This window comes from Asterias amurensis, chromosome 3 (genome assembly GCF_032118995.1).
Source record: "Asterias amurensis chromosome 3, ASM3211899v1".
In the NCBI taxonomy this organism is placed as follows: domain Eukaryota; kingdom Metazoa; phylum Echinodermata; class Asteroidea; order Forcipulatida; family Asteriidae; genus Asterias; species Asterias amurensis.
Genome location: NC_092650.1, coordinates 5,756,415 through 5,899,907, shown reverse-complemented (window position 1 = coordinate 5,899,907; position 143,493 = coordinate 5,756,415). Strand labels below are relative to the sequence as shown.

At 38.9% G+C, this 143,493-nt stretch overlaps 10 protein-coding genes and 1 pseudogene across 12 annotated transcripts in view; 7 read left to right on the top strand and 4 right to left on the bottom strand.

Annotated features, from left to right (window-relative positions):
- LOC139934419 (probable aminopeptidase NPEPL1) overlaps window positions 1–2,460 on the top strand; it is a 13,298-nt gene extending 10,838 nt beyond the window's left edge. Inside the window, exon 12 of the mRNA XM_071928648.1 lies at window positions 1–2,460. This exon is cut by the window's left edge and continues 865 nt beyond it. The gene's annotated coding sequence lies outside the window, so the exon portion shown is untranslated.
- Window positions 2,461–5,148: 2,688 nt separating this feature from the next.
- Window positions 5,149–20,087, bottom strand: LOC139934420 (vacuolar protein sorting-associated protein 4-like). The gene is made up of 12 exons (XM_071928649.1): window positions 19,929–20,087; window positions 17,935–18,046; window positions 17,080–17,233; window positions 15,994–16,079; window positions 15,212–15,369; window positions 14,676–14,794; window positions 13,346–13,494; window positions 11,549–11,630; window positions 10,843–11,062; window positions 7,852–7,992; window positions 6,305–6,412; window positions 5,149–5,533 (listed from the first exon to the last, which is right to left on the bottom strand). Exons 1-11 carry the CDS (start codon window positions 19,947–19,949, stop codon window positions 6,311–6,313), a joined length of 1,344 nt encoding a protein of 447 aa, XP_071784750.1. The 5' UTR covers window positions 19,950–20,087; the 3' UTR covers window positions 5,149–5,533; window positions 6,305–6,310.
- Window positions 20,088–27,598: 7,511 nt separating this feature from the next.
- LOC139934340 (uncharacterized) lies at window positions 27,599–30,353 on the top strand (annotated as a pseudogene).
- Window positions 30,354–36,078: 5,725 nt separating this feature from the next.
- Window positions 36,079–37,792, top strand: LOC139934429 (uncharacterized). Its single transcript, XM_071928662.1, has 3 exons — window positions 36,079–36,298; window positions 37,005–37,172; window positions 37,491–37,792. Exons 1-3 carry the CDS (start codon window positions 36,079–36,081, stop codon window positions 37,790–37,792), a joined length of 690 nt encoding a protein of 229 aa, XP_071784763.1.
- A 3,924-nt stretch (window positions 37,793–41,716) lies between these two features.
- LOC139934428 (uncharacterized) lies at window positions 41,717–44,461 on the top strand. Its single transcript, XM_071928661.1, has 3 exons — window positions 41,717–41,930; window positions 42,268–42,435; window positions 43,838–44,461. Exons 1-3 carry the CDS (start codon window positions 41,717–41,719, stop codon window positions 44,137–44,139), a joined length of 684 nt encoding a protein of 227 aa, XP_071784762.1. The 3' UTR covers window positions 44,140–44,461.
- A 24,976-nt stretch (window positions 44,462–69,437) lies between these two features.
- On the bottom strand, window positions 69,438–84,532 carry LOC139935330 (uncharacterized). The gene is made up of 16 exons (XM_071929862.1): window positions 84,180–84,532; window positions 83,237–83,421; window positions 82,280–82,418; window positions 80,998–81,202; window positions 79,574–79,672; window positions 78,199–78,350; window positions 77,098–77,288; window positions 76,285–76,440; window positions 75,360–75,498; window positions 74,569–74,844; window positions 73,380–73,535; window positions 72,182–72,332; window positions 71,789–71,981; window positions 71,388–71,507; window positions 70,257–70,592; window positions 69,438–69,727 (listed from the first exon to the last, which is right to left on the bottom strand). The coding sequence occupies exons 1-16, from the start codon at window positions 84,331–84,333 to the stop codon at window positions 69,578–69,580; spliced, it is 2,802 nt and encodes a 933-aa protein (XP_071785963.1). The 5' UTR covers window positions 84,334–84,532; the 3' UTR covers window positions 69,438–69,577.
- A 1,513-nt stretch (window positions 84,533–86,045) lies between these two features.
- LOC139935333 (guanine nucleotide exchange factor MSS4-like) lies at window positions 86,046–89,080 on the top strand. The gene is made up of 2 exons (XM_071929866.1): window positions 86,046–86,291; window positions 86,943–89,080. Exons 1-2 carry the CDS (start codon window positions 86,064–86,066, stop codon window positions 87,180–87,182), a joined length of 468 nt encoding a protein of 155 aa, XP_071785967.1. The 5' UTR covers window positions 86,046–86,063; the 3' UTR covers window positions 87,183–89,080.
- Window positions 89,081–90,285: 1,205 nt separating this feature from the next.
- LOC139934841 (coiled-coil domain-containing protein 102A-like) lies at window positions 90,286–110,552 on the bottom strand. 2 transcript variants are annotated; one of them, XM_071929248.1, is made up of 8 exons: window positions 110,415–110,552; window positions 100,933–102,128; window positions 99,928–100,036; window positions 99,157–99,273; window positions 98,309–98,518; window positions 97,743–97,913; window positions 96,547–96,650; window positions 90,286–95,818 (listed from the first exon to the last, which is right to left on the bottom strand). In XM_071929248.1, exons 2-8 carry the CDS (start codon window positions 101,901–101,903, stop codon window positions 95,695–95,697), a joined length of 1,806 nt encoding a protein of 601 aa, XP_071785349.1. In that variant the 5' UTR covers window positions 101,904–102,128; window positions 110,415–110,552; the 3' UTR covers window positions 90,286–95,694. The 2 variants fall into 2 exon arrangements, with proteins under 2 accessions (XP_071785349.1, XP_071785350.1); XM_071929249.1 differs by having other exon boundaries at window positions 100,933–102,102; window positions 110,415–110,541.
- Window positions 110,553–110,908: 356 nt separating this feature from the next.
- LOC139934624 (diphosphomevalonate decarboxylase-like) lies at window positions 110,909–118,274 on the top strand. Its single transcript, XM_071928920.1, has 9 exons — window positions 110,909–111,026; window positions 111,860–111,998; window positions 113,162–113,208; window positions 113,926–114,078; window positions 114,795–114,994; window positions 116,020–116,190; window positions 116,507–116,629; window positions 117,154–117,318; window positions 117,758–118,274. The coding sequence occupies exons 1-9, from the start codon at window positions 110,975–110,977 to the stop codon at window positions 117,902–117,904; spliced, it is 1,197 nt and encodes a 398-aa protein (XP_071785021.1). The 5' UTR covers window positions 110,909–110,974; the 3' UTR covers window positions 117,905–118,274.
- An 86-nt stretch (window positions 118,275–118,360) lies between these two features.
- LOC139934623 (protein arginine N-methyltransferase 7-like) lies at window positions 118,361–134,610 on the bottom strand. Its single transcript, XM_071928918.1, has 12 exons — window positions 134,457–134,610; window positions 133,195–133,425; window positions 132,139–132,288; window positions 131,197–131,305; window positions 129,672–129,784; window positions 128,035–128,509; window positions 126,395–126,588; window positions 124,999–125,082; window positions 124,034–124,171; window positions 122,882–123,118; window positions 122,038–122,195; window positions 118,361–121,588 (listed from the first exon to the last, which is right to left on the bottom strand). Exons 2-12 carry the CDS (start codon window positions 133,408–133,410, stop codon window positions 121,342–121,344), a joined length of 2,121 nt encoding a protein of 706 aa, XP_071785019.1. The 5' UTR covers window positions 133,411–133,425; window positions 134,457–134,610; the 3' UTR covers window positions 118,361–121,341.
- A 353-nt stretch (window positions 134,611–134,963) lies between these two features.
- LOC139934626 (dual specificity protein phosphatase 22-like) lies at window positions 134,964–142,529 on the top strand. 2 transcript variants are annotated; one of them, XM_071928921.1, is made up of 8 exons: window positions 134,964–135,069; window positions 136,159–136,383; window positions 137,530–137,563; window positions 138,452–138,534; window positions 139,266–139,315; window positions 139,775–139,849; window positions 141,023–141,194; window positions 141,865–142,529. In XM_071928921.1, the coding sequence occupies exons 2-8, from the start codon at window positions 136,252–136,254 to the stop codon at window positions 142,039–142,041; spliced, it is 723 nt and encodes a 240-aa protein (XP_071785022.1). In that variant the 5' UTR covers window positions 134,964–135,069; window positions 136,159–136,251; the 3' UTR covers window positions 142,042–142,529. The 2 variants fall into 2 exon arrangements, with proteins under 2 accessions (XP_071785022.1, XP_071785023.1); XM_071928922.1 differs by lacking the exon at window positions 134,964–135,069 and adding an exon at window positions 135,253–135,324.
- Window positions 142,530–143,493: the final 964 nt, after the last annotated feature.

Genomic DNA, 143,493 nt, shown 5'->3' with positions numbered 1-143,493 from the left:
AACTGACTCCGCGGCAGTACAGTTATTACGATCCTATAAGCTAAGTAGTAGTCCAGTCTAATTTCTATACCATCTGCCCTGGTAATAGTTACAAAAGCAGGACAGTTCTTTTCAGAACTGAGAAGTCTCCCGAACCTTCGATTATCTACTCCACAGCAGTGGAATAAAGCAAGACAGTTCCCTAAGAACAACTCTACCTGGCAAGTAGATATACACACATGGTGTTACCGCAAACCAAATATACATTCATACCCCACCATGCAATGCCTCAAATCCTATAATAAGCTTCTAATTTAGGTCAAAACACACTTTGGATAAATATACAGGAATTTAAAGTTGGCGTTTAAGAGGGGCTTTAAGTTCAAATTCAGTTTTGTGATGTTCTCATTTTCCAGTAGATACAAGTCCTCATGAAAGTGGGAAACAATTTTGGTCACCCTTTTTCATACATGTAAAGACTCAGTCTATTGGGAAATGAGTGAATCACGAAACTGAATTTGACATTGGAGAACCTTTTTAAATGTTCAGAGAAGTGAAATTTTAGATTTAAGGAACAGATCCTGTGTCTCGTATCACTACAGGGACGGGGAACTCTTACGAAGGAGAATCTATTTCACAAATCTTGATTAGGTGTAGCATTAAAAGATATTTGTGAAAGTGAAAGAAGTTGTAGTTTATTAATTGATGTATGAATCCCATGTACATGTATCAGCAAATGTTTTGAACGGTTTAAACGAGAGACCTTTGGGCTGCCTGTACCTATTTTGACAAAGCTTGTAAACAGTTAACCAGGAAGCTAATGTTTGTGCTTACTATAGCAGAAAAATTTACCTAAGCGAAGGCTGTTTCGTAAACGATTGAAATGATTTGATGGCGCATGTGAACCTTCACAAAGCTTTTGCTTTGTTGCGTTTCTCATCTGCCGACAGAAACCATCGGTAAATTTGCAAGCCGATAGTTAGCAGTTTTTATGAAATTCTGCTAACAGCCACCACGGAAGAAAAAAAGTGATGTTTTCTAATGAAAAACCCAATATTTGGTACAGTTTGTGTAAAAATCTGGCTTCTTCCTGTCTAAAATAGTCATCTTCATATAATAATATAAAAATAATAGATAATAATATCAAAGTCTTATATAGCGCACGTATCTACCAAACAAGATACTCAGGGCGCTTTATAGTACAAATGTATACACATTATACAGAAAGATGGGTCATTGAAGTTATGAATTATGAGACCCAATTATGTGGCGCCTTATAAGGGTTTACAAGGTGCTACAGCGCATACAGCAGCCACAGCCAGGAACACGGGGACGAACATATCTATAACATTTTTTTGCCTTTTTCCTTTTTGCAGGGCAACAAGAAACAGATTTTGTACTTGACTCTTTTTTTTCTTTTTCGCCCAACTTATTTCAATAAACAGTTCTCAAGGTGAATAGCAAGTTTGGCCTCGAATTTCACTCTTGACGGGGACAGCAATTTTTTCTCTGATTAGCAGTCTATGAAGAAAATGTGAATTTTTCATAGAACTTTTTCAAAGGGCATGACAGCAAAAGGGCATGACAGCAAAAGCACATGACATTACAGCAATTGCTTGGGGTGATGTTGGGTAATTCAGGACCTGTTAAGTAGTCATTTAAAAACAAGAAAAGAAAACAAATTTCCAAAGGTTGTAATGTTTCAGAAACTTGTGATACAACACAAATAATACACGATTAGTATTAAGATAAATTTAACATTGTTTTTGTTATTAATATCTGACATATTTTTTATACACAGTAAGATTTAAAGCATTTCTCGTTTGGATTCTATGATACAACCAAAAAAATACTAATAATTAAATGGATCTATTTGTTAACTTCTTACGACTAAATACCTACTACAGTTTGTTTCTTTAATTGCTTTATTTTACACGTTACATTTTTGGTTGATGTTTTAATGGACATCTCTTTGCCATATTATCCAAATTATCCTTCACAGAGACTACCGCCCCAGGGGTAAATAAGGTTTTTTTCTTCATACAAACAATGCAGTTTGTTTGTTTGTTTGTTTGTTTGTTTGTTTGTTTGTTTGTTTGTTTGTTTGTTTGTTTAGATGATCTTCCGTCAAGGGAACTCTGCAAACTTGCACAAGGGGATATCAGTGCCAAGCTGGCAACAGCCAATCTCTCTCATACAAACATTGGTTTAACGTCTATGACTATGAATTGCATAAATCAAGAAATTGTGATCCGGCAACTAGAAGACGATACTTATTCTAGTCATTGTAAAAACAAAGATTGAACGCTTAGTTTCCCAGAAATAGAAGCATCCAAAGAAAATACCCAGTTATTCAAACAAAAAGTACTGTCAATAAAATAAAATAAGAGCTAAATATTGTATTGAAGGGCAACCCAAAGTATGTATTACTTAATTTGGCAGAATGATTGAAGAATAAAGATGGCAAATCTTATAACTCTACATCTGCTAAAGGGATCCTGTGTATTTATTTAAATAGGCTTGGCTTGTTGTTGTATTATAGACCTATTCTTGGAGCCAAGTCGGCAACATGGGGGGTTAATAATGATAATAATACTAACAGATCGTGTACAATTATACTAATTGACACCTTTTGCAATTGACGCCTAGCTCAAAATCAGATGACAATTATTAGGAACGAAGGTCCAAATCCAGCTCTTGTTCGACCCCAAATTAAGTAAAAATTACCATGTTGCCATTAGACAGACCCCTTGTATGTGGCGTCACACACTCAAAAAGTCTCACTTGGGCAAATCATTGGACCATAAGTTGTTCGTTGTGCGTAAAAATGTGCGTGTGACCTCAGCGTCCCATGTAGCGCTTCGCGTTATGCAAGGGGTCTATCTTTGTGATGTGGGACTTGACTCCAGCGATTACTTGGTACTTGACTTGAGAAAAAATACTTAGTTACAAATTTTTGGCCTTGGGTTTAAGCATGGAGGTACCTCCATGGTTTAAGCAAAATATGTTCACTTATAAATACTCTATCAAAAGAAAACACTGTACTATTATAGGTAGTATTATTTGCGACTTCAGTTTGAATATAATTTCTAGAAAACTTTTGTTTAAGTGCCAACACTGTCTGTGCAGTGGTAAGTAACCTCTCTGAAGAAATAACAAAAAAACGTCTGCCTTTGACATTTTTTTTTTATTTTTGCTGTACATATAATTTATATAAAATCTTCCGAAGTTGAAAGGTCAGATATGTACATGATAAGTTAAAGCTTACGTTCTACTAACTTGCTGGATCAGCGTCTGGTCATAACTATGAAAATGTTCTTTAAAGGCAGTGGACACTATTGGTAATTGTCAAAGACCAGTATTCTCACTTCGGTGTATCCCAACATATGCATAAAATAACAAACCCAGAAAATTTGGGCTCAATTGGACATCAAATTCGCTAAACAATAATGAAAGAAAAAAACACTCTTGTTGCATTACTTTGTGTGCTCTCGGATGCATAATAAAAGGCTTCAGCTACGGTCTTTTATTATTTGAGTGAGAAATTACCTTTCTCTTAAACTACGTTACTTCAGAGGGAGTCGTTTCTCACAATGTTTTATACTATCAACAGCTCTCCATTGCTCGTTACCAAGTAAGTTTTTATGCTAACAATTAATTTGAGTAATTACCAATAGTGTCCAGTGCGTTTAACAACCAAATCTTGTGAAGGTACATCTAGCTTATAGCTCTTAAAAAACAAAAAACAATAAAAAAGACATTCCGAATTATAACAAATTGACCGAAGAAACTAGACCAAATTTTTTTAAGTATTGCAATTTAGAATAGAAAATCAGCGATAGTAGGAACGATAGGAACCAGCGGTAAAACGTTTTTAGCAGATGAATTACTTTTTAAACATTGGTTAACAAACATATTTTCGCAGCAGGCAAATGCTGGCCCTGATTCATGTGTTTCATTTTTTTTAGTGGTCAAGGCCATTGTCTTTTTGCAAAGGGCACCTCCATTTGGAAAGTCTTTGAAAATCTTTTGAAGGGGCACAAAGGCCAAGAAGGGCAACAGAAACCATGGCCCCCGTGTAATACTAAGCCGGATGCAATGATTATTATTGGCTTGTCATTTCTCCTTAGGCACAGTTAAAAGCCAAAATAAGTGAGTTGGTCAGTGAATGAAAAAAAAAATGAAAAAAAAAACACTCTGAAAATTTCTTTTAAAGACAGTGGACACTATTGGTAATTGTCAAAGACTAGTCTACACAGATGGTGTATCTCAACATATGCATAAAATAACAAACCTGTGAACATTTGAGCTCAATCGGTCATCGAAATTGCGAGATAATAATGAAAGAAAAACACCCTTGTCATACGAAGTTGTGTGCTTTCTGATGCTTGATTTCGAGACCTCAAATTCTAAGCTTGAGGTCTCGAAATCAAATTCTTGGAAAGTCACTCGGAGAGAGTTGCTTCTTTATCAACCTCTCCCCATTACTTGTAATCAAGAAAGGTTTTATGATGATCATTGTTATGAGTAATTACCAATAGTGTCCACTATCTTTAAAGTTTCAGGTTACTGAGACTAACTTTCAGTAACAAAAACCAGTCTTAAACCTTCTTCATGACAAAAGAATAGCCACTCCTATGTGCGTTTACGTGTTCAAAGGGTCTATGTACTTTTTGTAGGACAAAACACATAATGTCCATAGATTTAAACTAAACTTACACAGTTTGAAGATACTGATCTGAGGTGCTGTAGTTTTTGAGAAACGAGTAATAACAATTTTTGTCTCAGTGATCATAGATGAAAATTATTTTGTAAAGACATTATTTTCATGACATTGTTTTACGCATTTCTCAAAAACTACAGCACTTCAGCTACTACTTTTTTAAGGTACGCTTTCTACTACCATTATCTTCAAATAGTGTAAGTTTAATGTAAATCTGTCGACATTGCGTTTTGTGTTACAAAAGTACCCAAACTCTTTAAAGCCGTTGGACCCTTTCGGTAGACACTATTGTCCAAGGCCCACACTTGATACACGTGTATCACAACTTCTATATCAAATAACAAACCTGTGAAAATTTAGGCTCAATCGGTCATCGGAGTCTAGAGAAAATAATGGGAAAACCCACCCGTGTATCTGCGCATTTCGCCGTGTCATGACATGTGTTTAAAATAAATCCGTAATTCTCGCTAACGAGAATTGATATTGTTTTACTGTTTTCTCAAAAAGTAAAGCATTTCATGGAATAATATTTCAAGGGAAGTCTTTCACCACTACCTTCTGTAAGCCCTGTAAGTAATTTGTAAATCTGTGAACTTTTTTTTTTTTTTTTCTGTACCGAAAGGGTCCAATGGCCTTAATATTTGAAAAGTCTGAACGAGGTTATGGTTGGAGTACAGGAGGCCTTCTTCATTGTTCCAGAAAGCCACGAGTGTTGTTAATGAAACATCTTCAGTATCACCTTGCTTCTAGCTGTCTAGGTGTCGTAGTAGAATTCAGCATTTGTATGTACATCTGTCTCCACTTATTCTTGCACTGTTCAATTTTCTGTTTCTGCAAGCAAACAAAAATGAGATTGTGACTTCAATCGAGAGCTTGGAACATAAACACCATCATGCTTTGAAGCTCAAGCCCAATCGAAAGGCTAAGCCCGGTGTTTAGAAAAGCTCCCTACCCCAACCCAGTTTAGCCCAGAGACAAAAAAAAGTAGTTAGGTTCCTTTTATCTATCATTCATAAATACCTCAGACAGTTTCCCTACTCCTATTGGTGGAGAGCATGTCACGTGGGTGTGTGTATAAACCTTCGTTTATGACCAGTTAAAATGTTGAAACATGGGCGTGACACGCGAGCTTGCACCTGTGCTTATGAGGCAGTTTCTTCATTCCTATTGGTTGAGAGCAACGGCCTGGACAGTTGTGCCACATAAGGCGATATGCGCGACGCGTACAGGATTCCCTTATAAGGGGTTTGTTAACCCGAGGGCGGCGGAGGGGTGTTGTGTTGAAAGAAACCATTGAATAATTATAATTTTTGCATTTAATTTTCTTTTTGACAAAAATTTTTGATGTTTTTTGACCGAACAGATATTTATGAATGGGAATCAAAGTGCGTTGAATCAGTTTTCAACTAGTGGTTTAAACCCGCCGAGGCCTGGTTCTTGATAATTTACCTCGACTTCGTCTCTGTAAAATTATCAAGAACCAGGCCTCGTTGGGATTAAGCTACTAGTTGAAAACCTCTTCAGCACACATTGATACCCTAAGTATTAATTAAACTCAAGACAACAAACAGGGTATGTGACAATAAAGATGGCAGGTCCTACCTTTGATCAACCCTCCTGTCCAAAGTCCTCAGTGAACTTGACATATTTGCCTAGATCGTCCTCATTGACTGATGGTTTAATACGATCTAATGAAGCAGTCAGGTCTTTCTGTTAACGATATAAGAAAATAAAAATACATCATCAAGCAGGGGTCAAAATTAAGTGTATTTTCATGGTAGTCAGCAGGGCTAGTAACCCAGAATTTGTAGTTGTCCTGATGAGATATTGAAAAACGAAAAACACATCATGTCTTGAGTCCTGGCACAAACTCAGGTCACATTTAGCATGGCCCATTACTGTTTGTGATGTTAATTTTTACATTATTTCATCCACTAGCCCACCTGGCAATCAAACTGGATAAATAAGTAGCCCCACTGTAAATGGGGAAGTCCCGGGCTAGCGGGCTAGTGGCAATTTCGACCCCTGAAGATTGTAGGTTCTTCAAATAAAATACTACCACAAACGTTTCTTCACTTCGATGAGTCATTTAACTGTAGGCCCCGTATACAAGGATGGTCAGTAGCTGACAAAATATGTTAATTTGGAGCAGACCAATCGTAACACAGAAATTAAAAGTTTTACGTCGCTGCATGTTTATCAGATTCCTATGAAGTCATTGTACCCAATGAAATCATTGGGCCTATACCTGTCTTTATAGTAGACAGGGACCAGACTAATATCAATGTACATAACCCTAAGGGGACCAAACTAATATCTATGTACACTCACTGTAACACTTTGAATGGAATGCTTTCATCACTGTATGCTTAACCAATGAAATCATTAGGCCTATAAGACCAATACCAGTCTGTATAGTAGACAAGGGACCATACTAATATCCATATACATAACCCTTGGGGGACCAGACTAATATCTATGTACATACCACTGTAACCCTTTGAATGGAATGATTTCATCACCGTATGCTTAACCAATGAAATCATTGGGCCTATAAGACCAATACCTGTCTTTATAGTAGACAGGGGACCATCCTAGTAGCCATGTACATAACCCTTGGGGGACCAGACTAATGTCTATGTACATACCACTGTAACACTTGGAACAGAAAGCTTTTGTCACTGTATGCTTAACCAATGAAATCATTGGGCCTGTAAGACCAATACCTGTCTTTATAGTAGACAGAGGACCAGACTAATATCCATGTAGATAACCTTTGGGGGGGGGACCAGACTAATATCAATGTACATACCACTATAACCCTTTGAATGGAAAGCTTTCATCACTGTCAGACTGTATGCTAAACCGATGTAATCATTGGGCCTATAAGACCAATACCAGTCTTTATAGTAGACAGGGGACCATACTAATATCCATGTACATAACCCTTGGAATGGGGACCAGACTAATATCAATGTACATACCACTATAACCCTTTGAATGGAAAGCTTTCATCACTGTATGCTCAACCAATGAAAACATTAGGCCTGTAAGACCAATACCTGTCTTTATAGTAGACAGAGGGACCAGACTAATATCCATGTACATAACCCTTGGAATGGGGACCAGACTAATATCAATGCACATACCACTGTAACCCTTGGTTCCGCTAGCTTCTCTCCTGGTACATTGAGCCATGTCATCTCCCTTGCCTGGGGGTCACCCGGTGAGCATGGGGTCAATAGGTCATGGAGCATGACATTGGGATCTTTTGGGGAGGGGCCGGAAATCTGTTGAAATAATACACACAGATAGTTAAAATTGGCAGGGTATACAACTCAAAGTCAAGAAATTAAGAAAAAAAATTAATTTTTTACTAAGGGTCCACAAACGGGGCACTTTGAGCTGGCCCGAGGTGCACTGACGTCACCACAAGAAGGGTGCGTATTTTTTTCCCAGGAAGAACGTGGTTAATACAGGGATGTGATTGCTTTTCTTAAAAAAAGCCTGAAAATTTAAACTGTCTGGAAATGTGAGTCCTATCATTGCGAGCGCAAGCTCGCCCCTTACAGCGTGGGGTTCGGGGCCCGCCCAAGGGCCCCGGAAAAATTTTGAAGTCTAGATGCTCTGTGGTGCATTCTAAGCTTCCTTAGAACACCTGCTTTAATCACTATTTGTTGCACAATTTCAGTGTTTTTAGGAGAGAAACAAAAATCTCAAATATTGTATTTAATTCAGCTGGGAAACCCTTGTTCAGAATAAGTATAACATTGAAAATAAAACACAAAATCATTGCCAAGTTTACTCTGTGTTTAAAATAATCTGCCATTTCCAGTGGCAGACTTCTTTTTGCGTGTAAAGGGAAAAGTGAAATCATACATTGTACTTGTTGTAGCCTTGGGTAAACAGACCCGGAGATGATGGTGTCATCACCATCACAGTAAGTACCTATCACTTTTCTAGCCGCGGTCACAAATTTTTCATAGCAGTTAGCACTGATGCAAATGAATCTCAAGTCCGTCAACAGTGCCCGACTCGTCCAGCCAACTCCAGCGGAATTTATTTTGAACACCTTTTTCCAGGTCTCGAACTGATGGGTCTCCCCTCGGCAAAGTTTGTTTCGACGCCGCCATGCCGATTCGACTGGCTGATGAGACAACAGTCATGACAGTACGAATCCTCAAAAACAGTCGTACGTCGTATGGATTGTATCGGTGCGGCCACACGTACACGTGGACGGACGTTGGGTGGCAAATGCTGCCATATTGTGCACGCAAACCAAAAATAGAAGCTCCAGCGCAGCGTTGATCTTCGTTGCTCTACTAGCATTGGCGACGCGCAATTTCTAAATTGTTCGTGCATTTCGAGTTTTTTAAATTTGCGCAGTTATCACCATGCGTAAAACCACCGCACATTGCGCAGACACAAAACGAGGTCACTGCTACACAATGAGTCTGTTCCCCCATTCCATTAATACGCAAGCACAGCACACGCGTTAATAGGAACTAGACTTGGTGAAAGAAGCACGCTCCTACCCAGTAAAAACAACAAACCGTACGGGTCCAATGTGAGAACGATCACAACTTATGCGTCTTCTTAGCGTCATTTAATAAAAATCCCGTCCGACCCAGCGCTCTGTTTCCACCTCGTTCTCATATATGGCAATACAATTTAATGTAGAACGTTCATCATAAAACAAATTAAATACATTTCGGCATGCAAAACTCAACATGAATAATTAATTAGCACAATCTACCCCCCGACTTTCTCAACGGATTCACATGATTCACGTTGGTTGACTTTTTGAGTCGAAAAAGCCGGAAATCCGGCAAAAGCCGGAGAAATCACATCCCTGGGTTAAGTATCTGCACATGTTCGTCCTGGGATAAAAAATAGGCAACTTTTCCAGGACGAGCGTGGGGTATTTAACTGCCTGGAATAATTAAATTTGCGACTCGGATGAGCCCACCAGGGTCGACCCAGGGAAGCTAATCGAACGCACCCTCAGATTGTTTTCTTCCAGGATTGGGATGAGTTCAGGCATTCCTACATAAACATTACAGGGTTCTCTCCAGCATGATTCCAAACTGTGGGGCAAACTGGACTCAATTGTTTGAATGATTGGCCGAAGCACGCTGAATTGAAACAAGGTCTTTGGAAAGTTTTCTATTTGGTGTTTATCTTGGTTTTAAAAGCCCTACTGTTTTATATGGTTTTCTCTTGATGTTGTTTGTGAAAAAAATTAAACCATTAAATAAAAAAAAAAAAAAATTTTGATATTAAATTTCAAATTTCAAAAGGCAAATTAAGCATAATAAACAACTTCATTAGAGACAGTGGACACTACTGGCAATTACTCAAAATAATTATTACCATGAAACCTTTCTTGGTGACGAGTAATGGGAAAAGGTTGATAGTAGAAAACATTGTGAGAAACAGCTCCCTCTGAAGTGACGCAGTTTTTAAGAAAGAAGGAATTTTCCACGAATTTGATTTTGAGACCTCTTATTTAGAATTTGAGGTCACGAAATCAAGCATCTGAAAGCCGCAACTTCGGGTGACCAGGGTGTTTTTTCTTTCATTATCTCGCAACTTCGACGACCAATTGAGCTCAAGTTTTCACAGGTTTGTTATTTTATGTATGTTGAGATACACCAAGTGAAAAACTGGTCTTTGACACTTACCAATAGTGTCCACTGTCTTTAAGGCAAATCTTTTAAGGTACACCATTACTAACTTCATTAAGGGAAAAAACAGACTGTGCAAGTCTCGTGCATAATGGAACATTGGGACCCGTTTAAGTGTGCGAGTTTGTTTCCTTCACCCGTTAAAGGCTCTGTACAGGGGAACCTGTTAGTGGTCCCAAAAACGTTCAAACACATGCGAGATCTGCACGATAACACTTGCATGGTTGAATGATTGTAAGAAATATTTTACTGTGACACCATGTTTCCGACAGCATACTCTGTCAGTCGTCAATGTCCTGACTGAGACTGACGAAGGAAAGAGTACTCTCCCAAACATTGAGTCCTCCTGTTCTTCTTAGAACACCATCACTCATTTATCTCTAGGCATCACCGCAAAATGTATCTTATGAGACCTGCACAGTCGTTAGGGAAAAACAATACTCTTGAACGTACCGTCTTAAAATGTGTTGCTGTCTGCACTTTGCGGACGGGTTCCATGAGAGCGTTTCTGACCACGATGCTGATATCGGCACCAGAGTACCCGCTACTCAACTCAGCCAGGTATCTGTAATCATTGTCCGTCAGCTCACAGGGCGTCTTACCCATGTGTAGTTTGAACATCGTGCAGCGTGCTTGCTCCTCGGGTAAGGGGATATATATTCTTCTCTCGAACCTGAATGAAGAATTTAAGTTTGTTTGAGTATAATAGCCAACTACAAAAAGTGGTCTAATTGATCGCATCAGTATAAAATACAGAGATCGAAGAGTCATAATAACAATAATAGTAATATCAAAGTCTTATATAGCGCACGTATCTACCAAACAAGGTACTCAAGGTGCTGAGTACATATACAAACTTTGAGACAGGTAGTTCCACTTCTGCCTAAAGTACTCTAGGCGCTTAGTACATATACCAACTTTAAGATAGGTAGTTCCACTTCTGCCTAAAGTACTCTAGGCGCTTAGTACATATACCAACTTTAAGATAGGTAGTTCCACTTCTGCTTATCAAGTCCCCCCCAAAAAAGTCGATACGCATCGTTTATTGATAAGCCGGTGAGTTCTTTGATTGCGACTGTCCAACAAAGTTTTTGACAGCCGCATGCTTCTGGTACAACATTGTTAAAATTGAGGCCGTACAGTGAGGAGTGTGTTTTACCTTCTTCTGATGGCAGCGTCTAATGACCATGGGATGTTGGTAGCTCCTAAGACGAGAACCTGATCATTGTCCAATCCGACTCCTACATCAAAGCAAGAAAAAGAAAAAAACGTATAAGTCACAAATTTGTTTTTCAATTCCATGGCTCTGCTTACAGTGAAACTCGGCTTACGCGCTTACGGCGCATAGGGTAATTTACCTTACAGTATGCATTAAGCACAGAATTCTGTGGTAAGCAGAGAGCCATGAAATTGGGCATTGTTTCTTTGTTAATTCTTAATCCTACTTAAAAATGTCAAATGTTTCAGTTGTTATTGTTGTGTTTCTTTTTAATTTGTCTATAACACCATTAAACATCTATATAATTAACACCATGCATATAATGTAACCTGGAGAGTGTAACAATGTAAAAAGCAGCAAAGTGTAACAATCTTGTTTACTCATTAATTCATTCATTAATGCCTTATTATAAAAGTACACATTGCATCATCATGTTAAATACATTCTTTAAAACCTCCCCCTCGCCCAATTGTATGTGTAAAGTCAAAACATTTAAAAAAAAAACCAATAAAGTACAGCATACAAATAATAATAATAATAATAATAATAATAATAAGACATTTGTAAAGCGCCTAATGCAAAAGCCTCTAAGCGCATAAAAGAAACAATAAAATAAACAAGTAGAGAAAGATACAAGATACAAATAGGCAAATTACAAAAAAGAAGCTTTAAACAAATGAGTTTTCAAAAGGGACTTAAAACATTGTAAAGTATTAGCTTGGCGAATATGCACAGGAAGACTATTCCAAAGAAACGGTGCGGCGTAAAAAAAAAGATCTGTGGCCATAAAAAAATGGAAGAAGCTCTAGTAGCAGAAAGCAATGACTGCTGAGATGATCGTAAAGTCCGAGTAGGGGAATAATGATGAACAGGTTCAGATAAATAAGCAGGAGATTGACATGTTTGAGCCTTGAAAATTAACAGAAGAATTTTGTAAACTGTTCGAAACTTAAAAGAGAACGTTAGGCCTACACAAACAAAGCTAACTTAAAGGCACATGAAAAACAAGATTCCATTTGTGCCTAAAAGTTAAGCAAGGTGCTATTGAAGAAACCATAAAACTGTACAAGAAAAGGGAAAGAAAAATTTAAAAAGAAGGAAATATATCAATCACTATTGTAATCACAAACAATGTGTTGTAATGCACTGAAATGTTTTTCGTTCTTCCGGTTTTACGATAACTGTAGAACAAAAGACTAATAAAAGAAACAACAAATTCAAAACTAAAGAATGATACAAAAATTACAGACAAGGTATAGCAAAGCACCATTTTTCATTCTTTCGTCTTTACAATGAAACTGAGGAATTTTGACTTTCTACTGTGGTGTTCTTTTATTTTCGTACTCACGGCAGGAAAAGACGGAACCACTCGGACAAAAATCTAACAGTACATTACCAGCAAGGGGTATACATGAACAATGCTAATGATACTGAAGAAACGTAACAATAGAAGCTGTAAGAAGATTGTTCAAATAATCCTAGGCTTGTGGGGTACAGCCATAGACACAACACAAACACAATTAGCAAATAGAACATAAAAAAACCACAAAGTAGCAAGGAAATTTTGCTTGCGTGCATATAGATTCAGCACTTCTAGGCATACTTCCCTTACACAGTTGGCGCAGAAATTCAACGCTTGCCCCCCCCGTAAGCAAAGAACGGTGATCGCAAACGCAGAATTCCGCGTCAAGCAAGAGCCATGAAATGAGACCCTGAAGCAGGCGACTGAATTCTTACCCTGCATGTTGACGAGAAACTCTGTCTTGATACGTCTGGCTGACTCACTCTCGTTCTCACTCCTTGAGCCGCAGAGTGAATCCACCTCATCTATGAAGATGATGGAGGGTTTGTTATCTCTAGCCATAGAGAACAATGTCTTGACTAACCTGTAAGGTGTAAAAAGTCAAGACAAACTTCATTAAGAGAGAGAGAGAGAGGTATAATAATAATGATAGTATTCTATATTTATATTGTGCTTGCGTCTCAAAGCACTGAAACATACAGTTTAAGCAAGGTATCGGCCTAAGTTTGACTTGTGAGATGTACTCCTTTTACATAGCACCATGTAATGATTTACAAGGTGCTGTGGCGCAACATGCCACCAATCCAGCCAGGAACACCGGGGCGAACCCCTTCCCTTTTCGATGAGTGCACTGGGTTCTTTTACGCGGGTTACACAACACACGGGGCCAACGGCTTAACGTCTCATCCAAACAATGGTTAAGTGTTTTGCTTAAGGACACAAGTGTCAAGGCTGGGGATTCAAAACCACACTCCGCTGATCAGAAACACCAGAGTTTGAATTCAGTGAGCAAGTTTGGGTGGCGACTAGACTTGACTAGACTCGACTAGACTAACCAGAAACCATAGAGCACAGGGAGATTTACTAAATATCGACCCATGCACTGGAGCATGGTCGACTACAGTCAATATCAGAGCTGCGTAACACTCTTTGGTCATATCTAGTCACTCACCCAAACTTGCTCCTTACGCCAAATTAGCACAAGCATAAACAAAATGAGAGCTGAAGCAAAAGAGTTAGGGGAGAAAGCAGAGAAAGCAAAAGCAGCAGCCAATTTCTCTCCAGCAAACGTTACTTTAACGTCTATGATTACAAATGAAGAAATTGTGATTCAGTAACTAGACGCCAATGCCCATTCTAGTCATTGTGTGAAATCAGCAGTAAGCGTGGTAGGATTCGAACCCACAACCTTTTTATAGCAAGTCCTGGGCCCAATTTTTGAGCTGCTAGCACAAAAATTTGCTGAGCATGAAATTCATCCTTGATTAAAAACAGAATTACCAAACAAATTTCCTTTTGTTGCATATTGCTTGTTACCGATATTCAGCTGTTGCTTTTCATGAAAATCACGTGGAAATTTGGTTGGGAATCCTGTTTTTATCAAGGAAGAACTTTCATGCTAAGCAAATTTTTGTGCTAAGCAGCTCTATGAAATTGGGCCCTGTAGTCTAACCACTGGATTACAGTGACAACAGCCTTCCATCATCCAGAGTAATCTACATCATAGCTACAACCTATTAATAGATAATCTTGGCAATGACTTACTTTTCACTTTCTCCCAGCCATTTGGAGACGAGATCAGATGAAGAAACGGAGAGAAATGTGGAGTTGTTGGCCTCAGTGGCGACCGCCTTAGCCAGGTAGGATTTACCTGTTCCTGGTGGCTGTTAAGAGATTAAAACGAAACAAAAATCAACAAATGTCAATGTTGCTTTAGCATTTGGTAAAAATCATGCAAAAAATAAACTGAGACTTAACGTTAGATATAAACGTTAACGATTCTCCACACATGTCGATCGAACATACAACATCTCAAAGCTTCTCTTTCAGTCAATGCGTACAATTAGCGCTTTATCGCACCCAATGGGCTTCTCAAAGTACTTAGTACAAGACTCATTCCTTTATATAGTATACAAGTATTGAGTGGCTCAGAGTGGAATGGGAGGAATATTATCGTAAGTTAAAATTTGAACTGTTCCATTTCACGAGGCAATTCATAGCTATTCGGCTCCGTTAAAAGAACTCGTCGCTACCCTTTTATTCCGTAAGTTATAATTCAATAACTTGTTTATTGACGTTACCCCATATAGCAGGATTCCTCTCCAGGCTTGTCTCTTGCCTGTGAAGAGATGAGGAAACTTTGTGGGTAGAATGACAGCTTCTTTCAGGGCATCTTTCGCCCCCTCAAGGCCAGCAACGTCGTTCCATTTGATGTTTGGCTTCTCCATTATAATAGCACCTGGTCATAAGACGGAGACAACAGTTCAGCATTTATTCAAGAGTATAACAGGGTTGTCACCGTGGCAGTCAGCTGTAATCAGAGCACCGACCGGCACTAAATTTTACTGAAAGAGCTGAATATTTCATTATTTGATCATCAGAAGCTAGCATTAAAGGCAGTGGACACTAATGGTAATTACCCAAAATAATTATAAGCATAAAAACTTTCTTGGTAACGAGCAATGAGGAGAGGTTGATAGTTTCTATAAACCATTGTGAAAAACAGCTCCCTCTGAAGTGACGTAGTTTTCGAGAAAGCATTAATTATCAAATAATTAGATTTTGAGACCTCATAGTCAAGCATCTGAAAGCACACAACTTTGTGTGACAAGGGTGTTTTTTCTTTCATTATTATCTCTCAACTCTGACGACCAATTGAGCTAAAATTTTCACAGGTTTGTTATTTTATGCATATGTTGAGATAAACAAAGTGAGAGGACTGGTCTTTAACAATTACCAATAGTGTCCAGTGTCTTTAACTCTTAGTAGTTACAACAAAACACATTGGGTTTTGTATTCGTATCAATTCCTGACAGTTTCTGTTAGCATCACTCAATCATTCTGGTGAAGCACGACAACTTACTTTGCAGCTGGTTTTGCATCTTTTTAGTTTCTGGGTTGTCATCGCTGTCACTGTCACTGCCATCGTCTTTCTTATTGCTTTTACCCCTACAGAAACACGATATCAAAAGACAAGCTCTTTATTAGAAGTTACACAAGGTCATGACAATATTTTGAAATTTTGAAATTATAGCAGAAAATTTCCAGACTACAGTGCATGGATGGCAACACTCACACTCCAAACAGACTGGAAATTAAAATAGTGTCCACACTTGGATTGAAAGCTCTCAACCCACCTCCCGAGCAGTGTAAGTTTCAACAGGATCAAGTGATCTAAACAGATCAACACTATGTTTGAATGTTGCTGTCGAACTCGATGTCCAACAGCAAGATTTTCTGTAGTATGAAAAGCTCTAAACTTTCAGAGAAACAAAAGTGCTGAAAAAAAACTTCCCTGTTATATCTTTTAGTATTTGTTAAAGAGTAGGGTAGATGGCCTTAGCTTTCGATCCAAACAGGACCTTTCTCAGAGGCATAACTTTTAGTATTTGTTGGTATTTGGGTTTTTTAACGTTACTCTATATAAGTATGGGCCGTGAACAAACGTGTGGACTATGGGAAATGGTCCTGTTGGCTACTTGCTCATAGTGTAAGCCATGGGGTGTCTGGGTGTCTTTTGGACACCCTGTTTTAAATCTGGACACCCTTATTTATCTGTCATTTACATGTAACATTGTAAGTTGACAACTGGACACCAAGTTCATAAACTTCAAGCAAATTTTGACACGCTTTTACAAAATCGTGGCTTAAACCCTGTACTGCTTTTCATAAGAAGAAGCCGTATTTGTTTGCCATGTGTCTGGGGTGAGGACCTTTATCATGTCCCCACTACCATGGTCATGTTCCCTGTATCCAATAACAGTAATGGATGCTATGTACAAAAATGAACCAGACTATTTTTTCTTCCAGCCTCGGTTTGGTTACATTGATATGAATGGGAGAAAAACCAAGATGGCCGCACCATGATAAAGGTCTATAGCGGTTATGATCCTCCTAAATAGAAGGGTTTTATTTATCTAATACAGATTTGTCTTATCTAACAACTGACCCTTTCTTTGCAGCGCTGCTGCTCCCACCTCCTTCTTTAACTGCCTTCTTCTTGTTCTTCTTCTCGATGTATTTCTTCAGTTGCTCGGCTCGTTCCAAATACTGGGTGCATTTATCCCTGATGCTTTGTTTGGCTTTGTCACCATGTGCCTCATCTAAATGGAAGAAAACAAACAAAATATACCAAGAAATATTAAGACAGATTAAACTGCACAAAATATCTTTCTTATTTGTTTTTAACACTTTGTTAAGTTAACCCCTCCTACACGTTCTGTTCGACTATTCAATTCAACTGTAGTTTAGAATGATAGATGCTATGGCAGCCTGCAATAACATCATGTATACAGTCAACCCTCCTACTATCTGACCATTCAATATCATCCACTTTAGTTTTGAATGAAAAACTATGCCAGCCTGCAATATGACATCATATGGTTTAAAAGGTGTTCTACACACTCGGTCAACTCTTCAACTGTTTGAATGTGGTGAACTGTTTGAATGTGGTGAATGACCAGTACACAGTTAATTCTGATCGTTCAATATCATCCACTATGGTTTTGAACGATTAAGCCAGCCTGCAATTTGAAATCATGTGGTGAATACATCTACAGACTACACAGACAAACCTCCTACTGTCTGACCGCTCAATATCATCTAGACAATTCCTACATGAATTCATGAGGTGAACTAAAATGCATCTACACAGTACACAGTCAACCCTCGAACTAACGCCACTCCTACTGTTTGAATGGCGCGGCAATTGCATTCGTTACTCTGAGCTAAATCAGGCCTGCAATGCATCAACAGTTAACCCTCCTACTATTTGACCATTCAACATCACCTAGACTGTTCTTACATTTATTAGCATGGATGAAGTATTCCACTCCGTGTGTGTACAGCTTAAGAGCTTCCTCGTAGTTGCCATTCTTATCTTCGTCTGTTGCCTTGGTTACAATGTCAATGGCTTTCTGAAACGTCAAACAAAAGTTGAAATGTTAACTATAAAAACATCTGTCATCACTTCAGTAACACCAGAGCAAATAGAAGTATTTTAACATGGCTCTACTGCTGTAATTATGTGTGTCGTGATCGAGTGGTTAAGAGCATTGGACTCAAGCTCTGGTGTTTCTGATCAGTTGGGTGAAAGTTTGAGTCCCATCAGTGGCACTTTTGAGTAATTTTTAAGTTCACAGTCAGAGAAACCATCCATCAAGATCGACTTTGGTAGATCATGTCTTCACCTGAGCCCAGTTTCATAGCTCTGCTTACAGTAAGCAAAGAATCAGCGCTAACACAAGCAGGGAATTCTGTGCCTACATCAAGCATATTTCATGAGTTAGCAGGAAATTTTTGCTGGTACGAGTGTGTACTCCACGTTTCTAGGTACTCCACGTTTCTAGGCATTCTTTACTTACAAAGCTAGCGCAGAAATTTGGCGCTAGCACAGTAAGCGGCAAATGTTAATCATTAGCGCAGATTCGGTGGTATGCAGAGCCATGAAATTGGGCCCTGTTGTTAGGTTTGCCGCTGATAATTTTGCATCTTTTTTTTGCACTGTCAGAAGCCAGTATGCGGTTTTCGAGCTATTTTGTTGGGTCCTTTTGCCATTTTGATATTTTTTTCGTGGCTAGGGGTGTTTGAAAAATCATACCCAATAGCTTATTCCCATCGTATCTACAACAGTTCACTGGGGCACTAGTAGTACGACCACAGATGGCGAAGTTTCGAGGGAAAACGCCCCAGTTACTAAATTAGGTGCATAAACTGTGATGGGGGAAAACCTTTCAAATTAGGATTTACTGCAAAGACAGTTGATGTTGATGAGGTTGGGGAGATGATAGCAGAGCAGACACAGTTCTATCTAGGGATTCTAGAAAGTGCAATAATTATAGCTTTTGTCTCATCCCTTTTGGAGAAAGAGAGAAAGAGTCGACTGTCACTGTCACAAAGTGTCAGGAGAATGGAGGGATTTCTTTTCGTATGGCGCCACCACTTTATCACTCATTTTTACAAAAAGGGATAGGCCTATCTCATTGAAGTAAATTAGAATGATACCATAACTATTATTTCATATCAAGGAATTGGTGGCACCATACGGAAACTTTTCCAAATGGAGGGTTCCGATCCACAATAGAGTAGACCTTATGCATTGACGTCATCCAGCCACCATCTTTGAGGTCAAGCGGTGACGAAACAATCAAATCGCACATAGATTGGCCAATGAACAACCTACGTTTGACCTCAAGGCGAGGGCACCGTACTGAAATGACGTCATGTGCATAAGGTCTATTATTATTGCAACTATGCCACGAACAAATTTCCTCATCCTGCCGGCACCACTTATTTGTTTTTTGTTCAATTGTTTTTTACTTCTATTCTACCTCCATGTTTTTACCAAGACTGCAAGAGGAATATCTCATGTGAGTAAATTATATATAATTTATTTCATGTTCATAAATCATGAGACATAACAAATAAACTGAAAAAAAATTGGTGGCACTGGATGGAATGGCTTGGCTTGGCATGCTTGGCAGGTTTATTAATACTGAAAATTAAAATGGAAAGAAACGTTTCCATAAATTACTTTCAAGAAGACTAACAATATGGGGCTGGACTACTGGAAATACACTCCTAGATCTTTTACAGTGGACTTTCCTTTTCAGACGTACAAGAATGCAATGGGAAAATTAATGGCAGACTTCGGTGTTGCGTATTATATGCACCGGTACCATTTGCATGTGTAAACAATAAAGTCACACGACTCGGATGTGACACACACACGACAGTGCGACCGCAGTAAAATCAGTTGAATGTTTATCACACAATTACTTGAGCTCCATGTAAGCCTACCTGTAAAGTACCACCCGACATTTTCCTTCAGTTTTGTGGTACGAAATAGTTAACAGGAAACGTTCCTCAACTCCACAGACGTAGAAAAATAATGTATCCCACCGTTTCCACACACAGGGTAAAAAGATTTTCACAAAATGGCTTCAATGTAACGCAGGTAATCGGCATGCAACTCAATGTGTTTACGCATAGAAGTTGGTGACGAGTACCTGTGATGTGTGAACTCCATGTATTTTGGGTGCACTGCGGAGTCGTGTGTATAATGGGATGGGTACATGTGACAATAAGTCAGGGGAGGGATTTTTTCCAGTGACGAATACTTTTCACCGGTTGTTATTGTATTTTCGATGATGACACAATCAGCAATTATAGCAATAGTCCGTTTTTAAGAGTTCCCAACCTGAATCGCAGTTTGTATTAAATTGACCATGGTTTGGATTAAGCAGTGTATAAATAAATAGTTTTTTGTTTTTTTTATCAACCACGATGGTGCAATACTACCATCAGCATTTCCACCTATCCTGCTAGTGGTGGAACTGGTATAAAATAGGATTACAACCTGTAAGAATGTTTAATTTAAAATAATAAACGGACATTTGAGTTATTGAAGTAAAAGTAAACTTGCTAGAAATGGCAATCGCAGGACAAGCACTTTCTTAGAGCAATGCAACATCAAGTTCAACTCTTCGAATGGTTGCAAATTGGGAAACGCCCATTATGAATGCTGACGTCACGCGAGGGGGGGAGTGCGAGTTGGCGTCCCAAAAGCTCGATCCTCCTCGGGCCGGGTCTGGGACCTTCGAGTGAGGATGGATGGTTACTATCGCAACTAACCCTCTTATTGACCCCACATTGGTGTTTATTTATTTATTGACAACTTTGGGACCAAGACCCACCCCCCCCCCCACCGATATGTTGCAAACTTATGACGTCACGCAAACATTAAACCAATCACAGAGAGTGTATGTGTTTTACCGAAATCAACGAGCAGTCGATAAGGTTGTTGTCTGTTTGCAGATGATTGATTGTGATTTTTGTTAACAGTGGCCTAATCAATTAGTATTTTGTTTTAAATGGTGCGGGGGGAGGGGTTCTGGAAATGCTCACGCCCGTGGCAGCGCGCTGGTCTCTGCGTAAACTTGGCATCTCTGCCTTTGATACCGCCATTTCATCAACATCATAGCGGTTTGTGAAAGTATGATTACAACCGGGGACCAATTTCATAGAGTTGCTAAGCATAACAAATTTGCTAAGCATGAAATTTCTTCCTGGATTAAAACAGGATTACGAAGCTAATTTTCATTTGTTGCATAATATTGCTTGTTACTGGTGTTTAGCTGTTGTGTGCTTATCCTGAAAATCACTTGGAAGTTTCGTTGGTATAATAACGTTTCATGCTAAGCAAATGTTTGTGCTTAGCAGCTCTATGAAATTGGGCCAAGATGCTTCTTTAAATACGAAGTGAATCAGCAGAGCGCATGATAAGAGGGAGCTATTCCTATTAGCTGAGCAAGAGAAGTAATGCAGTGGTGCGTTGTGCGGTGCTGGGTTCTACGCAAATTATAGAGCGACTCTGCCGGTTTTTTTTCTTCTTTATCTCATAAAATTATTAGCTGTTCCGATCCAGTCGGAACAGCTATTGTTTTCGTCGAGATTTTTATTATTAGCTGTTCCGATCCAGTCGAAACAGCTATTGTTTTCGTCGAGATTTTTATTATTTTTATTATTATTATTAGCTGTTCCGATCCAGTCGGAACAGCTATTGTTTTCGTCGAGATTTTTATTAGCTGTTCCGATGCATTCGGAACAGCTATTGTTTTCGTCGAGTTTTTCAAAACGTTTTAGAAACGTTGTTCTTGGTTTCCGCCAAAACGCCATAGGTTTAACGCACGATTTTTGTTTATTCGTAATCTTAGAAACGGTAGAAATGACAGACTTGAGTCATATATGGAATCGAAGCTTAGTACGTGACTTAATCACTAAACTTCGTGTTGTTTAATTTCTTAATCAATTAGCTGAGTTATAATGACATGAATATTTAATTAGGCAATCTTGTTAACACAGTATCTCCCAAAATAAACGTCCGATTTTCAAATTGTTTTCAGATTTTGATTCTCTGGGTATTGAAGTTGTGCCAAATGAAGTAATTTTTTATGTCACGTCATCTTGAAATTATTTGTCATAAATAAATACACTTATTTTATAATGATTAAAATCACTCTATCTGTGTTGATGGATCGATTGGGGCCGCGGTTTACCGCGGGTGCTATTACCCAGGTGATCTGAGTTTGAATCTCCCCGGGAATTTCGACGAAATCAATATTATAATGCATACATATTTCTTTTTTTACAAAAAGAAATATGTACCTACATTTAAACAATCAGTACAACATGTTCTTATTTTTCAAATTTTTGGCTCATGAGATGCTTCTTTCCTGGAAAATAAAACGATCTGATTTTGTCCTCGCGCAGCACGATCTTTAATGGGTGTACGCACTATGGAGGGAAGTTCTACGTACATGTACGTGGTTCTTCGATTTACGTACAACCACTTTGTCGCTAATAAATAGCGCTATTTTTGCATTTTTTTCGCTCTATGTATGTTGTCAATCAACACAAAGTGCCAGCCTTTTCTTTCTAAACCTCATCACTGAAGACAAACCTATGTGAAACATACAAACTTGTTTCTTTACTTATTTGGCTTCGATCAAAGGCATCATGTACGAGGAAAAGTGGACCGTGCATGGACGAATACACCTGCCTGAGATTTGGAAGTTTACACGGCATACACATTTTATAAATGACCATCGAAATGGTAGGCCTACTATCAATGCATGTAAAGACTGTAAGTGTCTTGTGGTGAATCATAAAGATGTAGTGTTAAGTGTATACTTGTAATTTTAACGCCTGGGATTTGGAATGATTTACGGGTGAAGTAACCTTGTTCGCACCGGGGACCATGCACTTGCCTAAACTAATTCCAGTATTTCGCTTTACTTTCGGAAATTAGACCATGACAAACAAAAACTCTTTGACAGGAATACAAAATCAGAGATTTTATTATGCTGGTCGACGTTTCTCTGGTGCTCTGGTGGTTGAGTGGCTCAATGTTATAGAGCTGCTTATAATAAATAGGCAAAATATTTTGCTTTATAAAACTGCAGAAATTGAGCAGAATACCTGGATTCACAACTTGCAGTTTGTACATGAGGAATGGTATTTGCTGTGTTTAGCTGCTTTTTGTGTTTAGTTTGGTCTGGTCCTGGGCCAATGGCTTTAAAAGGAAAGAGTCGCAGCGCTTATGTAATCAGGGAATTGTGCTTACGCTAAGCGTATTTAACATCTGGGCACACAGGGAATGTGTTCTTGATGAGCGTGACAATTCGCAACAAAAAAATCTGCTGCGATTACTATTGTGCTAAACTTCTGCGTAACATTCACTGCAAAAACAGTGACTTAAAAATTTGGTTTGCTTTCGCAGGATAACCGTGCTTTTCTTGTGCAAAAGTAGGCCAGGGCGACTAGTGTGGTTTAGTGTTTAAGTCGCGACTAAAATTTAGTATTAGAGTCGCGACTACTGTTTTTCCCCACTCCGTTAAAATGGTGCCTACACGTTGACTACAAAAAAAGTCCCGATTACCTGTTTGGTGAAACAGTTGTCCTGCTTACTACTAATCGCAACATGTGTCGCTTGCGGCACATTGCGGCACAAATCTTGAGAATCCGTAATTTATCTCAACAAGTGTCGTAGTTGGGTTTGAGGTGCGACTAGTCGAGTAGTAAATTTTACTAGTCACCTAGGCCTATCATGATGGGAACTTGCATAATGAAAAATCCTGTGGGAATGGGCCCAATGTCATGCTCTGCTCTGGAAGCAAAGAATCAGTGCTTAGCAGAAGCAGTGAATTCTGCACTTACGTCAAGCAAAATAGACTGCTTAGCAGGGATTTCTTTCGTTTGTGCTTCCAATCTCGCACATTATATTCTGCGCTTGCACAGTAAGCGGATAATGGTGAACGTAACCGCAGAGTTTGGTGGCCGTTAAAAGTTCAGTGAAATCCACTCGTTCTAGATCAAACATCAAACCACCTACAAAATACAAATATCCTTAATTGGTTTGTCACATGTCAATGGACTCTAAAAGTACTGCATTGAACTCAAGAAACTAACAAATCAAACAATCCTGAGTCAAATATTAGGTTTTCTTTACATTTATTCATCTTGTTAGTTAAACTTTTGCGATAACATTTCAACTGAACAATTAACTAGGAAAAGGAGATACTGATATAGAAAGACCACTCATCTTACATACCGCCCTCTATTGACCAGTAATTTGTTTTAGTTTCAGCCTATTCTTCTAAACCATAACGAGTTAAATCATTTATCAAGCTTTGAACCTAAGCTTAGTTCCTAATGAAATTTTGTTTTTAAATTCTTAATTCATCAACCACGTGACCCTCATTTGCATATTTAATTGGGAAATCTTTGAAACACCAGATCTCAAGAAGTAAAGGGCCGATTTTTAACTTGTTTGTAGACTCCTTAGGGATAGGAGAAAAATTTGGAAAAACCGTGACCTTAATTTGACCTCTACTTCCGGGTTAACCGGAAGTGGGACCATATCTCCAGAGCTACTCAACAGATTTTCAATTTTTTTCAGTTACAAACTCCTACGACATTAATATTGACTGTGAAAACCCGTGACCCCATGTTGACCTCTACTTCTGGGTGAACCGGAAGTGGGACCATTTTTCAAGAACTACACAACCGATGTCAATCTTTTTTCAGTTATAGACTCCTTGGGCATAATAGTGACTTTGAAAAACCGTGACGGGAAGTGGGACCATATCTCAAGAACTACTAAACATTTTTAAAAACATTTTTCAGAGTATAAATCCTTGGTCATCGATGAAGCACATAATCAAAGCAAAACAACACGGAACAGCTTTGTGTTTGTTCACAAACGCCTAATGTCTAGTTACCAATAGTGTCCACTGCCTTTAAGACACGCAAATATATGTATATTCAAATTTGTGTGACAATAAAACAAAACAAACTAAATTGACTAAATAAAAAGAACAATTGATTGTGTACTTTGTGAATTAAAAGATATGTTTGGGCTGAGACAGCATATAGGCGACGATACGTACAAGTAAATCAACTATAGAGGGCCGGGGGGAGGGGTCATAAAATCTTTTAGTAAAACAAATAGTATATATATAGAAACGAAAATATATGTCTATTAGACCACCTGTACATGATTACCCTACCTCTATTAGGGCAATGTAAATGCCCTAATGGGCCAATATAGCTCTTACCTATGTTACCCGGCCCAAATGACCCTGTCTTTGACTTGGTCATTGATCATACAAAATTTATTTTTAGTATAGACATTAAAGTTGTATACTCTCAAAATTACACTTTCGAATTTAACAAGGCGGCAATTTGTCTCCCATTATAGGGAAAAATTTTTGAAAGGAAAGTTAACATCGTAAATGTGTTGCTTGGTAACAGAGTCGTATAACAAAGACCAAGTCAAAGACATAAGAGTGTAACAGCTATATTGGCCCATTAGGGCATTTGCATTGCCCCAATAGGGTTAGGGTAATCATGTACAGGTGGTCTAATAGACATATTTTGGTAACAGAGTCTTAACTAAAGGCGAACAAATGAATTTTTAATAATTTTGTATTCATAATGTATATATGAGGATTCGTTTGGGAAGACCTCGAACTCTAACCTATGGTTGGACCTACGTAAGCCTTGTAGGTACCCTTGAGGAAAGATCAAGTGTCTTGATAGCTTATGAATGGGTGCAGCCAGAGTCATGAGTAATTGATAATCAAGAGGTCAAACATGGGGCCCAACTGCTCATTAAAATTGGCTGCTGCAGCACAAAGAAAATTGGTTTCAATAGGCAATCCAGGATGTTGTAGCTACTTTAAGAAATGGAAAGAAAGATAGGCACGAATTTGACTAAAGTGCCGTACTCCTATTTTTATAGATAGTTGTTAATGATTATAGACAAAGCAGAAGTATAAATAAAATGTGAGATGTATAAATGCATAGCAACTCATTTTGGGTGGTCATGTTTATTTACAAACCTAAACCCTACCAGTACAAGTAGGTCCACAATGGCCCTGATAACTAGTCAACTTAAAGCGGATTAGTAGGGATTACACTGACGCCAATTAATTCTTTGACTGTCTGGCAGGATATTCCTGCTCTATATTTCCGAGAGGAGAACCCCGTAGGAACCTATAGGAGAATATGCTAGCGTATGTGCTTAATTGCGAACGGAAATATTTAACAATCGCTCAAACTTCGCAACATTCGCCACAAATTCACTACGTTCACAAGTCATTCTCCACCTTTATTACGAAGATCGGTCTAAATATGCTGCTCTACGGCAAATGTCCTAGCGAGTATGCTAACGGAAGGAAATATTTGACACTCGCTAAAACTTCGCAACGTTCGCCGTGTCTTCGTAAGCGTTGGTAACAAATTCGGAACGTTCACAAATTATTCCCTATCTCCTTACGAAGATCGGTCAATTTACAAACTGGTTTCTAAATTTCAGCGAATGTTGCGAAGACGGTCATTCACCGTCGATTTTCGTAAGTTTGGTAACGTTGGTAAAGCGTGCGTAAGCGTTGGCAACATTCGTAAAGGCATTGGTAAGCGTTGGTAAGCATTCGTAATATATTCGTAAGATATTCGTAAGGAGAGGGCCGACCGAGGACGATCGAGGATTGAGACCGAGAAGAAAGTATTCACTATTCAACCGCCATTTTGGACGAATTCAACGCGAAATCCAAACATTCATCTTCGCAAGAACAGTCGCCACTCTGTGAGTAGAGGGGCGATACGAAGCGCTTCCTAGATTTCAGCGAATGTTGTGAAAACAGTAATTCGCCATCGACTTTCAAGCCATTTGTTGTGTTGGTAAAGCGTGCGTATTGTGCGTAATATATTGGTAAGGAGGGGTTTCTAGGGACGGCCGGGCGAGAACTTATTCACCATCAAATCGCAACTTTTTGGCGAATTCATCGCGAATTTCATTATTGGTATTCGCCCAAGGGGAAGAGTAGCATTTGGATTCGAGCTCCTCCTTTATGATTTCGTACATAGTACAGGTTTTCTTTGCAAGTCAAACCTACTGAAGTGCTGGACGTTACATTTTTGTGGTACAGGCGGGTAGTGTGTTCGTAGGTTTTGGACATACGTCCGTCAGTCGACTACGCCGGAGCCAATGAACAGCTCTCCCAGAGTAGCTCTACCCACAACATATTATTTCTTCAGTAGACAACAGACATTGTATAAGATGCCTTTATTGGGAGTCATATATTAGCAGGGTGAATATTCATGCCTCAGCCTCTGTGATGACGAAACACTTGCTTAAGAAACCCTGCTTATATGACTCACAATAAAGGCACCCTATACATGCAGCGTATGTCGTGTATGTAAATTGTGGGTGGAACTATCCGGGAGAGGGCTTTCCATTGGCTCTGACGTAGTCGACCACGACGTTTGTCCAAAACCTATGATAAACACTAGAAAGACCAAATACACGTCTTTTGGCAAACATTATTTTACCCTTTAGTACCATACCTGTTAGTACAAGGGCTTGTATCGAAACGGCCACAGCGGCCGGTAGGTTTGTCCTTATTATGTTCAGCATACATGGTGTGGGGTTAGGAATGGTGCGTTATGTGTCAGCCCTTACTCTTACTGTAACATTGGCATGGGCTTGCAACACAGTACCTCACAACAGAGAAATGTGTTCGACAATGATCTCTGTTGATAACGGAGAAGACTTGGCAACTTTACGAGAAAAGGCGTTCGCGAACTTCAAATCGACATGTCGAAAGATGCGTGAGTAATTTTGTTGTTGTTCTGTTGTTCTATTTCTTCCCATGATTGTTTATTTGTTTAGGTTTAATTCCCTAATATGCAAATGAGAGAATCGTTTCTTGTGCCCACACCCCTTAGAGAAAAACACGTTTTTTTCAGGGGAGTCTTTTTCACATTGGTTATACTATTAATAGCTCGCCATTGCTCGTTTACCAAGTAAGTTTTTATATTTGAGTAATGACCAATAGTGGCCAGTGCCTTTAACCGCAGATCTGCATGAAGCAAAACCAATAATTACACTTGTTTTCCAGAGTCCAGATCTACCCTTAAAGTCACCTGGAAATATATCTATACATTTTTAAACATAAGAGTTTGTGTTTATGAACAGTAAAATATTGTTTCTAGTAATTGCTCGTCAAGATTTATATGATTAAAAAATCGGTAAAGTTGTTTGGGGGTGACTCCGCCTATCCCCTTTTTGTGACGTCAATCAAGGCAGACTTTGCCTCGATCGAACATCGAGCACACGTACGTGCAAGTACATTCAAGTCCTAGTTTTGAGTTTGTACGTTTCGAAAACAAGTTTTTTTAACGCATTTTCTTTCCAGCAATGCCGACCAGGTGTATTGCTGCTGGAGGCAGCACAACAACTAAAGATGGGGTCAGTTGGCAAAGTGGTCCGGTCCGACGTCTTTTTTCAGCGCTGTGCAGCGAACACTTCGAGCCGTCGCGAGGTGCTTTGAATCCGGACTGAAGAGAAAAGTTAATCTTAAACATATGACTTCATCCCAACAATTTTTCCAGGTAGTGGGAAGTCGAAGAAGGTACCTGAAAGACATGACGAACCTAGATGAGCATTTGCCTAACGTGAACAACTTCGGGTAATGTTTCAACTCATGATGGCATGTTTTAAGCTTGCGCCTAGCGTCACGATCTTGTGTTGGTACTGCATGCGATTCACCGTGCAGGGTAATCCGAGTGGACCGTCCGCACAGGCTGCAGCCAAAGTGCGTGCAGTCTTCTCCGTGACCGTAGTTCTGTACGTCGACATTACACCGATACAGACGTAGTGTACGGGGCCAGACTACACATTTGTCTTCAAATAACGCGCCTCGGTTGACGTCACGAACTACGCCCTCTAGGGTCGGGCCTATTCTTAAATTTGTAAGTTAAATGAAAACTAACTTTTTAGAACCTTATACTACTGTTTATTTATATTCCACTCATTAAAACACATAGCTTTGTGACAGCAGCTTTATTTTACAAAATACCACTTCCAGGTGAATTTAATAACGCGTCTCAATGCTATGATCACTTCACAACACCGAGCAGACACACATACCCTCAAGAGGGGGTTCTTGAACACCCCCTTAGAGCGACTCGAGTTCGGTGTCCAGTCTACACAAAACGCCTTTCTGGACCTGAGGGACACTAGCAACAATTTAATTGTTATTGGTAAGTCAAGCCATAGTTATTACATGACATATATCCAAAATTAAACATGAGAATATTACTTAAACTGGTGCGTTTTAAGAATGAGGTTTATTTATAAATAATAATGAGGTTTATTTATAAATATTTACCCTCGAAATCCAAAGGGAAACTAAAATGTATAAACATATCTTTAGTGAGACAGTATATTTTACTGCAATTAAATTGCAAGCTTTTATTAGTCTAGAAACCTATAGTTTCTGTCTGCTTTGTTCTTCGAGTGGGACAATAATTCTTTCAAATGCGCAAGAGTTAATTTGGGCTTTTCTCAATATACTATTGATAGCAATTCTAGTCTTCCAGATAGTCTAGATATTGTAATTTATTAAAATTTGTGCGGGTGGGATCAGGTGTGTGAAACATTAATAATTACACACTACAGACTAAGGCTCGTTTGTGTACGAGTCAATGAAGAATTCAATCCCTTGAGACAGCAGACCAGTCTATGTTGCAAAAAATGTGAGCGGGTACGACCTTGCCCAGGCCACTCAAATTTTAAATTATGCTTCTCAATCGTATTCTCGTACAAGCAGCAGGCATGTGAGTAACTATCCAAGGAAAGAGGAAAAGAGAAAACCGGGCAAGAGTACAAGAGGAAAAGATAATATTCCTATATGTTTGTACACAGAAAGTGAAGAATATCAACCCCCCCCTAAAAAAAAAAAAAAAAAAAAAAAAAATCAGCTGAAAAAAAGAAAGTCTTTGGGTTTTGGTTAAATTTATAACGCAGATTAATTTAAAAAAGAAGCTTAAGTAGCCAGTTGTAAGCTGGCAGTGTAACGAAGTTACCGAACTAATTACGATTAAAAGGTAATTTATTTCTTCTTTTCAGAATTAGGCAGCACCTCTCGCATAGAAACGGTCGCATCCATGCCAGCTGAAAGCCAATACGTAAACCTAAGTGATTCAACTCGCTTCTGGGTGACGTACATCAACGGAAATGTACAGGTAGGAGTGTACGGACAAGAGGAGCCATTTATGGAAAGTAATGATTCCAACATGAAAGTCATTACGTATGTAATATTTGACTCTGACGCGATCGCTGAGTGGTTCGTATTCATGCCATGTGATGCTGCATGATGTCATTCAAGTTTCATGATTAGTTTGGGTATTCTCAAGGTTTCCTCTTTCAGCAGAAAAAGGGGAAATAACGAGAGAAATTGCAAGAAACAGATTTTCATATTATTATTTAATAACTAAGTTTGACAGTTTTTTATATTGTAAGTACAAACTTATCGTTTGGTGTCGTAGAGATTAGCTCTGGTTGTCTCAATTCCAAATCATAATTTGAAATGTAAAATACGTATGCTGAAGAAAAAACTACAGTAAAAAGCTAAACTTGTCTAGCCAAAGATGCCCTCCTAAAACAAACAAATTTAACTCAAGAAATAGCCAAACCAATAAATACATATTAATATATCATAACAAGCTTAAAAAATGAACTAAATAAGATGATAATAAAACAAACAAAATAACAGTCAAAAAGGAGGCAAGAGATAAGGGAGTCGAAGGAAAAAGGCACAGCAAAGACAGTGCCTCCTCAAAGATTTTAAAGAGCAGATTGAAACTACAACAAATTTAGTTGCTCTGAAAACATGATGCTGAGCAAAGATATAATTAAAATAATTTATCCTGGCCTTGACAGTTGAAAGGAGTTCCATCGTCTCACATATTAATTGCACATTCTAATAAGCGTGTGGTTTTCAATATTTCGCTTCAATGCGTTTAACCCAATAACAGTGCTGTAACCAAAGGGCAAATCATTGATGTGGTGCTAGGTTTTAGATATGGAAGGCGCCCTCTGTCGATTTGTGCCAATGGTGTTCATAGTCCCGATTTGTTGCCAAAACACTATTGGAGCAATTGTCGCGTGTTAGGTATTATTCTTAAATAATAAAAAAGCATGTGTGAATCTTTCTGCTTCAACGGCACAGGCTGCATTAGATGTGTGCCGCCCCTCCCCCTGTTCGGAGTCAAAGTATAGACGGTAAAAGTGTATAAATGCCGCATCGCATAAAATGCGCACTGTATAGCGTTTGGGGGGGGGGGGTAAATTTACTCAAAAATGAATCAACCTTGATTTGTGGTAACGATTTGGAACATATGAATTGTGTTAATGGTCAAGTGAAATGGGTTTACAAGATTAAAATACACACTAATTATCGTGACTTGTGTTCAGTTTGACCACTCTATCAATATTTGAGAATAAAAACTTAAAAGGAAGGTACACTGTGATAATTGTCAAAGACCATTGTTCTCACTTAATGTGTCCCAACATTATGCATAAAATAACAACATGTACAAATTTGAACTCAATTGGTCATAGGAGTTGGGAGAAAATGAAAAAAAGAAAAAACACCCTTGTTGGACGAATTTGTGTGCTTTCAGATAGGAATAAAAGAGTTCTAGCTAGAAGTATTTTATTATTTTAGTAAGAAATCACCTCTTTCTCAAAAACAACGTTACTTCAGAGGGAGTCGTTTCCCACATTGTTGTATACTATCATCAGCTCTCCAATGCTAGTTACCAAGTCAGTTTTAAGTTATTGTTTTGTTTTGAGTAAAAACTGCACAATAATGCCTTGCCAGAACTAAACATAATATGCAACTGGGAGAGCGGCTCAATTTTGACAACATACAACAATAAGCCTTTTGAGATATGGCAAACACAATGCTACGACGCTATTAGATTTGGGTAAATGTATGTGTATACTTATACACCCAAACCAAACAGTGCACACCTATTTCGTCCGCCTTACCTCAAAAAGGCTAATAGCTCCTTGCATTGCCTTGTGCATAGCACGATTTAGCACCAATTACTACCATTTCTAGTCTGCGCTAGTAAACAGTACCTATAACCACAGTGACTCACATCATTAGCATGAACCCAGATTGCAACAGTTAATTATATCTTCTTATAAAAATAAGACGACATATTTTGCAAAGGAATACTTTGATGTGGGCCTTGAAGGCATTTGAAGCAACGGCATTATCAGAAATTCTACTTTTCAACTATTTAGACTTTTTTGATAATTTAATTACTTATGTAATGATACTCTGTTGTGGGTAATAAGATTTTTAAAAATTATTGTACGTTTACATCTTGTTTGTAATTTGTCGCTTAAAGTTGACGATTTGTTAACTTAACATTTATTTATTCCAACTACAGAACCTCTGTCATAAAAACGAAGTGTTCATTTATTAAATAATTTACATGTTTTTATCATGTTAAAAAAAATGTTTTTACAATAACCCATGCTTATTTCGAGGTTGGTATGGTTTAACTATCGTGCTTTCGCTTCGAGTAAATTTAAGTCCAATGCGGCATTTATTTTGATGTAAAAGTGTTTTCATGCTTAAATGTTTATCAAGTCTAAGTTTTTGAGCTCATGACTAACCTTCAAAATTTGACCCTTTTTCCAAGGAGATTGAAACTTTTACGGAAGAATGTTTTGTTCTCCGTTAATCTGAGATGGCAATTTCATAAAGCGTATCATCTTTAACGACTAAGTACTTCAAACCCAGCACAGGTGGGGGAGGGGGGTGGGGGGCTCACCCTTCGGAGACGTTTCTCACAATTTTGGTTGTGTGTTATTTTTGGGGAAGAAACGGGTAATGATAAAGTCGCATAACAACAACCTACGTGCGCTTAACAGAATCTTACCTTTCAAGGTTGACTAATCATTGAAGATGTTTCCTAGACGTATGTTTGTCCAGCATTTTCTGAAAGAAATTAATTTAAAAGGAAAGAAATTAAAATAAATAAAACATAACTTTCTCCAGGTTTTAATCTATTACGAGCAAAATTGTAGATTTTCGACGAGTTTAAGCAAATCAAAGATTTTGAACTATTCGGTGTAATCACTTTTATTGTTTTTTTTTTCACATGAGACAGTAATCAAAATAACTGCAATAACTTTAACAAAATTTAACAGAAAAAAAAAATAAGAGAAAAAAAAAAATTGAAGTTGATTAACAAATACGGTGCCCCTGTTTTGGCGTACCAATTCATACCACATCCATCCGTGAGGTTCTAGAAGATGGCCAGACAAACCAATACAAACCAAGCCTTGTGTTGTAGGGCATGGTTGAACTTACACACTCGACACACGAATATCAAATCGCTTACAATGAAACAACCCTCTAAACCATCGCCCGATTTGGTTGCTTTCATGGTAAATGGGTTAGTGCGTCAATTAATTTTGGTTCTATTTTGTCTGTCCTCGTTTCTAAACTTTTTTTTCATCAGTTGCGTCAGTTAATTTTGGTTCTATTTTGTCTGTCCTCGTCTCTAAACTTTGTTTTCGTCAGTTGCGTCAGTTAATTTTGGTTCTATTTTGTCTGTCCTCGTCTCTAAACTTTGTTTTCGTCAGTTGCGTCAGTTAGTTTTGGTTTTATTTTGTCTGTCCTCGTTTCTAAGCTTTGTTTTCGTGTTCAGGATTATTAAAACTGTTTTTCATAGGAATATTGAGATATCTTATAAGCATTCTACATAATGTGCACTTTATTTATTAAATCATTCTGTCAGGGAATTGTTCAATTAAACAGTTATCTTGATCATTTTGGGCAGTACCTATAGCTTTCCGTTTGTTTTGATTGTCATTTGTATTATTCTTGTTCATTTTTGAATTATATATCATACAACACAATTAAAGAAAGAAATAGGTAAAGAGCAACTGTAGTCAAAACATTTGTGTTTTTACCAAAAATTAAAACACTTCAAAGAAATCTAACTGCTTGAACCCCAGCCCCGAAGTGTGTCCCTTTTCTGATGACGTGTCTTCCATCTGGGTTCTTCGTCAAGCAAGCATGATGGATAACCAATGTATACTTCGGTCTAAATGCAGTTCAAAAATTGTTACTATGGTGTAAGGGAAGTTACTTTGGGTAATCACTTTAAAAAGTTAATGGCAATTATAACTTTCGGTGAGATACCTACACCAGGTTTAGGTAGTTTAAAACATTTTGAGAAACATTCCATTTGGAAGTTATGCGGTTGTGTTTTATATCCCACTATTTGAATCTGACAATCATTGCTATCAGTAGCGTTTCTTAGATTGTGTCTTCATTCATAATTATAAGGTTTTTTCTTCCTGCGTGGACATTATTCGCTCCGGATTTGCGGTGATATCTCAAAATCGTGACCACCTTTTGAAAGTGAATTTTTCACATGTTAGTTTTATTGTAAACATCTACGGGGACGGATAAAAAAAAACACGAACGGTTCTAAAAAACCTTTTTAACAACATGACAGAAGAAACAATTAGGAAGAACCGTTATACCGTCATTGCGTTCTTCAGTAGGGAAAAAGATGGATTTTAAAATCAAAAATTTCAGATGAGCCTATCTGTATTTATGCGTGTAAACCATGCCACAACAAGTCCTTGACATTCAAGAAGAAGATAGCGGTATACAAATCAATATGCGGCTAGCTTTATCGCTTACACGATTAATACACTGACAATGGAACAACCTTCAGGTAGGCAGGCTGTACTGGTTCTTTGTAAGATGTGTTCGAAGCACCGAGTTTAAGACATTAAAGATACTGGACACTATTGGTAATTGTCAAAGACTAGTCTTCACATTTGGTGTATTTCAACATATGCATAAAATATTAACAAACCGGTGGAAAATTTGAGCTCAATCGGTCGTCGAAGTTGCGAGATAATAATGTTAGAAAAAACACCCTTGTCGCACCATGGTCACACGAAGTTGTTTGCTTTCAGATGCTTGATTTCGAGACCTCAAATTCTAAATCTGAGGTATCGAAAGAAATCAAATTCGTGGAAAATCACTTCTTTTTCGAAAACTACATCACTTCAGAGGGAGCTGTTTCTCACAATGTTCCACACTATCAACCTCTCCCATTACTCATATTCAAGAAAGGTTTAAATTCTGTGAAAATTTGGACTTAATTGATCATTCAGGCGCAATGGATTAATGACAAAAAACATTTGTGCACAAATTAATGTGTATGCTTTCAGATGCCTGAAAATGTCAGGGGTTTAATTATCTTGAGTGAGAAATTCCCTCTTTCTAAAAAAAAACGTTACTTCAGATGGAGCCATTTCTCGAAATATATTACCAACAGCTTTCCATTGCTCGTTACCAAGTAAGTTTGTTTATGCTAGCAAATATCCCTCGAATTTGTGGTTTTCTTTGTGAACTAACACCGATCCGCCTTTTTGTAAAACCAAACGTTTGACTCAAACATGGAACCGTCTAAGCTCACGTGAGAAAAACTACATAAATTTATTGAATATTTGTGTGAATCGGAGGGAGCCACTTCTCACTATGTTTTATACTATCAACAGCTCTCCATTGCTTGTTACCAAGTTAGTTTTTATGCTCACAATTATTTTGAGTAACATTACCAATAGTCTCAGTGCCTTTAAATACACTCGGTGTTGAAAAACTTAAGCATTTTCTCGAAATGCCAGATTTTAAAACCATATTTCCGATTTAAAATTAGATTCGTTAAAGAAGTAGAACGCAAGCTTTAAAGCTTTTTAGAAGCCACTATAAAGCTGGTACCACTGAAGGCCTACTGAAGGACACATGCGACCAGAGAACAAACGACTTTGACTAATGAATATGCAACGATTATGGGTTACGATTTAGTTGTCGTAGATATAGCCCTATTTAGGTCTCTTTCTCTGTACACATATACACTGTAGTATAACAAGAAGTGTAAGGCCGCCAGGGCTATCATACACACTACTGTTGTCAACGATATGAGATGATGTCATTCGTTTTGAAACGTCACAGATCAATCGTGTTTCTTGTTAGCTCAGTCAAAACGCGAAATGCCTCAGGCCAAGATGCAGGTTTTCGGAAACAGAATTTTGCTTTTCGTTTCAGCCTTTATCCTACCAATTTCTTTGGCCATTATACTTCATGCCCTGCCTCTGGGTGGAGAAATGTGTTCAGCAATGATCTCCGCCACTGAAGGAAAAAACCGGGCCTGTCTCCAAAGAAAAACGGTACTGGCCTTCGGATCGAAATGTCGACAACCCGACAAGAAAAGTGGGGACAACAAAAGTGAGGACAAAAAGGGTCAGTTGTGTTTTTGAATCTATTATTTTCTTTATTTCCAGTCTCACATATGTTATTGAAAACTTTCGTTTTTGACCTTATAGTTTTGTTGAATGATTGGTGTGATGTTGTACTTAAAGGCACTGGACACCTTTGGTAATATTGTCAAAAACCAATATTCTCACTTACGGTTTCCCAACATATTTGCATAAAAATAAAAAATCTGTGAAAACTTTGACTGAAGTGGTCATCGAGTCATCGAGTCATCTGAAGTGGTCGTCGTGAATGATTAATGAAGAAAGAAAAAACGCTTCTTCCACAAATTTGTGTGCTTTCAGATGCCTAAAAGGGCCGCAGGATGAAGTATTTTTTAATATCTGACTGAGAATAAAACAAATGTGTTTGTAAAACAATAATATAACAACTATTTCTTGTAGTTTTTGTTGTTTAGTTTTGAAGATTGTGAAAGATTCCGTGTATATACAATTTTGTTTATTCGATTCCTGACGGGGTTTTTTTTGTTTTGTTTTTTGATTAATGACAATTTAAAAGCAAACCGTATTAGCAAGCAGCAAAAGCTGCACCAGGTTTTTACCTTGTTCTTTTTTTTCAGACGAGAAGATCCAAACAAACTGTACCTAATTTCTTTTGAAAAATAAAATAAAATAAATTGTTCTGTTCGTGTTTTCGTCTGCAGTGCATGTATGTGAGTACTTCACTGAACCATCAAAGCCTCATACCTTCAGGTACATCATGGGTCCCTTGAGCATGCCCTTCAAGCTGGACTTTAAAGCGAAAACTTTCGCGGGCCTCATGATAGCCCTCGCAGAGAGAAACGCAACCGACACCATGTTTGCTGAAATAAGTAAGTAGAAATTCTCATCATATATTATAAATGGTTCTGACTTTGACGTAGAAGATCTGCCATTTTGGCTTGCAAAAACTTATTTAAAAGTTGATTTCTCAAATAAACTTCCTTTGGTGGTCTTAATGAGTTTTATAATGAAAAGCCTCTAACGTAATGTAGAACCACGCTGCGCAAGATGGCTGCGCTTTTAATACTAAACGTAGCGCTCATTGTATTGCGCTTACTTTAAGACTTGCGAGTATACCTTCAGTAAATCCACATCTCATTGTAAACGTAATAAACATAGCTTTGCATTGTACCTCCGTTTGCTTTAAGACATTGGCGGATGGAGTGGCAGCAAGTCGGTTATCAGAGCCTGTCACTCAGATAATTGCACTGAGCTATTCGGTGAACATAATGAGCCCGGTATCGTCAATGAGAATGAATTCCGTCCTTTCTGGATCGAGTACATAGAGGGCGTGGTGAAGGTCGGCAAAGGAGGGCAGCAGACGGCTTTCTCTCAATGGGATGCCGGTCAGTATCATGGGTGTGTCACTACAGAGGTATATGTTGGAATATCGGGTGCGAGAAATCATCCCGATAATTGGGTATTCAACACAACATATGTTTGTAAATAGAAGCAATACAGCACAACTCTCTCTACTTTAATACGTACTGATGTATATTATCTTAAGATGTAAGATGAGAGTGTATGGTTGAGAATAATTGCAATTAATTTGATATATTTATTACAAGTTGTTCTGTAAACTCTCAAAGTCAGTGGACACTATTGGTAATTGTCAAAGACCAGTTTTCTCACTTGGTGTATCTCAACATATGCATAAAATAACAAACCTGTGAAAATTTGAGCTCAATTGGTCGTCGAAGTTGCGAGATAACAATGAAAGAAAAAACACCTACCCTTGTCACACAAAGTTGTGTGCGTTTGGATGGTCGATTTTGAGACCTCAAATTCTAAATCTGAGGTCTCGAAATCAAATTCATGGCAAATTACTTCGTTCTCGAAAACTATGTCACTTCAGAGGGAGCCGTTTCTCACAATGTTTTGTACTATCAACCTCTCCCCATTACTTGTTACCAAGTGAGGTTTTATGCCGATAATTATTTTGAGTAATTACCAATAGTGTCCGCTGCCTTTAAATAGGTGAATCAGAAAAAAATATAATCCACATCAAGGAATTTTATGTAATAGTGTAATTTTATTTAGTCCGGACATCCTTAGTGAAAAACACTTGGTGAAACGGACTCAAGAAATTATTTGTCTTTGACGTTGTTCATTTCGTGGAAAATGAACATTATGTTGCTTGTGTTTGTTTCACAAAGCTTGCTATTTAAAGGCAGTGGAAAGAAACTATTGGTAATTACTCAAAATAATTATTATCATAAAGACTTACTTGATTACAAGTAATGGTGAAAGGTTGATAACATAAAACATTGTGAGAAACGGCTCCCTCTGAAGTAATGTAGTTTTCGAGAAAGAAGTAATTTTCCATGAATTTGATTTCAAAACCTCAGATTTAGAATTTGAGGTCTCGAAATCAAGCATCTGAAAGCACACAACTTCGTGTGACAAAGGTGTTGTTTTTTCTTTCATTAGTATCATTTAACTTCGACGACCGCTTGAGCTCAAATTTTTCTCAGGTTTGTTATTTTATGCACATGTTGAGATACACCAACTGCGAAGAGTGGTCTTTGACAATATTACCAATCGTGTCCACCGTCTTTAACAACATAGGCCCAATGCGCGCCTGTTCTGTTTGGGCAAGTGAATAACTATGCTTTTTAAAAGCCGTTCTTTTATAATCATGTGGTAGAGTTAGGTGCCATGGCTCACTGTTTTAGTTAAACGTTTAGTGACCAAAAAAGTTCGAATTTAAATAGTATGGGGTTCAGTTATTTTTACATTAGCAATTTCGAAGTGTAGCATATAGCTCAATCAGCAAGTTTATAGATAATGAAATAAATTTAGTGGGACGCTGTCTTCTTTCAGATTTTTGCATGGGGTCAAAAGTTGCAAATTTAAATACTGAAGCAGAGCCTATAAAGAGAAGAACATCGAACAAACTACAGAATCCCTTATGAGCAGGTGATACAATTAAAAGTTAAACATTAAGAAAACAAAACTATTTTTCTAAACATGTATTTATTTCCATATTTTTCCAGGGAATAAACAAATTGTTTTAAGTGGAAAGAAATTATTTCCAGGAATTGGAGCACTATTTGGATGGAGAGAGATTTCGAGGCACCGAATTTGTTGAACCTCATTTGTTACTAAATATTATACCAAAACAAGGTTTAAAACAATAAAAGAAAAACCAATTTAAGACGTATTACCTTCGATGCTGAGGGACTATCATTTAAAGTCCAATAATCGTATGAAGTTGGTCTTAAATTCGAAAGTGGCTTTTATTGGAGGGCGGTTTTCTTTTTTTCCGTTTACCACTTAAGACGCCATCATTTTTGTACTTTAACCCTCAATTTCAAGTCATAGAACAGCACTGGTCTGCAACTGCACAAATAAATACCAAGTAAAAAACTTAAATTTGCCTCCACATACAAGCTTAAAAGTATTGACAACCCAACTTTAAAAGGGAAACGGTGTTATTTGTGATGACCAACTACTGTCACTTGAGTTGATAACAAACTATCAAGTTCAATTTGAAGACGTTTTGCATGTAGGGCGCCCTCTGCTGGACAATAGTGACTAGTCGAATAAGATACCAATTTGATGTTATCCATCAAGTAGGTGAATATATATTTGGAAATGATTTGTAACCAAGAAAAGGGCGTCATAAGAATTGTTTAAGTTAAACATTTTACAGTGTCGTTAATAAGAATAATTGAGATTGCGCAGATTCGAAAATTATTGCAAATTCCTACTTCGGTCTGATATAAGATACAAATTAGATGTTATCCACCAAGTAGGTGAATTTATTGCTACAAACTAAGTCACTGTAACAAAAGATTCCGAACCAACAAACCTTTTCCGGTTTGTGTCAGGCAGTAATATAAATAGATGCTGAACATTGTATCAGTTAACACTGCAGTTAATTTTTACCTTGGTTTGAATGTATCAATCATGAGAAATCAAAGACACTATGGGACACTATTGGTAATTGTCAAAGACTAGCCTTCACAGTTGCTGTATCTCAACATATGCATAAAATAACAAACCTGTGAAAAATTTGAGCTCAATCGGTCATCGAACTTGCGAGAAAAGCACCCTTGTCACCAAAAGTTGTGTGCTTTTAAATGCTTGATTTCGAGACCTCAAATTCTTAATCTGAGGTCTCGAACACAAATTCGTGGAAAATTACTTCTTTCTCGAAAACTATGTCACTTCAGAGGGAGCCGTTTCTCACAATGTGTTACACTATCAACCTCTCCCCATTACTCGATCGTCACCAAGTGAGGTTTTATGCTAATAATTATTTTTAGTAATTACCAAAAGTGTCCACTGCCGTTAAGTATATAAAAAAAGTCAGTAGAAATGTTTTTACTAGAACTCAAAGGATTGTTAACTTTAACAGTGATACTCAAGTATTTTTTGTGTGCACTAAAATTTGCGCGTAGTTAAATTAAACATACATTGCCTTTGTATTATTCCTTTGATTGGTGTTTCAAACGATTTTGGTGGTAAATTAAATAACATGAAATAAAGTTGAATGGTATTGCTAGTGCCGTTATTATAATATTATGTATCTATCTATCTGTTTCTTTTGATGAATATCGCATGATGTACCTACTTAAACACAGTAACTGCAAACACAATTATAGTAATTTACCAGAAAACCCACAGCTCTATTCCTTTATGAATGCAGCGCCAGTATTAAAGGTCAGTGAAGTGAACTGATGCTTAAAGAGATAATAGGCTACGTGATTATTACGGAAAAGGAATAATGTGTTCTATTGTAGTTTTTAAGACACTGAACAAAATGCAAACACTTTTGTCAAAGCTAGGAGATAAACGAGTTGTTGTTTTTTGTCGGGGATTATGTGTCTGTAGTATATCAAGCTTATTTCGATCGTGTATAAGATGGTATGGATCTTCACATGCTAATCGATCATGTGGCAGTCGATATAAGAAATGGTATGGGTCTTCAAACGCTATTATCTTGATAATAATTCAAAGTGCTATTTTTCTCTGTAGACTTGGTATTGGTATGTATCTTATAATCAACAAGCATTTAGATTAAAACTGATACTTTTTGATAACTGCCAATCCATTTCCTTGCCTTTAAAATAATACTTTCAGTCTAATTTTCTGACCTTGATGAGAAAGTGGCAAACGTGGCACGGATAGCGAGAACCACTTAATTAAATTGCGGCACGCTTCGCTGGTAATAAAATCAAACAAATTGTTCCTTCGGCCGCGTTTCAGACAATAGGAAAAGTTGTTAGTATGGTTGCTATAGACACCGCACTGCTTTTCAAGGCAACTGAAAACGCAGTATTACTTAAATACGCCAGAACAAGACACCGCTACACGTCGCATGTTTGCAGATTTGCTATCCCTCCGGTCCTGGCGACTTCTATCAAGCATGGACGCGATGTTGAAAAAGATTTCAAGTGACATTATTTCCCTAATTCAGGCACTCGGTTTGGTCATGATTTTCTACGTCTTGCCCCTGCAAGGAGAAATGTGTTCTACAATGATCTCTGCAGTTGATGGAGAAAACTATTCGGCTCTGCAGAAAAGAGCATTCGCAAGTCTGAGATCAACCTGCCGCGGCCGCAGAGAGCCACCCATACGCTGTAAGTAGATAGCATTATATCCTAATGTAGTTGGCTGTGGTTTACTTTCCATTAATTGTTGTACTTTTTATATGCCCTCACTCTTTTGTATTTTTCACACTATTTCTGTACAACTATTTCTGAATTTGAATTTGAAAAAGTTTCTGAAAGACATCTGCTAAGAAAAACAACAACTTAGTGACTGTTAGTGTTTTGTGTAGCTGTTGTTAAACATTCTTTTTCTGAAAACCCACCATAAACCAGCGGGGTAAAAAAGAAAAATAATTGTTTATTTACATCTATCAAATTGTTTATTCCATTATTTTATTTTATTTTCATTTGGGGTTTTCATTTGCAGGGCATGTATGTGAGTACTTCACTGAACCATCAATCCCTCATACCTTCAGGTACATCATGGGTCCCTTGAGCATGCCCTTCAAGCTGGACTTCAAAGGGAAAACTTCCTCGGCCCTTAGGATAGCCCTTGCAGAGAGAAACGCAACCGACTCCATGTTTGCTGAAATAAGTAAGTCGAATTTAATTTTATATTCTAAATGACTTTTACACCATTGATATTCGGCATGCGAAAATGTTATTGAATATTCACTAATAATTCTTAATTTAAGCATACTATTCATTTCATACATTTCATGGTGTTATTGAAAAAAAAAAGAATAACATAATTCACACCAATAGTGTTTAATATGTCAACTAATAACCAGTTAATAGTTAATAGCAAATAAATCTGATTTTAAATGACCCTAATAAAGTGCTTTTCTGCTTTCTTTGCTACAATGAGATTACATTGTATGTTAAATAATGCAGTGCACGTTGAATGATGTTACATGCTTGCAAGGCCCATGTGGAATTTGAATGTATGAATTTATTTAACTCGAACTTCATGCAGTACAAATGTAATGTGATTTTTATCGAAAAAGCAAAACACTCTCTGAAGGTAAAACATGTTTCATGCTGTAATGTAAAAGTTCACTAAGCAAGATGAAATAAAAGTTTAAAGTCACCTGGAAGTGTTATTTTGTCAATATAAAGCTTTTGTCACTAAAATATGTGTTTTGATGAGTGGAATATGACTAAACAATCAACTAAGGTTTAAACAAAAATAGTTTCCGTGTTATTTACAAATTTGAAGAAAAAAACGACCCGAGAGGGCGCTGTTCGTGACGTCAATCGAGGCGCGATGAATCGTATGCAGTGCCAACACAAGATAGTGACGCTTGACGCAAGCTAAAAACATGCCCTCAAAGTAGCAACAACACTTGATTTTTTTTTCACGTTAGGCAAATGCTCCTTTAGGTTCGTTACGGCTTTCAGGTACCTTCTTCGACTTCCCCACTAGCTGGAAAAATTGTTGGGATGGCGTCATGTTTAAGAAAAGAACGTTTCTCTTCATGTCAAAATGTGTAGTGTATTCCGGATTCTCGAAGCACGACGGCTCGAAGTGTTTGCTGCACAGCGCTGGAAAAGACGTCGGACCGGACCACTTTGCAAACTGACCCCATATTTAGTTGTTTTGCTGCATCCAGCAGCAATACACCTGGTTGATATTGCCGGGAAAATGCAAGAAAAAAACCTTTTTCGAAACGTACAAACTCACGACTAAGACTTGAATGTACTTGCATACGTGTGTTCGATGTTCGATCGAGGCAAAGTCTGCCTCGATTGACGTCACAAAAGGGGTAGGCGGAGTCACCCCCACATAACTTTATCTATTTGTTTAAACATATAAGTCTTTATTAACAATTACTAAAAAAAATTATTTTATTGTTCAGAAACATATACTCTAATGTTTGAAGAAAAACAATTATATTTCCAGGTGACTTTAACGTATAATTTACTTTCCTTCAGCAAATCCATTTCTCTTGCAAGCATACAAAACATTTAGCATTGTATGTCTGTATTCTTTCCAGCCATTGGCGGATGGGATGGCAGCAAGTCGGTTATCCACGCCTGTCATTCAGAGGAATGCACTGAGCTATTCGGTGTTCATGATGAGCCCGATATCGTCAACCAAAATGAATTCCGTCCTTTCTGGATCGAGTACATAGAGGGCGTGGTGAAGGTCGGCAAAGGAGGGCAGCAGACGGCTTTCTCTCAATGGGATGCCGGTGCGTATCATGGGCGTGTAACTTCAGATGTATATGTTGGAATATCGGGTGCGAGACATGATGAAGATTATTGGGTTTTTAACACAACATATATTTGTAAATAGGTGCAAAATAACAGCCCGTTGCTCTCTACGTAATACTTAAAGGAACATTACAGAATTGGTTTTTGCTAACAAAACAGTTGCTGGCAGTGTAAGCACTTTATGTAATCCATCACATACATAAACTGACAAACCTGTAGAAGTTTGAGATTGATCAGCCATCTGGGTCACGAGAGAATAGTGAAAAACCGATCACATGTTTTTGCGTTGGATCGATGCCAACACAAAAATGAATAAAACGCTCACTGAGCGATAAACTCCAAACGCGAAATTAGATTATTTGTTTCTCATCATAATTATATGACATTTCAGACAGAGATACTCCAAGGGATGTTTTTTACTATCATTATCATAAGACCGTGTATAATTTTTTTGTAAATCTGTGATCTTCACGATTTGTTTTCTTACCAATTCTATAACGTTCCTTTAATGAATGATCTAAAAGTGTAAGATATAAAATGCAAGGTTTAGAATATTTGCCAAGCAGCTGTTCAGTTAACTCAAAAATAATATGCGCATCAGTCAAATCAAATACACATATTATGACATTTTACGCTTTTAAATGTTTGCAACTTTATTGAATTAAGAAAGATACGACGTTCAACATAACTCCAAAAAAAAAACACGTATATTAACGCACTGTTGGAAGTTCTAATGTAACTAAAAAATAACCTATGATTAAGTGGATGTTAAATTTTCATCGGTATAAAAAAATACTCTTTTTGGTTTCTACCCATTATACACTGATGTGTGTTTAACATGTTTGTATAATCGGTACTTACCCGAGCTCTGTTTAACAAATCACAGGCATATCACTCGGGTGGGATTCGAACCCACGACCTAGAGCTAGTTGCAATTCTAGAACAGTGTCATACCAACTAGACCACCGAGATAATAACCTGTGTGTCTATATCATGTTCTACATTTTGTGGTGAAGTGAATAATTTGAATTTGTTGTTTTAGTTTCACGCAACTTGCTTTGTACATTTCAATATACTACATACCTGTTTGGATTGAGCAATTGCACATTTTCACTTATAGCTGCCGTTTTCAAGTATGTGGTAGAGTTAACTTATATAACTAAATTCGTCGTTTCTGGGAATCGATTAAAGTGAAAGGCAAAATATTTACGGTCAATCCTAATGAAGCGATTTCTCTGAAGAATATCGACCCTGGGAGTCATATTCTTTGATATCCTAAATTGGACCTTTCCACTCGTTAATGGGGGTCAGGTTTCACAGATGTTGTTGAGGGGCAGAAAACTGTCTTCAACACTTAGTTTTTAAAGACACTGGACATCTTTGGTAATTGTCAAAGACAGTCAACTCACTTTGTGTAGCTCAACATATGCATCACTATAACAATCATGTGAAAATTTGAGCTCAGTTGTTCGTTGAAAGTTGCGAGATAATAATGAAAGAAAAACACCCTCACACGAAGTTGTCTGCTTCCAAATGCTTGATTTCGAGACCTCAAAATCTAATTCTCGAAATTTCTCGAAAATTTACATTACTTCAGAGGAAGCCGTTTCTCACAATGTTTTATACAATCAACAGCTCCCCATTACTCGTTACCAAGCAATGTTTTATGCTAACAATATTTTGAGTAATTACCAATAGTGCACTGCCTTTAAACCTACACGTTGTCATTTAAACTAAGTCTACGATAGCAGACACTTTTAATTAATGGACAAATAAATAAATAAGCTGTGTTTAACGGATTATTATGGTGCAAGTTTGATACAAATGTTTAAACAATATGTGAATGTCTTGACTAATACTGCAAATAACTCAGCCGCACATTGAGTACTGGGTTCGAGTCAGGGATTGCTGTGAACCAATCACGATTGCTGGTGACACATACTCAAAGTCTAAAAAAAAATCAAAATTATTCTCAATCTAAAAAAAAATTGGATTTTCATATTTATTAACCTGCAGCAAAGCAAACCTTTATTGTTGCAAATACATACAAATTTACATTTTTAAAAATAGTCTTCTATCCTACTTTAAACGACGACATGTAGGTTTCCCCATTTGCTTCATATTGCCTCAGAAACATCAACCACTATACATGTAGATCAATAACACTCTGACAAGACGCGCTACAATTCTATATAGATTAGTTTTACACTTTGATGCACACAATTTCGCCACAATTATTTGTAACTTGTTATAGAAATAAATAAACAATTGGAAACCACATAAAATATTTCTTTGAATTTGCTTGAGTGATTCTAACTGACACGTCAACTGAAGGTATTGATGTCGATCGATACTTATGATGGCACTTGCTTCAAGGACCAAAGAATCAATGTTGAACCTATAGCCTCATTTGAAATTACTACTCTTATAAATTACTACTCTTATAAATTACTACTCTTATAATTATATATCATACGTATTTTCCTTTCCAAATGTTATAAGAACAAACCCCACATAGAAAACAACAACCAATAGACAAACTTACACCCCAATAATCAAACAGGCAAAACAAAAAAGGTCCACGTAAAACGCCTCCCCCCCCCCCTCTATACCTAACTGTGCCTTTCATGTGCAGAGTTAAAAGGTTATAGTTCAACAACAACAAAGAGTTAGATCAGAGTCGACTGGGTGGATTTTACAAAGAGTTAACTAGTTTTTTGTTTTTGTTTTTTACTCATCCTAACTTAAGACTAGCCTTAAGTTTTTAATATCTCCTATAGAAATCCAACTCTTGTTGAAATCGACCCCATGACTCACAAGCATGCAGGGTTTAAAAAACTGTCCATTGTGCATTGATCTGGTTTCTTTGTTGAACTTCAATTTTTGTACTCATTTATTGCACTAAAATTGGTCTGGCTATAATTTTTGTGTGGCGAAGTGACAATAATTTTGCAAAAAACTTGAAATAAAAAAAAATATCTATATATATTTTAAATGTGTAGCAAACCGTGTGTTTAAATCAACTGAGTTTAAATAACTTATTTACAATTTGGTGAAGATCGAGGAATGAAAGTGAGACCGGTGGGGAAACCTACAACAGTGTCATGCGAAGGCTGATGACATACAACACAGTGACTACAATTGACTTAGAAAACATTATTTTACAAATCGTAAAAGTTAGTTCCATGAACTTTAAATATTATGTTCCTAATTTGATCACTTTGAAGTATACAATCAAAATACTTTGGTGTGTCGTAGCTGTGCGTGCATTGATAGAGTTGCGACTCAAAGGAACCAGTTTCCCATTGGTCACGTGATTGCTTGCGTCATTATTAAGTCCAAATGTACAGCACTACCCAATCAAGAGTCAGGTCTGGCATAATGTGTGGGCATTTTACTCTCGCATGCGCAAATTGCTGTCTAAGAAAAATGTTTTTGGATAATGGATCAACTGGGTAGTAAAAATCATACGACAAAATCTTACTTTTAAAAATAATAACATGTTGTTTACGTAGTTAAATCAAATAAGGACATTTGAATAATTAGTTTTTCACATGATGGTAGGTGGGAGGAACTAAAATCCTATTGATGAAAGTGAGACAAAAATTAGGACCTACCCGCCGTAAAATTAGAACAATGTTATAGCGAGAGAAGTTGTCACAACACTTTGATAAGTACATGTATTGCGTCAGAGCCCCCTTCATTGGACACGACAGACACATTATTACAGTACATGTACACCCATACAGTTTGTTTAGTACATGTACATCCATATAATGATGTTTTTTATGTAAACGTGCATGTAGAATTTGACTGCGACAAGAGTGCGAGATTAGTGGCGCATTCGTACCACGTGATCGTCAATATACTGACGCTGGCGTTATTCACGAGCCTCGATGTGTGACGTCAGGGGTTCAGGCTGTCAGATACACAGCTCTGAGCAAGCTCGAGTGAGGCAGTGGATAGTCGACTGTGCGGCACCTAAATGTAGCCCGAGCCCTAAATGTAGCCCGGACCTAAATGTAGCCCCAAACATGTACCTAAATGTAGCCCGGACCTAAATGTCGCACCAAACATGTACCTAAATGTAGCCCGGACCTAAATGAACTTAGCCACAGACATGACACTACTGCTTATGGTGTTCCAAAGACAAAACTTTGCGTCGCCGTCGCCGTCGCCGTCGGCTCCGCCTCTTGACTCTTGAGGGCGCTGTTTTACTATCCTGCCAGACCGATATTTAAAGCTGTAAATGCGCCTTATATCCAGCAATATAATCTGATTAAAATGTGCTGTTGCGCCTTCAAGTTTTTAGAAATGCTTCCGTCGCCGTCGCAGTGGCAGTCGCAGTCGCAGTCGCAGTCGCCGTCGCCTTCGTCGTCGCCGTCGCCGTCGCCATCACCGTCGCCGTCGCAGTCGCCGTCGCAGTCACCGTCGCCGTCGCCGTCGCCGTCGCAGTCGCAGTTGCCGTCGCCGTAGCCATCGCCGTAGCAGTCGCCGTCGCCATCGTCGTTGCAGTCGCCATCGCCGTCGCCTCTGGACTCTTGAGGGCGCTGTTTCACTATCCTGCATAGAGCCGTCCGAATATTAAGATGTAAGGGGGCCGAGGGCAATACAATATTTAGTTGGACGCAGATTTGAATTTTAAGTAGGATGGCTCATTGATCTGTCTCTTAGCTTAAACCGGCTTTATTTTGAACACAACACGAGGGACCTACATCTACTTATTTGTTTGTTTGTTTATTTATTTGTTTGTTCATCTATGTAGTTATTATATTATAAATAAAATGATTGATTGTATGAATGAATGAATGGATGGATAGATAGATTAGATGAGTGCATGTAAAAATCATGTAAAAAAAATCAATATATTTTATTAAATTCATTTAACTATTTTTATTTGCTTGTTTAAATTCTGGTTTACTTTATTGTTTGGTTATTAATTGATCGGTTGTTTTGATTGCTTTATCTATATTTAATCATCCATTTATTGAATGAAGAGTATTTATGTTGGAAAAGAAAATTGTGTGACTAACTGTTCGTTGCTTGTGTTGTTATTTTATCAATTTGTCTCTTTATTTATTGTTTATCCATTTAATAGTGTATTATTTGTTGCTTTATTTCTTTTTACATGTACTTTTCTAATTATTTATTCATTTATTTAGTATCGGTTTTCTCGGTCATTTTCGGGAAATGGGCAGCCAATTTAACCACCAGCCTGTTCTATTTCGCACGAAATCGAATGCTTCTGAAAAGGGTCACTCGATTTTATTTTAAGACTAGTCAAAATGTACTTTTACGTCATTCAATTTAACAAAACAATCATTAAATTTAACAATTCATCGAAGCTGCATTCAAACTCGCACTACTTTTTTGAATCGTGCGTTAGGGCATTCAAATTCTTGAATTTGTGCATTCTTAAAAACGCTTGGTTAACTTGTGTTTCCTTACGAATGATAAAGGCATATTGTTCATTATTTTGGCACTCTTGAACATAATTATGCCAAGATGTCTGGTAGGACAACAGATTAACGGTTGGCGAAAATTCCCCCCCCCCAAAAAAAAAAAAAAAAAAAAACATTAAAAAACTAGACAATATTGCTATTGTGCAAATGCAGGGCTGTTTTGTAAAAATTTTCACATTTCTGAACTGAATTTGAGTTTTGTTGGTGTATTCAAAGCACTTTGCCCAGGCATAAAAAAATATAAAACAATTCAGATTATACCATGTTCAGTTAGCAATTGATGACTTAAAGGTGCAAAAACTTTTAAAATCATAAAAATCCTGTGATGACGTCATTATGACGTCATTTTTTCACAATTCACAAGACGTTGCCGATATCAAACAATCTACTAAGTTTCAACATGATCGCAATATTACTTCGGGAGTTACAAGATAAAATAGATGTTAAATTTGCATCGGGGATAAAGAATATTAATTTTGGTTTTTACCCATACACCGATGTGTGTAAGCACTGTATACTCAGTACTTCCCGAGTCCTGTGAAAAAATATCACAGGCATACAAGAGTTCAAAGAGTGCACCTTTAAGGCCGCGTCACGTGACCCCGATGACGTCATTGATCTGAAACTTTACACATATGATAAACGTGTGTGTAAAGTTAAAGTGACTACAAAAAACTTCACCACAGATATCTTCATAAAATCCATTGCCGCCACAGGGCGCTGTTGCAATTTGTGACGTCATTAAAAAAGAATTTGAACTGCCCACCCTAGCTACTGGATACCAGACATCCTACAGTTAAGGTACATGACTTTATCTAGTCTGGTCCCCAGCACTACAGTAACTGCCTAATGGAGAGATTAACGTATAGCTCTAGCTACCTCAAAAGCCTCAAAATTAACAATAAAAACGGGGTTTCTTCCAACCAAGACATACTGAGCAAATGTCTAGAGATCCAGAAATGTTGCAAAAGAACTAAACGTGGTTGTCGTGCTGGGAAACTTCTACAAAGGAGAATTGAGGTAATTGTGAGACCTCGATCTGCCAAAGTGATTTTAGGGGATCTCAACAGAACTGACACCAATCCTATATGCAGAGCTCATGCCCTGAAGCAGGTAGTTGACAAACCTACAAGAAACGATGCGATCTTGGACGTTATCATCACTACGGTCAGGCAGGCATCATGTGTGTGAAGTTTCAGATCAATGACGTCATCGGGGGTCAAGTGACGCGGCAATAAAGGTGCACTTTTTGAAGTCGAATAACTCTCGAAGTAATGATGCGATTATGTTGAAACTACGTAGATTGTTAGATATTGGCAAGTTCTTGTGAATGGTGAAATGACGTCATGATGGCGTCATCACATGATTTTTTTAAAATTTTTTCATTTTTGCACTTTTAACACATAAATTGCTATCTGAACATGGTACAATCCAAATTTTTTTATTTTATTTATGTCACATTGGGCAAATTGCTTTGAAACACAACAAATTTCAAACTCAGTTGAGAAATTTGAAAATGTTATTGACGAAACAGCTATACATTTGTGCACAAATGCAATCATGTCTAGATGCAACTGTGTCCTCCATGCAATACTGTCCGCTCCGGACACTTTTGCATATGCGTATGAATATTTACGTATTTTATGATTGCAGCGAATACCCAACGGCCGAACATTTCCAATGCCATTCATTACATGCATTTAGCTGTACAAAATGGCGAACGTGTTCCGTCGACCAAGGGCGTTTAATTTACTGCAATGACGCTTTTGCACGGGGCGGACACAACTGCATATGCAAATGTGTCCGGGCGGACACAATTGCATTATGCAGCAGCGTCCGGGCGGACACGATTGCATATGCAAAACCGCCAGGCGGAAATTATTGCATATGCATTAAGGTCCTCCGGATAGTATTGCATAGAGGACATAATTGCATGCGACACCTATCTTATAAAATAATTAAAAACGTACACTTATGGTTTGCGAGACTATGAAAACAAAAATCCACACCAATTATCTGGGAACTTTTTTTCACATTAGTCACCCGGCTCATTCAATTTCATTTCAACTAAAATAAGCATACGCTTCAGCAATCTATAGTTTGGGGAGCTGTTGATAGTTTAAAATGGCTCCGTTTGAAGTAACGTAGAAAGAGAAAGAAGTAATTTTCCACGAATTTGATTTGGAGACCTCATAATTAGATTTGAGGTCTCGAAATCAAGCATCTGGAAGCACACAACTTCGTGTGACAAAGGTATTTTTTTTTACAGGTTTGTTATTTTATATATATGTTGAGATACACCAAGTAAGAAGAATAGTCTTTGACAATTACCAATAGTGTCCAGTGTTTTTAAACAAATACCGGTCAATATTAAGATCATTCAAATTCACGAAGTTGTGAAGTTCAAGTTTGCCTTTTGTCAGCCACATTTCATCAACATTATTGTAAGTAGCTTTTTTGTTTAAAAAAAACCCCTCAGTTTTTGTTTTTCCTATGTGCGCAATATTTATTTTAGATACGACGAATAGCAACACAGCACATGCGAATCACCCTTGTTTCGGTTCAGGTGCGTAAAATCCGTCGTATCATACAGCAGCGAGCCATGGTAGATTCGCCGTTTTAGTTTTGTTTTAATTAAATTTGAGCTTTAACGCCACTGGACACTACTGGTAATTACCTAAAACAATTGCTAGCATAAAAACTTACTTGGTAACGAGCAACGGAGAGCTGTTGGTAGTATACAACATTGTGGGAGACGGCTCCCTCTGATGTGTTCTTATGAATCTCACAGCACGCAAAATAATGCAGTTAAAAGGCTGTTTGTTCTTTTATTCGATGACCTTGAGCACAAATTTTCACAGAATTGTTATTTTAAACAAGTGTTGGGATACACAAGTTACAATTTTAAAATGCTGCCTTAAAATCTTATTTTGTCAGGTGCAAATTTTGGAGAATTGTTTGATTGTTAAATACAAATCCGGGGTGCGTTTTGAGAAAATCTTGGAGTTACGATATCATATATTTCTGAATGTTAAGTAAATTTTCTAAAGTTTTCAAAACATCTGTCTAACTAGAGGAGGGTAATACCCCTATTGGTCATTGACAACATGTGCCCCGTACATTGTAGTACTATTGCTCATTATAGTTTGTAACCCGAAGGAAGGTCTAGTAGTTAAACAAAAAAGCAGAACAGTTATTTTCAGAACCGAAAAGTCTCCCGAACATCCGATGATATACTCCGCGGTAGCAAAATAAAGAAAGACAGCTCTCTATGAACAAACTCTACCTATGAACAACTCCAAAGACGAGAACCGTAGTCACTCGTCTTTGGAGTTGTTCATAGGTAGAGTTTGTTCATAGAGAGCTGTCTTTCTTTATTCTGCTACCGCGGAGTATGGAGAGTAATGGTTGTGTATAATGTGCGTGCGAAAGGGACATGCATATTGTTACTACATCTAGTGTTGTGGTTATGAACGTCTTTATTAAAGGAGAAGTAAGACGTGAAAAGGCCAGGGGGATGAGTGTATTTTTACATGAAGGTGCCTAAACAAGATTGGTAATCAATCGTTTTACGTCAATCCCTTGAAAAGTCTAGTGTTTAATCTTGTGTAAAATGCTTGACTGAATAACACAAAATTAATAACAAAATCGAAAAAAGTTAACAACAAAGTAAATCAACGCGAGGCCTACCATGCATGTGCCCTGTTTGTGGATTCAAATACTCGTTGTTCCAACATTGACATTTCTTGGAGCTTTTTCAAGCTGATTTGCTTTAATTTTTTCATTTTCCTTTCAACCTTTGTGGACACTATTGGTAATTACTCAAAATAATTATTAGCATAAAACCTTACTTGGTGACGAGTAACGGGGAGAGGTTGATGGTATAAAACATTGTGAGAAACGGCTCCCTCTGAAATGACATAGTTTTCGAGAAAGAAGTAATTTTCCACGGATTTGATTTCGAGACCTCAGATTTGGAACTTGAGGTCTCGAAATCAATCATCTAAACGCACACAACTTCGTGTGACAAGGGTGTTTTTTCTTTCATTATTATCTCGCAACTTCGACGACCAATTGAGCTCAAATTTTCACAAGTTTGTTATTTTATACATATGTTGAGATACACCAAGTGAGAAGACTGGTCTTTGACAATTACCAATAGTGTCCAGTGTCTTTAACACATTTCTTGGAAAAAGATCGCGGCGAAAATTCACGAATCATAACAGATAAAACCTACATGGGCTTTTTGTCCGGGGCCCTCGATTAGAGAACCCCGGGGAAATTGAATTGTATTGTTATGGTTTATTTATAACAAATCATCACAGCCAGAGGTCGAATTAGACAATTTATTACATATAAGAATATTTACAAATATAATATTTTGATAATAAAGTCATTATTTCAAATGCACACAACAGAAAACAGAACTCAAATAGGTAATATGGAAATGGAACTATAGCACAAAATTACCCATGCATGATCGAATACCACAGAATGAGTTCACCAAAAGCTGATAAAAAGATTACAAAAGATTGCTGCTTAAAGACACTGGACACTATTGGTAATTGTCACTTGGTGTATCTCAACATATGCATAAACTAACAAATCTGTTAAAATTTAAACTCAATTGGTTGTCGAAGTTGCGAGATAATAAGATAATAATGAACGAAAAGCACCATTGTCACTCGAAGTTGTGTGTTTTGAGATGCTTGATTTTGAGACCTAACAATTTATTCTGAGGTCTCGAAATCAAATTCGTGGAAAATTACTTCTTTCTCGAAAACAACGTTACTTCGGAGGGAGTCGTTTCTCACAATGTTTTATGCTATCAACAGCTCCCAAGGTTTTATGCTAAAAATTATTTTAAGTAAATACCAATAGTGCCCACTGCCTTTAAGATACTTTCTGGTGGTTATTCAGCCTTTCTGGATTATCTGTATAGCGGCACACAGCTTAATGTTTTTTGTTTTGTTTTTTTTTACAATAAAAAAAAAAGGTAAGATGCAAGCCTCTTCTTATACATTATTCTTGCGACTGGTGTCCGTTCACTCTTAATTAAATACTTTGCACAATGTTGACGTTATTCCCACTCGCGCCACGCCTGTCCTTCAAACATGCCACGCCTTTTGTCCACTATTCTATCAACATCAACAGGTTCTCACTCCCTTTTACTGAGTCATCCATTCAACCACCGGAAGCAGCAAGCGATCTTGAACCGACATTTTTAATATCGTAGCGCTGATGAAATTTCCCCATAGAATTGTTGATGTTTTGTTAAAAATGGACCCGGCAGTGTAAATAACTCACTGTTCCAATCGTTTGAGTTGTTACGACAGCACCAATGATACAATATCGATTTTTCTCAGAGGCTGCCGCAGCTTGTGTATTTGGTTCGAAGGCGGGCTAATAAATTGTTTCACTACCAAGCCCCTTTCACACTAAAGCCCTTTTCACACTACAGGTATTTCCCGGGAAGTTCCCGGGAAATGTTAGTCAATCTGTTCACACTACAAAAAAATTCCCTGGAAATAATATTTTCCCGGGAAATAATTTACCCAGTTAAGGGGTAGGGTTAAAGGAGTTAACCCCGGGGAAAAACGTTTTTCCCGGGAAAAGCAGCTAGCGAGAACGAAAGCGGGTTTAACCATGGAGGAAGGAATAGAAGGAGCTCGAACGAAGGGACTTCACAAGTCGAACCTGCGGTACCGCGGTCATTTAACAACACCTCGTAATCACCCACATACCTTATACAGACAATGGGCGAACTGGCGTATGTGAGTTTGCGCGTGCGCACTTGGTTCTTCACTCAACCATGGTGTCGTATGTCGTATGGATATATTACAGAAAAACAACTTTATTGAGACCTGATAAAAATTGTGTACACTTGTGCTCACCAAATCGAAAAACACAATTGAATACCAACCACCCTCGTGTGCTAATACCCAAATTTTTAACCACCGCTAGTGACCGGAAAGTAAAAAAAAAAATGAAAAAATATGCCATGATGTTTCACACAAACGGTAAATGAAAACGTGTATATTCACAATTCTTGTCTCCAATTATTCAACTTTACACGAAGGCAACGGTGCAGAGCGGCGGTACCGCACGATCCAGCTGGAGGTCTCCTATCTTTTTCCACTGGTTAGGCGGGGGCATTGTCAGGGTATTCTTTTGTTACTCTGCGGTTTTGCGGGTCGTTCGAGCTCCTTCTATTCCTTCCTCCATGGTTTAACTAACCCCACCTTTTGCTTGAGACGTCATTAATCTCGAAAGGTCACAGGGAGGTCGTTCACACGCCGTACTAAAGTTGGTCTAAGTCCACTTAGACCGGTTCGGGTTCAACTTTTGTGCGTGTGAACGCAAATAAAGTTAGACCGGATCGGGTTTAAACCCCAAAACTTAAACCGTCCAGCGAGGCGGTCTAAGTCTAAACCGGTTCGGGTTTATCTTTTAACACTGCGTGTGGACAGAATGACATCCGGTTTTAACTCACAACGGACGACCCATTGTGTGGTTCAATGCACACGCCCGGGACCCGGAGTGCTTGTATACGGTTTCTGTTGCCTCTGATGCTGAAAAGCACCAAGTATTTATATTACTTTCTTGCCGCTTACCGAGTTGGCGAAACCCTCTCGATCGGTGTATGCAGTTTAACACAGGCCCACGCACATGATTTATTAAATTCTGAAACAAAATTATATTTTCCAAGCTTTTTTTGTTGAGTGTCCTATAATAAATTGAAACTGTTTTTCATGCGTATACTACGAGCGCAGCGAAGAAGCGTATTTTTTAATGCTTCTCACATGTACAGCGGTGCCATCCCATAGTGATCACTCTCTGATATCCCATAGTTATCCATCACCGATCCCGTGGATGTGCCTTTCTATTGCCGTCACCGTTACTAGCGTGCTGTACTGCCAATCTAGGAGAATGAACTGCAGTGGGCGCGAGGCTGTGTGTAGGGGAAATTCCCTACGCCAGCAATATCACCTCGTTGTTGTTGGAAAGTTGGGAAAATACTGCGAAGTACATGTATTTACGTAACTTGCACGTGTGTAGTTTATGAACGAATCGGAATAAAAATCGCGGCACTAGCTTTTGAGAGATCGCAGCTTCCAATCGATTGAAGTACAAACTAAAAGTATTTATTAAATCAGAAACAGTGGTATAAAACAAAACGCACAAATGAAACGTGTTCTGTTTCATGGAATATGGACAATATTTTGGTGAGTTTTCTCGGCGGTTTGTATCAATATTTTGTTTGTTTAAAAAAAAAAAATTCGAGTCGTGTTCATGTTTGTTTTAAGTGCCCATATCCTCCCAACGGTAAAACTGTTACCGCGTTCGATTTGGCCATTTGTATCCAATAATTATGCCCTGATGATCATCCAGGGCATGGGGCACTCAGTATCTTGGCATACTCGGTGCATGAATCTGATGAATAAAACCGGATGTTAGAGCATTGGGGTCGCGTCTACTTTGACCTCTTAAAACCGAAGATAAACCGGATCGGGTTTAACTCTGTGCTGTCTGAACGCAAGGGGGTTTTATTTTTACGACCACCCCCCGCTGCTCGTAAAAGTTAGACCGGTTCGGGTCTAAGTTAGTACGCTGTCTGAACATACCCAGGGTATGTACCCGAACCGGTCTAACTTTTACGAGCAGCGGGGGGTGGTCGTAAAAATAAAAACCCATTGCGTTCAGACAGCACAGAGTTAAACCCGATCCGGTTTATCTTCGGTTTTAAGAGGTCAAAGTAGACGCGACCCCGTTGCTCTAACATCCGGTTTTATTCATCAGATTCACGCACCGAGTATGCCAAGATACTGAGTGCCCCATGCCCTGGATGATCATCAGAGCATAATTTGATACAAATGGCTCAATCGAACGCGGTAACAGTTTTACCGTTGGGAGGATATGGGCACTTAAAACAAACATGAACACGACTCGAAATTATTTTTTAACCAAACAAAATATTGATACAAACCGCCGAGAAAACTCACCAAAATATTGTCCATATTCCATGAAACAGAACACGTTTCATTTTTGTGTTTTGTTTTATACCACTGTTTCCGATTTAATAAATACTTTTAGTTTGTACTTCAATCGATTGGAAGTTGCGATCTCTCAAAAGAGCTGGTGCCGCGATTTTTATTCCAATTCGTTCATAAACACAACTACACACGTGCAAGTTGCGTCAATACATGTACTTTGCAGTATTTTCCCAAAAACGTGGTGATATTGCTGGCGTAGGGAATTTCCCCTACACACAGCCTCGCGCCCACTGCAGTTCATTCTCCTAGATTGAAAGTACAGCACGCTAGTAACGGTGACGGCAATAGAAAGGCACATCCACGGGATCGGTCATGGATAACTATGGGATATCAGAGAGTGATCACTATGGGATGGCAGCGCTGTACATGTGAGAAGCATTACAAAATATGCTTCTTCGCTGCGCTCGTAGTATACGCATGAAAAAACAGTTTCAATTTATTGTAGGACACTCAACAAAAAAAGCTTGGAAAATATAATTTTGTTTCAGAATTTAATAAATCATGGGCGTGGGCCTGTGTTAAACTGCATACACCGATCGAGAGGGTTTCGCCAACTCGGTAAGCGGCAAGAAAGTAATATAAATACTCGGTGCTTTTCAGCATCAGAGGCAACAGAAACCGTATACAAGCACTCCGGGTCCCGGGCGTGTGCATTGAACCACACAATGGGTCGTCGGTTGTGAGTTAAAACCGGATGTCATTCTGTCCACACGCAGTGTTAAAAGATAAACCCGAACCGGTTTAGACTTAGACCGCCTCGCTGGACGGTTTAAGTTTTGGGGTTTAAACCCGATCCGGTCTAACTTTATTTGCGTTCACACGCACAAAAGTTGAACCCGAACCGGTCTAAGTGGACTTAGACCAACTTTAGTACGGTACAGACGTCAAAAATAGCGCTCCAAATAATTCGCGTCGTAACAATAGCCCCTTTTTGTTTTCTCCTTCTGAAAGTGTTTACGTTTAGGTACGAAAATAAAAGTGAATTACATCTGTAATTTACAAATAAATATATGAATTAAAAAATTGACCACGTGAATGGAATAGGAATAGAATAAATAGTTGGCGTAAACAAGCTTCCTTCTCGTACACACGCCATGTGTGTATGGTATTTCTTATTTACCTGTACTTGGCCGTTGGTGGACTTTTGTTGTCCAGAGTCAGATTTGAGTTCTTCGATCGACATTGCTGTCTACCACCTGACAGTAAATATTTTAGTTCAATTTGTTGCTCAATTTCTTACGATGGGTAGAAGTGACCGATGGAGTGATGATAACACTTTGAAACTAGTTGCATTTTTGGCCTACGATGCAGTCCAAAAACAGCTAGATGGGCATATAGGCCTACAAGAAACGGGAAAGTTTTCTCAAAATTGGCTGACTGCCTGCGTGAAGCTGGATATGAACGGACCCCTGCCCATTGCAGGTAAAAACTGAAAACCTTGGGAAAAAAAAGACTATAGGTCGGTAGGATAATTGTTTTGTTTTTCAAGAAGAAACATACATTTAAAAGTCTATATGAAGCCATGAAAAAATGCTAGCCAATGTAGGGTTAAAGCCTATTCAGTGTTCTTTCTTTGCACAATGGGAAAACAGCACTGTTGGTGTTAGAAGGGAAGATTGCTTCTTCTTCTTTCTACAGCTATTGTCAGATTGTGCAAAATCGACCATGCGGTATTTTTTCTATAAAACCTTTAATTACCTTGGCCATAACATCATGGACATTATTATGCAATCCTTCGAAAATGCCATTCAGAAAATTATTATGCCTTACCCCAGGGTTGCATCCCTTAACCCTGCCCCTGAGCAGGGTTAATTATTTCCTGGGAAAACGTCATTTCCCGGAAAATTCCCGGGAGTATTTTTGTAGTGTGAACAGATCAACCAAAAGTTCCCGGGAATTTCCCGCGAAATAACTATAGTGTGAACAGGCAAAAATTGAGATGAATGCCAACACAAAACCTCTGGGTAAAACACGGACACAAAAGTCCATTCAATTACAGTTCTCAAAAAAAAGAAGAAGCTCCCTTTCGCATTTTCTAATAGCAACTTGCTCCCACCAGTGGCCGCTCTTCTTGGCAGCCCAGATTGACCTTTGACCAATACTTCCAGCAAGTGCCATGAAACTCGTCAATCGCACGACAAATTCCATCCGATTGTTATACCGATGTCTTTAAAACACTGTCACAGCAATCGTCTTCTCCTGACAAGCCGTCAGTGACGTCTTCCCCGAACTGCAAGACTTCTTCTCCGCCGTAATCACAAAAATATTGGTATAACAACATGCAAATACACACATGCAGCCGTTTTGGGTCGCATGTGGCAAGGATTTTGCAGCCGGCCGTGTGGCATTGTGGGAACGGACCTCCGTGAACAAACATTGGTAACTTCCGCATGGGCTGACCTGTTTACCACATTTCCTGGGGTTTGATCGTAAGTGTGAAACGACCGTGCATATTCCTGGGGAAAAGTACTCCCGGGAGTTACCAAATTGGGATAGTGAGAACGGTTGCTGGGGTGGCGGTGGGGTTAAAAACTCCCGGGATTTTCCCGGGAGTTTATTCCCCGGGAAATGGCTCTGTAGTGTGAAAAGGGCTATTGACTGGCAATGAGGTAACTAGTGTACGTCTTTTCCCCCGAGGGACTTTGAGTGACCAGAAGAGGGACCTGTTTCCCGAGGCCGAACTCGCGATTTTTTGCAAAGTTCCTAAAGAGCAATTGCAATGAAACTTTCAGGGATCGAAGGGTATGGTGCAATAATGATCCTAAGGTAATGATATCATGATGACGTCATCACCGGTCACGTGACGTCATCTTAAAGGTGTTTTATGTTAAATGTTTGAAAATCTATATCAAATCAGCCAAAAGAGACCGTAGGTTTCTGTTTGCGGGATTGGGTAGGGAAAAATTAGGTCTTCATTTTTTGTTCGTGTGCGTGACCTAACATGACATCTACTTCCGGTCGAACCGGGCCAAAAACGGAAGTGCCCTGTAACTCAAAAGTGATAAAAGTTATGAAGTTGCCCAAGGACGTAAGTGTCTAGCAAGGGTGGGCAGTTTAAACAAAATTTTGATGACGTCACACATTGCAACAGCGCCCTCTAGCGGCAGGTTAAAAACTCTTAAAAATTGACTTTTTGAAGATGTCTGTGGTGAATTTTTTTGTAATCACTTCAAATTGTACACACACGTTAACTGTCAGGCAGGCATCATGTGTGAAGTTTCAGATCAATGACGTCATCGGGGTCACGTGACGCGGCATTAATTAAAGGTGCACTTTTTGAAGCGTATTTAACAGCTTAGCAAAGAATGCGTTCTTGAGCGTCACAGTTCCCAATAAAAAAACGCTACATTGACTAATTGTGCTCAACTCCTGCAAAACTTTCGCTGCGAAAACAACAGTGACTTAAAAATTTGATTTGCATTCGCAGGATAATACCCGTGGTTTACTTACGTGCAAAAGTAGGCCGGGGCGACTGTTGGCATGTGGCCTAAATAAGGATTGAGGAACGAGGAGACTTCTGAGCTGTTACAACTGTTTAATCAGCCATGTTGAATAACACCGCCCTCTGTTGGCGGGTGGATATGTGACATCCCCCTTTAAAAAAAAAAAATTTGAATCCAAGAACAGTGTAAAATCACAGATTTTAAATACAACAAAATTATAATGTTGAACACAGGTTTTTGTGCTCTTTGATCAAATTAATGATGAATCAACTGCATTCATCCGTAGAAAAATGGTTGGTTAATGATCCTGTATTTTAGGATTCCACTGGAGGTTTTTTCCAGTCTATCACATGAGGTTTAGAAATAAAATAAAAAGTTTTCTGTGAATGAACTCAAAAGTTTGAAGCATTGTGGTCTTTGGTTGCTAGAGGAGTCTGGTGTGGTTTAAATAAAAGAAACTTTGGTTTTGTCAAAAAGAAGAGTTTTTTGTAAGAAACTGAGTATCAGTTTTTGCAAGAAAAATTTGTTTAGTAAAAGTTTGAGTATATCATGGGTGGCATCATGATGGAGTGTTTAATGTTCACAAAGAGAGTTTCTCAGGTTTCCGCACAAGTCTTCCAGAGCGAGTTTTGTACTCTGGATGTTGAACCGTTGGTTGATGGAGAGGTGGTGGGGTTGGTGTGTTGACACGTGGGGGGTGGTGACTGGAGGTTGGGGCGATGACTGTGAGGGTGTCTGAGGGTCAATGTCAAAGGTCACTCGCTTCTTGACTGGTTCCAAGTCACGAATGTGTCTGCAGTTGCGACGGAGGATACTTCCATTGGGGGTGCGGACTATGTATGACCTCGGTTCATGACATTTCTCCGCTACAGTGGCTGGTGTCCAACGGCCACTGTTGGGGTCAAGAATGGAGATGGTTTGACCGGACCGTAGGGGAGGGAGATCTCTGGCTTGTCTGTCATGGTATTGTTTCTGGGTACCCTGACGCTCATACAAACGCTCTTGGATCTTGTCACGAGCTGCGAGGAAGTTGCGGATTTTCGCAGGTAAGTTGCCTCTGAGTTTTCTGTTGTAGAGGATTTGAGCTGGGCTGGGAATAGTATGGTCAACTGGGGTCGTTCGAAGACAGAGGAGTGCCATATTTACATCACTGTCACTGGATCGAGCCTTTCGTATGGTTTTCTTGACTGTTTGGATTGTGCGCTCGATGAAACCGTTGGATCTGGGGTAGTGGGGTGAAGAAGTGATATGGTCAAAACACCATGAGACGGAGAAATCTTTGTACTGTTTTGAGTCGTAGTGTCTGGCATTGTCACTGACAACTCTCTCAGGGATACCTTGTTCGGCGAAGATTTGTTTGGTGGCGTTTACAACTGCTTGGCTTGTGCATGGCACTGGTAGCTTCCGGATGAATGGAAACTTTGAGTAGTAGTCAGCCACGATGAGAAAATTATCACCTTCGAAGAAGAACAGGTCAGTACCGACAACTTGCCACGGGCGAGTGGGGACAGTGTGTTGAAGAAGAGTTTCTCGTGGTTGTGCTGTCTGGAACCGCTGGCAAGTTGGGCAGTTTTTCACAAGTGTGTCGATGTCTTTGGTTATGCCTACCCAAAAGACACACTCTTTGGCTCTCAGCTTGGTTTTTTCGCTACCCTGGTGGCCTTCATGGAGCTGGAGGAGGACATGTTGTTGCTGTGAAGCGGGGATGATAATGCACTCACCCTTAACAATAAGTCCATCTTCGACTGCAAGCTCGTCACGAAAGGGCCAGTACTGATGGAGAGCTTTGGGGACGTCATGACGTCGCTCTGGCCATCCTTTTATGATTATATCTTTGAGTGTCATGAGGGTGGTATCCAAGGCTGTTTCATGTTGGAGAGAGCGAATGCGCGGTTGTGTGAACTGGACAAAGGTCACATGCAGGTCAAGGTCTATGTGATTGGCGTCTGGTACAGGGAGACGAGATAAGCCATCAGGCAGGAGCATTTCCTTCCCTGGTCTGTAGGTTACTGTGACATCGTAGGGTTGGAGACGGAGAAGCATTCGCTGCAGTCTCGGAGGAGCGGCTTTTAGTGATTTGCGCTGAATCATCTCCAGGGGCTTGTGGTCACTTTCTACAGTGAAATGATCGCCATATATGTATGTGTGAAAACGTTCACATCCAAAGACAACTGCAAGGAGTTCACGCTCTATGTTGGCATACCGTTGTTCTGCCGGACTGAGGGATTTTGAAGCAAAGGCGACCGGTTTGCCGTCTTGGGTTAGAGCTGCACCCAGGCCTTTCATGGAGGCATCTACTTGGATGGTCGTCTTTTTGGAGGGGTCAAAGTAAGTGAGGATCGTCTCAGCACAGATGAGGTCTTTGACTTTCTCGAAAGCCCTCTGATGTGAAGGAGACCAGATGAAGTCAATGTCTTTCTTTAGGAGAGCCCTTAGGTCAGATGTATGGTCGGACAGGTTCGGGATGAAGGGACTGAGATAGGTCACCATGCCAAGGAATTCCTGGAGTCCTGTCTTATCCTGAGGTGGATTGATCTGTTTGATGGCTGTAACCTTCGCTGGGTCGGGGTGTACACCATGCTTATCGTAGATCATACCAAAGAACTTTATCTGTGGGGTCTTGATCGCACACTTTGAGCTATTGAACATCAGTCCGTACTGGTTGGTGGCTTTCATCAGATGATGAAGATTTTTGTCATGTTCTGCCTCAGTCGCGCCAAAAACTACAATGTCATCTGCAATGCCAATTGCACCAGGACAGCTCTCGAGAAATTGGTCCATGCGTAGCTGGAACACGTCTTGGCTCATCACTAGGCCAAAGGGTAGTCTCAAGTAGCAATAGCGACCGAAGGGGCTGTTGAATGTTGTGAGTAGAGCGCTTTCGTCATCCAGTTTCACCGACCAGTAGCCATTCTTGGCATCTAGCTTGCTGAAGAATTTGGCACCTGAGAACTTATGGGTGATTTCTTCTATGGTCGGAGTTTTGTGGTGACATCTTTTGATTGCGTTGTTAAGATCTTTCGGATCGAGGCAGACACGCAGTTTCCCATTCTCTCGTCTGGAGACTGTCAAACTGCTTACCCAATCAGTCGGCTCAGTGACGCGTCTGATCACTCCTTGTTGCTCCATGTTCTCTAGCTCAGACTTCAATTCATCTTTGATCTTTATGGGGCATTTGCGGGGAGCACTGATTGCAGGGTGGGCATTTTCATCCAGGACGATGTGGTATTTGCCAGGGAAGTTACCAATCCTGTCAAACTGGTCAGGGTATTGGCGTTGTAGATCCTGAGTGCAGCTGATAGAGGGGCACTGTGGTGTCGTTATTGCACAGTGCAGAGTCACAAGCTGCAGTTTGCGAGAAGTGGGCAAACCAAGGATTGCTAGGCCGTCAGAGTCCACGACGAAGAAATCTGCTGTCACCCAGGCACTTCCATCATACCGGCAGAGAAGGGAAGTAGAACCATATTGCTTTATTCTTGTGTTGTTGTAAGCAGTCAGTATGGCTTTATGGTTGGATGTAGAGTCAGAACTTGGAAATCCACCAGAGTCAAGTCTGTCTGGAAACATGCGGCGGTACATTCTCAGGGGTATTGTGTTGCCCTGGGCTCCTGTATCGACTTTGACGCGGAGCTTCACCAGCATTTTCCGGTCACGTTTCACCTCGATGAAAGTGAAAACCTCATCTCGTGTGTCAGGGCTGTCGTGCTGCTCAGCATTGTGTATGGCACTAATGTTTGAGACAAGGATTGGGCTTATGACCATCTCATTAAAATCATCTTCAAACTCACTCTCGTAATTTTGCTCAGAGATGTAGTGTACTTTTGGATTAGGCCTCTTGCGCCCTCTAGAGGGAGTACAGGGCTTACGACGAGAGGGTGGTCTATCACGTGTTCTGGGCTGCCTATCATTGGAACCAGTGGAACGGCAGACGTTTTGCCAGTGGTTCTTCTTGCCACACTTATGGCAAGTTGAGTTGTATGCCGGGCAACAGTCTCTCGGGCGGAAGGGGTGTGTGCCTCCACAGTTACGGCATGTTCGCTTGGAGCGGATGGCATCAACTGTTGCAGCATCAGGTGGTGCTGTCGGTTGGACTTGGGCAAGCTGACGCATGTGGTTGATCGAAGCTTCATGTGTTCGTCCTAGGTCAAGGGTTTGCTGTATTGTAAGCGTTTTGTCCTTGCCGAGAAGATCTTTCTGGACTTCAGTGTACTTCACACCCGCTATGAACTGTTCAATGACCCGGTCCTGGAACTCAGCATCATCCTTGAACTCACACTTTTGGGCATGAAGTTTGAGTCGAGAGAGAAAATCATCTATTGTTTCACTATCACGTTGAGCAAACTTCTGTAGGTACAGCCTAGCCACACGAAAATTCTCTTTGGGCTGAATTTGTGCCATGAATTTGGACCACACAACTGTAGGGTCTTTTTTCTCGGGCTCTGTGAGGCTCCATGAGTTGTAGATCTTTATGCCTGTGGCTCCCATGAACAATAGAATGTAATCAACTTGCTTGTCAACAGGTATATCTTTGACAGAAAAATATAAGGCACACTGCTGCTGAAATAACTGTATTGAGTTGGCTTGGTCAGCATCTTCCCAGTTCATTCTGGGGCTTAATCCTGCGTTCTCTGACATGGCGGTACTTTAGTTGTGACACTGTGGTTAAAATATGAAGGAGATTGCACGGCTTACCAAGTTAGCAGGAGCTCGGGATCGGGTTGAGGTCGCCACTGAACGGGTGATGCACGTTGTCTGTGACTGTGTGTGTACGTGTAGTGATGTACACAAAACGCTGTGTTGGCTCCGTATGATTTGGTGCACAAAAACGATGTCAAACTTCAATTTCCTGACAGAGAATTTCGCCAGAAAGTGTCTAAAAGTACTGTCTTTACTATGTATTTTCATGTATAGTAGTTTACCGCTGCCACCATGTTGGCATGTGGCCTAAATAAGGATTGAGGAACGAGGAGATTTCTGAGCTGTTACAACTGTTTAATCAGCCATGTTGAGTAACACCGCCCTCTGTTGGCGGGTGGATATGTGACAGCGACTAGTGTGCTTTAGTGTTAAAGTCGCGACTACAAATTATTGTTTGAGTCACGACTACAAATTATTATTTTGAGTCGCGAATACTATTTTTTTCTACTCTGTTATAATCGTGCTCAAACGTTGACCCGACTACCTGTCTGGTGAAACACTTAGTTGTGTTGCTTCTTACTATTCGCAACATATAATATAACGTGTGCTTGCAACACTTTGCCGCACAAGTCTTGAGAATCCGTAATTTATCTCGACAAGTGTCGTAGTTGGGTTTGAGGTGCGATTAGTCCAGTTAGTAAATTTCACTAGTCACCCAGGCCTAGTATCATGATGGGAACTTGCTTATTAAGGTTTTATCGCAAATCGCAAAATTTCAAGAGAGGGCGCTGTTGAACCCACACAAAGGTATAGGCGTTGCGAGCGCGAGTCGTAGAAACTGGTAGATACCGCCCCATATTCCTTCCCAAAATGCATTGCGGTTCTGAATCGCGATAAACCTTATGAAAAATCTTGTGCGAATGGGCCCAATGTAGTGCTCTGCTCTGGAAGCAAAGATTCAGTGCTTAGAAGCAGCAGTGAATTCTGCGCTTACGTCAAGCAAAATACACTGCTTAGCAAGGATTTCTTTTGTTTGTGTGCTTCCAAGCTCGCACATTTTATTCCGCGCATGCACATTTAGCAGAAAATGGTGATCGTAGGTGCAGAGTTTGGTGGTTACGAGTTCAGTAAAATCCACTCGAACTAGATCAAACATCAAACCACCAACCAGATACAAGGATTTTATCATTAAGTAGTTTGTCACATGGCAATGGACTCTAAAGATACTGGCATGAACTCAAGAAACCAACCAAATCAAACAAGTCAAATGCAAAGTTTTTACATTATTCAACTAGGGACCACTCATCTTATATACCGCCCTCTATTGACAGTGAAAATCCTTGCAGCACCATATCTCAAGAAGTGCAGGACCAGTTTTTACACTGTCTGTAGTGAAGACTCCTTGGGGCATGGACAATAATTTTGAAAAACTGTGACCTCAAGTTGACCTCTACTTCCGGGTTAACCGGAAGTGGGACCATATCTCAAGAGTTACACAACCGATTTAAAAAAAATTCTTCAGTTATAGACTCCTTAGGTCTTAAAATTTGAACTGGAAGTGGGACCATATCGCAAGTGCCATTGAACCGATTTTCAAACTTTTTTCAGTTTTAGACCCCTTGGGCATTGGAGATTAGCCTTAGGTTACCGTGACCCCATGTCGACCTCTACTTTCGGGTCAACCGGAAGTGGCATCATAACTCAAGACACTATTCAACATTTCAAACTTTTTTTCAGTTATAGGCTCCTTGGTCATTTTACCACATAATCTAAGCAAAAGAACACGGAACAGCTTTGTGTTTGTTCACAAACACCTAATGTCTAGTTTCATTTAATTTTCTTGTTCAACATTGTGGCATGTGTCAAAAAAACACCACAGCTACATTGCCTAACTAAATATAAAAATACCCCACAATGTATAACCTTTTTAGTTGGCGCTGTGAACGAACTTCGGACATCAGAAATCAGGTGGTCACTTTTCAACCGTTTTTAAACATCTATCAAAACTAATTGTTTCATTAAAAAAAATAATCATCATTTCAGACCAAAACATTTGAGGGAAGTTTTCCACTAATATCAGCGACAGCGAGACGTTTTCGAAGTTAATATTATTTTATCTAAAATCATATCAAAAAAACAAAGTAAAATGTTTGTGTACACCGGGCCTTGTGTATAAAAGCATATTCATCCCCTTTTGTACCAAACTTTTGCCCCCCCCCCCCAGAACATGGCCTTTCGGAAAAGTAGACAAAATTATCTATCTGTGTAGATTATGTTCTTTTGAGAATTTGTCCTGGTAAATATTTTACTGCAGCAAGGTAGATTTTCGAAAATCGGAAGACTTCTCAGTTTAAAAAAAATTGTGGAAGGTAAAGGAAATTGTCGGGGACTACTACTTTCATTAGATTGGTCGAGGGGACGTCTCATTGTAAGACAAAAAATGATAAAAGAAGGACAAATATTGTGCCTGCTTTTGAACAATATAGCTGGTGCAAGCAGATCTAAAAAGTAACTGTCAACTTTTTCTTTTTTTCCTCCCCAGACAAAAACTCCCAAACAAAATTACAAAACACTTCACAAAACTACAAACATTTTATGAAAATACAAGATTATTTAATATTCCACATCCAACCACAAATAAACAAAACAATCCCGTAAAGCATTTTTTTTTTTTTTATAAATAAATATTTTTGGCAATTTCTTTCGTCTGCAAACATCAAAAGTGCACTTTAAGTGATTTTTAAATAAACAATGGCTATTGTTGTCCGCAATTTTTTATTTAACTAAACTAATTAAGTGCAAATAACTGAATAAGCTCCAAGAGCATTGTTTACATTCTCACCATAATTTAAGTAATACAACATCAAACATTATTCTACTACAAATATGCATTTTACTGTTTAAATAAATATTTTACTGTTTAAATAAATATTTATTATATACATTTTTTTTATAAATATTTCTTTTTAAGATATATTATTATGGAGTTCATATAATAATATTACGTAGATCACCTTTCTCTTGATTGCTTTCTCCAAATAACCACCTAAGTAAATTTGCAATTTCTTGAGGGAAATTTAAGACGTTCAATAAATTGTTCCGATTCTTTAAAATTCTTATACGCAAAACCAAAAACTTTTTTTAGTTAATGGATCGGACGAGTTGGTCTATAAGTAACAGTTTTTTATATAAAATGCATATGAGTAGAAAGATGTTGTAAAAGTAAAAATCAATGATCTACACAAATATGCCACGAAATTGCGTGGTTTTCCTTTTACCTCATCGACTAACACGACTCCTATAAATGGTCGAACGTGTTATTTCCCAAAGTAAAAGGAAAACCATGCAAATTCGAGGCAAAACTTGTGTGGATCATTATATTCTACTTTTAAAACAACTTTCTAACCATATGCATTTTATAACAAACGGTTACAAATGCATTTTTATAGACCAACTCGTCCGATCCAAGACACATACCTATAAGTTCTCACCAAAATGTGATGTAAAATTTGTTTGAAAATCCTGTAGTATGGCAAGCATTTGGTAATAATCCTAATAATGAGCTACAAGTTGCAACCAAATACGCCCGATCAACAGAAGTTTAAAATCAACAACTTGAAAGCTGTGACAAAAAACACACATTAGTCGGTAATGTGGAACAATCTCTAAATCAATGGATATGAACAAGATATTTTATATTGGAACTGCTCCGGTAAACATCCTATTATCTTTTGTGGAAATTGCAAATTTACTTAAGGTAGAAATTCAGTTATTTTCGTCTAATCTATTTGGTTGAACGGATTGAGAACGATGCACAATGTCAAAGCTCGAAGGATGGAGAGACTAACAAGCAGACTGTGGGACCTAAGGTGGGATTTTAGCTGTTTCTGTCCGATTTGTTTGTTTGAATGGAGGAGAGCCATTTACAAAGCTACAGCTAGAAGTATGGTGAGACCAACAAAAAGAATAGTAGTGGATGAAACGGCCGTAGAACCACTCCCTTCCTTATCTTCTTCCTCTTTGGAATCTCCGCCATCTTGAGGATTCTCGGCATCATCCGAGGGTACACCCTCCTATCAAAATAGATAAAGGATATCAAATGTCAAACCACAATGGAAACCGACTGGGTTAATTGCAAATTATTTGGCGTTGAACAAAGAAAAAAAATGGCTAAAGTGGAATTTGAACCCATGACCTCTGGAAGAGCACTCAAGTAAATTTGTGTTTTTGTTTGACAGCAAAAAGATAAAGGGGTGCAAATTCACTACATGGGTAAGAGTCATTGTCAAGAAGAAACTCTTAAACTGGGATCCTACAGAAGATGGTGATATTTTCGCCCTTTGTGACACCTTTGATTTTAGACTTCACAAAGCTTTTATAAGGAACAGCGTCCTCGACACTAGAGAAGTAAATCAAAGAAAAAAATAGTACTTTTTTATGTGTGAAAAAATACCAGCTGATTTTCTTCACCAGGCCGACTCTGAATTCAGATAAAAGTTTGAAATGTGTCATCCCTGTAAACAAAGATACTCCAATCGATATAATAATGTACTCCAATTGAATCAAGTTAATAAATGTTGGGAAATAAACGAATCTTCATACCTCGTACACGATCCCTTTTGTAGATCTCTCGCACTTGAAATTAGTCTCGGAATACATCTCTCCCTTGTTGTCGCAGACGCAGGCGTAGACCTTGGCAACGTGGGTGGAGTTCGGCGGGCATCCCTTGAAATAAATGGCCTGATGCACAGCGATGGGGTCGTTAATCTTGTCCTTGACATCGCGTCGTTGGATGTCCCTCTTTGTTCGGTCAGTCCGCTCTACCAGCCTGAAGACGTTCGTTATGGTGTACTCCCTGGACATGGCAGAGAGAGCCTTGTTGACGAAGAGCGAGCGATGGATTTCTTCGCTGTGGATGTAGTCGTGTGACTCGAGGGACTGTGAAGAAGGACAGATATAAAAATTTGAGTGTTGAAGGCAAAGTCTATCTGGGGATTTTTGAACCGTTTGAGTGTTATAATCCTGTAAAAATGTAGATGTAAACAACAAAAGTAACCTGTGAAAATTTCAACTTTCAAAAGGTGGTTGCATTTTGGAGATATTTCTAAACATCCAGAGTGAAAAACATTCATGATAGAAAAATCCTAAAAGCAATACACAATCCGAGTCTCAGATTCAAATGTTGGTGCATAAAAAACATTTACATAATTAACCACATTAGTTTGAAATGTCTGTATCTCGTATTTCACCTGTAGAATGACCCTTTAAAAAAGCAAAGCATAGGCATACCTTTGGTTTTCGGGGCTGTTCAATATGTTTAATCCTGTATGAATATATAAATTTTCTCAGACTAATTTTATTTGGTTATCTGTAGATAACCAAATAAAACTAGTCTGTGAAAATTTATGATAACCAAATAAAGCTAGTCTGTGAAAATTTATAGAAACCAAATAAAACTAGTCTGAGAAAATTTATAGAAATCACCGAACATTTTGTAGCACTAATGTCCATGCAAAATACACAATCTGAAAAATGTTCCTGCATGAACAGTCCTCTGATTGAACATTTCGTTGAATCCCTTTCTCTTAAACCACAATCCTTAAAAGGGAATTGTTTCTCAAAATGTTCTTTTACGAACAACAGCTGCAGTGTTTCTTACCAAGTCAGATTTTATGATCATTAGTTTGGAGTAATGTCCAAATGTATGCCTTCCCTTCTAGTCCAAATACTCACCTGTGAGGATGTGGCAATGCTGTCGGGAGTGAGTAGGCTATTGTCGGTGCTCAAACGGTACAGAAACTCAGGGGAGACGTAAGCTGTGTAGGACTGTTCAACTGGAGCCCCAAGGCAGCCCTGCCGAGTCAAGGTTTAAGAACAAAATGAAAAAGTTTTTGTTCACAAAAAGAAAATCGGTCAGCTTCAAGGTGATATGATCCTTAAACCTGAGCTGTGCAGTAAACAAGCTGGAGCATGCAGGCCTAAATCAAATTGCGAGTAGGGTACTTAATAAAGAATTTGTTATGGTTTAAGTCGACAACACCTAAACTTCAGGTAAAAAGGGGTATTTTTATACCACCAGACTCGACTTAGTCCAACTAAAAAGTTTTGAGAACCACGCCTTGTCAAAAACTCACATCCGGTGTATCTCTGAACTCTCGGCCGATGCACACCATGAACAGGGTCAACTCTAGCTGCAGGTTGGTCCTCAGAAACTCTGGGAAGAAATGCGTATCAACGGTCACCGTTTCAAGATGAGAGACGCCAGGTCGGTACCCATCTCGAATATCTACTGTTGGATCTTCCCCATGCACTTTCTTCAAGTAAATCCTGTGGTTAAAAAAAAACAAAACTTAAATCAATGTTTCTTTTGGGTGCTAAAACTTTATTTGATATAGACACGGCATTGGCACTTTTGGCAAATCCACTGCTTTATTTGTTAAAAGATATTACAAACTGACAAATTGTGCACATTTAAAAAAAAAAATGATATTTATTTGTTCCCAAATAAACTCTGGCTTGTACTGTACCTTGGGCTGTCTTTAACATCGTCAACAATCTCCACGGTTGTTTGCAGAGTGATCTCGTGGGATATGATAGCATTAGGGACATCTACTTTGCTGCACGCAGAGCGGTCATTGTTAGGACAGGTGTACGTCTCAAACTCAAATGTGAACTCCCCTGAAAAGCAATTAAATGTTCAACAAAAAAGTAGATTTCAGTTTTGCATCAGGGATAAAAGACTAATTGTCTTTACCCTTGCACAGATTTGTTTTAAGCACTGTATATTTCAGAGTTCTGTCTAGTGGTAAGACATCTGCTCTAGCAGTATGGGATCGAATCCCACCCGGGTGATTTGCCTGCCGAATTTTTTCTCCAAGAACTCAGGAAAGTACTGAGTTCACAGTGCTTAAAACAAATTATATTGAATAATAAAGTACTCTCTATTACAATTGCATTTTTTTTCAAATAGAAGTAGTTTATCAACTGCTGTAAAAGGCTGAAGCCCTTTTCACACTATAGTTTTTCCCAGGAAATTCACAGGAACTTTTGGTCAATCTTTTCACACTACGAAAAAACTCTGCTCAGGGTTAGGGTTGAGGGAGTCAACCCCGGGGTAAAATGTTTTTCTGTGAGCAACCCTGCATATTACTTGGAAACAGTACTCCCGGAGTTACCAAATTTGGATAGTGAGAACGGTTGCTGGGGTGGCGGTGGGAATAAAAAAATCCCAGGATTTGTTTATTTCCCTGGGAAATGGCTCTGTAGTTTTACACTTTTTTTTTCAACTAAATTTGCTATGCAGTTTTTTTGCTTAAAGCCATTGGACCCTTTCGGTAAACAGTGTTGTCCAAGGCCCACACTTTATGTACCACAACTTCGATATCAAATAAAAAACCTGTGAAAATTTAGGCTCAATCGTTCATCAGAGTCGGGAGAAAACAACGGAAAACCCCACCCTTGCTTCCGCACGTTTTGCCGTGTCATGACATGTATTAAAAATAAATCCGTAGTTCTCGTTAACGAGAATTTATATTGCTTTGCTGTTTTCTCAAAAAGTAGAGCATTTCATGGACTAATATTTCAAGAGAAGTTTTTCACCATTGCCTTCTGTAAACCCTGTAAGTTATTTGTAAATCTGTGAACTTCTATTGTTTTTTCTGAACCGAAAGGGTCCAATGGCTTTAACAACTTTTTAAAACTGGGCCCTGGCGGGAGAGGGTGTACCTGTAGCATCTATTGGCATTCTGTTAACTGCAGCTGTAGTGTCCACTTCTAGAACCACCACAAATAACCAGCTCTGTGTGCAGGATTGCTCCCACTCAGTGAAGTTGCAGTACGGTGCGTAATAGGTGACGTAAAGCTCGGGGTCTGCTTCGGGTGCTGAAGGAAAACAATAATCAAGAAAAATGAGTCATTTGTCCAGCCAGGCAATTGTTTAATTAAGAGTGTATGTTTTAAAACCCAAAGTTGAAACCACCTTTGGTTCAAAACTTGTGAAAGTAGACACCAACAATTGCTAGAGAATGAAACTGAGGAAAAGGGGTTTAAAGTCTAAGTTCTTTATTGAAAGTACATCGGCACATTTTATTTCAATGCTCATTTTAGCCCCTTTGGATGTTATTTCAAAGAAGGTTTTCGTTTTAAATGAACACCAAACAATCAACCTGTGCAAGTGCAACACATTAGGAGGTCCCTAGTTGATGAAATGACAAAGGAACAATCACATCACTTTTTCTTTTTTTTCTCAGGAATTTTGAGCTAATTTATTACAATGTGCATAGTATAAAATTGCTGCAAATGAAAAAAATGATTTGTGGGGCTCTTTAAAATGTATCTTTACTTGATTTTTAAAGAATTGCAAACAGGGATGTTTTGTTTTGGTAGTTCAGTATATATCACAAATAAAAAAATAAAAATAACAAGTTTTTTGCTGAAATTTTTGTCTGGGTGGTCTATATGAAAGATAGTTCTAGAAGTGTGTGGATTGTGGTTGAAATTAGGCCATAAAGATAAAAAATACACATAAATTATACCGTCAACAGCTCTACATTGCTCGTTACCAAGTATATTTTCATGCCAACAATTAGTTTTATCTTCAAGTACGCGCTAATCCTCCAACTAGATTGGCAGAATGGAGTGGTGATAAAAACCTATATTGCACGGCTAATATCACTACCATGCGTCTTGTGTGTTCTATGTCACGCGCCAAGTTTGCTTGAAGATAAATACATTATCACACGCGCGCTCGTGGAAATACGGAAAATGTAACGCGTCTGCGTCCCATATCCAACTCGGCCTTCAGCCTCGTTGGATGTGGGACGTAGAAGCGCTATATTTTTCCGTATTCCACTCGCACTTGTGTGATAACTTATAACAGTAGTATCCACTGCCTTTAAATAATAAAACATATTACCAGTTATTGGTGCACAGGAAACGGCCGCTGCTCCCACATCGCAAAACTCCATCGGTGACAGGGGATCGAGGGTGTAGCACCAGGGTTGGGTTTGGCTGTCGGGGTTTCTGCAGAAGTTGTGATCGCCGATTCCGTTGTCTCTGTCGTTCTCCAAACTAAAGGAATGCATGTGGGGTTCCTGACTAGACCATCTCTGACAAGTCGTCCCGGACACCGTTTGGTGCACTGTGCCACGATAATCCGTCCCATTGGCATCGGTAAAACACTCGGGGTGACCTGAAAAAAACAAAATTAATTATAATAGTTGGTAGATCACCGATTGCTTGGATTTTATTCTTTCTGGAAGGCTTGCTTATTGGTTCATACCTGTAGCCTACCAATCCTAGAGAAACTGTTTACTTTTGAAATGTCAAAGTAAACCTTTAAAAAACCTTTCAAAGAACCCACCTCCCCCCACAAAAAAAAATAACCCCACAAAAAAACCTCAAAGTATAGAACTGAGTTGACATTTTCTTAAAGTTTCCCAATGTTTTGTAAATGTAGAATCTACAATATAGAAACTAAACCCACGTGTTTCCGTTTTTACTCATTTTCCTGACACTTTCTTGAAATAACGGGGTCATAAAAAAGCAACAAGATTAGCCATTTCTGTTCTTATGTAAATGAATGATCTCTAAAGGTGGGTTTTGTTCAGGTTGGTTCTAGTGTATCGGTGATAACAAAAAATTATTTTTCCATTTCAAAGTTAGTACGATCTATGTGTAACCTGGCACATTTTTCAGATCACTCACCTTCGCATACTAACAACTCAAATCGTAGAGCCATGTTGTTCTCAAAATCCGTTGGGTATATACGGATCGCATCCGTGGAAACGGGTGCATCTAAGTAATTGGTCACGATAGTATGACTGTCGTAGTTCCCGGTGAATGTCTGTAATTCATTGGTGCAAAAAGAACAAAAAAATTGCATTTAATTCAAATTAATAAGTCTTTTAATCTGAATGTAAATTGTTTTCAAATTGTTGTAAATCTGTCCATGGCAAAACAGCCGGGAATTCAATTTTGAGAAACGCAAATAACAGAGTTAAGTTGATTTTCCATAAACACAGATGGAAGTGTAAAAAGAAGCAGATATCTTAGGACATGTTATATTGACATACATACTCAGTTATGCCTTTGAAACTTTGGAAGGGAAACCATTGTTTGAAACAAAGTTTAAATTATATTCATTTTGGTATACACCGATGTAATTGGCACTGTATATTCAGTACTTTCCCAAGTTCTGTGAAAAAAATATCTCGCAGGCATATTACTCGGGGTATCACACCAACTAGACCACCAAGATTAGCTTTAATCCGGCAGACAAGGTGTCTAGTTTCCTTTTCGGTTAATTTTACATCCATCTCGGGTATGCCTTTGAAACGGATAAATTAGTTTAAAACAAAGTATAATTTCCATTCATTTTACAATTAAACTGGTTATTTTTACAATTTATAGTTATTGTTTATATAGATTTTGATGTTTTATCTTGTAAGTTGTCATGCAGTTTGGACCTTCCGGTCACAATGTGACTAAAACATACCAGTTAATCAAGATTCTGCTATTTCAAAATTTAAGAAATTCTGGGTATAGTTTAGTCATCATTTTTTTTACTTGCTCTTGTCATATCTTAAAATTTTACATTCATTTGTTGTTGTTGTTGTTGTTGTTAACTTACATGTGTAGCTCCTGCAGAATTCAGAACAGGGTTAAAAGTGCCAACGCCAACTTGGTAGCCGACATAAAACTCTCTAACCCACATGTTGATGTCCTCGTTTCCAAACCCTTGGGTCATGACTCCGGACACCCACAGGTTATCAGATGGGAGGTCGACCTAAATATAAGTATAGGTGAGAAGTAAAAGAAACAAATATTCATTTAGATTTGAGGTTAATTTAATGAAATACTTTATAATGCTACTAATAAATTCAAATATTAATTTTGGTTTGTTTTACCCATAAACATAAGCTTATGTGTGTTAGCACTGTATACTCGGTACTTTCCCGAGCTCTGTGGAAAAAAACCAAAAATTAATATTCTTTATCCCATCTGTTAAATAAATTTGAAGTTTTCAAAACAAAATCAAAAGAGTGTCTTTTAAAAAGACACGAAAAAACAAAAGGACAAATCAGACAACGTGCCGACAAATATAGTTACAAAAGCACAAATTGACTGAAGGGGGCAAAGCAAAGCATTAAGAACATAATAATGACCACGACAAGACTGCAGGTATAAGAACCCAGTGCACTTGTTTGTCTCAGTGTTCCTGGTTTGATTGGCAGCATATTGTACCACATGACCTCATAAACTATTAAATGCTGCAATGTAAAACGGAGTATGTATCATACATATAGTCCCACATACCTTGCAGGAAAATACTGTATGTTAAAGTGCCTTGATTGCACTGAGTGACGGATATACTAGTGCTATATAAGAAACCACAAAAAATATAAAACAAATAGTATATATTATGATACCAAATACAAGTTACCTGAATCCACTGGTCAACTGTTGAACCAGCCATCCACATTCCAGCGCTGATGGTCTCAACTGCTTTGGCGTTCAATCTACCTTTATCGGGGCTGTACTCCAGACTATTACCTTCCAACCAATAGGAAGATGCCGTTATTAAACCATCGCCGATGATGTTACTGTCTTCAACACCAAGAGGTTTGTCGCATCCTGTAGTTGGGAAAAGAAAGTGAATCAAAAACAAATTTAAGTTATTAAAATTAATTATTTTTTTAATTATTTAAATTTAAAAAATTAACAGAATCAAAACATTTTTACGGTCATTTAAATTGTGAAGAAGAGCCCAATCTCCTCGTTTTATTTTGTATTTTTTTCAAGGCAGGACACTAAACATGTTTTTGTAAAATCCTTGCTTTTTTTGTTTTGAAACCTCCATAAAAAATACAATGTTTTTGATCTGTCAAAAAGGTTTATGCACATGCAGAGACAAAAAGGTGAATAAAGATGGGAGAAACAGCTTTACCCACTCTCTTTATATTTTGTTTTTAAATGCAGCCTTATTCAATCAGTTCTTTATGAGCTGATGTAGAAAAATTCATTATATTTTTGTTTCATTATTCTTAAAACCTCAATAACTTTCTAATGCTTCCAAGGCCTTAAATTTGCATACTTCAATTTAAGACTTTTTACGGATCTGCAAAACCCTGAAAGAAATAACTTTGTATAGTACTACTATCTTTGAAGGAGAAAATAAAAGTCAGTTGTTGCAAAGTGTTCACAAACAAGAAACTTTTAGAACAATCTCACTGATTTCCAACGGCCTTAAAATTGGAATTTGATTTATATAGGATGGAATTAACAGTAAAACCTAGAATATTGACCTGAATCGACAGAAACCACTTCTGGGTCAGTTGACCCGGAAACTGGTCAAATTGACCTGGAAACTGGTAGTAAAAAAAGACGAAGAATTTTGACAAGGATTCTGCATCAGTTTGACCCATTTTTGGGTCGTATCCAACACAGATTCCGGGTCATATTGACCCACAAACGGGTGAGGCACCACACGATCCAGGTCAAGATCCGGGTCACTTCTGACCCAGAATTATTTATAGTTACTCACCACTGCTGGGGGTTCTCTTGACGTGGCTGATCTCACTTATAACACTATCAGCTGGATCATACACCAGAGTATTGATCTTGTAGACAGAGATCAGCTCACCGTTTGTGTTGTCCGTTACGGTGCGGAAGGCAATCTGCACCTCGGCTCTGGACCTACCATTTTAGGGGGAAAAGAAATAACAGGAATTGTTTCATACAAGGATTTTTTAATACTCTTTAAGAAAAAAAAGAAAAAAAAGACCCAAACCCTTTAAGGGAAGACATTTTGGTTCAGAGATGGATTAGGCTGAGATATTCTTAGGTGTTGACACAGAGGTGAGAGTTATTGCCAACAACAAATTTGATGGGTTGAACAAACACAAAATTTACTAGAGCGAAACTATGAACCAACAACCCCCAGATTAAGTATCCAAATCCTTTGTAAGCTTGGGCGGTCCCTTCGGTTACCCGGTTCTACCCGGTTCCAAGTTGAAAACCGGACTTGCGGTTCCACTCTTCTGTGGAACCGGGTACCCGCTTTTGTCGGTTCCGATTTTAAAAGACCGGGTCCCAATTATAAAAGGCTCTGTGGAGCCGATCCTGCGACGAACCGGCTCTAGAAAATGAGGCTTGATGTTGAAAGCGGTGACCGCAGATACAGTGTGCAAAGGCTTCAAGCCGACATGAGTATCAACTATCACATGTGGCTGCATACACAGTGCACACACATAGGCATCTTCTACAACCACCACATGTATGCATGTACATGTCATGCATATACATGTGCATGTATAGACAGCACGTTGTGATTGGCTGCCGATATATCCATCTTCATAAAAGCTAGCCCCGTGCACAAAACACACAGTGCTGTAGGTATGTATGTACAGGCATGTACAGGCATAGTACACTTGTATGTACAGAGACGACACACTGCATGCACTACGACTGTACTGCACTACGGATGTACTACACTACGGACATATGCTACACAACGATCATACTGCCGGCTAAATCAAAGACTTGTTTAAATCATAGAGTAAGGACAGAGCAGGGAAAATAGGTGCTCGGTGGCACGATGTCTGATCATTGGGGTGGGTATTCTGGTATTTTCGTTAAAAATAGATCGGCTCCAATTGTGTGTGTGTGAGCTCGGAACCGATGTCTGATTAACTTGGTTATTTTCAGTTCAAATAGATCGGCTCATTTGTGTGTGTGTGTGAGCTCTGGACGGGCGGCTTATGTTTTTTATTGAATTGGAACCGGGTATGTCTCAGAACCGAGCTTTTTTTCGGAACCGGAACCGAGCCCCAAATTTCTGGAACCGCCCAAGCTTAATCCTTTGAAGCTTTCATTGAATTTAAAATATTGAAGAAAGGATAACTACTGTACTGACTTACCTGTCAAACCCATATTCCTCATCGTCATTTAGATACACAGCCTCGACAATAGCGAACTCAAAGATTGGCTGTAACCGCTCAGTAGAACTAACTAGAAATCTGCATAATTAATATTCAGAAACAAAGTGGACCAAGAAAAAAACTTGATGAGCCAGTAAAACAAATAAATGTAAAAGCCTTTTCTCAGCAAACCTTTGGATATGAGCTTTTACTCTTTTAAAAGGCACTGGACACTATTGGTAATTACTCAAAATAATTGTTAGCATAAAAACTTACTAGGTAGTAAGCAATTAAAAGCACTTGATAAAATAAATAACTGAGAGAAACGACTCCCTCTAAAGTAACAGTTTTCTAGAAGCAAGTGATTTCTCTGTGAAATATTTGAATGGAATACGAGACCTCAGCTGAAATGTTTAGTCAGTCGTGTTATTACACCATGCTTTTTTAGCAATACAAAATTATTAAGCCAATAAGTATTTTTCTGTTTTTGAGTCTGGTCTTGGAAAAATATTTCTGGTCAAGTAAACATTATGAGATACAAATTCTGTGGTCTTTAGAATTTCCCCCCAAATCCAACACCAATATGGCAACGTTATACAAAAACTTTCAACTTTTAAATTCTGTATAAAGAGAATCTGGCAAGTATTGTTGAGATTAGTGAGCATATTTCTCACAATTAAAAAAAACCCCAGGCATTTTAGAAAAGCACTGTACAAAATAGGACTAGAAACAGAAATACGGGGGGGGGGGGGGGGGGGGGGGGGGGGTTACGAGAACAAAAATGTTTAAGTACTCTCTTAAAGTCAGTGGACACTATTGGTAATTGTCAAAGACCAGTCTTTTCACTTGGTGTATCTCATCATATACATAGAATAACCTGTGAAAATTTGAGCTCAATCGGTCATCGAAGTTGCAAGATAATAATGAAAGAAAAAAACACCCTTGTCACACAAAGTTGTGTGCGTTTAGACGGTTGATTTCGAGACCTCAAGATCTAAATCTGAGGTATCGAAATCAAATTCCAGGAAAATTACTTCTTTCTCGAAAACTATTGCACTTCAGAGGGAGCCGTTTCTCACTATGTTTTATACTATCAACCTTTCCCCATTACTCGTAATCAAGAAAGGTTTTATGATGATAATTATTTTGAGTTGTTACCGATAGTGTCCACTGCCTTTATTGTAAAAGAGTGAAAATGTCAATCTCGTTTGAGTCGTCAGTTTCGCTCTTTTCAGAGTGAAAGTCATGGTATCGCTCCTTTTTAGTGAAATTGGAACAAACTTCACTCTAAAATGAGTTGAAAGTACCCAAACTGCACTCTACAAAGAGTTGTCCGCCATATGGCTCTTTGCAAGAGTGGTATGGCGGACAAAACATTGTTTTTCACTTTTTACATTAAGAGAGCAGGAAAACAAAAACTCTACCGTGAAAGTGCGACTCTGAGCAACCTCCAGTACAGTATAGCAAAGCTCTGAACGTAGGCTGGTTCCGGATTGGTTCCACTTCCCTGCGGCCGTACGTTGGTCATGTACAGTGTCGCATTGAACTGAATGGCATCAGCAGTCACCTCTTTCTCCCAGACTGTTTCTTCGTCGCTGTCTTTACAGTTGAACAGGGTATCCATTGAACCTGTAGATTGAGAGAGTTCGTTAGAAATTAGACAAGAAGGTTTTCATTTCATTTCATATATTAATTTCACAGATCAAAAAGTACAAAAATAAGAACGGTAAAGAAAACAAAAACATGTAGGCCTACATACAACTATAGGAGAGAGAAGGGAAAAAAAGTAGCACTCCTGATGGATTTTTAAAAAGTAAACTAAATTACTATCGAGTTAATCTCCCGATGCCGATGAAGTTATGAACAGACAATATAAAAGGACATTATTAAAACACGGCTTACAGCATAAAAATAATAGAACTATACATGCAACGAAAACTATACAAGCACAAAATTAATGGGCATTAAAAAAATTCAAATTTGGTAAAAAAGAGATTCGGGTTATTTACAATGTAAAAAGCACTATGAATAATTGAGTTTAAAACAAGCAAGGTTTTCGGTTTATCCAGATATATAATTTGTCAACTATTACCTTAGAATTTGCACTACCATAACAAACAAACAAAAATTGACAACTTTCAATCCAACAGCTCACAGAGATAAATTAGTTGTATACTATTACTAGTCCGGCATGATACTTGTCTTTGTAAAAAAATTAAATTTTTAGCAAGAATAGGGGCCTAACCCACAAGTTGTTCTTTCCCAGGGCAACAAAAATACATCAGAAATCACACTCAAGTGTAGAAAGAATATCATGTCTGACCATTAATAGTTAATCATCCAGTAGAATAGTTCTCGAAAGTCAAGATAACATAATTTTGAAAACTGTTTATTTGAATTGTCATATTTATGCAAAGTATGAAAATACAATACATGTGTACAATTTTGTTTTATTTTACTCTCAAACATAACCATCAGATTAAAATGACAATTTCACCAGTTGTGGGTCAATGTATTTACTGAAAACTCAAGGATAAATAATGTAGTTTTCTTCGATAGCCATTTTGAGTTAAGGTGGACATTATATAATTGTGCACTGTTTGGTTTTAGTAACTGACCATGCTGTATACACCTAAAACAAAATGTGTGGTGTTCGTCATATCTGTAAAAAGGCTAATGACGCAGGTACGTTCCCTAATAACTTACCCATGAAAGTGATGTGATCCTCTCGTATTCTCATGTCGCCTTGTTGAATGATTTCAGACCCTGTCTCGTAGTAGGAGAACAATGATTTGGTTCCTGGATAGTTGGGGGTGTAGGAATCTTTGTAGAAACCTGTACTCGACTATTAATTAGAGAACAAAATAACACAGAAAATATGCAGAAGTTACAGGCAAAAATTTTACTTAAATTTTAGGTTCATTTACTTCAGACATGATTTTGTCTTTAACTTTAGCTTTTGGAACCTCTGCGGAGTTTTCCTGGTGGACAAAATACAGCTGTGTATGAAGAAACGGTAGAGTAAATCAAACATTAGTTGGTCAATTGGCGTACAAAACCAGGACCAGGGTAAACCGTATTACCAAAATAAAAACCAAACCCAGCCTTGTTTTCAACATTTAGTGGGCCTGGGGTGGATTTCACAAACAGTTAGGACTAGTCTTATCTCGAGTTAGGACAAGTTACTCGTCCTAACTTAGGACTATCCATGCAATTTGTATATCTCCTAGCTAGGACTAGTCCTAAGTTAGGACTAGTCCTAACTCTTTGTGAAATCGACCCCTGAACCTTGTAAATCCAGCTTAAAAATGTATGGGCTGGTATAATATAAGTGATTGATATATACAAATATTATAAATTTTGTCCAGGAAGAATTTTGAAAATTTTTGAAGTTACAAATTTTAAATGGTTTTGTTGGAGAGTGTTTCACAAGATAAACTAGCACTTATTTCTACATAAAATAAGGAAAGGTGGAGTACAGTGGCCACTGCAGAATGTGACACAGGGGGTCTAAACTCTGGAAAACCTTCCGTATCTTGCCACCAGTTTTTTCATGGTTATGAAATAAATTCATTTCTAGTTTACTCAAAATGAGATGCTCCTTTTGGTAAATTTGAGAGTGAAAAAGTTGTGGCATAATTTGGAAATATTTCAATAACTCACATCAAATGGCAGAGTGGTAAAGACATTTGAACAGGTTCCTGTATTCTCGGCCACCAAGCTGCCTCCATTTTCCTGAATGACTGGTCGATTAGATTTATTGTTGTGTTGGAAGGGCTGGAAGTCGAGGATCCAGACTTCATCTTGTCCGATGGTGTCTTCTAATGCTACATCCAGCTGTACTTGACCTGTGTATTTGATTTTAAATCAAAATATTGTGATTGGTTTCCCCCTGAAAAGGTCTTTCATGATTATGATTCATCACCATGAACAATAAGTGAAATTTAACAAAATGAATAACAAAAAGAGCAAAGACCAAACTAAGAAAGACACTTCAGCCATTCGAGTTAATCAGTAACTGTTTCAAATAATTGTTTTCTTACAGAATTTTTTATTATTATGAGCTATCAATTGTTTGCTTGTTTGTTTGATGATCTTCCCATTCCATCGAGTACCAAAATGAAATGGAGACAAATGAAAAACAAACAAAACACCTCACTGGACCAAATGAGGAGAAATATGTATATGTTTTAGCAAGAAACATATTGAACAAAGCCAATCGAAACAAAGTGTTTTTGGGGTGAAGTACCAGTACATTAACCATTTCATAAAAAAAAACTTCAAAAAGAGATGACATTGTTACAACACATGTAAAAAACAACAATTTGCTAAATTTATTTACAGGAACAATGGAATGTTTTTTACAACAGACTTTAAAAATTAGTCTACACAAAACTTTGTTCATAACTCTAACAAAATTTGCTAACATTATTCGTATCCGAGTGCAACGCATGTAATTGTAAGGCCTACAACTTTAGGGCGTGGCTGGAACCACGCACGTGGCCAGAAATTTTTTTTTTTTAAAGTGATGTGCCACGGCCATGGCCCACCCAAATTTGTGTAAGAAAGTGGTATTTTAGCCCACAATTAAAACATTTTTTTTTACCGTCTACGATGTCAAACACGTCGACCGTGGCTTTTCCCATCTTCTCAAAGAGGTCGTCTCTTCCATGGTCCATGTTGTCACCAAACGCTGCCCGGGCTCCCGGCGTCGCCAAACCCAGAACCACCAGGCAGCAGCATAGCGAAGTCACCAACATTCTCGTAGTTCGGCGGTGGACCTTTTTCGGAAGTTAACAGAACTCTTGAGCTAGAAATTACAAGCTCTTGCTGTTTCTAATTCAGCCTATTGGAAGTCAGTCGCGTATATACTCATGTAGACTATGCAATTGAATCGTGATTAAAACTGGACGAATCTTCGAGCAACAGACGGCTTCAGGAAAACCACACAGCTTGGCAGCGGCGGCCAAATGGAATTGTAACTTTTCACACGTGCTTTGGTTTTATATGCACATTGAAATTGGTCACTCTATTTTTTTAATAGGGGTGCTCAAATACCTTCAAACGTTAGTTTCACGTTATACTGAGAGTTTGAAGTGTTAAACTTAAAGAAGAGAAGATTACAGCCAAACTGAAGACCTATGTGGTAATTTGTATAATTGTATTAAGGAATTAAAAAAAAACGAGAATACACAATTAATACACGATACAAAGGCCACCCCGTGTTGAAATGGAATCACCTGAAGAGTGCGCTTTTATTTGACGATTGCATGGCGTACACAACACAGAAGAATTGTATCTGTGGTGCGGTGAAAGCGAAATCTGCATAACTTTTATCTTTGTCATGGAGTAGATCGATTGTAATCGCTCTGATCACGTGTTCCTCGTTGACAGTTGAATTCCAATGTCAGCTGGATTTTTTTAATACATTTTCTGAACACTTATTTTTGGAAGTCCTTTGCTCAAAGACCTGACAATGACGCTTATCCTATATATATGAATAGTGCTATAAAAATATTAGTACAAGTTACGTACGTGTGGGGTCATACATTGTTTGAAAATGTATGCCTAAAATTCGAGCTAAATTATTACATTTTTGCGAACTTTTGCGTGACCTTTTTGAAATAATTTTGTTTTCATTGGGGGGGGGGGGGGGGGGGTTGTCCAGAAGGAGTTGGTAGACAAACTTGATCCTATTGCGCTTATTTTTATGTGCAAACAAAATTCTGAAATCAGTGATTGTCTATGGGGGACTTTGTTTTGCCTAATTTTTAGCTTAACATAAAGTTGTTAAGCAGAAAATTCGGCTTAGCAAATTTCTTGGCTAAACAAGGAAACGACCGGAGTACTCGCAGCAATGGCATGGAGGTAGAAATGGCAATGGTAACTGTGTGGTATTCAGGGCTCAATTTCTCAAAGATGTTTAGTAGAAAATACTACTTGACAAATTTCTTGTCTAAGCAAAAATTGAGTGGGGCAGCAGTCACAACGATGTAATTTTTAGTGTATTTTTTTGCAAATTGTTGTGCAGTAACAGGCAATATCCATCAAATGAAAATTTTGTTGGTAATCCTTTTTTTATCAAGGAAGAAAATTCAAATTTCATGCTAAGCAAATTTTAGTGTTTATAGCAGCTCTATGAAATTGGGCCCAGGGCCGAGGGTGGGTTTTCGGTGCAGGGCAGTATGCGCTTTTGCAAGCTTTTGTTACAACAATCAACCTTGCTTTTGGGCTCGTTTAATAGATCATTTGGTAAATTTACAAATATTTTGTTATACAAAAACATCGTCCTGATCCATCTCTCTTCTTCATTGTCTGATTCTGAAGAATTGCCACAAGTAACCCCCTCCAATCTTGGTTACAATCCCCGCCCCTCGATCGATTGCCCGTAAAACGCAACCCTAGTGTTATGATAGCAGAAAGCCTGTGTGTTGGTGGGAGGGGTTAAGGCACCATACTATACTAGTACTAGACCAAAGAATAACCAACAATGGCGGAAGGCGGAGAACCCGTTGTCGATGTACCGGCAGAAGAAGAAGCAGTGGAGGAAAAGCCCGCCGAAGAACCGGGGTCAGCGGAGGAAGATTCTGCGGCAACTCCAAGCTCTAAAGTCAAAGATCTGATAGACGAAAAGAACATGAACGTGAAGAATTTAGCGTGTGCAAGGTGTCAAAGCATCGTACTTCGGCCGGGCCTTGCAAAAGCTACACAAAAAAAGGTTCGTTTTGTGCACTATGATGAGCACCTTAACCAGTTGCGATATGAAAAATAAGTGACTATAAAATTATTTGGAAATATGCAATAAAAGAATGGGAAAACTTTCCGTATCCTGCCACCACCTTTTCACGTATTTTTACAAAAATGAATATCTCATTTGAGTAAATTAAATACTACTCCTTTATATATCAAATGAAAAAGTGGTGTTAGTGGCCATACAGATGAGATAAACTTAGTTAGAAAAAAAAATCTGAATAATTAAAAATGCTATTTATTTCACTCTTTGGCAATTTTTTTGACTTTATTTCCCTCTAAAGAAATCTTTTGTTTGAAGCAACAATTTTCTAGATTGAAAATATATAACTATCCATTTATTTACAGTACAGTATAGGGCGGATTCTCTTGTCCAAGACAAGGGAAATGAGATTTTACTCTTTGACTTTGAGTGTCACGCCTAGTTTAGTAGGTGTCCCAATCAGTTGAAGGTACTGCTTGTATAATGTATTTGTAAAGTATTGCTGTTAATGCTGGTGGGATATCGCTTTGGCAATCATAACATGTGCCAAAAACAAACGTGAATCTACGATTATAAATATTGGATAGTGTATCTTGGAGTTTTTAGTAATTAAACTGTTCTCAATCTTCTTTGCAGTTTTTCCTCCCGCATATGAAAGTGAAGACTGCGAATCAAGAGCCAAACGATGGTGAGGAACTAGACGACTTCTGGCTGATAGAGGGCATGTACACATTTGAGAACGTTGGCTTCACAAACACAGTCAAAAGCATCAAGTATCTTATATGTGCTGACTGTGAGGTTGGACCTATAGGCTACCATGATCTAGAAACAAAGGAGAACTTCTACGTAGCTGTCGAGCGAGTTGTTTACACATGAGGACCGTTCGCAGATATTAACGATTGTGCTGTTTTTGTTTAGGGCATTCCTGTGTTTTTAAAACTTAAGTGACAAGACAGAGTGAGCTTGGCGACTTGATTATCCGGTCTTATGATACTCTAGGAATATCTAGTGTGATGCCGAAAAGTTTTGTCATTGGAGCTTCAAACTGATAAAACTGCCACAGAGCACTGGCCTCAACTGTGTTTGATTTGGAATGGTATATTTATAAATGTTTTATAGTTGTTGTTAGTGTGTCGTACATTGTGTATTGGAAATGCTGTATTTTGCAAGTTTGTGCGCTGGCTGGGTGAGCCCACAATTAATCACTGACAACTATATTCTTATTCTTAATGACACTTGATACTCAGCTACGTTTCATACAAATGAAAACAGGAATAGAATCATATGGTCTGAGTCAGTGCAAACTCTGTCAACAGTTTGTCACAAGAGGGCTCAATTTGAAGCCATGATGTCACGTGTTAGATTTTCAAATATTATTATAAACCACAACAAAAATGGACTGGGTACATGATATGGGGTTGAGGATTGGAGTTGGGGATTTAGTGCTAGATTTTCAAATTTCAACGAATACAGATATTTCCAATGTTCTGTAATTTTTGGGGCATGGCATGGCATGGCATAGAATAAAATAAAATGCATGTTTACTGTGAATGACTTGCAAATAATCAATTCATGTATTATCCATTAATGCCAATGGTTACCGTAGTGATAATTAATGTCGCTAAAAAACAAATATTTGTAGCATGGTATTAGTAAAAATCATATGAATTTTTAATTTTATGCAAAAAATATGAGGAATCTTGAACTTGAGGTCGAACGAAGAAAAAACAACTGCTTTTGGAACTTGTACTCAAAGAGTGCTTGGGACTTAGGCACCAGTACTCGTACTGGAGTACTTATCCGCCACCTTTGTACTTGATAGTACCTGTACTCGTATTCGGAGAGCCAAGTACTTGGACTCTGCTTTTGGAACTTGTACTCAAAGAGTGCTTGGGACTTATGCACCAGTACCGGTATTGTATTCAAGTACTACTTGGTCACCTTTGTACTAGATGGTACTTGTACTTATTGTACTTAAAGTGCCAAATATTTCTAGTCTGCTGTTGGAATTGGTACTCAAAGATTACTTGGGACTTGGACACCTTACCTCTCAAGTACTTCATTTGTACTTCATTTGTACTCGGCCACCTTTGTACTGGGTGGTACTTGTACTTGTACTTGGAGTGCCTAATAGTTCTACATTGCTGTTGGAATTGGTACTTGGGAGAGCAGTGCTCATACCATAGAGTTATATTATAAGAACTAGAGGGCGCACTGGTGATGCCTCTTGCACAAACGTGACGGGACCGCAAGGAGACACGGGCGCGCCATTCTGTACGCGCTCTGAATATGAAGTACATGTTGGAGTTTGTGTTTATTGAACGCTACGCGAAGCTGTTTTGTCAACTTACAAAATGGCCGCACAAAACACACGCTGTGCACTGCCTGTTTTGTCAACTTACAAAATGGCCGCCTGCGCGCATACCGGGTCGCGTATTTAGGCCAGTGCGCCCTCTAGTTCTTGTATATAACTCTGGGCCACCTTTGTAGGCCCTACTTAGTGGTACTTGGTGCTGGGCCAAAATTTACCCGACTACAACACTGCAGTTGTTTAAAAATGAAATATATCTTGGTTGTTAAAATGCACATTCCATCAATGGTTTTTTGTTGGTGTAATTCGCTGTCGTTATTGTAGATCACAAGGTGACTCATAGTCTGCTAATTTACAGCACAGAGTTGTGACATTTGATTTTCATGTGTATCTATTATAAAATAATAAGAGCATCGAAAACTTTGCAGATTTATTCGTATGTCAATGTCAATAAAATAAAACTGAGAGAAAATTTCAATATTGTCGTTTGGTTTCATTTGTTTCTGATAGGAGGTATAAATATTTTTAAACAACCCTGACATGTCATAATTTCATTTAATTTCTTCTGGTTCGATACCAACTACTCTCAGAAAAGCAAACCTAATCACTGTTCTAGCCAAAACCCCAAAACTTAACTCAGTTTTAGATGTGGGAGGAAAACCCCAGAGGATTATTCCAGGGAAAACCCACACAGTCATAGGGACTGACAACCCAATCCACATTCATGTAGTGCCCCCAGTATGACTTAAACCTGACCAGCCGTGTCAGCATTGGTCGACGCTGCCTGCAGCAGACATAATGTTCTTCTTTTTTGGCGGTTCTGAACGTGCATGCGCACTACTGTGAAAAAGGACTGTCTAAAAGTCTCCCAAACTGCTTTATATTCAATACATGTATAATTTCTTCCCCTTTTGACACTTCTCAACTAGTCTTTTGGATTTTTAACGACAACTCTTGAAAAAACCCAAAACGGTAAACCGTCCCGAATTTGTTGACGGTCATATGAGGACAAACAAACAGGTTTCTGTTGTCCTAATCATACAGTTCTTCAGAAAAGAATCAACTTTTAAAGGGAAGGTACGCGTTTAGTAATTGTCAAAGACCAGTCTTCTCACTTGATGTAACCATACATAAGCATAAAATAACAAGCCTGTGAAAATTTGAGCTAAATTAGCCATCGAAGTTGGGAGAAAATGATAAGAGAAAAACACCCTTGTTGGACGAAATTGTGTGCTTTCAAATAGGAATAAAAGACTTCTAGCTAGAAGTCTTTTATTATTGTAGTGAAAAATTACCTCTTCCTCAAAATCTACGCTACTTCAGAGGGAGCCGTTTCTCACAATGTTTTATACTATCAACAGCTCTCCATTGCTTGTCACCAAGTCAGTTTTTAAGTTAATATTTGTTTTGAGTTATTACCAAACGTGTACCTTCCCTTTAAGTTTACACTCCAAGAAAGCATGGACTTGTACACTTTTATTAAATGATATGGGAACATTTTGTAACACAATACACATAGTGCACAGATTTACATTAAACTTATACAGTTTGAAGATAATGATAGTTGAAAGCTTACCTAAAAATAATACTTGTTGAGGTGCTATAGTTTTTGAAAAATTAGTAAAACAAGTCGCGACAATAAGTTTTACATGCTCAAATTATTTTTGTGACATTGTTCTACTAATTTCTTGTATTCAGTACATTTATTTCAATGCTGTCATACAAAACAATAATACAATAGCGTACATTTATGTCAAAATTAAGACAAGCAATATAGTATGAGGTATGATTAGGTACACAATACTTCAAAAAATAAACAAGTAGTAATTTAAAGACATTTTAATTTCTCACAAACTACAGCACCTTAGCAAGTTATACTTTAAAGGAAGCTTTCTACCATCATTATCTTCAGACTGTGCATGTCTATTAATGTAAATATGTGGACATTGTGTTTTGTGTTACAAAAAGTACCCAGACCCTTTGTTAGAGTACCTGTTACAAAGTAGGAAGGAAACATGACCAGAGACATCGCGCTTTAAAACTCACAGTACTTTTTATTTAAGTTGACTTTGTTAAAAGTTATTTTCCATGATACAAGTAGGTAATTTTGATGCCTATTATTACAACCGATGTTACTGTGAAGTCAACCGTAACCCCTTTGGACAAGTTTCTTAACTCTTTAGAAAATATTGCATGGTCAGTAATAATTTTTTTTAAAACAAGGTTGTAATTTCGGAGGGAATGTAAACCATTTTTAGGGTTGAACAAAGAATTGACTAGATTGGGATTTGAACCACGACCTTCGTATTAACGTATCGGAGCTCTACCAACTAAGCTATCTAGCCCTTTATTGGCGGTGTCCCTATTTTGTCAATATCTTTGTTCGACGGTGCCAGTCAGAAATGTAAACCAAATAGACAAGCTATTATTTTTAAGTAATAAAATCCCCCAAATTGTTATCAATTGTTTTATCAAAAGCTATAGACTACTGCTTTCAGCAGTGTCTAAATTTGCTAAAAATAGGTCATTACTGTAGCAGGTAGTAGAACTAGCAAATTGCTTTTTAAAGTTTGTTTTCAGGATCATTTGAGCTACTAGTGCTTTTCACAGGCATTGTTGCTCTAAAATGAACAAAATAAGTACTTTTAGTAAAAAATAAGAATAACTTGCATGCCTGCAAGAATGGTTTATATTCTTATTGCAAGCACATACAAGCTTACATCACAGTGGACCAAAATGATAACTTCACATGAACAAACATTTATATATATATATGTATAAAATATAAATATTAATAAATACTGAATACAAAAATTTAAAGCACTATTAAAATGAGGAAAAAATGAGATAGCTTTTGCTTTATCATGCTGGGTCGGGCCTAATTTAAAGGCTCTGCTTTCTGTAGGCAAAATATCGGCGCTATAGAAGCAGGGAACTCCATGTTAACGTCAAGCGTATGTCACAGGTAAGCAGGGGAATTTTTGTTTGTGCGTGTGCGTACTCCATGTAATAAGTCATTTGCCGCTTATACAGCTTGAGCAGAGATTTAGCGTTTGCAATGTAAGCAAAGAATTGTGATCGCAAGCGCATAATTTCGGTGGTTAGCAGAGCCATGAAATTGGGCCCAATATCTTATACCACTAGACCACCGTGCTTCCTGTCTAATGGTATGACATATGCTAGCATGGCAAAGTTCGTGGGTTTGAATCCCATCTGAGTGACATGCCTGTGGACTTTTCATTCATTTCACAGAACCTCGGGCAATCGAGAATACAAATATAAATAAAGGAACCAGATAAACAGATACATTAATACAAAAACATGGTGAATACTTAAACAAAAACAAGGTGGATGCTTAAACAAGATAACTTACTTAGTCAATAGTTTAGGAAATAACGTGAATATAAAAAAAAATTATATCCATTAAGTCAGTTGTGGCACTCAGCTCTTTAAAGACACCGGACACTATTGGTAATTGTTAAAGACCAATCCTCTCACTTGGTGCATCTCAACAAATGCATAAAATAACAAACCTGCGAAAAATTTGAGCTCAATTGGCCATCGAAGTTGCGAGATAACAATGAAAGAATAAAACACCTTTGTCACACGAAGTCGTGTGCTTTCAGATGCTTGACTTCGGTTCTGAGGTCTCGAAATCAATAGGCCTACATGTACGTCAAGGTGTCAAAGATTATCAACTTATGAAAAATTTGTTTGCGGCATTCAAACATAAAAGAATACAATCTGGAAGTAAAGAATGTGTTAAAAAATGTGTATTTCATGATATTCCATGGCAACAATAAAGTTAACAAACAACATTTTCTGATAGTAATTTCTCATTTCACATGCTGTTTATGGTCTAGTCTAGCCCCTATTGTGGTCCATACCTGTACGTACTCCTACAACAAATTATGTTAGTCATTGTGGCATTCTTATTTTTTCTGTCATACAGAACAATTTCACCACGAAATAAGAAAAATATGGTTGCCAGTAATTTTCTAGGCAGCCACAACAAAGTTCTGCTAGAGTTTATAAGTTAAATTTTTTTTGAGGAATGAAAGAACATATGCTTGGAAAATTTGTTCAACTGACCATCAACCAATGCACAATGTCAATGCAAAAGAAGAACCACATTTTACAAAACATTCCAGTATTTATGTCAGTTCAGCCCCTCGTCAATACCCTTAGTAGTTTTTACCAAAGGTTTAACAGCTAAGTAAGACAATTTCACACACAAATTTTCTAAAACCAGAGTAACATCAGTAAAGCCCTTGCTTGCCCGCTTTCAGAGGTTTGACTATTCAAGAGTGACTCATACAAGTCTAATAGGCACAGTGTTTGATATGTACATTGTGGTTGAGGTGATTATTTTTACCAACAATCCCGGCTCTACCTTGTTGGGCCCGACCCCCGTTCAATGGTGGCTCTTGTTGCGCAGTCTGTGCTCCAGCTTGGGTCAAGTTCACGCAAGGATCAATGGTAACGTGTGGTTGTTTAGTGACCTATGTAGGGCATGCGCACATAAGTTGTACGTGTAGTGCGAACGACTGTAGTCTTGTCATCAACATGACTTTCGACTTAACACATGTAATTATTTTGTCCACTCTGCGCTGGCTATGAAAACGGCTACTGGTAACCAGCGATGCGAACATGCCCGCCCGGAATTAGCTTGGTTCCAAACAGTCGACTAGCGTAGTAAACTATCGTCGCCTAGATAGAGTTCGAGCAAACTTAGTCAAACTTTGGTCAACGATAGTCCTTGCACGAACTTGACCCAAGGCCTGGGGAACGGGGGAGGGTATGCTTAGTTTTCAAATGGCCCAAACATTTTGGCCAGGATTGTTGTGTTCTATGTACATGTTCACAACATTACGGTTACAAATCACAATGGTCACAATACAGAACATGTTTTACTAGCACATTTTACACAAGGTGGGTCTAACCTATATGCAAGAAAACTAAATATGTAAATTGGCAGAATCTGGAACACTGGGTCCCAATTTCACAGAGCTACCTAAACTTTACCTGCAGCAACATTCACTAGAATGGGACTTTTTGGCACTCTGGCCACAAAGGAAACCAAAATTCCGGACACGGCCAAACTGTTTGTTTCCCCACAAAAGACTCAAGCCCAATATTTTCTTTATCCGATTGAATTTTATAAGGTAAACAGAAATGTAAGGAATTTCTTACATTCAAATTTGACATAATTTGTAACGAGGCAGTGTGCTGAAACAGCGACTTTGGCTACAGCTACAGCTAGCTCAGCGAGTGTTGAAGAATAGAAAGACGCATGCGACTAAGCCGTATCTGTAGTAGAAGTCGCTATTTTAGACACGGTCTGAGACTGGAAGGTTAAACAGTCTGGTTCCCCCATTATACTTTGAGAATCGGTACTCATAACTTCTTTATGTATACAGAGCATCTGACATCAATTAAGACAGTAGAGTACTGGCTTGTGCCGCAGGGTTGTAAAAAATTCAAATGTACAACAACATTATAAACTTTGTCAAATTGTCTACAAGTTGACTTAATACTGACAACACATAATTAAACAGAGCTACTGAAAAACTCAAAGCTAATTCGCAGGCGATAGTTTTAGACGATTCTACTTACAAATATGCAGAGTAACTGGAAAGAAAAACCTAGTACCTAGAACATACGTTGTAATTGTACATGCATATTTATATGATACAGCAGAAGCAGTATACTGTTTTTTTTTTTACCATTACACCAATGTGTATTAAGTTCTGTATAGACGATGTGACCTCTGACGTCACACGAAAACCATAACATGATTCGCGCGCATACCGCCGGGCAAAACCTTTGTGTTTTGGCAGCCAGCTAGAAAGTGTACGCAATCTTACTATGACTACGCAACTCAGTGCCCGGCGAAACATGACGTATATAGTGTTTTGTCAACAGAGGGCGGTTTGAATGTAAACATAGGTCACATCGTCTATACTAGGTACTTTCCTGGGTTCTGTGAAAGAAATCCACTGGCACATCACTCCTTTTCCCCCACAGAACTCGGGAAAGTACTAAGTATACAGTACTTATTACTCATCAGTGCAAGGGTAAAAACAAGGAAAAAAAGTTCTCAACAGAAATGCTTGTGTCCCCTCCCCCCCCCCCCTCAATGGGGGGGTGTATCAATCGACCCTATGCACAACGCATAAACACGCGTGTCTCCTGTCAGCCATTTTGGGTGTCAAAACGTGCACAAAAGGATGGTACAGTGTTCAGGCACATCTCCGCACAATGCACATCAACCATTTCTGCCTTTTGTGGGGGAGTCTATTCCTTTTGTGCACGTTTTGACACCCAAAATGTGCGTTGCGCGTTGTGAATAGGATCTATTGGAAAATATTTCATAAAGTGTACCAGCTGCTATTCTGATTGGATGAATACATTGAATTGGAATGGTTGTTATTACTGGGTAATATTTGGTTTCAGTGTTACATTGATTTATAGAATGTAATGAGTTGGAATGTGAGACAGGTTTTTCATCATTGTAGTTTATCAACACTAGAGGGCGCTTTTCTCCCAGCCCTGGTTGTCAAGCCCATGTTATTCTGTGCAAAGTTATTCACTCATTATATAGGGCTGCTTAAACACAAAGTATCAAGGCATTGAGTATCGTACGTACGATATATTTGATGTTTTGATAGGTACTGAAAAAAGTGTCATAAATAGTACGAGTACAACCCATAGTAGACATGTTATCATGACAGGGCACTATCACTCAGGAAATAAATTGATTTTGGGATGTACGTACCTAGGTGAAACAAGGCAGCAAGATACATTTTGTTTGGTGAGAATTACTTTTTTGCTTTAAGAAATTTTCGAAAAACCTTACAAAGCTTGGCATTTTAGGTTCAAAACGCAAAATAGTGTGACCAGTGTGCCCGTTTTTATCCTTACCGATGATGACGGGACTTCAGTCTATTTCTCTGATTGCAGTAGAAAAACATGATTAATACCTCACATGATTTCTAAACTGTTGCTTTCCATGGGATATCACAGGGGGTCGGTAAGCGGTACTGTATCATCATAAGGGTTAGAGTTGGAATGGTTCTATATGTCGATATCCGAGGTGATTTCCTGTCCGTCCTGCAAACTGAGATTCCCTGAGCTGAAGCTGAAGCTAGCCGCACGCTTCTTGGCTAACGACGAGGACGTACTCGGCATGTTTCTGAGTCTGAACACACATAAGGACAAACAGATTGAAGACATAAAGACAAACAGATTGAACAAAAATAAAGACAAACTGATTAAAAAACAAAATGTTGGATGAATTAAGAAAAAAAAAGTACCTGGCACTGTGACAAATAGGCTTGAAGGTACCTGTGTTTGAAAATGTTTCAGAAATCTCAGTTTTAGTAAAAACCCCCAACTGGGAAGAATCCAATTGCCTCTGCGCCCCACGTCCATTGCCTTAGGAGGGGTTTGCTCTGTTTTGGATTGCAATGGCTGCTGACTTCACTACAGTACATTGATAACCATTAGAAGGTGCTACATAAATGAGTCTCATTATTCATAATTCTTAAACAAGTTTTTCTCCTTCAGCACCTTATTGGATCAATAATGTTATGATCAGATTGATCAGGTTGGCTCTGCGGTCCCTGCCTTTCACCTCTATGGACCCAGTCTTGCATGTGGATTGGGTTTTCTGTCCCTTATTGCATGGGTTTTCCCCCTTTGGGATTTCCTCCCACATCTAAAAACTGAACTTTTCTTCTTGTTTTTCTATTCATCCTTCTATTGGCGCTAACTGTCCTGTAAGATGTGTAAAAAAAAAATATATATATATATATATAGTTCAATCCTAAATCATTTAAAAATGTACCCAGTCAGTTTCCCTTGTGGTTTATTATTTGATATATATATATATATTTTGTAATGATTTTTTAATTTTTAATTACTAACCTTGCCTGGAGATGTTCTACCTGCACAGACAGATTCTCACTAGATTGTTGATTCTCATCTAGATTTCTCTGCAGCTTCCTCACCATATTACTCTGCTGATCAACCTATGGACATTATCAATGCAAACAAGAATTAATTGAACACCATCCAAACATAGAGTAGTGAAATTTCAAATCAATAATAATAATAATAGACTGTTTTTATATAGTGCTTTTCACGCCAGTGGGATGTCTCAAAGCGCTCCCGACATTATTACCCCTGGTCACTGGGCCTTAAATCATTCCTTAAACCATCTCTGCTCCCTGGGGAGTATACAGCCTGTGCGCAATATATGCGCTATTCGGCTTAATCAATCACAAGAACCATCTCTGCCCTCACAGTTACCCATGTACCCCTGGGTGGAGAGAAGCAATAATAGTTAAGTGTCTTGCTCAGGGACACTAGTGTTACGACCGGGATTCGAACCCACACTCTGCTGAACAGAAGCATCAGAGCTTGAGTTCGGTGCTCTTATCCACTCGGCCACGACACCCCAATCAGGCCTGATATTTGGTCCTAGGTATAAAAGAAGGATTATTCCATCAGGTTTAAGGGGTGACATACGTAAACACATGGTGTAGGCTCTAATAAGTATTAAAAAATAAAAAAAAAATAAAAAAAAATTGGAAAACAGGTTACAATTGGAATAAAATCATGCTCCAAATATAGGGCAGGCAAGAAGGGACTTACAGAACGCTTGGTGGCGGCAGACTTACCAGGTAGAATCCATTGTTCTCGGTTAAGTGCGTGTGCTCAGAACCAAGTATACAATGGAAATTTACCTGGTAAGTCTGCTGCCACCAAGCGTTCCAAAGTCTCCCATTGGACAAGCTAACATGAGGGTTAGATAGCTAAGTTGGTGGAGCACCAGCACATTAATCCAGAGGTCACAGCCTCTCATAAATTTGTCTTTGTTCAACCCAAAAGCATTATTGATTGGGCTGAGCTTTATCAGGCATGATGTCTGGTCCGTGGAAAAAAGTCATGGAAAATATTTTTCAGCACAATAGCTGACCTATAGTTTAGGGATTAACAAACTTCTCATGGTATTTAATGAAAAAAAAAATACAAAAATTCCAAGGGCACAATTTTATTTTTTTTTAAATCAGACTTAGGTTGGAATAATATTTAAGGAGCGAGCAGCTGTTCCAATTTACCTCATCTTCCGCCTTGGCCAGCTCTCTCTTGAGTTCATCCACTCTCCCTCTGAGTTTCTTCACCTCTGCCTCATGTTGCTCGGCTCGTCTCAGTGTGTGCTCCAACTCTGCACTCTTCTCTTGCATCAGTTTCTTGAGTTTACCTTGGCTGTGCCTCAGCTCTGATAATTCCTGAAAAAAAAATTGATAGAAAAAACTTTATGTCATTTATAGGAGACATAGCTCCTTCATCGTTCCTGAGGATATTCAGAGTCTCCGGATTCAATATTTTCTGGCATAAAAAAAATTACCATGGGTCAGCGGAGACGTGTAAAATGATGAGCGCAGCACACCAGGCATACGATGGGCAATTGCTGGGCATTTGTTGCGCATGTTCAATATTCATTGGATGGACACTACGCATGCTCTTTCTAGTTATACGCTCAGCATTCATTCCTCATTCCTTAGGCATCGGTCTAAGACCTCAGAAGTTTAGTAAGAGCAGATTTTTGACCAAGAATTTTATCTGGACTTTGCCAAATTTTCAGAAAAAAATTCAGTCACCCATGGTAAGGCTTTTAACATACCTTGTTTTTCCCTTGAAGCTCTACTTCTAAGGCTCTGACATTCATCTGTAGATCGGCAGCGACCTGTTTGTTCTTCTTAGCGAGGTGCTCCTTCAGATCGGCAATCTCTGCCTTCAGTTTCTTGCTGTCTCTCTCTAGGGACAGCTTCTCCGTCTCCAGTCGTTCCCTCTTGCCCCATTCAAGGGCGTTCTCGGCCTGAAGCCTCTCAAGCTAAGCAAATGGAATACAGAAATAGACAATTAGGGGATCAGGTCGCCTTGAGCCCTGTTCATACTTCCTGCAAATACGATACAAATGTTGACGTCACAGAACCATTTCACACAACTGCTTTGCAGGAGTTGAACACAAGTCAACAGATGCAAAATAATCGTTGCGGAATTGTAACATCCAAAATTTGTATCGCATTCACAGGAAGTATGAACCGGCTGTAGTGTTTCTTTCTCTGCCTATCCCCTTTGTGGTCCCCGGTTTGAATCCCACCTCAGACCAGATTGGGTCTTCATTCTCTAACTGATTGCATAGGTTTTCCCCGTTGGGGTTTTCTCACACATCTAAAACTGAACATTTTTTGTAGCTTTCTAATCATCTTGTTATTGGTGTTAATTGTGCAGCCAGATAGAATAAAATAAATACTTTATTAAAAATGCCATTGCTGCACAGGTGTAAACATTGTACAAAAGTAGTACAGAACCCCCTAGAAGTTATGTCATCACCAAGCGGTGCGCCAAACAAGAGAATGATATTTTCATGCAGATAATGTACTCTTTAAAATTAGAACTGTTAAATTTTTATCAGCATTTTGTGTGACCCAACATATGAACACGTATTAATAAATTTGCCACACTCACCTCTTTTCTCATATCGGAGATCCTTATGTCCATGTGGGATCTCGAGTTTAACTCCTCGTCAAGGTCAGAGGTCACCTGAACCAACTCTCGCTGGTGCTCTGATCGCATCAGATTTAACTGCAAAAAAAAGGGATTCATACAAATTAATTGTTTATATTTGCACAAATTTGTGATGGGTGAGAGACTCTCAGAGTGGTTTGCCATTTTACTCATAATTTTTTTTACAAGATACAAAAATACAACTCAAAGCTGACATTGCTTTTTTCCACAGCAGACTCCAGAAACAAAAACAAAAATTTTGGGGGGGATATTCTCTTAAAACGTTTCCTCCTAAGTCTACATTTTCCTACTACAAAGGCAACTAAATCAGTTAAACTTCTTGGTATCTTGATGATTTAGGTAAAGCCATTTTGACAAGACTAGCATGGAAAGTTCAGTCTTGCTACAATGGGCTGCGCACCTCTCTTCACTAACATCTGGTAGGGATATATGTGAAAAACATGGCTGATTGGCTTTAAAATTAAAAATCTTGAAAACAACTTCCTCTTTGTGTGAAAACGAAGCTACCTGAATGTACATACATATTTTTTACATTTTAGAGACTCTTTATATTATTTAAAATACATGTAGCTATCTGGGCTGAAGGTTTGGTCATAACAAGGACCAAGTCTGTTCATCTCTTTCACGTCTTACAGGAAAATCTGAAGGTGTAGCTTTAAGTAAAAAATCATGAAATCACAACAAATCTTGACAAATCACAAGTCTGCTTACCTCTTTGACCACTTTCTGCTTAGCGTCTCGTAGCTCTTCATGATCATTCCTGAGTGTGCTGAGTTCCTTTTGTAGCCTGTCCATGTGCATACTCAGCGTATCCTTCTCGCTGTAGTTAACCAAGACAATCCAATGAGTTACAATCAATAGAACGAACTAGTAAGCTCCACTCCTTTATTATATTGACCAATCAAAACACTTGAATGTGTACACCACTGTTGTGTGAAGCGAAAACCCCAACAAAAGTAAACAATTTATAGATCTATGATGCAATGAGTACAAGTTGCCCGTAACTAGTGCATAGCTACGCTGCACAATTGTTTTGCAGTACAGTTTTAACTGACTCCATTATCTAGAAGTGCGATTCACTTCATTTCATTTCATATGGTTGTGAAACTAAGGAAAAATTATCAGAAAAGAGACTTTAATCACTGTACTAGCCAAGAACCAAATGGAGAGAAGAGAAAGAAGAGAGTTTCAGTTTTAGATGTGGGAGGAAAACCCCAGTAATTTACTCCAGGGAAAAAACCACGCAGTCAGGTAGAGACTGAAAACGAAGTACACACAAACGCATATCACAACATGTTACAAGTATGACCTGAGAACAAAAGAAGTCCACCTAATGTAGGGACTTGAGTCACTATGTGGACTTACACACATCCACACAGTGTTTTTTACAGTGCTGAAGAACAGGATTTCCTTATATTAAGTGTACAGAACAAAGGAAAGTCCATTAAGCCTTTTTAAGATATGGCGGACACAATGCTACAACACTAGGTTTGGGCAAATTTGTATGTGCACACCCAAACCAAACAGTACACTCCTATAACGTCCGCCATACCTCCAAAAGGCTTACAGAGGGACTCTTCATGTTTGGGAGTGTGTACATGTAGTGTTGTCATTTTAACTGAGAAAGACTCCACCAGGGTCATAACGCGAGGCCATCAAAATTTTGCACAGCCTTATTAATCAAAAAGTAATCGGTGAGTTTGTATATGTACTTACTCCCTTTCTACTTGGATGGTCTTTGACGCTTCCTCCATTCTCAATTCCAGCATCAACATCCTCTGACTGACAATTTCATCGGACGGTGACGGCAGCTCCTTCGCTTTCCGACTCGAACTCTTCGTCAACGACGAGCTGTCCGACTGAGTTGTTTGGCTGCTATTCTCGACCTGCTTCCCGTTAGTGGTCACGTCACTGTTCTCGGTACTACTACCGATGCTTGGTTTATGGGTGGGGCTTCCAATAGGAGTGCCGCGGTGGGAGTGGTGTTTGGGACTCTGTTCTTTTTCGGTGGGATGATATTCCTGAGCGTTCTGAGTCGGTCCAGAGTCCGACTCTAGGTGGTTGTTCATTTGTCCTTTTTGCAAGACGCTTTTAATGAAGTCAATATCTTGAGAGTTCCCGCTGGCTTGTCTTGGACTCGTCGTCAGCCCCGGCGGACTGCTCGTATCTTTCTCCGGGAGGTAATCTGGGTTTCCTTCGCTCATGGGGCTCTGAATCTGCAGAGCATTCCTGTCCTGTTCTCGCTCCAACGCCTTCCGCAGTCTCTCATTCTCGCCGGTGACTTCTTGTTTCTCCCTCTTGAGCGCCGTTGACTCTTTGGCGATCGCTTCCAGCTTGATCCTGAGTTGTCGAACCTCTTCCCGTGCCTTGTTCCTCTCCGCTCGCACTTTGCCCCACTTCTCGCGCCAGTTTGCCGTACAGTCTGACCACCATCGCATTGTCTTTTCCATCTGGGCCGCCCGGGCGCGGGCTTCCTCGAGCTCCCGCAATCGCAGCTCCTCTTTGTCCTCCAGCTGGTTGGGATGGATGCTGGGCGTCGGGGTGGGACTACCGCTCGATCTTCCCTTGGACCCATCCCTGGATGATCCGAGACTGTTAGAGATGTGACCATCTGACTTGGTAGAGCGGGAGCGACGTGGTACGTCGCTGGAGTGTTTGGGAGAGCTGCTGATCGGCACGCGACTCATGATTAGTCCTAGCACCTTAACAACGGCAGGTGAACTTCATTGACAAATCAATCACATGGAGGAAGACTCCATGGAGCATAAACTACTTTCTTTTCAGAATATCAGACACAGGAAGTGATGAATGTCGATGACGCGCATCGCCAACAACTTGAAGAATTCAATCAATGGTTCTTTTGTCCTTGGCAAAAACTAGGCTGATCTTGGTCCGAAGCTCATGTTTGGTTCCTGTGGAGACAAAATCAGAAGAAAAATATTGTAGATGATGCGTTTAAGACACAATTTTTTGAGTGACTCACCAGAATCCTTTATCACTCAGACAAAATCTAACACCATACATGGTTACTCATTATCCGAAGTGTTGAACTCTGATTTATGTCGGATCCGAACATTAAGAACAGTCATCTTTACTACACTGCATCAAACTAAACATGAGGTTGGATTTTGAAGGGTTTGTAATGGCTATAAGACAATTCAGTTAATTGAAGAACTATGTAGATACAGAAAGGTAATGATTCATTATTAATCTCCCTTTTTTGAAACTGACCATAACAAGGATCATTTTTAGTTAAAGTTTCTAGGTAAACAAATTACACACAAATGGACAAACCAATTATGTAGATTTGTTCTTGTTTTGATTGAAAAAAAGTTCCTAAAACATACATATTTGAGTCTGATGCCTTATTTGCATTGCATCCAATCGTGCAGCCCATGTATTGGTATGTATTAAATACAATTTATGCATTAACATACATTACAAAGTATTCATCGTAAAACCATACAATAACCTCGGAACGGAATGTTGTCACCACAGTACAATTGTACACATAATTGTGGTTTAACAAACACACAGTGTAAGTAGGATTTGAAACTTTGCATGGTGGAGATAAGATATAGAAGAGTTTGCGGTAACACCATGTAATAACAATCTCTAAATGAGTTGGGGTGGTTCTGAAAAGAACCGTTGGATAACCCAACGGTTGGGTTAACCCAACGGTTCTTTTCAGAACCACCCCAACTCATTTAGAGATTGTTATTACATAACCGTTGGGTTAACCCAACGGTTCTTTTCAGAACCACCCCAACTCATTTAGAGATTGTTATTACATGGTGTTACCGCAAACTCTTCTTTTAACTGTTGGGTTAACCCAACGGTTCTTTTCAGAACCACCCCAACTCATTTAGAAACACACAGTGTGTACATTGTGTATGTGCATTTGTTTTACTACATGTATCATCCCTGTATCCACCACAACAATGTTTGCATTTATGTGCCTAGCACTTAGCATTGATTTATGGGTACTTAGAATGTTCCCCTATTCATTTCATGGTGGACATGTTAATGTGATTGATAGGTAGGGGTGAATCATTTGACCATGCCTATAAACATACTGTATTGTTCATGGATGTAGTATAAACAGACACCAGTAGTGTACAATGTACTGCATGCTTGGCTACAGAGTCCAAGCCTACTCATGCTTTATCATGTTTATACATTTATAACCATTTAAAATACACCCTTTTGGGAAATGTTTTGCTGAAATGTAGGTTATTTACTAAAATTACCGTTTTGCTTCTAAGAAACTTGTTCAAATTATACAGCACCATAAACCTCACATAGTGGCTACATTTATTTGTTTATGTCTCACAAGATTTTAGGGAAAAAGCATCAATTTGTTTGATTTTGTATTTAAATTATTGTGTCGGTCTATGATGACCAACTTTTACAAAGGTTACAGTTAAAAGGGTGGCTAAGAGGCCGTCCAACCGTTCAGAGTATTGGGTGGGGGGGGGGTGTAGATTTTTTTTTTTTTAGGGGGGGGGGACCATGTATGATTTTTAAGAGGTGTGCAACATTTTAAATTACATGTAGAGTGCATACATTTTGAAAGACACATTTTGATAAATTCAATACTACTTTGGGGGAGGAAGGAGTCCTCAAAAGTAATCTTTAAATGATCTGTAAAAACGTTTAAAACGGTTGATAGTCCCTAAAATTGTGAAAATAAATGCTGATACCTGTCATTTTTAATTGATAAGTTGACCTAAAGACAGCAGTACAATTTGTCTGGTTTTCTGTTGAAGCTGCGAATCCCCCAGAATCATAAATTGTACAATAATCTTTTGACACAACAGAAAATGATTTTGTCAAGAATAAGCCAACATGTAATATTATGCATGTAATTAGTAAAGATATATTATTATGATGAAGTGGGCCAATTGGCCTCCTAAATGCGGCACGGCAAAAAGAGGGAAACAAACCAACATAGAATACAAAAATCACTTTTTATGTTTTATCTGCACTGTGTCAAATTTATCCCTCTGCCCTCCCCGAAGAAGCCCCATACACCCATCAACGATAAATTGCAACAAATTTAATATATTTTAAATGCTAATTATGATATTGATTGGCAAATGATGATTTGTGATCGTGATACACATTGTGCAACACTTTGCTATCATTCTAAAGAGAAATTGTTAAACTCAAAATTCATTCCTTTACTGACCTTATGAGAAGCAAAAAATCCCAAAGAACTTCCAAGTAACCGAATAAGAATTTTAGGTGCGTGATAACCAGCTGACTGGGGGGTGTTTGCCCAATATCAAGCAGAAGCAGTAAGGTTGAACACAAACACAAAATATTGCATCACAGTCTCATATCCACTCTCTCAGGATGACACAGAATCTTCCGGGGTAACCCAACTCAGAAAAAAAGGCCATCCTTAGCCAGTCGTCCCACCACGAAGAGATAAAAAAGAAAGAGAGGAGAGGGCTACTGCTGCTGGATTACGTGATTAAAAAGAAAAGTGCCGTGCCGGCCGTGCATACTAATAACATCTTCACATTTCTGGAGGCATTGTATACATTGTGGGTTTATGCAACCAGTCGAGCAGACAATGATGTAGTGCGTATCCACAGGGCTTTTCAATTCATCATTGCCTAACACTATGACTCAGATCATCTTCACACAAGCCCCCCTAAACGCGGCCGGCGATTTGTGCGAGTCAAACACACGTGTGTCACCAGCGGACAATTTTTTTTTGTTTTCTTGTTAATTCCGGGCGGTGTAATTAAATTTCCGAAAAAACAACGTAATCCAATATCTGCGGTGGCAGGTCACTGGGATATAATTTTCATGTAATATTTGTATGGCCTTTTATTTTATTCCGTATGATTGGGGAATTTGTATTGAAAACTGGATATATTGAATTTTCTTTTTCACATTTTTCATTGAAAATGTGTTAGTTTTACATTGCCATTACTAATGGTAGGGTTCTACACAGGTTTTTTTTATAAAGGCAGTGGACACTATTGGTAATTGTCAAAGACTAGCCTTCACAGTTGGTGTATCTCAACATATCTATGCATAAAATAAAAAACCTGTGAAAATTTGAGCTCAATCAAAATGCCTATTTTGTGCATTCAATCAGAATTAAAACATTTTGTTTGCTTAGCTTGCCACGCATATCGAAACAAATTTCAGCAATTTGTGCTGAAATGTTTTTTTGAGACGGGTGCTGAATGATTTTCTATGTTTTCTAAACATAAAATACTTTTTGTGGTCCACTGGTCAAATGCCAGTTAATAAAACACTGGTCAGCATGATCAGAGGACCAGCCAAAATTCACTCCAAGTGGTCCAGCCGGCTAGTTTAGTGTTGAAAAGCAGATCCCTATTCTACATGAAATATGTGGGCCGGTGAAAAAAATGGCGGACTAGTGAATAGACCTTACTAGTCCAACTGGCTAGTCACTGAAGGCGTTAAGGGCAAATCCAGTAAATGTAGGCCTACAAGCACACAGGTATAAATAATGGATCACCGAACCTACTTATGATTCCATATAGTCATTCAATTAACCACCTGGGAATTTCAAGGTTAAATCTTAAGTGGGTATGAGTCTCTCAACACCAAGGTATACATCTGTCAGTCAATACGAGACAACTTTAGTTGTACAACAGTGATGATTTAAAACTAAATATCGTACTGATTGTTTTTGAGATGTTCATTCAAAATCCTAAGAGGGTTGGACTGTACAAAATTTTTAACAATGAGTTTTTAAGAAATTCGTATTAAAAGAATCCTGTAAGGTTGTCAAATAAGTTTGATATTGGTTTGTGCAATTTGTGTAATCTAATTGTGGTAAATTTGTAATTTGATTGAGAAACGACAACATGTCGGTTCAAGTTTGTATGGATTTAATCAAGTTATCTTTTCTTATCTATCTTATTTTATCTATCTTAACCTAGTCAGAATAGGGACAGAAATATTTTCATTAGTGGTTTTGCAGTAAAACTGAATAATATTGACTCACTCACATGCTTTTTCTTGGATATTATTTTTCAGATTATTTAAGGTTTTATTCAAAATGTATCAGACAAATTGTAAATCAACAAACAAAATTGTCTGTCAATGTGTTGTTACCCTTTTTTAAACAGCATATAAACTGGTAAAACCTCAAAAATGTTTGTTTTTGATTCGCTCTCCCACGCCTTACTTTAAAAACGTTCAGGAAATGAACTGGAGTGGAGAGACTGTTAAACCACTGTATTGAAACCTGTCTACACATATACATGTACGAGATTCCTTTATTTATGAATGGGAAATTTCTGAATGTCTGGCCAGGAGATGAAAATACTCACGACAACTGCATGTTCAGATCTGCAAACTAGCAATCTTGTTTTGAAATTTTAAATTGAAATCTTGTTGCAGAATTTTTAAAAAATACGCAGCAATATTTAAAATGATATATTATCATGCAATACACTGAGTGTCCTAAAAAGCCGGTCTCTGTGTACTATTTTACACCTCTCACTGAACGCTTGGCTGACAGCAGAGATAGGGACCATCTGTCTGAGAATACACTCAAGACGAATGGCACTGGGCTAGATTTACAGGCCTTCTGAAATTCAAGATTTTAATTGCACTATATTCCACTCTAGTTTTCCCCTTGGTGTGGTTAGAGGTAGAACAAAGAGTAGGGAGAGAGTGTTCGGTTACATGAGTTTAATCTGTTGGAAATTATTAGAGGTACAGGATTGATATAAAAAAAACAAAAAACATAAATTTTGTGTTTAATTTTAAAGCCATTGGACACTTTCGGAACAAAATTCTTTTTTAAAGTTCACAGATTTACAAATAACTTATAGGGTTTACGGAAGGTACATGTAAAATGGTGAAAGACTTCCCCTGACATATTATTCCATGAAATGCTTTACTTTAAAACATTAAAACAATATCAATTCTCAATATCGAGAATTACGGATTTATTTTAAACACATGTCCTGACACGACGAAACGTGCGGAATCAAGGGGGGGTTTTCCATTTATTTTCTCCCGACTCCAACGACCAATTGAGCCTAAATTTTCACAGGTTTGTTATTTTATATATAAGTTGTGATACACGAAGTGTGGGCCTTGGACAATACTTTTTAACGAAAGTGTCCAATGGCTTTAAGTATGGGAGTTATGAAGTTCACACTAGAAACATTTTTTAATGAAGTATTTCCCTCTGAACTGAAGCCACATTTGAAAAAAATGTTTATGAAAATTTTAAACAAATCGCAACAGCTGGTTCCAGCTGTAACAGAAATGAAGAAATGTATTTATACAGGGCGAAAATTGTGTGGTTTTTAATCATTTCTCACAGGTTTGTTATTTCATGAGCACGCTCTGTGATTATTTTTTTTCAGCTTACCAATTGCGTGGCGATACATGTTTAAATATATGCTGAAATGCAATTTCTTTTTACTATTCCTTTTTTTTTCTTTACAAAAAACAAGAAAACTATTGAATGCTCTTGATTGAATAGTAGTCCTAGGGCTTTTAAAACCAGGATTTATAAACACCAAGAAGAAACCATTCCAAAGACCTTGTTTCTATTCAGCGTGCTTCAACCAAATAACAGGGTCAAGAATGCCCCACTATTCTTGCTTTAAAGGCAGTGGACACTATTGGTAATTACTCAAAATAATTATGAGAATTTATAAAACCTTTCTTGGTGACGAGTAATGGGTAGAGGTTGATGGTATAAGACATTGTGAGAAACGGCTCCTTCTGCAGTGCCATAGTTTTCGAGAAAGAAGTAATTTTCCACGAATTTGATTTCGAGACCTCAGATTTAGAACTTGAGGTCTCGAAATCAACCATCTAAACGCACACAACTTTGTGTGACAAGGGTGTTTTTTTCTTTCATTATTATCTCGCAACTTCAATGACCGATTGAGCTCAAATTAACACAGGTTTGTTATTTTATGTATATGATGAGATACACCAAGTGAGAAGACTGGTCTTTGACAATTACCAATAGTGTCCACCGTCTTTAAAATCACCTTGCTCTATCCACATCACAGAGCAAGGACCAGTCATTGCTCTGTACTCTGTCATTTACAATTTCCTACAGGGAATGCTTCCTACCACTTCCCAGCTTAGTGGTAACATACCAAACAACCACAACAATGTAATTAATATTAAAAAAGAAAAAGAAGAAAAAGAAAAGGGATTTAAACAAGAATGGGATCAGGGAAGCCCATTACTATCTGCATAGGCAATACACACGGGATAGATGTGAACAATTTTAAGATCTTGATGGAATGCAACTGTGCCACAAATACCAAAATAACAATGAGCTAATCTTTAGGATTACCGGATTATCCAGGATAAATCCATACAGTAGCACAAAAACACAGTCAGTCAACCCTCTGGACAGTTTTGTCTGACAGGCTTTTGTATAGTTACAAATGAATCCTATTTATCCAACAAGTGGATTCCTTGGACCAAAACTTGAACATTAAACTGTTAGGCCATATCACACAGGGCAATTTGCAGACCAGCACCAAGCCAACTCCAATAAGAAAGTTCATTCACATTTCAGTTTTTCAAGAAGATTATCTCTTGTGCTGAAAAATGTGCATATGAGTGCAGTTGACTGCCTTCAAGTTGCCTGAAGAAATTGCTCTGGGGGAAGGCTGTGCGACATGGCCTTTTCACGACATAAGAAAAGAGTGGAAGCTAAAAAATCTTCTGAAGCTACTTCAAACTTTTTTCTTCAACAATTTCAACACCACAGCTGGCTTGTACAGATAATTTACAAGTTTGGAGTTTTTGTTTTATTTAATTTGTTATTTATTTAAAGACAGTGGACACTATTGGTAATTGTCAAAGACCTGTCTTCTCACTTGGTGTATCTCAACATATGCATGAAATAACAAACCTGTGAAAATTTGAGCCCAATTGGTCGTCGAAGTTGCGAGATAATAATGAAAGAAAAAACACCCTTGTCACACGTAGTTGTGTGCGTTTAGATGGTTGATTTCGAGACCTCAAGTTCTAAACTTGAGGTCTCGAAATCAAATTTGTGGAAAATTACTTCTTTCTCAAAAACTACGTCACTTCAGAGGGAGCCGTTTCTCACAATGTTTTATACTATCAACCTCTCCCCATTACTCGTTACCAAGTGAGGTTTTATGTTGCAGTGCTGCAGTGCGTGCGCACCATTATGAGTGAACGGCGTGCAATGCAAACGGACAGCGCGCACACGCACTGCAACATTGTAACACCCCTTTTACAGAATGGTTAAGCCCAACAACAAAATAATGCGTTTGCAAAGCGATGCAACAGGTTCAAAATATGAACCTGGGAATTCGCTCCGGGATCTGGTAAGTTTTTGTCCATTTTTCTTCGAAATATTTCCTAAATGGTGTTTTGAGTATTATGGCAGGCTGCATTAGACATTGCGGATTAAGTTCGTACCCTCAGAATTTGTGTCATGATTTTTGAAAGTGGTAAAATTGGGGAAAATCTGGTGACTAGCTGTCGAAACTGTACGTGTTGGACCAGATTAACCGTTTTCGCTCGAACCTATCTCGTAACCCTCCGGCCTGGCGGCCGTCGGGAGGAGGGTTACGTTATTGCAACTATTCAAATACCAACTCGACCAATTGAATTGAAGGCAAAAACTGGAAATGTCCAATCCCGAAAGTCCAGAAATGAAACGGGAGGTGAGGGGAGTGGTGGAAGGGCGCACAGACACCAATTGGGTGGGGGGGGGGGGAAGTGGAGGAAGTGGGGGCTGGTTAGGTCACCTCAAGGCGGTACACCCACACAACACATTGTTCCTTGCCCCTGCCTGGCATCCGCATGGTCTACTCTCTTCTTATTCTTGGCCTTGGCCCTTGGCTTGCCCTTTTAGTTTTGGGCTTCCCACTTGGCCCCTTCCAAAAACAAAAGTTCCCCACAATTTTGATTTTCAAATGGTTGATGAGCCCTATGCAAAATAAAAATGACCTTGCCCTCTTAAAACAGATGAAATTCCGGACCTGTACTACTACTACTGTTTGCTCTTATCTAAAAAAGCAGTGCAGTGCATACTGCATGCATGCATGCATGCATGACCTAAAATTTTATGTGCAAACTGTGTCTGTGCAGGATCATCACCGGAGCTTTTCTTGTGTATCGTTTATAAAATGACAAAATAACTCACTGAAACAGGCAAATAAATAAAATAATATGGTTACCTTTCAGACGTACGAATCAAACTCATTCCATGCACCCATAAAGAGACGAAAGAAAAACGAGAAATCAGCAATTTATCTCCCTGTAATGGTCGGTATGGCATGCCCGATCTCGATCTCGCGATGTTGTTTGCCGCGGAACTGTCATCAAGCAAAATTTATATTTTTGCGTCAAACATTCGAAAAGCTTGTACAAGTCTATTACTTTCAATACGCATGCGTAATTCTTTAGTCTGCCTCCATTTTTATTTAAGGTAGTCTAGTTAAATTTGATCTACTCTTAACAAAAATAGACCATTCTTCCTTCACTGTTGGGGAAGTTTCATCTTTCATAGTTTAATCAAGATTTATATGTGATTGTTGGTATTGATCTTAACGTTTTAAGAGGTTTGATAAAAAAGCAAAATAAACAACCGACAGCCCCCAACAATATGGAACAGTCGGTGTAAGTTCAAAGTTGATCTCATTTAAATAAACGTGTTTATAAATAAATGTGGGTGTACTAATTTTGTGCAGGGAAGTCACTTCATCAAAGTTGCTGAAAAACCGACTCGAAAAACACCATGGAAATCGTCACTTGCCGAGCTCCTGTGAATATAGCAGTCATCAAATATTGTAAGAATGAATGTGTTGCTTTGTTTTGTTTCTGAATGATACATCAACTTTGTCGTAAAATTGTAAAAAATTAAGTTGTTTTTTGGGCAGGATCTGCAGATTTTTTTAGAACTGTGTTTGTGTAGTACGTACTACGGTGGTGTGTGTATTCACACTGGCAATTAGCTAGCTAGAGACGTATGCGGGTAGTACCAGCATACTGTATACTAAATAGGGGATTCATATAGTTCTAGTCTTCACACAGTTTTCCATCAGCATTTACTGAACTTTTAAGAAGTTTGAATTTCCACTTCTATAATTATAAAATAGCAGATAGAGATTTGATTAACTTAAAACACAAAATAAATTGTAAAAAGGTCACAATTTCTACAAGTACAATCACATCAAGTATTAGTCCCACTTACATTATTAATAATATAATTAATTTATTAATTTATTAGTTTCATATTTCTCATTTCTCTAATAACTCTAAGTTTAAGTCCAAAAATAGCAGTACAGCAGTACATACGATATTTACGGGAAAAAAAATGATAAACTACCAGAAAATACTGGAAAGCTACCAGAAAATACCAGAAAACTACTAGAAAATATCGAGTTGGTTGGACTGTACAGGTTTCCTCCGGCTTGCGAGCACAGCATCACAGCAATTAATTTCACTTTAATGAGTTCTTGGTTTCATCTATTTATACCTCCATAAACAGAATTATATAATAATGATAAGAAGAAAAAGAAGAAGAAAAAAACAAACCCACTGATGTTTTTCAGCAAGCCATTATAATCATCAAAATCGTTTTACTTGTCAACATAATTAAAGTGTTTTGTTTTCTTTGTAGGGGGAAAGAGAAATGAAAAACTTATCCTGCCAGTCAACTCTTCCCTGAGTGCAACGCTAGATATCGATCAACTTTGTACAAAAACAACTGTTGCTGCTAGTAATAAATTCAAGACAGACAGAATCTGGCTGAATGGCAGGTGTGGATGCTTTAAAATTTGTTTATTTATTATCATACGTCCTGTGACAACTGATGTACAAGAGAGGCCTGGGGTCGATTTCACAAAGAGTTTAGGACTAGTCCTAGCTTAGGACTAGTCCTAGCTTAGGACTAGTCCTAGCTTAGGACTAGTCTTAGCTTAGGACTAGTCCTAGCTCCTAAGAGATATTTAAAATGTATGGCTAGTTCTAAGTTAGGACGAGTAACTCATCCTAACTCGGTATAAGACTAGTCTTAACTCTTTGTGAAATCCACCCATGGAGTTTCATCTTTAAGAGGGCAATTTCATTTTCATTTTGCAAAAGTCACTTCCATTGGAACAGTGGTAACATGTAATTTCAGGCACAAATTACTGACTTTGATTCATTTAAAGGCATTGGACACTTTTGGTAATTTTCTAAAGACCAGTCTTCTCACTTGGTGTATCTCAACATAATATGCATAAAATAAAATAAAACATTTGAACATTTGAGCTCAATCGGCCATCGAAGTTGCGAGATTGACAGAAAAACACCCTTGTAACACGAAGTTGTGTACTTTCAGATGCTTGATTTCGAGACCTCAAATTCTAATCTGATGTCTCAAAATCAAATTCAAGGAAAATTATCTCTTTCTCGAAAACTACGTTACTTCAGAGGGAGCCGTTTGTCACAATGTATTTTACTATCAACAGCTCCCCATTACTCGTTAACAAGTAAGGTTTTATGCTGATAATTATTTTGAGTAATTACCAATAGTGTCCACTGCCTTTAAACTGTTTCATTTGGAATTGTCGAAAGGCATCTTATAATATAAAAGAGGTTATAAAAAAAAATCTACTTCAGTCTAGATCTTGATGTTTCTGATGCAGGGCCCAGGTAGGGCAAGTTATGTACACATTGGATGTAAGAAATACCCAAGCGAACACCTTCTCTTATAGTGATAGGGGTACTGCGGCCGATTTCACAAAACGCTAGGATTAATCCTAGCTCGCGTTAGGACGAGTAACCCGTCCTATTCTTAGAATTGGTTCAATGCGTCCTTTGTCTTCAGAAAGAGAACTTAACTCGTCCTAAGACTAATCCTATGTTAGGATGAGTTTGGTGAAATCGACGGCAAGGTCTTTTTACGTGCATTATAATGAGCTTAACTATTTAATTTTAGGGAAGAATCACTGGACAACCCACGTTTGAAGAAGTGCCTAGCAGAAAGTGAGTATGCTTTTTTATAGCATAAAGTTAAGATAACTATATATTACTTGTTTTTACCCTTACACCAATGCAATAATTATCTGCTTTTATTATTGCTTTGTGTACTATATTATGTTAAATCTATATTAGTTTTATTGTGTACCCCAGATGTGGGGCGACAGATCTACGGATCATAGTATGTATTTACTTTTTTTGTCCCTTGTCCATCTCGGGGTCTATTGTCTTGTATTTTTGTGTGTACTGTTTTGGCAAATAAAATAATAATAATAATAATAAATATTGTATTTTAAATTCAACCCGAGTGACTTGCCTGTGAGTGTTTTTGTCACAGAACTCGGGGAACTACTGAGTATACAGTCCTTAGTTCACATCGGTGAAATAATATTTTTTTTATAACACCCCTCACAAATATTCTGCCTTTTCATTGGTTAAAAGCGCCTCACACGATATGTCTTAGATATGTTGACATGTCTTAGTTTTACTAGTTTTACTAGAAACGGCGGCCGTGTGATAGTGCATTGTTTGCCGTGTGATAGTCTGATGACTATCACACGGCGTGCAGTACCCAGACGTCTTTTTACCCACCTCGAACCCGATGAGTTGTGTATCTGTGTATCTAAAACGTGTGTACAAACGTTACGTGTACCAGGATGATAATTGGCTGTTGGGGTGTTATAATATAAATTGACTGTTTTGAAATGTTGTTTTCATTTCAAGTCCGTCAGAGAGCTCGTAAGAGGAAAAGCTCCCCAACCAAAGATGGGGTCACTCCAGCGGCCATGTTGGATTGGAAAGTACACATCTGCTCCGAGAATAACTTCCCTACTGCAGCAGGCCTGGCTTCCTCTGCTGCAGGATATGCGTGCTTAGGTAAGGCACTACAACAAGGGAAATGAGTTTATACCAAGAGGGATATCTGAAACTTATTGAACCTTAATTAAATTAAGTAGGATTTTAAACTATGCATAGTGAAAATATGATATGGAAAGGTTTGCGGTAACACCATGTAATGTTTGGGTTGATCATAACCAATGGTTCTTTTCAGAACCACCCCAACTCATTAGAGATAGTCATTACATGGTGTTAGCGCAAACCTTTCCATATCGTAATCAAATTGACATTTTATGCCCTGGCGGCGAACCCAAAACAATCATAGAATTTGCCCTGTCTGTCCTTGTGGGCTTATGGAAGTGCCTTGTTGGGAATTTTACACAATGGACCCCATGAGGGAATGCTTTGTTCAACCTGGACCCCACAAGGGATTTCTTTAGAAAAGGGAATAACAGAACAACAAACGGAATATTTAAGGTTGTGTGTGCATCTTAGGATAGGCTTACATACAGGTGTGGAGACTGTAACACAATGGAACAAAGGCTGACACATTTTTTCTTTGTTAAACTGGGTCTCCACAGGGGAATTAAGGGAGAAATAAGGGAGAAATAGCAGTACCTAACAACTGTGCTTGCAAAAGAATAATTTGAAACGATGAAAATCAAAGACAATCAAGAACTGATTGTAGAAAACAAAATGCGATCTTTTAGAAAGATTATTTTTTTAAAATATCAACAATATTTTCTTTTCCACAGTGGCAACTCTGGCTAAAGTGTTCAAGGTAGAGGGCAATGTATCGGACATAGCCCGGCAGGGATCAGGCAGTGCCTGCCGTAGCATGTACGGAGGGTTTGTACAATGGCTGATGGGTGAAGAGGAAACAGGGGAAGATAGCATCGCTGAACAAGTCGTGACTGAGGATTACTGGCCTGAGATGAGGATATTGATTTTAGTGGTAGGTACGAGGGAGTTTTTAGCCCCGTCCTGGGCAGTGTCACAATTGTATATACAGTTGCCCAATTTCATGGTTCTGTTTACGGCTGATTCTGCACTTACGATCACTGTTCTCAGCTTACTGTGCAAGGGCTGAATTTTTACGCTAGCTGTGTAAGCAAAGAAGGGCCTAGTGACGTGGAGTATGCACAAGCGCAAGCAAAGTTTCCATGCTAACCCGTGAAATTTGATTGATGTAAGCAGAGATTTCCCTGCTTCCAGAAGCACAGATTTGTTGCTTGAGCAGAAATATCAAATTGAACCCAGGGCCCAATTTCACAAAGCTGCTTAAGCAAAAAAATTTTGCTTAAGCAAAAATTTCATTGCTTAGTAAAATCAGATTACCGGCCAAGACTCCACTCAATTGTAACACTAAGTAAACAACAGCTTAATACTAGTTATAAGCAATGTATATGGCAGGAAATTTTGGCCAGTAACATGTGTAAAATAAGCGAGCTATTTTCGTGCTTCAGCAAATTTTTTGCTTAAGCAGCTCTATGAAATTGGCCCCTGGTGTGAAGCTTTTAAAACAAGAAAAACATTCTTATGTGTGTCTTTGATTACTTTCTCTTGTAATGTTTCAGGTTTATCCTTTCTGGGTAGGTGAATTTTATTGTTTTTGTTGATTGCATTCTTGTGTCTGTTTTCGGTACTTCGTTTGTTTGTTTTGTTTTGCTTTTTGTGGGATGTGGGGAGGGAAGTGGTATTTGTAATGGGAGACTTTCCAACGCTAGGTGGCAGCAAACTTACCGCGTAAATTTCCATTGTTTTTGTAGTTCTGAAGGTGCGCATAATTCTGAGAACAATGGCTTTACCCGGTAAGTCTGCTGCCACCTATCGTCCAAGAAAGTCTCCTATTGCAACACCGCTCAGCTATTTCTTGAAAGAGAGATATTCACATTGTGTTACGCAAACCTCTCTTCGTAATAATATACTTCTGTCATGCAAAGATTCATATCCAACTTATTTCTTGATCACTACCTGAAGGTGAGTGACCACAAGAAAGCAACCAGCAGCACAGCCGGTATGCAATCCACAGTAGAAACCAGTCCTCTCCTTCCCCACCGAGCTGAGAAGATCGTACCCGACAGAATGGTTGCTATGACGACCGCTATCGAGGAGAAAGACTTTAAGACGTTTGCAGAACTCACAATGAAGGTAAGAGTGGATCGGTCAAGGTTTTACCGGCCGCAAATGTAAATGATTCAAAATGCCTCTAGGTTTTTTGACAAGCTTATTGGTCTAGTAGCAGTGTTGTAGCCAAGTCATCTTTCCTCAAGTCAAGTCAAGTCACAAGCCAACTTTTTGCAAGTCAAGTGAAGTCACAAGTCGCACAATGTCCCATAATAAGTTCACTCTAATTAAGTTGTGACAAGCGTAAATCAAATCTTTCGTTGACTACCTTTGTTTTGTACCTTCACCATACAAACTTTAAAATCACTCTTGTGAATTGATTTGTTTTTCTTCTTTTCAGGATAGTAACCAGTTTCATGCAGTTTGTCTAGATACCTACCCACCCATCTCCTACATGAATGATACATCAAGACACATCGTTAGGCTTGTACATGCCTTCAATGCATTCAAGAAACAAACTAAAGTAAGCAGATGTCACCAAATAATAACATTTATATGGCACTTTTTACTGCCATTTTAAAGCATTTTTTTAATGGTGTTTAAAGTATTTTTACTACCGTTTTTTCACACTTTTTGCTGGCAATTCTAAGCACTTAAAGCTGAAGTACCAAAGAGACAAGTTTTTGAGAAGATTTGAACGAGTCGGTAGATTTAGGTTGACAAATAAGATAGCAATTGTAGTATGTAGTATTTAAACATGGTTAACATACTAATTTCTGACCACTAAGCTAATTTTTCTGCTTCACAAAATTTCTAATATAGTATTCGAACTGCTTTAGCTATCGGGCAATCTCAGTGGTCTAGTTGGTAAGACATCTGCTCTAGAATTGCAAAGGTCCTGGGTTCGAACCCAGCCCATGTAAAATGCCTGTGATTTTTTCACAGAACTCGGGGAAAGTACTGAGTATACAGTGCTCACGCACATTGGTTTATGGGTAAACCAAAAATTTGTAAATTAAATGTTATTTATGTTTTTTTCCCCCACAGGCAGCATATACTTTTGATGCGGGACCCAATGCCGTTCTCTTTACTCTTGAGAACGATGTAAGCGAGCTTCTCTCCTTCATCAATCACTTCCTACCCCAAGGAGACGAGGACAAGGAAGACGTCTTCATCAGAGGTCTACCCGCGGATATCCACACCCCAAGCAAGGTAATAGTAGTGCCATTTTGTTGAAAACATTTTTATAAAAAAGCTCTAGCTCCTTAGAGGGATCTCCTTTTAAAGGTGATGCGACTTTTGTTTCAATATAAAAAAAAAACAACATAGGGCCGCTAGATAGCTCAGTTGGTAAATCACTGGCACCTTAAATTCAGTGGTTACAGGTTCAAGTCTCGCTCTAGTAAAATTTTTGTGAAATTTCAAAACATTACAAAATGAAAGGTAATCAAAAATAATGCTTCGCACAAGATTGCCTAAAAATGGTCAGAACCTAATTTCATGACAGTTATTACAGAATTGTGCTCTTAGAATTATGTGCATTACAGGGCACTGGAAGGATGTAATTTTTAGCACAGCCCTGAATTTGGGGTCGGTTTGATTCTCATGCTATGCCTATTTTTATTGTGTTTTTCCGCCAATCTTCACACAGGAGCTTCAGTCCGCTGTGACCTTCGACCCCATTCCGAATAGCCTGAGGTACATTATCCACACCAAGGTCGGTCCAGGGCCAGTGACGGCAGAGGACCCAGAGCTTGGTCTGATTGATAGTAATGGTCAGCCGAAGAGTTTGAAATAGTAAGCTATGTAATTCACTGAAACACAGATTACACACTCTCCAGAAAACTAGGTATTGAATTAACAAGCACAAATGTTATACCTCGGTAACAAACTGTGAAGTTTGATTGGTCGAGAACCAATCATGTGACGCGCAACAAAAAACGCATGTCACATGGCTCGACGGGCCGGGTATTATTAAAGGTGATGTACACCGGTCATAATAATGTTTAAAGATGACAACAGAACTTCGAGAAGAGGAATAACAATTTTACAAAGGTTGTTGCACGCTGTGACTGGGGTCCATGGGTTTTGTACACCCACGAGGGGAAATGGCACCCTTGGCTTTGCCTTGGGTTCCATCCCCCCCCCCCCCCCTTGGGTGTACAAAGCGCCATGGACCCCCTCACAGCGTGCAACAATTGTATAATGTTTATCTTACACAGCTACTTGTGTGAAACTCTGGAATGCTACAAAACATATTTATAATGCGTTTGTACACTTCTGATGTTTCTCACAAATTTATTGCGCATTTTAGCACCCCTGTCTGTCATTTCAGGGATGGTTTGTTTCATGTGGAACAAAACACTTTTGGTTTTCAGCTTCATTGTGCGAATTGGTGTTAGGAGCAAAGAACAAAAGTTGTTTTGTCATAACTTGGTAAATAGCAGTGAAGTTAATAACGAGAAGTCCCCTCGATCCACCAAGCGAAAAGTAGCGGTCCCGGTCGATTTCCTACTATCTGCCAAGATACAATGTAGCAGTTAATAATAAGCAGGACAGTTCTATTTAGAACTGAGAAGTCTCCCAAATTTTTTTAAAATCTACTCCGCGGTAGTAGAATACTTGTATTATACAGCAAGACAAATTCTCAAAGAGAACTTAGCCTACCCAGCTAGTACACACATGGTGTTACGGCAAAGCAAATATACATTGATACCTCACCATGCAATGCCTCAAATCCCATATAACAATACAGTTGTTTGCCATAACACAGTGAATATGTGAAGTATTTGGCTTTGGGCGATACAGTGTGAGGGTAGGGTAGGAAGGAAGAGAAGTAGAAGTGCTGGTAGCAGAAATAATACTGGAAGTAGAAATATACTGGTAGAACTATTGAAATACCAGCAACATGTATTGTATAATCTATGAAATTATACACATTATTTAATATCTTTTTAGTTTGAAGAGTTGATGGCCAGAAAGTGTTTCAAATTGCTCTCACTTTCGGTACCTTTTTGAGACCAGGATAAATAAAAGGGTACTTTCAAACGTTAATCAAGTTATTTCCTTGGGGTTGATTATCATTTAAGACAGGATTTAAATATTAAGGGAGAGTAGAAGTACAAGAAATCTATGGTATTTTGTAAAAGATATTTTATGTTGAATTTTTGGTATTTGAGATTAAAAAGTGCCTTAAAATACACTATGCCAATGCAGAGGAAGTTTAAGCACTCGCCAAATAGTGCTGCCTGAAATTCAGGTTTAAAATTAACTTAACCAAAAAAATTGGATTCTGAGAGGTCAGTAATGTGCCTGGTTAACTACCTGGCTCTGCGCTAATTTAAGCAGCTTGATGTCATTATGCTCCACAGGGAGTTTAGAAAGTTATAGGAATGGTCTAAAAATGTGCATGATGAACAGGGATTATAATGTTATACAGTATTTTGATCTAGCTGCTAGATGTGCGCTATATAACAACCAATTATTATAATTATTATTAAAAGTAACGTTTACTTTTTATAAAGATATGTTTTAATTTATATCCTAATATACTGTATGTGCCTTACAGGAATCTACTCGATGAAAGCGACAATAATTTGAACGTTTGTCAAATTTAACACTCTGTATCAAATTTGAAAATGGTCCTAAAATTACTAAAGTCCTAAAGTTGCGAGATAATAGTGAAAGAAAAAACACCCTTGTCTGTCACACAAAATTGTGTGCATTCAGATGCTTGATTTCGAGACCTTAAATTCTAAACCCGAGGTTTTGAAATCAAAGTTGTGGAAAATGACTTCTTTCTCGAAAACTACGTCACTTCAGAGGGAGCCGTTTCTCACAATGTTTTGTACTATCAATCTCTCCCCATTACTTGTTACCAAGTAAGGTTTTACGCTAACAATTATTTTGAGTAATTACCAATATTGTCCACTGCCTTTAAATCTGTTGTTCATGAATCCTTAAGAGTTAGGCAAATAACCCTGGCAAGTCTTCCACTTTGTTCAAAGAAATGAAAACAACTCATTTCTCTATTCTGAAGGAAGAAAAACATTCCGGTCGAGTTTAATGTTTTTTTCCCGGCGAGTTGTTGTAAGCATGTGATGTCATGAGTGACATCATTTAAAAATAAAAATTATTTTTGCACAATACAAACCAAGAAAAGAAGAAAACAAAACTGCTCTTCATAAAAAAAGGAATTCATTAATAATGAAGCTTTATTCAATATTGTGCAATAAAAGAATGAATTCTGGTAATGACTGAAGCAGTGTAGAGTGCTATTATTGTCTCCTGCCTACAACAAATTGTTCATGTTACTTATTGGCGTCTCATGGCCAAACGGATAAAAAAAACGCTCCGGCCGTCTTTTTACGTTCTGTTTTGATTTTAGACACCCCTGCGAATTCGTCTTTCATTTCAGGTAAAAAGTACTGTAAGTGAGCAACATAGATGCCCTTCTATTTTAAATTAAAAAATTATATACAATTAAAATAATATCGCGGCAGAAATATTTGGAGGACTGTCACCTTTTCGTTTACTCATAAATTCTGATTGCGAGCTAAGGATTCTCAGGAAAGTGAATTTAATATAATAACAATAATAATTTGGGGGGCTAATCATCCTTACTCGTAGCTAGAGCTAAATTGCGAAGGACGCAGCTACAACGTGTTCGAGAAGCAGGCATGCAAGGGCGCCTTCAGCTGCAAGCCACATCAACCCATTATGACCATGGAGCACAGCCAAGATAAAAGGGTTTGATTTTTCCCGAGGGAGGAAAACCGGATAGTCTGGAAAACCCTCTTGGCACAGCAGAGAACCAACGCACAACTCAACTCACATGGCCCTGGCTAGGAATCGAACCGGGATCATCTTGGTGAGAGGCGAGCGCTTTACGCACAAGTCCACCGTGCCACCCATAGGTCACTACACTATTCAAGAACCCCATGGAGAGAAGTTAGAGATTCGGGAAGAAAACCCTGAGGGAAAACCAACAAACCACTGTCAGATAATGCCCCTGATGTGGTTCGAACCAGGGTCCTAGAGGTGGAAGGCACAGGGTGAGGAAAGAAACTACAATGCCAACCCAACAGCCCCAAATGTCAACTCAAGTCAACAGTCTCAGTTTGGAAATTTGAAATTACAATGCTGAACCTTAGAAGTACTGGACTTGAACTCCAGAAGGAATGCGGTAAAAATTAAGAAAGTAAAAATACAGAAATCTTAAAACTCTTTCCGATATCACAACACTTCAAAGTTAAAATGAAGGCTTCCCTGAGATGGATTGAACGAGACCTCAAAATGAATCTTGCCTCCCGGCGTGACTCGGGGGTTACTCTTGATGAAATGCACCCCTTGCTTGGAGTGTCTGTCCCACCTTAGGTCCCTGGTGGGAGACGGTAGGGGGTGTGAGGGACCCGTGGAGATCCAGGTGTTCTCATCAATCTGGTACTCCATCCATAAGGCTATGCCATGACACAAGCCGTCCCTGAAACAAATGAGGAAGGAAACAGAAATTCAATGAATACACTTTTCTTTCTTCAGTGGAGTCCTGTGGCTTAGAGCACCAGACTCGAGTTCTTGGCCCAATTTCATGGCTCTGCTTACCGAAAGCAAAGAGCCTGCGCTTACAAAAGCAAGGAATTCCACCCTAACGCCAAGTGTATTTCACGGGTTAGCAGGGAACTTTTGCTTCACATTACAAGGCATTCTTCGCTTACTGCTCGCACAGTAAGCAGTTTCACAATTTTGCTCTGAAAGAGTTTAAAGTAACGCGGTATTTTACAACGTTTTAAAAAGAGATTCGAGATTTGTAATTTTGTCCACACTTTCACAAGGTCTCTATCTAATGGGTGCATCACGGAACTGAATTTGACCTTGGAGCCTCTCTTAGAAAAATATGGCAAAACAATTCGAAATCTTTAATGAAATACTCACCCAAGGACTTCAACTGTTCCTTTTTGTACTACTGTATCGGTGGGTACACGCCGAGTGAAGTCAAACTCTGTAAGGTCAAAGTCCGCTGTGAGTGTTCGGCTCGGGTATTCCCATAGATGATGTGGCTCAGTTGCAGCATCACTGATGTGTGAGGATCTCTGGGATTCAGAAGTGAAAAACAGAACATTATAAACTGTGCAAAGTCAATCGGGGCAATTCTGACTTCCTGGCCCAAGTTAGTCCAAACCTAGACAGTGCAAGTCTCTTGCCAATTTGAACTTTTGGGACCAAGTTAGTCCCAACCATGCATTATAAACTGTGCAAGTCTCTTGCCAATTTGAATATTTGGAACCAAGTTGGTCCCAACCATGCATTATAGACTACAATTCTCAAGCCAATTAGAATATTTGGAACCAAGTTGGTCCCAACCATGCATTATAGACTGTGCAACTCTCAAGCCAATTTGAATATTTGGAACCAAGTTGTTCACAACCATGCATTTTATTTAGACTTTGCAAGTCTTGCGCCAATTTGAACTTCTGTTGTCATGTCAAAGTGTCAACGTCGCAAAAAGTGTACCCTCAATAGCATACTGCAATCTTATTGGATTTTTGTAATCACATTGGTTACTGAGAATTGCCAACTAATGCTCGGCTTTAAGCGTGAATCCTATTGAGGGGGCAGAGTGGTCATAGTGTGAAAACGCCGGCCGTTATTTCCCAGGGGGAACCCCAGGGAAAAGAGTAGTGTGAAAAGGGCTATGTACACTTTCTTCCAATGCTAAGCAACACCTTTAATTGAATACTCTGAATTAAAAGTCAATTTTTTTAATATTCCTCTTTACCTGCACAAGACTATCAAATATCCTAACATCAAAGCCCTCGATGTCGCCCACAGGAGCATGGAACTTCCACAGGTGCTCAAACTCCAGCGCCACACCCCTGAGCCTGGCACAGCATGGCAGTATGAGGGCGCTGTCCGCTAGATGGGACGCTAGGGCTGTCCTCGCGTACCAGAAGTGCAGATTGTGCCAGGGTAGGATGCTGGAGATGAAAAATGGCTCTCCCATCAAGACGTCAATCTGGAAGGATCAAGATATTTTGTTTAATGATTTATGGGACCAATTCCTGCACACTCGGCAGCCACTGCCAGAAACACCGGGTGGACCCCTTCTCTTTACAATAAATGTACTGGGTTCTTTTATGTGCATTACACAAACACACTCAACCAACGGCTTTACATCCCATCCGAAGGAGGATGCAAGAATGGCAAAGTGTCTTGCTTCAGGACACAAGTGTCACGACCAGGATATGAACCCACACTCTACTGATCAAAAACATCAAAGCTTGAGTACGGTGTGCTTGACCGCTGGGCAGCACCGCATCGGCCAATGCACAAATGGATTGGTCTATAGGAGGACACTATTGGTAATTACTCAAAATAATTGCTAGCATAAAAACTTACTTGGTAACAAGCAATGGAGAGCTGTTGATAGTATAAAACATTGTGAGAAACGGCTCCCTCTGAAGTAATGTAGTTTTGGAGAAAGAAGAAAGTTTCTGAATTTGATTTTGAGACCTCAGAATTAGATTGTGAGGTTCCGAAATCAAGCATCTGGAAGCACACAACTTTGTGTTCCAAGGGTATTTTTTGTTCCATTATCTATGTTGCTGATACACCAAGTGAGAAGAATGGTCTTTAAAAATTACCAAAAGTGTCCAGTGTCTTTAAGAGGTAAAAAGGCAGGGAAAGTTGTTTGCTATGCCAAACTGATCCACATGAATTCATTCAATAAACCAATAATTAACCAAGACCAAAATTCCATAACAAGCTTTTACCTTTAATAGATGTTAAATTTGCATCGGGATATTCATTTTGGTTTTTACCCCCACACACCAAAGTCTCTCAGCACTGTAGACTCAGTATTTACCCGAGTTCTGTGGGAAAATAAATCACAGGCATATCACTCGGGTGAGATTGGAACCCACGCTTGTACCTTTTGATTCTTGAATATCTCATTGGGTAATTCTTGAGCGTTTTGATTTAGTACAGTGATGTCGTCGATGAGATTGTTGGACTTGATCATGTCTTCCATGACACGACGACAGAGAGAGTTAGGCTCCAGGGTATACACCTACGAGAAAGGTGAAATAATATCAATAATAGGTTTGTGGATCAGCCAACTGTTAGCAACGCCCACTTCCGTACAGATGGCTCCACTTCTAGAAGTCCATAGGAATTGCATTGAGCTATTTTGTTAGTGATTTACGCAAGAAAAGTTCGACAGTTGGATTTGTCTTTTACAATTAGACCTAATCTAAATACTTATAGTTTTTGTCATAAGACATGCCTGTGAGCGATGAAATGGGCGATTTAGGTGGAAACCATCATTAAAACAGTAAGTGAAATACAACACGACCGACTCTACAAAACCCACCAACAATCATCAATCCCATCAACAAACTCAAGAAATGTAGATGTATATTCTGTGTTTAACTTTGTTAAACATGTATAAGCACAATGGAAAGAGCAACCCCTACGAGCCCTATGGGCCAAGAATTGGCACCAGACTATTTGAGATACAACCCTTGAGATATTTGAGAGACAACCATAGAGTTGTATATGAGAACTAGAGGGCGCACGGGTGATGCTTCGTGCACAAACGCGACAGGACCGCAAGGAGACACACGCGCGCCATTCTGTACGCGCAGTGAATATGAAACACACGTTGGAGTTTGTGTTTATTAAACCCTACGCGATGCTGTTTTGTTCAACTTACAAAATGGCCGCACAAACACACGCTGTGGGATGCCACTTAGAAAATGGCCGCCTGCGTGCATGCCGGGGCGCGTATATAGGCCAGTGCGCGCTCTAGTTCTTATATGTAACTCTATGGAGGCAACCCAATGTTTAGTTCACACAGATTGTGTATGAGAAGGATGATCTATCAGTATCTTTTACCTGTGTGGCACCCAGTCTTGCAGCTATCAGAGGTAACATAGAACCGTCACTAATGCTGACACATAATGACTCTTTCTTAACCACCTGTTGAGATGACAAGATTTAAGGAAGAAATATCAATAATAATGAAGAACTAATATAAAACCAACTTAGCAACGAGCTCAAAATCAGTTCTTGCTTTACCGACACAAATCTCTGTGGTGCAGACGGTAAAGGAGGGAGCTTCATCGCAGGGCTAGAATTTTGGTTAAAAATCTACAAGACCACAGGGCTTTCCTAGACCAGAATTTGTTTTAAAAGAAAGGGTGAGATAATTGTAAGAGAGGATTTATCTCATTTGTCTTTCTTATTAAAGGCACTGGACACTATTGGTAATTACTCAAAATAATTGTTAGCATAAAAACTTACTTGGTAATGAGCAATGAAGAGCTATTGATAGTATGAAACAATGTGAGAAGCGGCTCCCTCTGAAGTATCAAAGTTTTTGAGAAAGAAGTAATTTCTCGCTAAAATATTTGAATTGAATTTGAGACCTCAGTTGAGGTCTCAAACTCAAGCATCTGGAAGCCCACAACTTGTGCGGCTAGAGTGTTTTTTTCTTCCATCATTCTCTCGTAACTTCGACGACCATTTAAGTTAAAATTTTCACAGGTTTGTTAATTTATACATATGTTGAGATACACCAAATGAGAAGACTGGTCTTTGACAATTACCAATAGTGTCCAGTGTCTTTAAGTATACTCAAAAGAATTGAAAGGTATTTAACGGACACAAAGTCAACATTTTGTTCTTTGTGCATAAAAGTGTGCGCGGGACCTCAGTATACCTGGTAGCATTTTGGGTATTGCAAGGGGGGACTATTGATTTCGGTACACCCACAACGCTACCTCGTCCCCATGGTTTACTTTATTTTCAACCATGTTTACAACAGTAAACCCTGGGATGGAAACTCCTTATTGGACCCTGATTGGACAATGACATTACAATATTAGAATATGTTCCATATTCATAGGTACAGCCAGCCGCCGGCATCCAAAGATGTAAACAAGCTATTGAATCTGGTACCGTACTACGAGATTATGACAAAGAAGATGTGAATATCAAAAAGTAGCCAGACTATTTTAATTTGCATACATATCCAAATATTTTGGATATGCAAATGATCCAATACCAGGGTGAGAGAGCAGTCAACCTTGTAACCGCTCGACACACCCTGGGGACGAGGTTGCCACAATGCACCTCCAAAAAAGCGTGTCTACCATTGTCATCATTTTGGGAGTCAAATCTTTTGTGCATATGTTTGTGCCTGATTTTGACTCTCAAAATGGAGGACAGGATTTGCATGTGTGAGTGCGCTGCGCGTTGTGGAAGGGGTCTACTGGTAACATCTCCAAACCTTTTGCAGAACTTGTGTATATTTCCCTGTTCGTGTAGCATCATTAAGCATTCCTATCCTTGGTCGGCTCCAGACTACATGGGCTCCACATCTACATATCGGTCTCTCGATGTCAACCTTAGGCAATTCAGTGTGGCCGACATTAAACCACATGCTGTAATCATCGTGGGATAATGTGACATGAATCCTCTCTCCTATCAAGATGAAAACAATATTTTTGGAGTGTTATTTTTGGAATATATTTATGTAATGTTTCCATTCTAACTGAGTAGGGAATAACAGTGTGCTGACCAGGGCTCAAATGACCAGGGATAAGCACAAAAACTTGCTAAACACAAACAAATCTTGCTGAAATTAGAAAAAAAAACAGAAACTGCATGGTTACCTGCCAAAATTCTATAAAGTTTCCACTGTTGCAATTAGTGCCCCACTCATTTGCTAATAAGCAGTATTTTCTGCGGCCTAAACAGCTCTATGAAATTGGGACCCCGGCCCAAATTCATAGAGCTGCTTAAAGCCATCATACACTTTCGGTAAACAGTATTGTCCAAGTCCCACACTTCGTGTATCACAACTTATATATAAAATAACAATCCTGTGGAAATTTAGGCTCAATCGGACATCGGAGTCGGAAGAAAATAACGGGAAAACCCACTCCTGTTTTTGCGCGTTTTGCCGCGTCATGACATGTGTTTATAACAAATCCGTAATTCTCGCTAACAAGAATTTATATTGTTTTACCATTTTCTCAAAAAGTAAAGCATTTCATGGACTAATATTTCAAGAGAAGTCTTTCACCATTACCTTCTGTAAACCCTGTAAATTATTTGTAAATCTGTGAACTTTTTTTTTTCTTTTGTACCGAAAGGGTCCAATGGCTTTAAGCACAAAAAGTAGCTTAGAAAAAAAGTGTAAGGATGATTTCCCACCGTTATCTCTAGAATTCCCAAATAGTTGTTTACACATCAATAGGTGGGCCATATCCTATGTCAGCCCAGTTCCAGGTAAGCCACCACTCACATTCCTGACCACCCACCCTTACCCCCCCCCCCCCTGTTGACCATACATCATCTCACTTCTACGTAATGATGTCACCAATCTTATGTTATTTCTGTGTGACACCATTTCTAAATTAAGAGTTCCCCCACCACCAAAATCCTACGTAGCCTCTGCCCAACATTCACTCTGGGCCTCGACTACTCCTTCAAATTTCTCTATACAAGAGACTTGCCTCTCCAACCTTTGAGCTAGGTCCAGCACCTGTTTCAATTGTATTGCTATAGTCAACTTGTAATAAACCAAGACCAGACCCAGACAATTGTTTCAAGTGTTTTCTTCAGTCGTTTCCACAACTCTATGACTCCAGTCCGCCAGCATCACACGTTTCTTCTTCTAGTAATAGTTAACCGGAGTCTTGCCATATCATCATATTAAATCTCTGCGTTACATTAGCATTGCAAAATTATGCTTAGAATAAGGCTACCAGCTAAACTACCATGTCACATGTACAATTCGTGAATGGTATCCTGATCATTTCTGCTAGCAGACAATTGTTGAGTAATCTGTTGTATATATTATTTCATGGCTCTGCTTACTGTAGTGGCCTCTACTGTTACATTTACATAGGTCTTTAAACTCACCTTTCTGCACCTGCAGAGGTTGATCAAAGAAGTAGACGGCTTGCATCCAGTGATCTCTCCACTGGGCCTCTTCTCCGTCAGGGTGGGCCCAAGAGGGCGCTGTACTCAACCGAATCTCACCCTCCGTGTCCATGCTCAAGTCCCACCACATGAAGATTCCGTGGCATATTCCCTCCGTCAGGACATCGGCATCGACGGTCGCCAATCCGCTCTCTCGGAAATCCCCACGACTGAAGTTGAAGTCCATCATAGCGAGGGGGGAGGTGATTGGCTGGAACTGCTCAGGTGACACCTGACTGAGTTGGATGTCGTGGACCGAGGCTGCCCCGGAGCAGGCGTCCATCTTGGCTGGGGGTTTGACGCTGCTGTGGCCGGGGATTTTGATTGGTTGGAGTTTGTGCCATTCCCAGATGAGATCTGATTGGATGACTTGGGCATAAACAGTCGCCGAGTGGGGGACACAGATGCAATCTTCCTGAAAATCGTGGAAGGAGATAAAAGTTATCATTGCTATTGAAGTCTGAATTCTGAAACGAACAGCACCAGTCCTAAAAAGACCGATTGCCTTGAGTGTTATGGACTTACATTAAGAGAGCATTAATCTGTTAATAGACCTCTTGCATAATGCCAACGCTCTTGGAATGCTGATGTCACACGCGCATGTTTTTACGCACAAAGAACAGCTATCATCAAATGATTTGCTTCCTTTGACCCCAGTGAGGGCGCTGTTTGACCCCAGTGAGGGCGCTTTTTGACCCCAGTGAGTGCGCTTTTTGACCCCAGTGAGGGTGCTTTTTGACCCCAGTGAGGGTGCTTTTTGAGGTTGTGACGCCACATGCAAGGGGTCTTTATTAAGGGAATCAATGTGTGGTGAAGAGGTTTTCAACTAGTGGTTTAATCCCAACGACGAACGAGGCCTGGTTCTTGATAATTTTACCGAGACGAAGTCGAGATAAATTATCAAGAACCAGGCCTTGGCGGGTTTAAACCACTAGTTGAAAACCGATTGAACACACTTTGATGCCCATTCATAAATACCTTTTCTGTCAAAAACATCAACACTTTTTTGTCAAAAAGTAAAATAAATGCAAATTTTAATTGATCAATGATTTCTTTCAACACAACACCCCTACAGCTATAAAATGGTAAAGCCCTCCGCTGTCCTCGGGTAAACAACTCCTTTTAAGGGAATGCTATGCGCGTCGCGGCGCGTATCGCGTGATGTGGCACAACTGTTTCCGCTGTTGCTCTCGACCAATAGGAACGAAGAAACTGTCTTATAAGAACAGGTGCAAGCTCACGTGTCACGCCCATGTTTCAACACTTTTTACTGGTCATAAACAAAGGTTTATACACACCCATGTGATGCGCTCTCCACCAATAGGAATAGCGAAACTGTCTGAGGTATTTATGAATAGCATTTTAAACAAACAAATAAAAAAATAGAATTAGCTGTTGCAAATTGCTTACCAACCAAAAGGACCTATGGCATATAAAAGCCAAAAATTTGTTAATGGCCTGACGTTTTGACCCAAACAGAGTCTTTCTCAAAGGCCAAACAAACAAACAAACAAAACAAAACCTTATCTTCAACATCCATTCTAATGAACTATGAACAAATAGATAGCTGAGTCTACCTGTAATAAATGTCTGTGGGCGTGGAGGTAGGTTGGTACTGCCCCTTCACCGATCAATTCAGTATCGAATACCTCAGCAGGAAGAATGTTGGCTCTATGAGGAATGTCCCCGTCTGAAATGACAAATAATATTGAAACAAGATAGTTTATATGGGACTGTGTTGGGCCTCAAAATGTACACCAGACCACAGGTCCAGGCCAGTGTTTTTAGTGTCGGGCAAGTAGATACAAGTATACACGTTTTTTAAATCTTCAACTGTTTACTTTTAGTCCGGCACTTTCTGGCATGCCTACATTCTTGTTGGCACCCAGGTTGACTCAGTGGTCTCTTCCCTGCCTTTCACCTCTGTGGACCAGGGGTGGATTTCACAAAGGTAGTCCTAACTTAGGACTAGTCCTAGGCAATGCTAAGAGATAGGACCAGTCCCAAGTTAGGATGAGTTACTGGTCCTAACTTAGGACTGGTCATATCTCTTAGCATTGCCTATAGGACTAGTCCTAAGTTAAGACTACCTTTGTGAAATCCACCCCAGGGCCCATGGTTCGAAACCCAGCACGGAACCTTCCATGTAGATTTGGGTTTCAAGTCCCTTCCTGATTGGGGACAAGTCAGAATTCTCTGCAAGTGGTTTCGCTGTCCAGTTCAGTGTCGAAAAGCATCCCTACAGCTAATTTTATTTGAAATGTTTCCTAGAGAAAAAGCTGGTGGACCAGTAAATTGACAAGCTACTGGTCATGATGGCTAGTCACTAAAAGTGTTAACAAATGTTAAAGCCATTGGACCCTTTCAGAACAGAAAAAAAATTAAAAGTTCACAGATTTACAAATAACTTACAGGGTTTACAGAAGGTAGTGGTGAAATACTTCTCTTGAAATATTATTCCATGAAATGCTTTACTTTTTGAGAAAACAGTAAAACAATATCAATTCTCGTTAACGAGAATTACGGATTTATTTTAAACACATGTCATGACACGGCGAAACGCGCGGATACACGGGTGGGTTTTCCCGTTATTTTTTCCTGACTCCGATGACCGGTTAAGCCCAAATTTTCACAGGTTTGTTATTTGATATAGAAGTTGTGAGACACGAAGTGTGGGCCTTGGACAATACTGTTTACCAAAAAGGTCCAATGGCTTTAAGCCAAACCCTGTACAACTGTAAGTAGGCATGCAACTGCCCGTTGAAAAAAAAAGAGGAACATTTTCAAAGGCACAATGCAAGTGCGGAGCGAGGCAGCCAAAACGCCACGGGACATGAGACCCACAATGGTACCCTAGAAAATGTTGAGGTTTGTTATGCTCTTAGGTGCATCAAAAGAAAAAAAAATAAAAAAAAAAGAAAAAAGAAGAGCTGCATGCCTGAGTAAGGGTGTTGCTAAGGACGTCTTATATTTCAATGTATGATGACGCCCAATCCAGCTATAGCCTTAGCTGTAGCAAAACTGCAGACACGGCTCAAGGGTCAAAATTATTTTATTTGTTACTAAATGTCTCCTGATAAGTCTGATGTTTTGCAAGCCTACCTGGCCCAACTGTGACCTCTGTTGACCTTTTAGAGACCACTTTGATTTTGTCTGCAAAGCCATTCTCTGCAATGATTTTCTTGGCTGCCTCTGCTATTGGTTCAAATGCCTGTAAAAACAGTAATGAACGATTCAAACTGATAAATTGAATAGAATGACACATGTTTAATTACTTAAATATGTTTAACTCTATTCAAACTTCGATTTTGAATACCATTTAAAAAAAAAAGTTCCATTCAACAATAAGGCTAATTTGAAAAGAACATTCCATTTAAACAAAAAACAATTCTCACCACTGCACAAATGCCAAACATTCATTATCTGGGTTTTTTATGACATCTGTGCTGTCTTTTCTCATTTCGAATACTGTGAACAAAATTCTGGTCCATTTAAGAAGCCCTATGAAGGCAGTGGACACTATTCCTAATTACTCAAAATAATTATTAGCATAAAACCTTACTTGGTAACGAAGAATAGGGGAGGTTGACAATATAAAACATTATGAGAAAATGGCTCCTTCTGAAGTGACGTAGTTTTCGAGAAAGAAGTAATTTTCCACGAATTTGATTTCGAGACCTCAAGTTTAGAATCTGAGGTCTTGAAATCCAGCATCTGGAAGCACACAACTCGGTGTGACAAGGGTTTTTTTTTTATTTCATTCATATCTCGCACTTTCGACGACCAATTGAGCTCAAATTCAGGCGTGTTATTTACTGCATATATGTTTAGATACACCAAAAGAGAAGACTGGTCTTTGACAATAGTGTCCACAGTCTTGAAGCAGAAAATACTGCCAGGCAAATTTTTGCTGAGCAAATCAAGAGTGGGGCACCAGTTGCTACAAAGTAAACTTTATGGAATTTTGGTTGGTGTATTTTCTGCTAAGCAGTTTGCCTGTGATTACAGGCTTTATGAAATTGGGCCTTGACTTAATTGGTTTACCTCACACGCATGGACAGAGTCTGCCCCACTTTCTGCCGACATCATAGACAGTAGACCGGTTCCGGTGCCGATGTCTAGTACATGGGCCTTCTTCCCTCTCTCGTGCATGACTCTAATAGCTCGTCTTATGCCTTCATAGTATTTTTTATTCTGTACAAAAAAAGGACAAAGTAGAAATATACACTGCAGTAGTCCTACTGCCAGCCAGTAAATATTTGACCAGACAAGTCTGGCATTTCTTTGTTTAACTAGGCCTACATGTAAGATAAACCAATATTTCACAGTGTAACATCTTGAAGAAACAAAACTATGTTAAAATAAATCAGTTTTTTCAAAGACAATGAGATAAATTTTCCCTTCAATGTCTTTGTGCTTGTCTGGTCTTGTTAAATCACTTTTGGTTCAGTAATCATTTCAAGCTATACAAAAGTACGGTAGCCTTTTTGGATATTTCCCCCCCCCAATTTTAGTTGCGATAACCCTCCCTCTTCACCGACCATCAGGAAGATGGAGGGTTACAATAATCGCACTTATCCAAATTTGAGCCCTCCTAAGGGTTCGCAACCATACACAAGTACGGTAGCCTTTTTGGATATTCCCCCCCCCCATTCTAGTTGTGATAACCCTCCCTCTTCACCGACCATCAGGAAGATGGAGGGTACGATAATTGCAACTATCCAAATTTGAGCCCTCCTAAGGGTTCGCAACCATACACAAGTACGGTAGCCTTTTTGGATATTCCCCCCCCCCCCCCATTTTAGTTGCGATAACCCTCCCTCTTCACCGACCATCAGGAAGATGGAGGGTTACGATAATCGCAACTATCCAAATTTGAGCCCTCCTAAGGGTTCCGACCATACACAAGTACGGTAGCCTTTTTGGATATTTCCCCCCCCCCCAATTTTAGTTGCGATAACCCTCCCTCTTCACCGACCATCAAGAAGATGGAGGGTTCTGATAATCGCATCTATCCAAATTTGAGCTCTCCTAAGGGTTCGCAACCATACCACAACTCACACAGCTCTCCCTGGGGTCGTTTCTATGAACGATACATACCCTTTCATCGTCGTGGAGCATATCGGTGTAAGCCGACCGAGCAATCTCCTGATGATAATCGTATGTGGCGTCCTCAACCACCCATTCATTGCTACCAGTCATCGGATTGACCCTTGCTAATAAATGCCGCATTTCTGAAGTCTCACTGGATGACATGGAAATTGCCCAACGTCTTGTATTGGAGATGACTCGACGAGTAAGTGAAGATGTGTACATCAAGAGAATACAAATCTGCAGAGTGATAAAGTAAAAAACTTGGAATGAATGGAAATGTATCATGCGTCGCGGAGGTTTCGTACAAAGAAATAATCCAGGGGTCAGTGGAGGGAAAGAGAAGGAGAAGTCGTCCAGCAACAACATGGACGCACGACGTAAAGAAGTGGACTGGACTGGGAATGGCAGCTGCAGTGAGATCAGCACCAGATCGAGTACTTCTAGAAACTAAGGCTCCCCATTATATATAGTTTCTAGAGTAGAAGTACAGACACAGATGGTTGGTGTGAACTTGTGATAATCATTGCATCCAAATTTGCGCCACTAGACTGAACGCGTGCGCCCAGCCACAGTGCGGAAATCTTAAAATTTTCTGAAGCAGCACTTTAAAGGGAGAAGAAGAGAGATGTTTGGACTTTCGGTTATCACTTTTAAAATTAACAGCAATTATTATAGAAGCCCACTGAGAAGTCCAGAGCATGCAGCAGCTTTCCATTGTAAAAACATTTTGAGAAACATTTCACTTCCAAGTATTGTGATTATGAAAAAGATACTATCCAACAAGTTTTTATCCATCAAAAATTGAAACTGAGAAGCGTACTGTCAGTGTCAGAAACATTTCTCATTCTTTCATTTCTCATATCTATCGATATTAAACTTCTATGTATTATTAAAATGAAGTCAATAATATTATAATAATATAATTTGGTAAAACAAAATAAGTATAACATTACTAATAATTAATGATTAATATTATTATAATTACAGAATCATATTGTGGTGTATCACTATCATTAATTAGTTTGACAATAAAAATACTTAAATTATATTTTTATGACACAACAGCACATTCTCAATGTTCAGTACTGCATTTATAATAATAACTGGGGCATTAGCACTGTACATTTCGTATGCAGATGTCAACATTTAATTTCAACCAACAACACTCAGGTCAGGAACAGCGCCATATCTAGATGAACGTCATAAGCTCATAATTAGAAATGTAATATTTTATACAAATGAAATGAGGGGTAAGTTACCCTTCTTACCGTTCTCTTCGATAGCGTGCATGGATACTAACTTTGTTCCTTTTATTTTAAATGTATAATTAAATCTCTGGAAAACATGCATTCGTGATCGAAAGTTGCGATTTCAATATTGCAATTGCATAACGACTTTGGTCGGTGTGCACCCGTCCGTATGTTGTACATGTATGTACTGCAGAGTGTGTGTGGTGGATGGATGGAGAGTGTGTGGGGGAAGACACGTGCTTTCTGCGTAGTAGTCTTGGTGCAAGACGTTTCTCGTTCCCTTTTCACGCACACCGCGGCCAATCCACCGACAGTGCGCGCACCGACTCCCCTGACTTATAGTCCACTCACCGCCCCGGTTGAACGAGAAACGTCTTGCACCAAGACTATCTGCGTAGTTGTGCGTTAAAAAAACCCAGACCAATCAGATTAATTGATTTGCTGCCACGCCCACAAGTTTATTTATCAGCCCCCAAAAAGACTGGTAACCATATCATCAATGTAATGTGGCAATAGATGCTACACGTACGAGTCTGGGTTTCAATTTTATGCATATTTTGTAATCTTTGTTTACAATTTTGTTGACTGTCAGTGCATCTTCTATTCTACTCTTCGGACTGCTGCAAATGTGGTAATATTTCTTCCGTAGATTATTCAAACACAATATTGATGACGTTTCCTCGAACAAAGTTGTAATTTTTCGACGTTCTAAATGGTTAAACATCGATGTAAAGTGAAATCAAACATTTTTTTCAGTTTGTACGTGACACTTTGTTGGGCCCGCCCGCAAGAGGGCGCACTTCATTAGTTAGAGTTTCTAACAAACACATTTTGTAAACAAGGGAGGCGGAAACCGAATGAAAAATTGCATTTCTGTTGTTTTTTTGTAAGTTTGTGTGCGTTATCGGAAGTGCCTTTGCAGTCATCACAAATTCTTGAAAACTTAGTTGAATCCATTCAATTCATCATAAACATAAAAACCTTAAAAATAAAATTGTCGAAATAAATATTTTGCTTGTCAAAATCAAATTGTGATTTGGGTTGTGGCTTTCAATTTCATTTCAACATATGTTTCATTTGTTTTCAAAAATGTTGGTTGAGCATTAGAAATTACTTGTTACCTGTAGTTACCTGTATTGGATTCCCCTGTGTTTACCATTCTCCATGGGTTCTTATTAATATTATACGGAGCTTGCCCACCTTATTGGTTTACCTTAAAAAGTTTTGTTTTAAAGCCATTTGCACGGACACTTTCGGTAAACAGTATTGTCCAAAGGCCCACACTTTAGGCTCAATCAGTCATTGGAGTCGGGAGAAATAAAAGGGGAAAACCCACCCTTGTTTCCGCACGTTTCACCGTGTCATGACATGTGTTTAAAATAGTCCGTAGGCCTAATTCTCAATAACGAGAATTTATAATTGTTTTAATGATTTCTCAAAAAGTAAAGCATTTCATGGAATAATATTTCAAGAGAAGTCTTTCACCATTACCTTCTGTAAACCCTGTAAGTTATTTGTATATCTGTAAACTTTTATTTTTTTTTTCTGTTCCGAAAGTGTATAATAATGGCTTTAAAGGATTCCTGTTTTTATCTCATGTATCTTGCAGATTGAACAGCTAAAACCTGGGGAAGGTCGTTTTACTTTTAACGATATCATACTTTTTTAGTATTTAACATTGTTTTTTTATCTAAACCAAGACGTGATATTATTTTGACAGGTACACTATGTTCATTTGCCTGTAAGGATTCTCCAAACAGGAGCTCTAGCCCATGATCTGTGAACGCCAGTTTGTACCACCTTGATTTGACTGATGGTCTCTCGCTGCTTGTGTTGCTGCTTAGGAATTCCAACGACAAACCTCACACCTGGTGCTCAAAAACAACCGTTCTGCTCATTAGCAGACTACTTCTCCCATAAAAGCATGGGGGCTGGAATGAGCGAGGTAATATACTATCCCTTTCTGTTTCTTCTTCTTCTTTCGTAGAAGAAGTATAGTCCACAATCTGGTGTATTATTATGTGCTGTGGTTGTTGTGTGCATGCGAGGGTGTGGATATATATACAGTGCAGGTGGGTGAACAGTGAACGTGCGGCTAAAAACATCTCAGGCTGACCTAGCGAAGCTGGTCTGACTGTACACTCTGCTTAAAGCTAGCAAGAGTTGTGAAGTTGATCAGGTCTTTCGGGAGATTGTTCCATATCCTAATGCTATTGGGAAAGAATGACTGTTGGTAGACCCCTGTCCTGGGGAATGATGTCATAGTATTTGTAAGAATGACCCCCCTCAGAGAAACGGTGCATGGTACCGGAGTGTGGGTTCGAATCCCGATTGTGACACTTGTGTCCTGGAGCCTATACTTTACTATAATTGCTTCTCTTCACCCAGGGGTATAAATGGGTACCTGCGAGGGTAGAGGCTGATATTGTGTATGAAAACGCCAAAAGCGCCTTATAGGCAGCTTAGGGCTGTATACTCCCCAAGGAAGCTGAGAAACATTAAAAAGGGATGTTATATGTAAAGCGCATTGATACGGTTATTGTGAAATGCGCTATATAAGAATTGTAATTATTATTATTATTATTATTAAATGTGTGTGGGACATCATCTAGACCTAGTAATTAACTGGGGCGCTGTACTCCTTTTTTCAAAATTTTAACATTCTCGGTCGAACTAGCTAGTACGACCGAGAATGTCAAAATTTCAAAAAAAGGAGTACAGCGCCCCAGTTACTGGGTCTAAAGGTTTGGGTTAATTTGTCTGTATATACCCAAACAGTACACTCCTATCACGTCTGCCATACCTTATTGGGTAAATTATAATGCGAATCGGATTGTAATAAACTGTGCAAGTCTCGGGCGCATTCCAACTTGGGAAGCCCAAATTTTGATTATTAAAAGTTGAATGGCTTTATAAACAAATCTATACGCTGAAGAACAAAGTAGTGCCTCAACAGTGACAATTCTGAACAGCAAAGTCATAAAGAAACTCGTATTAGGAAGAGAGCTGAACATTTGAGAGAATAAGTTGACACTGCTGAAAGTTCAGAAAACGACGTAGGGTGTAATGTTTCTGAATCTTTTACTTGCAGATTATTCCTGGTCTTTTTGTTGGAAACTTCAGAGGTAAGAAATAACTTGTATGAAAGATTCTTGTTGTAGTTTCCTAACTCTATTCCTGCTGCACACAAAAAGCTCAGACTAGATTGACTTGAACAGGAAATTTAATGACAAAACAAACTTGTTGCTGCCAGACCATGCCAGAAAACACTTGGGTAAACCCCCTTCTCTTTACCATAAATGCACTGGGTTCTCTTTATTACACAAGACACAGGACCTTTAGATAGCTTTACATCCCCAAACTGTGTAGCTTATGGACACAAGTGTTTTATGGGCCGGACTTGAACCAACACATTGCTGATCAGAACACCAGGGCAAAATTTTCAAAGAGTTGCTTAAAGGCAGTGGACACTATTGGTAATTGCATGTACTCAAAATAATGATGGTGACGAGTAATGGGTAGAGGTTGATGGTATGCAACATTGTAAGAAACGGCTCCCTCTGAAGTACCATAATTTTTGAGAAAGAAGTAATTTTCCACGAATTTGATTTAGAGACCTCAGAACCATCTGAAAGCACCAACTGCCTGTGACAAGGGTGTTTTTTCTTTCATGATTATCTCGCAAGTTTGAAGACCGATTGAGCTCAAATTTTCACAGGTTTGTTATTTTACATGTTTTATGCATATGTTGAGATACACCAACTGTGAAGGCTAGACTTTGACAATTACCAATAGTGTCCACTGTCTTTAAAAGCACAACAAGTAACAAGGCAAAACAATAATTAGGCTTACCAGATTAAGGTTATTAACCAAAATATGGAGGGGCAACAAGGCCAAGACCAGGGGCAACAGAGGCCATGCCCTCCGTTAGCTCTGTGAAATTCCAGGCCTGCAACCCATCAGAAATATCTCGATTTAATACATTCAATTCAAACCTTCTATTTCTTTTTTAGATGCAAAAGATCAGGAGGCATTGCGTAATCATAACATCACACACATCGTGGCAATCCACGACCATCCTAAGGGGCAACTCCCGGTAAGAATTTTCAGATGATCGTAAAGCATTCCATGCCTGATAATCCTGCGAAGGTATAATAGGTCTTCCCTTACTAAAGAGTACCTTCATGAAGAAAAGAGACAGATTTTTCGCAAATATTTTCAACAGGTCCTAGGCAGGCCTTCCTGGCAAAACTATTTAACTTGAGAATGACACTTTAAAAAAGCAAGTGTAGAGATAAGATGTTTTGCCATAAAAACGGGATGGAAGTGTTTCTTATATATACATTTGGTTTGTGGTAACACCATGAGTGTATCTACTTGCCAGGTAGAGTTTATTCTTAGAGAAATGTCTTGCTTTGGTCTACTGCCACAGAGTAGTTGTTCGGGGGTTCGGGAAGACTTCTCAGTTCTGAAAAAAACTGTCCTGCTTTTTTAACTATTGCCCGGGCGGATGGTATAGAAAATAGGCTGGGACTACTACTTTAGCTTGAACAGGATCGTGATTAACTATACATTGTACTACCTCAGAGGCAGTTCTTAAATTGGTCTCAACGTTTCGACTAGCTTGCTCTAGTCATCGTCAAGAGACGATGACTAGTTAAGAGAAGAATATCTACTCCGCGGTAGTAAAATAAAGCAAGACAGTTCTTTAAAGACAAACTCTACCTACAAGTACATATTTGGTGTTACTGCAAACCAAATATATATTGAGCCCTCACCATGCAATGCCTCAAATCCTATAAAATTTTTCCTGTTTTCTTTCCTCAGCATATCGAGTACCTCTGTTTAAACTCAGCAGATACTCCTACTGCAAACATGTAAGTACAAATTATGTAAAAGAGACCTTTATCTTACTGAACTATGCTAGGCTGGAACGGCTTGCAGCAGGCCAACAAAAACTGGTTCTACTTTATGCGAAGCCACTTTTCTTAGACACAATAGACCGATCCATTGAGCCCCGCCCCATTACATATTGACCAATCACAACCCATTGCGCAACAAAAAGTCTGACAAATTAAGGTCTGACATGCGTGCGTGTTTGCTTGGTGTGCGCGGCAGAGTTGTGCAGAATGGTTTGGGAGAGGCGCACATGTTCTTGTGGGCGGAGCCTAATGGATCGGTGAATTGGAAAACAGTACGTATTGATTGTTTGCATAGCAACAATCCTCATCACTTTGCTACAGTGGGAAGCATGATCTTGGCTTTTTATAGCGCTTCAAAAAGTACGCTTAAAAAAATCTGCCTAATTAATTATAATGGTGTGTGTTTAATTTTAGCTCTCAGTTTTTCTACAAGTCCACTGAATTCATCCACAATTGCAGAGTGAATCAGGGCTGCGTACTTGTGCACTGGTAAGTACCTCTCAATGCTTAAAACACATTTTTGTACATCACTAAGATTTCTTAACAATTCATAACAAACGAAAAGAATTAATTGAAGAAATACCCATAAATCCAGCTATACGTTACAAGGTACAAACCTAAACAAGCGTGTAAGCCAAAGCCAAAGCTTGTGGTGAGATGCTTGGTAGATAAGACATAACTAATGTAGTATGTAGTACTAAAAGTAGTATCCTATAAAAGAAAGAACTGTTTCTTTGATTTGTTGTATGGTCTCCCAGGCCTTAGCGTTACCTGGGGTCGACTTCACAAAGAGTTAGGACCAGTCCCAGGAGATATTAAAAACCTATGGCTAGTCCTAAAGTTAAGGAAAACAAGTAACTCGTCCTAACTCGAGATGAGACTAGTCTTAACTCTTTGTGAAATCCACTCCTGGCCTGGGAATCCTAATCTTTGAGAGGGCAATGCCACTTCTTTCATTTTGCAGAGGTCATATCCATATAGGAGAATCTTAAAGTCTATGGAACACTTTTGAAGGGGCAACAAGGCCAAGACCAAGGGCAACAAGGCCATGGCTTCTGTGACCTCCATATAATAACAGGCTTTAACACAATAGCCCTTTTCACACAGCCAAAATGTAGCCAGGGTCCCTTGCTACAAAATTTACCAGCGTGGATTGTTTATTCGTTAGCACCATGTGTGACTGATTTTGTGAGCTTTCCCACTGCAAAGTTAAAAAAGTAACAACCCTTGTGCGACACGAGAGTGATATGACGAATTGGTAATCCTGATCAATAGCACGCGCTGTATGGGCATTTTCACCTAGGGCTTCGTTCAATAAACAGGGATTCCTTTCACACGATGATGAAGCCTACGTCCCTGGTCAAAACTTCCGCTAGTGTAAGATTTTGTTGTAAGTCCGGACCTCCGACAAAATGTAGCAATGTTGGACAAGATTTGACAAGGGACCCTGGACACTCCAAAAATTATTGTCCTTTCACACGAGGTGCATTTTGTAAAATCTTACAACCATGCTACAATTTAGCAAGGGACCCTTGCTAATTTGCTCTCGTGTGAAAGGGGCTAATCTTTCAAAACTGAAATTACATCAGACTATTATTGATATTTGTTTAATGATCCCTTACCCCCCTCTCAACGAATGTGTTTTTTTTTCTCTGGGTACAGTATTGCTGGAGTGTCAAGGAGTGTAACGCTGACCGTAGCGTACCTGATGACCGTGACTGACCATGGCTGGAGGGATTGTCTCAAAGCGGTCAAGCAGGCCAGGCAAGTGGCCAACCCTAACTTTGGATTCCAGAGACAGCTTCAGACATTTGAGCACACACATGTTGGACAGGTGAGAAAGGGCAAAGGTCAAAGGTGCTGAATGTGAAGAATGATGATTAAAGGCCGAGTCACACTGCAGCGATAACAAAAAATGATAACGATCACAAAGCAAAGAGAATGCATTTTATTGGTTGAATGAGGGTGTACGTTTTCTGTGCAGAGCAATTCAACCAATAGAATGCGTTCTCTTAGCATCTGAGCTGCAGTGTGACTCGGCCTTAAGGCAGGGCGTGCTTTTGATGACTACTCTACGAGTTATTGACAGTAAAAGCTTACTTGGGAGCACTGAAGAGCCATTGACTGTATAAAACATTGTTAGAATCTACTCCTTTTGAAGTAGTCTAGTTAAAGAGAAAGAAATAATTTTATCCCCCAAATTTTGAATCTGAAAAAGCTTCAGTGTGAACAGGGCAGGCATAGTATATACCATTCTCAAACCTGTGTATAGTGAACCCTCTGTCAATGTTTATTCAATGTGAACAGATCAGGGACAGCATGCAAGAGAAATACTCAGACTCCTTGAGAGAAAGAGAGAGGGGGAGAGGGGGGAGGCAATCCGACAGCTCCTGTGTGAACCTCTGTCAATGTTTATACACAATGTGATCAGATCAGGGACAGTATAGGTCTTTCTAAAACCCGCGTACAGTGAACCTCTGTCAATATTTATTCAATGTGAACAGGTCAGGGACAGTATGCGAGAGAAATTCTCAGACTCGTTGAGAGAGAGGGACACAGAGGCAATCCAACAACTCTTGGACAAGTGCAATCAGGGACCTCAGCAACCCAATCAAGATAATGAGTTCTACCCTCTACCCCATAACGCTTACACACAACCAGACCAGCATCCTCCACCCTGACAGCTCCAGTGGTTTTAAGGGTTCAGTTTTCGATCTTGAAAGCAACCTTTCAGGGTAGTTATAAATAGATTGGTTTTTTATTTAGTATAAAATTTTGTTGTATAGTCATTTAGAAAAGAGTTGACATGGTTGAACCTCACCCCAAACAAGACAATGAGTTCTACCCACTCCCTCACAACGCTTACATACAACCAGACCAGCAGCCTGACAGATCCAGTGGTTTTAGGGTTCAGTTTTGGGGTCTAGAAAGCAACCTTTCTGGGAAGTGAGGTTTTTTTTATTCGTTGTACAAATTTTTATTTGTATACTCATTTAGAAGGGAGTTGAGCGTACTGTTATACAGGATCGGAGCTGGAAAATGTGTCGCGGACAACAGTCTTGTTTTGTGTGATCAACCATAACATGGTGTTAGGGTGAAGTTTTGGATCTGGAAACCAACCTTTTAAGGTAGTATAAGGTTTGGTTTTTATTAAATGTAAGGTTTTTTATATACTCGTGCTGAAGGGAGGGAGTGTATTGTACAGGATTGATAAAAATAGACGTTAAATTTGCAATAGGTGTGGTAGGTTAATTTAAAGCCATTGGACCCTTTCGGTAAACAGTGTTGTCCAAGGCCCACACTTTGTGTACCACAACTTCTATATCAAATAAAAAACCTGCGAAAATTTAGGCTCAATCGGTCATCGAAGTCGGGAGAAAACAACGGAAAAACCCACCCTTGTTTCCGCGCATTTCGCCGTGTCATGACATGTGTTTAAAATAAATCCATAATTCTCGTTAACGAGAATTTATATTGTTTTGTTATTTCATGTAATAATATTTCAAGAGAAGTCTTTCACCTATGCCTTCTGTAAACCGTGTAAGTTATTTGTAAATCTGTGAACTTTTATTTTTTTTCTGAACCGAAAGGGTCCAATGGCTTTAAGGCCCGTTAAAGTAACAGCTGACCACGTTGTGAGATATGCCACCTTTCTTCATATAAAAAGTTGAGAAAATCAGATGATGTGACCACCATTGTAAGACTGAATAATTTCTACAATAGAGCTGTGGACACTTCATGCCTGCAGGAAGTCCAGGCTCTGTGGCTCTTTTGTAAACATGTGATGTACCAGGGCCCAATTTCATGGCTCTGCTTACTGTAAGCGCAGAATCTGGAAGCAGGGAATTCAGGTTACCAGAGATTTTTGGCTTCTGCGCATGCGTACTCCTCGTTTCTAGGCATTCTACGCTTACAAGGCTAGCGCAGAAATTTGGGGCTTGGACGTAAGTGGGGAATCGTTATCAAAAGCGCAGAATTCGGCGGTAAGCAGAGCCATGAAATTGGGCCCTAGTCACATGGTCTTATATAGAGTAGTATAGACCGTATTGAATATGACGTCACTGTTCAAGACCTACATGTACAACATGACGTTTGCGCGTGTGCATGCGTATGCCGTAGAAATCACACTAGGA

Excerpts from the sequence above, each read along its gene's own strand:
- LOC139934420 (XM_071928649.1), bottom strand. The coding sequence starts at position 19,949 with ATGTCGGGTGGTACTTTACAG. Across the intron at positions 16,080-17,079 it reads AGCAGCGCTGCAAAGAAAGG|GGGTAAAAGCAATAAGAAAG; the intron begins GTCAGTTGTTAG and ends GTGTTTCTGTAG. Across the intron at positions 11,063-11,548 it reads GACGCTGCCATCAGAAGAAG|GTTCGAGAGAAGAATATATA; the intron begins GTAAAACACACT and ends TTCTTCATTCAG.
- LOC139934429 (XM_071928662.1), top strand. The coding sequence starts at position 36,079 with ATGCCTCAGGCCAAGATGCAGGTTTTCGGAAACAGAATTTTGCTTTTC. Across the intron at positions 36,299-37,004 it reads TCGACAACCCGACAAGAAAA|TGCATGTATGTGAGTACTTC; the intron begins GTGGGGACAACA and ends TTTCGTCTGCAG. Across the intron at positions 37,173-37,490 it reads CACCATGTTTGCTGAAATAA|ACATTGGCGGATGGAGTGGC; the intron begins GTAAGTAGAAAT and ends GTTTGCTTTAAG.
- LOC139934428 (XM_071928661.1), top strand. The coding sequence starts at position 41,717 with ATGGACGCGATGTTGAAAAAGATTTCAAGTGACATTATTTCCCTAATT. Across the intron at positions 41,931-42,267 it reads CAGAGAGCCACCCATACGCT|GGCATGTATGTGAGTACTTC; the intron begins GTAAGTAGATAG and ends TTTCATTTGCAG. Across the intron at positions 42,436-43,837 it reads CTCCATGTTTGCTGAAATAA|CCATTGGCGGATGGGATGGC; the intron begins GTAAGTCGAATT and ends TATTCTTTCCAG.
- LOC139935330 (XM_071929862.1), bottom strand. The coding sequence starts at position 84,333 with ATGTTGGTGACTTCGCTATGCTGCTGCCTGGTGGTTCTGGGTTTGGCG. Across the intron at positions 78,351-79,573 it reads GAGGAATATGGGTTTGACAG|GTCCAGAGCCGAGGTGCAGA; the intron begins GTAAGTCAGTAC and ends CTAAAATGGTAG. Across the intron at positions 72,333-73,379 it reads AATGCCAATAGATGCTACAG|GGGAGTTCACATTTGAGTTT; the intron begins GTACACCCTCTC and ends ATTGCTTTTCAG.
- LOC139935333 (XM_071929866.1), top strand. The coding sequence starts at position 86,064 with ATGGCGGAAGGCGGAGAACCCGTTGTCGATGTACCGGCAGAAGAAGAA. Across the intron at positions 86,292-86,942 it reads CAAAAGCTACACAAAAAAAG|TTTTTCCTCCCGCATATGAA; the intron begins GTTCGTTTTGTG and ends TCTTCTTTGCAG.
- LOC139934841 (XM_071929248.1), bottom strand. The coding sequence starts at position 101,903 with ATGAGTCGCGTGCCGATCAGCAGCTCTCCCAAACACTCCAGCGACGTA. Across the intron at positions 98,519-99,156 it reads TCTCCGATATGAGAAAAGAG|CTTGAGAGGCTTCAGGCCGA; the intron begins GTGAGTGTGGCA and ends CCATTTGCTTAG. Across the intron at positions 95,819-96,546 it reads GTAGAACATCTCCAGGCAAG|ACTCAGAAACATGCCGAGTA; the intron begins GTTAGTAATTAA and ends ATGTGTGTTCAG.
- LOC139934624 (XM_071928920.1), top strand. The coding sequence starts at position 110,975 with ATGGAAATCGTCACTTGCCGAGCTCCTGTGAATATAGCAGTCATCAAA. Across the intron at positions 111,999-113,161 it reads AGAATCTGGCTGAATGGCAG|GGAAGAATCACTGGACAACC; the intron begins GTGTGGATGCTT and ends ATTTAATTTTAG. Across the intron at positions 116,191-116,506 it reads TTGCAGAACTCACAATGAAG|GATAGTAACCAGTTTCATGC; the intron begins GTAAGAGTGGAT and ends TCTTCTTTTCAG.
- LOC139934623 (XM_071928918.1), bottom strand. The coding sequence starts at position 133,410 with ATGTACACATCTTCACTTACTCGTCGAGTCATCTCCAATACAAGACGT. Across the intron at positions 124,172-124,998 it reads CAAGACTGGGTGCCACACAG|GTGTATACCCTGGAGCCTAA; the intron begins GTAAAAGATACT and ends CCTTTCTCGTAG. Across the intron at positions 122,196-122,881 it reads TATTTGATAGTCTTGTGCAG|AGATCCTCACACATCAGTGA; the intron begins GTAAAGAGGAAT and ends TCTGAATCCCAG.
- LOC139934626 (XM_071928921.1), top strand. The coding sequence starts at position 136,252 with ATGGTCTCTCGCTGCTTGTGTTGCTGCTTAGGAATTCCAACGACAAAC. Across the intron at positions 137,564-138,451 it reads TTTTGTTGGAAACTTCAGAG|ATGCAAAAGATCAGGAGGCA; the intron begins GTAAGAAATAAC and ends TTTCTTTTTTAG. Across the intron at positions 139,316-139,774 it reads GATACTCCTACTGCAAACAT|CTCTCAGTTTTTCTACAAGT; the intron begins GTAAGTACAAAT and ends GTTTAATTTTAG.